The 139,958-nt window shown below is 51.1% G+C and overlaps 5 protein-coding genes and 1 long non-coding RNA gene across 13 annotated transcripts in view; 2 read left to right on the top strand and 4 right to left on the bottom strand.

Annotated features, from left to right (window-relative positions):
• The window catches only part of Srxn1 (sulfiredoxin 1), a 5,346-nt gene extending 1,690 nt beyond the window's left edge, over positions 1-3,656 (bottom strand). The window contains exons 1-2 of the mRNA XM_005072523.4: positions 3,270-3,656; positions 1-479 (exon numbers count right to left, since the gene is read on the bottom strand). The exon at positions 1-479 is cut by the window's left edge and continues 1,690 nt beyond it. Of these exons, the coding sequence (XP_005072580.1) occupies positions 276-479; positions 3,270-3,533 (468 nt within the window). The 5' untranslated portion in view covers positions 3,534-3,656 and the 3' untranslated portion in view covers positions 1-275. The remainder of the gene's footprint in view (positions 480-3,269) is intronic.
• Positions 3,657-14,192: 10,536 nt separating this feature from the next.
• On the bottom strand, positions 14,193-28,061 carry Scrt2 (scratch family transcriptional repressor 2). Its single transcript, XM_005072524.4, has 2 exons — positions 27,464-28,061; positions 14,193-16,871 (listed from the first exon to the last, which is right to left on the bottom strand). The coding sequence occupies exons 1-2, from the start codon at positions 27,594-27,596 to the stop codon at positions 16,087-16,089; spliced, it is 918 nt and encodes a 305-aa protein (XP_005072581.1). The 5' UTR covers positions 27,597-28,061; the 3' UTR covers positions 14,193-16,086.
• A 35,843-nt stretch (positions 28,062-63,904) lies between these two features.
• Positions 63,905-71,507, bottom strand: LOC110341324. Its single transcript, XR_002383223.2, has 3 exons — positions 71,084-71,507; positions 67,682-67,802; positions 63,905-64,043 (listed from the first exon to the last, which is right to left on the bottom strand). It is a non-coding gene; the product is annotated as an uncharacterized LOC110341324 (long non-coding RNA).
• A 15,813-nt stretch (positions 71,508-87,320) lies between these two features.
• Positions 87,321-109,655, bottom strand: Slc52a3 (solute carrier family 52 member 3). 3 transcript variants are annotated; one of them, XM_040746482.1, is made up of 6 exons: positions 109,616-109,655; positions 108,926-109,040; positions 91,713-92,355; positions 90,410-90,897; positions 88,620-88,743; positions 87,321-88,302 (listed from the first exon to the last, which is right to left on the bottom strand). In XM_040746482.1, the coding sequence occupies exons 3-6, from the start codon at positions 92,277-92,279 to the stop codon at positions 88,090-88,092; spliced, it is 1,392 nt and encodes a 463-aa protein (XP_040602416.1). In that variant the 5' UTR covers positions 92,280-92,355; positions 108,926-109,040; positions 109,616-109,655; the 3' UTR covers positions 87,321-88,089. The 3 variants fall into 3 exon arrangements, with proteins under 3 accessions (XP_040602416.1, XP_040602417.1, XP_005072582.1); XM_040746483.1 differs by lacking the exons at positions 108,926-109,040; positions 109,616-109,655 and adding an exon at positions 99,101-99,234; XM_005072525.4 differs by lacking the exons at positions 108,926-109,040; positions 109,616-109,655 and adding an exon at positions 96,574-96,661.
• LOC121140296 (protein piccolo-like) lies at positions 96,383-118,603 on the top strand. The gene is made up of 3 exons (XM_040744997.1): positions 96,383-96,787; positions 116,577-117,026; positions 118,277-118,603. Exons 1-3 carry the CDS (start codon positions 96,383-96,385, stop codon positions 118,601-118,603), a joined length of 1,182 nt encoding a protein of 393 aa, XP_040600931.1.
• On the top strand, positions 116,831-128,273 carry Fam110a (family with sequence similarity 110 member A). Of its 6 annotated transcripts, none has more exons than XM_013115171.3 (2): positions 116,831-117,026; positions 126,749-128,273. In XM_013115171.3, the coding sequence occupies exon 2, from the start codon at positions 126,825-126,827 to the stop codon at positions 127,713-127,715; it is 891 nt and encodes a 296-aa protein (XP_012970625.1). In that variant the 5' UTR covers positions 116,831-117,026; positions 126,749-126,824; the 3' UTR covers positions 127,716-128,273. The 6 variants fall into 6 exon arrangements, with proteins under 6 accessions (XP_012970625.1, XP_005072584.2, XP_021084322.1 ...); XM_005072527.4 differs by lacking the exon at positions 116,831-117,026 and adding an exon at positions 122,843-123,814; XM_021228663.2 differs by lacking the exon at positions 116,831-117,026 and adding an exon at positions 123,847-124,186.
• The last annotated feature ends 11,685 nt before the right edge of the window (positions 128,274-139,958 follow it).

The raw sequence follows: 139,958 nt of genomic DNA, 5'->3' as shown, positions 1-139,958 counted from the left end.
GGCGTCCTTGTCCCCATGCCCATCTCCTTTCTCACTTCCTCCTCTCGGTGCGCCTTGAGGGTCAAGGCCATGAGATCTTTTCCCAGACAGGGGAGCTGGGCCCCCTCGTTCCTGGGCCTGTGGGTTAGTACAGAGGCACCGTGAGGCAGACCTCTCTCCTCGGGTATAAAGAGAACATATCCCTGCTACAGCTTCCAGCCACTGGGGGCCACGTGTGTCTTCTGGGCTCTGGAAGGTGGTGCTGGTGTGCAGGGGGCAGGGTGACCCGGAGGTTCCTACTGCAAGTCTGGTGTGGACGCACCCAGGTACACCCTCAGGTCTGAAAGGGTGGACTGCACGAGCTTGGCAGGGATGGTCTCTCTCTGGAGCTGCTGGTAGGCGGCGAAGCGGTGGCAGCCCCCGAAGGAGTAGTAGTAGTCACCACCCTGGGCCCCTTTGATCCAGAGGACATCGATGGGGGGTACCCTGTCAGGGTCCTCCTAGGGAGAAAGGTCACAGGGTGAGTGAGCATGGCACTATGCTTGAGAGCTGGCAAAATGTTTTGTTAAGCCAAGCGGAGTGACTATAAAGGGCTCGGGCTGGCAGGAGCAGCAGGCGCTCGCCACCTAGGGGCTCTGCAAGCTGGCGGGGAGGTGTCCTGGCAGCTTGAAAATCAGCCCCAAGACAATTATTTCCAGCAGAGCAATTGCAGACGCTGCAAGTGAGGGCTTCCCCCAAACACTAGGCGCGGAGTATTTATCCATGTGAACGATATACTCTGTGCCCACTTAGTCCACACTTAGGAGACACAGCACACCCAGGAGGCAAGGACAGTCTCACCCTGACAGAGTTTCTGTCCCAGGAACAGACTAAGAGAGGACGTGAATAGTGGAGTGATAAATGCTATGAAGACAGTCTCACAGATGACGAGCCAGGAAAGAAGGAGCCACAGGTCTCTCTGAAGTGACAAGGGGCACAGAACCACTTGGGAGGCTACAGAAGCTACAGATATGGGCTAGTTTAGGTTAAGAGCCCAAATGCATGGCTCCTCTGCAGAACAGCTAGGGACCTGTGCTGGACAGGCAGCCCCTATGTTTAACAAGCAGGGTGGTGGGTGAAGCAGGGACGACTCCCTGGGGTGGGGAGGTGGCCCTGGACAGCTGCATTTGGCAGGCCTTGTGTTGAAGGTATGAGAGTGGGTAGGTTTAAGAATGGTCCCTCTGGGGAGCTGGAGAGATGGCTCAGTGGTTAAGAACACTGGCTGCTCCCTCTTCCAGAGGTCCTGAGTTCAATTCCAAGCAACCCTATGGTGGCTCACAACCATCTGTAATGAGATCTGGCACCCTCTTCTGGCCTGCAGGGTTATATGCATACAAAATACTGTACACACAATAAATAAATAAATAAATAAATAAATAAATAGATGTTCCTCTGAATACCCATTTCCTAATCTTTAGGACCTGTGAAACCCACCTTACATAGTGGAAATCTGCTGATAGGAGTGGCCTTTAAGGCTTCTGAAATTGATAGATTGTCCTGGGTTGCCCAGGTAAGCTGATGTAATCACCAGGTTCTTTGAAAGCAGAAGGCTGTGGCAAAAGAGGTCACAGTGACCTGAAATGGGAACCAGCAGTTGCTATTTTGAAGATGAGGGAGAGGCCATCAGCTAAAGGGTTCAACCTTCAACTTGATGAAATCCAGAACCGCTTTGGAGTTGGGTCTCTCTGGGCATGCCTGGGGGTTTAAGGTGGTTAGGTTAACTGGATGGGAAGCTCCACCCACTGTAGGTGGTATCATTCCCTAGGCTGGGATCCTGTACTGTATAAAGAGAAGACAGTGAACAATGCTCAAGTGGTTTTTCACCATTCTGACTGGAGATACAATGTGACCAGTGGCTTCAAACCCGGGCCACCATGACTTCCCTGATGTGATAGACTGTAACCTGGAACTGTGAGTCGAGGTAAACCTTGTCACCCTTAAGTTGCATTTGGTGTTTTGTCCCAGCAAAGGGAAAAGTAACTGAGACTTCAGGAAATGCATTTTCCCTTAAGACCTTGAGAAAACAGACCCGCTGGCTCCTTATTTTAGCTCAATAAACCACACTTGGAGCTGGGTCTGGTGAGGGGCACCTGTAATCCCATCACCGGAGAGACCCAAACAGAAGGTTTCAGACCAGCATAGGCTATGTAGAGACATACCCTGCTTTTAAAGCAGCAAAAACCCCACAGCTTTGGACTCGTGTCTTTTTTAAGCCATGTTTGTGACAACATGTTTAGGTGGCCAAGGCAGACAGGTCCTTGTCTCCACAAGAGCCTGTGGCTCCAGCATGGGACAGAGGTAGCTAAACTAACTGGTCATTTAAACCCATCAGGATCCCAGCTGTGCTAAGGGACACTCAGGTGGCTGTGAGTCACAGAAGGCCTAGCAACAAAGAGATAAAAACGTGGGCTGCAGGGCATTGGTGGTGTTCCTGATGAACGAACGTGCAACCCCCAGCATCGTGTACACACAAAAACTAAAACAGTGCCAAAAAGGAGGGGGTGGGAGCGCTTCCTGGGGCGAGGTTAGGCTATGCAAAGGCCCAGCAGCACTCAGAGAGCATTGGGGCTAAGTCCCCTTCCCACAGTCAGCTTGAAGGCAACCGCAAGGTGGCAAAACTCCTGCTTTTTTGAAATTCACACAGGAAGACAGGGGTGCAAATTTTAAGACTAAACATCCTCAGGACTTTAGGTGTTCCAGGGCCCACTGCTCAAGAATCTGGAAGAATCTTGACCTGACACAAATGTCCTAGCTTCTGCGGGGACTCTCTCTCCATGATGGATTGACCTGGAGCCTCTCCTACTTCCCAACATACATGACACACCCAGGCCACTGCCATGACTGTCATGACCGGAGGAGACATCAGGATACCCAGGTTGTCTGGGTGTAAAGTTTCATTGTATCATCTAGTGAGCTTAGGGTAAGTTGCTTTAAAAAACAGAATAGAACAACAACAACAAAAAATCCAAACTTCCTGTGCCTCAGTTTCTCCTTCGTGCAGGAGGACCGGCAGTTACTTCACAGAGCTGATCAGAGAAGCTGAAATCAGCTCCGGGGCGACCGCAGCACTTTGAGTATGTGCGTCACGGATCATTACTTTCATGGTCAAGTCCAAGTGAGGGACCTGAGGCCCGGGGAGGCTCCGCCAGCCCGTCAAGGTCACACAGGCTAAGTTGAGCTCCTGCAGATCCTGGACCCCGACCCTCGCGCCCTCTCTGTCTCGCGCGGGCTGGTAGGCTCCGCGGGCTCACCAGGATCGTGTCCACGAGGCTCTGCACCTTGGCCGGGTCCAGCACGGATGGCAGCGGCCGGATGAGCACGCTCATTGGCACGTTGTGCACCGCGGCGATGCAGCCCGAGTGGATGCTGCCTCCCTGAGCGCCGCCGGGTTCCTGTCCCTCCGGCGCCCCCGACCCCGTGCCCACCCGCCGGAGCGCTCCACCCGCGCGCAGCCCCATACCGCCTCCTTGGCCGCCAGCACCGCCGGCCTGCTTTACCCAGCCGGGCTGTACCATCGCGCAGCCGCAGGGGCGACGGCGCTGTGCTTTTCCGGTCCGAGTGGCTCGGCCCGCGAGGTGATCGTACCCGCCCCCGCGCCTCCCGGCAGGAGCCGGGTGTCCCACGTCGACCCATCTACCGGCTGCCTGCAGCTGCGGCGCCCCGCCACCCCCTCACGACACAGCAGTGGACGCGTCCGGCCGCTGACTCAGGGTGAGTCTGCAAGTCGCGGAGCAAAGTCGCGAGTGACGCACAGAGCGGTGACTCAGGCTCTGAGAGGCGAGGACGCGGGCGGTCAGACCTGCCCAGCAAGGATGAGCTGGCTCTCAGTGGGAGCTGGGAACAGTGGCCCCCACAGGGTAAAGCAGGAATGTGGTGTCCTCACACTTCAGAGCCACCCTGCTAGCTGGGAACAATGTCAATCCCATTTTACAGAGGAGGAAACTGAGGCACAGAGAAGTTATGTCATCAGCCTCCCCAACACACACACACACACACACACACACACACACACACACACACACACGTTTGGAGCCAATGAGTGGGTGAGGCCCAAATCCGGGCAACGTTGCCCAATGGATCTCTCTGGATTCCACTGCGGGTTCCTCTGGGCTCAGCGACAAGAACTAGCCACGGCGGCTTCTGGAGTTGTGTTGATTCTGTATGTTCTTCCATGAAATTCTACGTGTCGCATATCCTCAAACTATATCCAGGAAGTAGAAGTGGGTGTGGTTCCTGGAGGACCTCCCCAAAGTAGGCCCTCTGGAGGTGGGGGAGCGAGGAAAAGGGATCAAAGTCAGGTTACCCGTAGCAGCAAGCGTGCAGCCAGCTGTGGCGGGGTGTCAACCGAACAGCTGCACACGCCCTTTCCTGAGGCTTGCACGACCTCCTGGCTGGCGCGTGGTGTCCGACGATGAGTTTCCCTGGAAAGGCTGGGCCTATTCCAGGCCAGCCTGGACTCGGCACAGGACCGACTCTGTGATGTTCTATTCGGGAAGCTGATACTAGTTTTCCCAGGCCCAAGGGAAGGGGACAGTAAAGTTCTGGAAGGGCTTGGGACCTGTGGTAACCGCTGTTAGGAGATGGAGCTGCGGATGGAGGTGGTGACCCCGGTAGGTGCTAGCGAAAGGAGTTGCCAAGGCAGACTCGGCTAACAGGGGGTGCGGGTGGAGGGGGAGTGGGGGGATGTTCCTGCTGAGAACTCTGCATCACTCTAGGCACGGAGACCCCGCCGCCTGCTCTTTCCTGGGCAAGTGTAGGTGCTGAGCTAGCCTTACCTGGTTACCCTGCTTCTGAGTGGAGCAGGCATCTTAGGGGCTCAGGAGCACACAGCTGTCTGCCTAGGTTGACCTGAGCGGTGGTCAAGCTGTCTGGCTGGAGTAGGAAGTGCCAAGTAAAGTTCCGGGGGGAGGCAGCCATCTTCACGGAACATTATAGGATGATGGACTGATCAAAACTTTGTGATTGTGGAGAGTGTTGCCTGTCCAGAGGCAAATATCCTACACTACCCTTAATCGTCCCCAGTAGCTGTTTATTGACTTCCTGTGACTATGATGTGAACCCTTTTAGGATACACTGATAGACAACTAGCTGACACAAACCCACACGTTCAGGATGTCACATCAGAGGTACAGACCTGACCCTGATGTTATAACTCACTTCCTCGGATGTATATGGTTTAAGCCATTGGCTGACTTAAAAACTTTTTGTTTATTTCATGTTGGTGTCTGCAGAGACCAGAAGAGGGCATCGGATCCCTAGGGACTGGGAGGTAACAGATGGTTGTGAGCCTTTCATAGATGCAGGAATTGAACCCGGGTCCTCTGGAAGAACAGTCAGTGCTCTTAACTGCTGAGCCATCTCTCCAGCCCCTCCATGGATGTATTTTAAATGTGTTGATTTACCTACCTTCTTTGTTCTCTTTCTGCTAATGGTTCGTAAAACTGTTATCATGCTGGAACGTGGACTTTGAGGTGACCTAAATACTCCAGAATACACTCTTACCCCTGGGGGTGAGAGCTGTGGTTTTTATGTTGCCGTAGGCTTTTGCTCCCCGATTCCTTCTGCTCCCCCCTCAGCTGATAGACTTGGAGGTGATGCAGACAGAGAATCCTATTGTGAGACATTTGGACATACAGGTGACTTTCCCCAAGTGTTCGGAAGGGGGAAGGATTATGGAGTCCTTCAGTTTGAAGCCCCTCCCCAACCTGCTTGGCCATTTCTCCAGCTTAGGCGTCAGGGCTGGCTGTCCATGCTGTCTCCGCCTCAGCCTCTTGGTTCCTGTTTTATTTCACATAGAAGGGCACCTCATTCTTCGGTGTCTACTGGCATTTCTTTGGGGGGTGCACAGGCAGCTTTGCACTATGTCTGCTTCTCACAGTCTCAAGATAGCTTCCAGTGAGAAGTCTGTCTTCCCTCTGTTCACACCCAGGAGAGAGAGGGAGAGACTACACCAGCAGTGGTGACATCAAGTGCTTTCTCTAGTCGGTCTGATTGGGCTAGCTTGAGTCACCCAGGATGACTGGCATTCTCCAGGGATATGATATGCACTGAGCTGTTTAAGCATGGAGTCAGGCACCAAAGGGGGATGGATGACTGTGATGAGTTTAGAGGGGACAATCAGCCGCCCCCCTGGGTACAGCCTCTTCTGAGTCACCTGTGTGTGGGTTAGATGGGTGGGCATGAGGACAGTGGGTGAGACATGGATGTCGACAAGAGAAAGATGCAGCAGAGGCCTGGGCGTCAGTGCCCTGTCCCTTTAGCCCCCTCTGATGTTAGCTGCAGTTGTGCCAGAAAGTTCTGCAGCAGATGACTCACTCAGCACCCCCAGCCCTTAACCCAGGTGCTCTGAACTCCCACGTCCATCTCTGCCCACACGTAGCACATGCCAGTGGTGTCATATTTACTGTGGGAGTAGAACACGCCAGTCTTCCACCAACACAGGTTGGCAGTGTTGATCATTTGGATCTTTCTGGACTGTTCTCAGAGATGAGCGGTAACTGGCCTGTTGCTCTAGCAGGGGCTTCTCAGATACATGACTCATTCTTCCTGTTGCTCACTCTGTCACTTGGACCCCCACTTAGCTTGCACAAGGGCCTGGATCCTCTGCCTTTGTCAGTGGGAAACTAAAACTTCAGCTAAGAGGACCATGCATTGTCATACCCTATAATTTATATACTGCCTGGTTTAAAATTACACAGTATGAGCTGTGTGGTCTGCAGACAGTCACCATTTGTTCCTCAGTTTCTTAATCTGCAAAATGGACAGTAGTAGTATCAACCTGTGGGATTATTGGGAGATAATAAGAGAAATGTTAGGTAATATTGCCAGACATTGTCCAACACCTTGTAAGGGCTCAGCTCAGTATATATATGGTTTTTGAGACAGGGTTTCTCTGTGGCTTTGGAGGCTGTCCTGGAACTCACTCTGTAGACCAGGCTGGTCTCAAACTCACAGAGATCTGCCTGCCTCTGTGTCAGGGGCCTCTGGCCATCAACCAGATACTGCTGCCTCATGTACTCATAAGAAAAGACGTGACTCAACCCTCATAGAGAGTACATGACTTTGGACCACCCTGCTACCTCTGCCAAATTCCACAAACAGACCTGTGGCTTATCTGCCTAGTCTAGGCATAGGCTTGTGCGATAGAAGGAAGAATGTGAGGGTTAGAATCTGCAGTTAGGTTACCAGAGGACACAGGATGCCCTACCCATCCCACTGACCTTCGCTCCGCCAGGCTCATTGAAGCTGCAGCACACGCCCATTCCTTCCCCTCCTCCCTTCCCTCATATAAATGCCTTTGGGACGAAATAAAGTTGTCACCTTGATCAGAATCCTGTCTTGGCGTCCATTCTTTTGTATCTCCTGCCCTCATCCTTCCCCTGGGTACCCTCCAGCCCCACGTTGAATGTCCCACGGTTCGGGCCACCTCTGCCTCCCAAGTGCTGGGATTAAAGGCGTGTGTCACCACCGTCTGGCAGGGCTCACTAAATATTGCATTTTATATTAATAACTTAAAGTTCTGTTCAGTTCTGCATTTGCATGCCATGTCTTAGGCCAGACTCCCTATTTGGTTTTCAAAACAGGGTCTTGCTAGAAGGTCTTACTATTGAGAACCTCCTGCTTTAGCCTCCTGAATAGAGGGATTACAGGTGTGCACTGCTAGCCTAGGCTTAGTCTGGACTCTCATTTGCAAGTGGCACAAAGCTGGCCACTTGGCGCATCAGTATAATGAACCCAGGGGTATGTGGTCACTTCCCTGACCGTGGGTGAGGCTGAACCTCCCTTCCTCACTCAGGGGAGGTACTTGCTCTCTGTGGCAAGAACAAGGCTGCCCACAGTGATGGTGTTTGGCATCTTATAAAAGAGACCTAGTCATAGAGGCTGCTGTCTTCCCTCACAGAAGGAGAAGCAAGAGGAAAAGGAGTCGTCATCATCATCTAGAAGTCAGAAGTCCAGGACTGGGATGGCTGCTCTAGGGTTGCTAAGTGGGCACAGGCCTATCTTTCTGCTCTGCAATTTTGTCTTACCGTTTAGTTTTGGAGCAAGGTCTAACTACATGGTCCTTGCTGACCTAGAACTTGTATGATTCTCCTACCCCTGCTAGGATTATAGGTGTGTGCCCCTGTGCCCAGGTCTGCTTCATTGTCTTAAGGAAAGGTTTTAAATTCTCTAGGTCACCTCTTGGTTTAGTGTTGCTGCTGAAGTGTCAGCCATCTCGTGTGAGTTTGAGCCTGTAAGGAGGTGGAAAGTGTGAAAAGTAATGGCTATGACCATCCCTTACTTGGATGCTGTTCCAAAAGTTCCACGCAATACCTTCCCTTGGGTATCTACAACTTGATCACCCTGACTGCTAGGGCAGCTGGGAAATGTAGTCTTCATTCATGATGTCACTCTGCTGAGCGGCAGTGGGAGTTCTCTCACTAAGCAAGGAGTGAATAGATGACAGTAAGTAGCCAGAAATCTGAGTCATAGCTTCTAAGTCACAAGTCTCTTGGCATAGAGAGGGAGGGAGAGGACACTTTCAGGTTCTACTTAAATGCCTGCATCTGAAGAAAAAAAAAAAAGAAAATCAGCTACTCTTTTTTTTTTTTTAATTTCCTTATTTATTTAGTACAGGGTTTGCCTGCACACCAGAAGAGGGCACCAGATCTCATTATAGATGGTTGTGAGGCACCATGTGGTTGCTGGGAATTGAACTCAAGACCTCTGGAAGAACAGTCAGTGCTCTTAACCTCTGAGCCATCTCTCCAGCCCAAAATCAGCTACTCTTAAAAGGAGTTATTGTCATTACTCATGAGTGACTTAAATGTGTGGAGTTCATCCAAAAACAACCACTGGCTGCTATTGTCTAGGCATTGTGCTAGATCCAAAGGGTTTAATGATGTGCAAAAAGACACAGTCAGTCCATTTTATGGAGCTTTCCATCTAGTAGGGGAAGAGAGAGGATGATTGAATAACCCACCAATTCTTAGAAAAGAATGGTGCTGGTGGGTGTAACACAACAGTGGCCTTTGGCTCCTGAGATTGCCAGATCCACTTGGCAACGCTCCAAGCACACCATACATGGCACAGCTGTAAACCTCAGGATTTTATTACTTATTCCTGGAGACCAAGACCAAGAGCAGGATGCCTTTGCATCACCCACCTCCAGATGGCGCCACTGGCCTTCACTGACGGTGCTGAAATTCTTAGCACTTGATGAGTGGAGGCAGGAGGGTTGGGATATCAAGGCCAGCCTTGACTGCATATAGAGTTTGAGGCCAGCCTAGGCTACATGAGAAACTGTCTCAAAAAAACAAAACAAAACAAAAAACCAACAACAACAACCTCCTTCCAAATCTTGGTCCTCCATATGATGGTATCAGGAGCCTTTGAGAAGTGAGTGGGTGAATGGGTCATGAAGGTAGAGGGCTCAGAAGTTGGATGAGCATGACATAAGAGAGACTTCGGGGTGTTTTCTCTCTCCTTCCACTGTGGGAGGAGACAACAAAAACAAACAAACAAAAACAGAAAACAACTGTCTGTAAACTAATAAGTAGGCCCTTGCTGTACACCAAGAACATGCTGGCCCTCCTGTCTAACACTTCCTATCTTCTGAAACTTTGAGGAAACAAAACAAAAACAACCTTCTGCCTCTTGAGTGCTGGGATTAAAGGTGTGCCCCACCAACGCCTGGTTAGGAAACAGAAATATCAAATGGAAAGATCCCCAGTCAACCCAGCTGTAAGTAAAGAGCAGGTGTTTGGGGCAATACTAGGGACACAGGCTAGGCTCATGCTGAATTGGAGCTTATTCAGGGCTCAGACCATGAACTTATCATCATTATTATTATTTATTGTCTTTTTGAGACAGGGTTTCTCTGTGTACTCCTGGCTGTCCTGGAACTAGTCCAGGCTGGGCTCGAACTCACAGAGATCCACCACATCTGCCTCCCAAGTGCTGGGATTAAAGGAGGACTTTGTGGCTGTCTAAGCATAAACAACTACCACTGCGGAACACCGACCGTCTTGGACAGAAGGGTTGGAGATAGAAAGAAATGGAAGACTTTGACTTCCTAGAACAATGCCCTGGAGCTGTTCAGCTGGAGAAAACTCATCCTCAAGACAAGGAAAGAATGATCCAGAAGGTGATTCCAAGATCATCATGGATGCCTTCTTTGCTCAGAAATAAAGACCATGCCTTGTCTGTAGTGGCCTAGGATGCCTAGAACCCTGGTGGTACAAGGGTTGCTAAGCAAACTCATGGAAACAGGAAACACACTGCCTTCCTCTGTATCCATAGGGTGGAACTGAAAGTCTGTCCCTGTAGGCCTGGAGAGCTCAGCATTGCCCTGAAAAGGAATATTTTTTAGTTTGATGGCTCATGGAGTTTCCCTTGGCCCCTAGTCTCCCATTTGGAATGGGGATTCTGGCCTGCCCACTATGGTATTTTGGAAGCATGGGACTCACTGGATCTTACAGGCTCATGGCTGGAGGAGCATTCCACAGGATGAATTGCTGCTGGTGTTTTGCCAGCATCTGGGTTGGATGTGGAAGGAGTGGAACTTTAGTTACTGTTGGGATAGAGATCACACCTAAGACTGAGAGCCTGGTGTGGCAACATGTGCCCGTAATTCCAGCACAGAGGAGGCAGGGGCAGGGGACCAGGTGTTTCACAGCAGCCTAGTCTCTACATAGTGATGGGAATTGAGAGGCAGAGGCAGAATGCTTTCCCCAGAGGGATCATCTTTTTGTCCCTCTCATATTTATGTGTTGGAACCCTAATCACAAATGCACAGTTTTAGGAGGTGATACCTTTAGGAGAGGATTACATCGTGAGAACAGAATCCTCACCAATGGGGACTGGTGCCCTTATGAGAGACCCCTGGGAGCTGAGGACACAGCTTACATGTAAGGCAAGCATATTGGAAGCCCTGGGCTCCATCCTTAACGCTCTTGCACATGTACTATGCCTGTGTGTGCACACAGAGTCCCTGGAAAGCTCGGCTGTCCCTGTACCATGTGTTTGAGGCAGAGGATGGCCATCTGTGCAGCAGGAAGCAGAGACACACCAGACACAGAATTTTCTGGAACTTCAATCTAGGACTTCTAGACCTCTAAAATCATATGTGGGCAGTTGGGCTCGCCTGTGAGCGCATGTGTGGAGGCCGGAGGCCAACATCTTCTTCACCTTACTGCTTTGAGATTGTTTCACTGAAGTTGTAGCCATTTTGGGTAGAGTGGCTGAGCAGTGAGCCCCTGCTTACTTCCTCCATACACACCTGCACTGGGGTTACAGGCACATTCTGCTATGTCCTTCCTCTATAGCTTGGGATGACTTAGAACTCACTATAGCTCAGGTTGGCCTTGAACTTCAGACAGTCCTACCTCAGCCTCCCAAGTGTTGTGATTACCAGCATCAGCTACCATGTCCATCTTGGGGAATAAACAACTGTGTAGGTTATCTGTCAAAATAAAGACAGATAGGAGACCAGCACTTTGGGAAACATTTCCAAGGCTGCTGTTGAGGAGAGGAGGCCAAAGGGGCACGGTGGATTCCAGGAGACCAATGAGAGACTGGTCCAGCAGCCCAGTTAGGAGATGATGGTGGTTATCAACTAGAGTGGAGACTGAGAAGATGGAGAGGAAGAGGGCTGAGGAGCTGGCAATGGACTGGACAGTGGGGTAGAGGTGAATGGGAAAGCAACTTCTGGGTTTGTGTCTGCAGCAAGATAGGCGAGGCAGCCACTTGTAGAGGCAGGAAACTGTGGAAGGGAACTGAGTCCTGGCTTTAGACTCCAGCTGGCCCCTGGTGCTTTGAGTATCAAGTGGAGAAATCCTGCTGATTGATATGGACTTGCAGTTCAGAGAGGAACTGGGAACTCAAACCATAAGCTGGAGGCCACTTACATGTGTATGGGACTTAAGACACGGAGTAGGAACAGCACCTGGACTCCTTCATTAGGCTATTACGTGTTTCAGCAAAATTGCTGGGTAGGCAGCCAGATTATAGAGAACCAGTGCCATCAGTCTTGAAGGCCTCTGGGGGAATGATGACAAGCAGACAATATCCATATGCCAGCCAGGGGCCTTGGCCCTCCGGTAAAGAGCCTTATTCAACGGAGGCTATATACCAACCATGAAGTTTCAGAATGGTCTTTTTGTCAGTTTTCATCGTCCTCAAGGACAGAGGCTTTCTCTGTCCTTGTTTTGCCACTTGTGACATGGGCTTCATGCAAATGCTGGTTCCCTTCGTAGCCCTACATGCTCCTCTGTCGCATGTGAGGAGGAGAAAGACTGGCTGTATCTTCTAAGATGGGGAAGGAAGTGAAGAATCCCACAAGGTTCAGTGCCCTCTCCTTAAATCTCGTTGGCCAGAACTGGTTTGTATATTCATTTCTTAACCCCCAGGGTGATGATACTATCTTCCACCAAGATATCTCTTGTGGAAATTACTTTAATTATGTAAAGGTATGTTAATTTGTTTATGCTGCAGAATCTGACTTTTGACTGTGTAAAGGTGTGCTACATTTGTTTACACCACATTTGTTTCAAGATGTAAGGATGTGTGTTTAATTATGTAAAGATGCGTGTATTTGTTTCACCTTGCCTGCCTAAGGCACCTGATTGGTATAATAAAAAGCTGAACGGCCAATAGCTAGGCAGGAGAGGGATAGGCAGGGCTGGTGGGCAGAGAGAATAAGTAGGAGGAGAAATCTAGGCAGAGGAGGAGGAGGACAGGATGAGAGAGAAAGAGAGGACATGCCCAGGACCAGAAGCCAGCTAAGCCACCAGCCAGACATGGAAACATCAGGAAAGTAAGACAGACAGACAGATAGACAAACAGACAGGAAAGAAAAATAGAAAATCCCAAGGCAAAAGGCAGATAAAGAGAAACAGATTAAAGTAAGAGCTAAGCTAAGGCCAAGCATTCAAAACTAATAATAAGTCTCCATGTCATGATTTGGGAGCTGGTTAGTGGCCCAAAAGAAAGCTATCTTCAGACATCCCTTAAGCTGCTAATTAAGGAGGAAAGGATGGGTGAATGCTGGACCACTGTGATGGGGCTGAGAAGCCAGATGGGCACCAGCATCCATTCCCACCTCCCTTCCAGTGTGACTCTAGTGAGACTCTAGTGTGGGGCTGAGAAGTTAAAACCACTTCTCTTAGACTTCCTGGCAGCCACAGTGTTGACCATAAACTAAATTCTGCCAGTGCAATGCTCTTGCCTGGGACCTGGATGACAGAAGTGGGCAGAGACCAGTTTCTTATTACCTTTGACTTTTGTGCTGTTAAGATGGCCTTGGAGGGGCTGAGCTCTGTAGTGGTGTTACGGAGCAGGTTACCAGCATATCAGAGATGGAACTATCAACCAAGGCAGTGGCAATGGCCTTCTGATCCCTGGACAGTATTTATGGTGCTGTCTTATTTTGACACGTTCTCACTATGTAGACCTACTTGGCCTGAGGCTTACAATGTAGATCAGGCTAGGCTGGGTTGAACTTACAAGAGATTTGCCTCCTTTAGCCTCAGCGTGGGCTCTTGACCACCACCACTTCTTTGGGGGGGGGTTGAAAATAGGATTTTTTCTGTGTAGCTCACCACCACCTCTTAACTGTGGAAGAAGTAGCTGTCCTGGTGACCGTTCTGTGATGGAGTTCTGGGGGCCCAGCCAAGGACTCCCATCTTTTCAGCAGTCAGTCAATTCTTTGCATTAACTGCCTTCTGTTTCATAAAGATTCAACTAGAGAATAAACCCCCCGATCTAGTGTGGAGGTTGTCCCCAGACTGGATTCCAGAGCAGTCCAGGACAGTGTGTAGTCACAGAGGCAGCAGGTGGGAGAATGACCAATGTCACCGCTGCCTGCGCTCCTCAGAGCCCATTGGAGACTGTGTGTGTGTGTGTGTGTGTGTGTGTGTGTGTGTGTGTGTTGGGGGAAGGTTGTCCCACAACTGCTGTCATAGTCGGAGCACACTGTTCCACCCTCAACCGCCCCTCCCAAAGTGTGTGGAGGGAAATCCAAATGGCACTAGGGGGAGGGTCTAAACACCGATCCGATCCGGCAAGGGTCTAAACACCGATCCGATCCGGCAAAGATCTAAACACCGATCCGATCCGGCAAGGGTCTAAACACCGATCCGATCCGGCAAAGGTCTAAACACCGATCCGATCCGGCAAAGGTCTGGAGGCGCTAGTGAGTGGCCAAAGTCCCTTTAATATCCCTGAATTGCGTTACAAGTAATACTGCTGAAGATGGGGAAGGAATAGGGGTCGGGAATGAGTTGGGGGTACGGCAAGGGAGGGGCCAAAGGCTTAGCATGCATGGGAAATTATTGCTGTCAGAAGTTCCTATTTACAGGGTCAGCACCCTCCATAATTGCTTCTGGTGACCCTTCTCTCTCCCACCATCTCTACAGCCTCCCTTCCGGGAGCCTGGGGCATAATGAAGCTCTACCCCCTCGGAAGCCCCCCCCCCCCAGAGAGAGGCCTGGGAGCGGTCTGCAGTCTCCTCCCTCTTTTGTGGCTAAGGGGAGGGGGAGGAGTTCTGAGTGTCCAGGACTCTCGTCCACAAAGGGGACACCGAGGGATGCGGGCAGAGGCGTGTGCTTAAAGCAGAGGGGGCCGGGCCGGTGCGCGCGGAGGTGTGTGCTTCGGTCCTCGCCCGGGCATGCAAAAGCGCGGTGGAGGAGGTAGTGGTGGCCAATAGGCGCCTGGCTGGCAGTCCCGGCCCCTCTGCCCGGGAGAGTTGCATAGTCATGGCCGGGAGAGAGCACTCCTCCCGGGAGCAGGCCAGAGGCCCCAGCGGGGTCCGGGGCTCAGTCGGTCCCTGGAACCTGGGGTCCCTCTGAAAGAGGAATAAATAAGAAACAAAGGAGGAGGCTCTAGAGGACTTCCTGGGACACTAGTGGAAGGCTCAGGAGGCCGGGGACCTGCCCCGAAACAGGACCTTCTGATGGCCCCTCCCCTGCCAGCTAAGGATCAGCAGGCTCCGCCTCCCCCATTTCTCCAGACCTCTTCCTAAGGAGTGCAGGCTCTGATAAGGGTGGGCTTCTCACCAGACCCTGCTCCTCGACTTCCCAGTCCAGCTGGGAAAGCCAGACAGTCCCTGGGCGAAGCCAAGAGATTAAATAGAATAAATAGATAAATAAATAAATAAATACACAAATAAATAGCTGAAGGGGCCCTGCCAGACGAGGGATTTGGGTCCATGGGTGAGGTGCAGAGGCGAATTGGTAGTCCAGGGGTGAGGGAAAGTGCTCAGAAAACCCGGGAAAGGCGCAGCTCCAGGCTTGAGGCCTCGGCAGGAACTGTCCTGGGGTAAGAAGGGTCGCCTGAGAGGGCAGAGCCCTGGGCTGCCTCCCAAGCCTTTTCCCAGCTGGGAAAACTGAGGAACGAAGCTACGAGGGGGAAGGAGCTGGAGAGAGCAGGGAGTAAGATGACTGATGAGATCGGGAAGACTGAGGAGGGCGGAAATGTCAGGTAGGATCGTGTGAATGGCTGGACCTAAGGCCCAAGCAACGAGGGTATCAGGGATGGACAGGCAGGAGACTCCAGGACACACACACACACACACACACACACACACACACACACACACACACACAAACTCGGCAGAGAGACCCTAGGGACTGGACTGTGTGACATGGAAACTGAGGCAGACAGGAAGTCAAGGGTACATTCGGGTTTAGAATGAGGGCTCCAATAGAGGAATGGCCAATGACTCAGCTGAGAAATGAGAAGAAAGATCTAGTAAGGAGCACTGCCTAGGTCGGGGCCGGAGAAACTTCCAGTGCCGGGACCCAGCGCCGGGACCCGAAGAGGTACGGACCTGATGCCTGAGTTGGGAGCCTTGAAGGCCAGACATGGGGTCAAGGTCCGAGTGGTGGCCAGAATGGACAATGTGGGTGGGTGCAAAGGGGGATCTGGTGCAGGAAGTTGAGTGGTGGGCTTGGATGGGGTTGAAAAGAAAGTTCTGGGTCAAGATGGGGTTCACGCCCCCCACCCCGCGCGCCAAGGGCGCAGGCGGGGGGAGGGGACGCAGATGGAGGGGTGGGAGAAGCCTCTGCAGGCACCCCGCGAGGCGGAGGCTCAGCTGGCCGGGCCGGCCGGGGGCGGCGGCTCGGCAGCCTTCACGCACGCAGCCTCGCAGTGCTTGTGGAGGTAGGACTTGAGAGCGAAGCTCTTGTCGCACTGGCGGCAGCGGTAGTGCTTGAAGGCCGAGTGCGTCTGCATGTGCGCGCGCAGGTTGGAGCGGTCGGCGAAGGCCTTGCCGCAGTGCGCGCAGCCGAAGGGCTTCTCGCCGGTGTGCGAGCGCATGTGGCCCTGGAGCAGCCAGGGCCGGGAGAAGGCCTTGCCGCACACGCCGCACTTGTGACGCAGGTTGTGCGTGAGCACGTGCATGGCGAGCGCGGGCATGGACACATAGGCCTTGCCGCACGTCGGGCACTTGCGCGCCAGCTGGCTGTCCAGGCTGCGGTGCGTCTGCTTGTGGCGGCTCAGGTTCGACGACGTGGCGTACGTCTTGCCGCACTCTGCGCATGCGTGCCGATGCCCGCCGCCCGCTGTCGCCCCCGAGCGACCCGCGCGCTCTCCGCCGCTGCCTGCGTCGCCCGCGCTTGCCGCGTCCCCGCTAGCCCCGGCCCGGCGCCTCCGCGAGCGCCCGTCGGAGATGAAGAAGGCGTCCATGGAGTAGCTGTCGGTCACGGCCGCCTCCCCGCGGAAGTAGCGCGCCGACAGGCTGGACTGTGGGCTCTCGGGGTCGCTGTACTCCTCCGACGCCACGGCCGGGTATGCGGGCTCGGCGGGCGCCAGCTCCAGCCCAGGCTTCTGCTCGCCATCGTAACCGCTGGGGGGCAGACAGTGTGCCACATAACCTGCAGGGTGACAAAGAGGGGCGTGAGGACGTGGGGGGAGAGGGGAGGGTTCCCCGCAGGCCGCCCTGCGCTGCCGATGTGCACCCAGCCAGCCTGCTCGGTGGCAGACCCCTGTGCCGACTGCCCACCCGGGCCTCCCTGGATGGACCTCTGTTGGTGCAGAGGTTGGCTTGGTTCTGCCCACTTGGCTCGCGTTGTCACAAGTGTACACAACAGCTCGGTGGAAGTAGCCTTTTACTCTTGGTGGAGAGACTGAGGCACAGAGGGCAGCAAGCAGTGTAAGCGTGCAGAAGCTCTGCAGTCCATAGATGCCCTCCCCCACCCCCAGATTTTTTGTTAGGAGACTATGTAGCCCCGGCTGGCCTGGAACTTGCTATGTAGTTAAACTGCATCGAACTCACAGAGATCCTCCTGTCTCTGCCTCCTAAATTCTGGGACTAAAGACATTTGCTATTACAAGACAGCCTTTGTCTTCATCACATTTCTTATCTGTGAAATGGAGCTTATAGCGTGGCTGAGGCAGGAGGATCATCTGAGGTCAGGAGTTTGAGGCCAGTCTGGGCAACACAGCAAGTCCCCACCTTTAAAAGTGTTTGCTTTGAATGGAACTTGTAATTAGACAGCCAGATCCAGGGTCTTTGACAGAACCCAATATAAAGTGATGGGTGATAAACATGTAAGTATTGAGCACTTAATGTATGTCAGCCTGGACTTCATGCTTTACAAAGGCTAACTCACTTAATCATCATAGGAAATATCATAGTTCCCATTTTACACGTGAAGAAATTGAGAGTGCACAAAAATTGCTATATAAATGTTAGCATTATAATTATACTTTTTTTTTTGCTTGAAAAGTGGCTTCAATGAAGATTATTTGTCTGCTTCTCCCACTACACTGCACTAGTTCTCTAGGCTTGGGTCTGTGGATTCCGCCCTGCCTGGCTCACAGGAGGTGTGCGATAAGTAAATGTTGCATAAAGTAATCAGATTCCAACTTGATCCACCTGCCCCAGGTTCTGGAGGACTTAACAGAGTCAAGAGTGAGGTGTGTAATAACTACACCAGGATAGAAAGCTCCTAGTATTCCGTTAGAAGTCTCTCCCAGCCCCTAGTGTGAGAGAAAGTGTGTGTATGTGTGTGTGTGTGCACAAGACACACACACACACACACACACACACACTTTCTCTCCACCTGTTCTAGAGTTTGGACCAGAAATCCTGTCTGCCATGTGGGTAGGCTGGGGTTCTCAGGGGACTATGTAGGGGCTTCTGGAGCGCAGGGGCCACACCATTTGTCTCTGACTCCCATGGCCTCTTCTGATCTTAGTCCTTTCCCTGGGGACCCTGGGGGCTGGGCTCCTCAGAGAGCTCCTGGCAGACATTGAGCAAACTTATAATCCAGCACTTAATTACCAAGTGTTCCCGTTGTCCTTTGATCCCAGGGAACAATAGAGGTTAGGCCTGCTCCTGCTTTCACAGCTGAGGAGTGGCATTCCCATTTGCCCCTCTCCATCTGACCTCTGGGACCTGTAACGCCCCTCTGCCCATGAAGGAGCAGCTGGAGGACGGCTTTGTAAGCACGATTCCAGCAATGTCTGGCAGGCTGGACACTTTGGCCAGCCTCCTTTCCCTTAAAGGGTCTGGATGACCATCCTCTAGGCTTCTGCCTTTTCTGGAATTTGAGGTGGTTCCAGGTTGAAAACTGGATAAGCTGTCTTTCAACACTGCTAGTCTGTGTCTGTTTTTCTCTGTCCTATGTGTGGCTTGCACAGGACCCTCTGCACACAGAACTGACTGGGGAATCAGGGTGGGTGACTCAACAGTAAGGGACTCTGTGGTCAGAAGCAAGGGGGACAGTGGTGGTAACTTCTTTTAATTCAAGAGGTAGGGGTGATAGACTGGAACCCCCTCCCATCTGCTTTCAGTCTGGAAGGCCAGGATTGCCCGTGCCAGGAGCGGGCCTGTCGCCTTTGACAAGGGCTGGGTTGTTTATTTGGTGGGTATTCCCACAGCCTCTCCTCCAGCCTCCTCACGTGGTGTAGCTACCGAGCTGTTTGCTGAGCACTTACTGAGTGCCACGCTCTGTCCTAAGATCTCTGCTGCCACTTCTGATTACAAAGATATCTTCCGACAGGTAAGGAAACAGGTACAGAGTGGTGGGACCTGCTCAAGGATGGGGCAGAGTGGAACCCACTGTACCGCTCTGCTTGGTCACTATACAGTAGGGAGCCCCCAAGAGCAGGCCCCTCCGTCTCCCGGGCCCCGACCGTGTCATCTTGTACCTGTGGGGTGAGTGGAGTCAAAGATGTGCCAGATAGCCCAGCCATCGGCAGTCCTGTCCACCTGCTCTTGGGACAGGTACCCACCTCACTGGGCCCCAGCTATGGAAAGGGGAGGGCAGTTTGATGCCAGAACACGGGCACTAGCAGAATGACCTTGGGCTAGCCCTGTCCTTCTGCGCCTTGGGTCCCTGTAAATGAGGTATGAGATGAGATCTGTTGGGAGTGGTCATGTGATTTGATCTGATCATGTGACCATCACACTTATTTATCTGTTTGTTTATTTACTGTTTGCCAGACAGGGTCTTACTATGTAGTTCTGACTGTCCTGGAACTTGTTATGTAGACCAGACTGGCCTTGAACTCACAGATACCCATTTGCCTCTGCCTCCCAAGTGATGGGATTAAAGGTGTGCACCACCATGCCAGGCAGTAACCACCGCTTTCTGTGCTCTTATTAATAGATGGTGACACACTGGTTAAAGCATAACTTTGGAAGCAGGTTGCCTTCAGTGGGCTCTTCCTTACCCGTCTCAACTGTGTGACTGTGATGGCTTAAATGAGACATCTCCCATAGGTTTAGATGTTTGACATTCAGTCCCAGTTGGTGGCACTGTTTGGGCAGGTTTAGGAGGTGTGGCTTCATGGAGGAAATAGGTCACAGGGACAGGCTTTGAAGTCTCAAAGCCTCACGCCATTCCCAGTTTTCTCTCACTTCATGCTTGCCATTGGAAATGTAAGTTCTCGGTTTCCTACGCCAGTCACCACACCTCTCCACTCTGCCATCATGGGCCTGTATCTCTCTGGAGCCATAAACCCAAATAAACTCATTTAAAGTTTTCTCGTTCATGGTGTTTTATCGTAGAAATAGAAAAGTGACCTTGGTCTGTCAGATCATACCTCAGTCTTCTCCCCACCCCTCACCCCTTGCTCTGGAATTGGGCCCAGGCCTTGTGCATACTAGACAAGCACTGATACTGAGTTATATTCCCAGTCGTAGCTGTGTGACCTTGTACAAAACGCTTGACTCCTCTGTGCCTTTACAACATCAGTAAAGTACTCTCACTGAGATGTTAGGCTCTGTTTGAAGTGTTTTGCATGTGTGACTGCATTCTGGTCAAATAGACACCAAGTCCCAAGGAAGTTAAGTGACACTAGGGTCATGGCTTCCTTGGCATCCATCTGGGAGCATCTTGCTGCTTCTCTCTGGGCCTCTTCCTCATTTGGGCTGTGTAATTTCCCCATCATGTTCTAATGAACAAAACTAGTGTGTAGTAAGAGCTCAAGGATCTTTCCCTCAGCCCTGGCTCAGATGTGAGTGCTGCCTGTGGTTCCCTCTGCTGGTGACTTGTAGTACTGCAGCATCTTACCCTGACAATCCGGAGCCCTCTCTGTGGAAATAGGGGTTCCTCAAACAACAGCTGCTCATTTGTATAGGGATACATATGGGATTGCCTTCAGGACCAGCGCCACAGGCCCAAGCCTGATATCCTGTGTCTATGAGGCTTAGCATCATATGACGACTCTGCTTGGGTGAGGGTTGGGTGGGCCTTACTTTGGGATGTTAGCCAGGTTGCTTAACCTCTGGGTTCAGCATGCATGGAAGGAGGTTGATTAGGATGTGTGAAAGATGCTTCTGTCTCTGGTAGAACCAATCCCTATGTGATGCTGTTTGTTGTCTCTACATCTTACTTCCTCATCACTCCCCGTTCATTCTCTCCAGATCCACACTCCCCACTGTGTGAGTCAGGGTCAGTTCACCACTGCACAAGGGCATTCCTGATGGAAATGGATGAAATAATGTGTGTATGGTGCTCAGGCCAACACCAGCACACGGCATCTGGACTCTCCAGCCACTGCCATTAGTATGCCTGTATTTTCTGATGTTGTCCAGAGACCTAGTATCTCAGGCTGCTGTGTGACCTTGGACAAGCCACCTTGCTCCTTTAGCCTGAACCCTGGAAGGTCCTTTACAACTGTACATCGGGCTTTTAGAACCCACTGGGGGTTGGGCTGTAGAAGATTGTCCTCCGGCTGACAAGCAGGGAAAGGTCTCTGTTGATTAGGTCTTGCTGAAGTGGGACACAAAGAGAAGACTCTCTAGCTGTGTGACCTCAGTTAAGTCCTGAGGCTGAAATCCCAGGGACAGAGACCAGAAGAGCCTCTACCATGGTTGTGGGGAGGGCTTGGGTGCTATGCATGCCACCTGAGAATGTCCAGGAGTCTGCCACTTCAGACTGCAACATCCACTTCAGAAAATTCTGGTGCCACAGGAGTGAGCGGAAGAGAAATTATGAAGGTTAACACACCAGGGCCCCTGAACACCTGCCTGACCCTAGGACTGGAGAGGACTCTTACAAGTCCTGCTGTGTCCACTAGCCTTGCAGTCAGCACCAGCCAGCCCTGGGGACAGGTGCTGCCGTATGCCAGAAGCCTGGTGAGGGCAGAGGACTCTCTCAAGGTCACTAGAGGGGGAGTCAGGGTTCAGGATCCATAGCCAGTATTTCCTCCAGAGTGCCAGAGAGAGACTGGAGGCCTATGGGGGAGGGAGGAGAAGCAGCTGTGGGGGAGGGTCTTCCAACAGGGCTCCCCAGGTGGCCTGTGTCTCATGGGGTATTGATGTGATGAACTGGGGAGAAGCTGTCACTCTGGGAAAAGGTCCGGCACCCTGTTCATTTTTGTAAGTGATACTCAACAGTAGTGACTCACGCTTACTGAGCGTTTACTGAGGATGAGGCCCTTGCAGAGGCTTAATGACATTAGCTCAAGTCTAAGGTCATACCCTCCCACACCTTTCTGCAGAAGCTGGAAGCTGGAAGCTGGGGAGGGGCCTTGATCCTCCCTGGGTCACACAAGCTATCATCAGAGCCTGCCTGGTGGCCTGCTTTTCTTAATAGAGCCAGCCCAAAGCGCTTTTCCGGGGTGTCTCCCAAGATTCCCAGGGTGCCAAGTTTCCTCCAGGGAATTTCTAGCCCACCCCCCTGTTCTGAGATGGGCAGAAGAGGGGGCTGCTGGGTTCCTGGAGAGGACTCATCCTGCTGCAGTGGGGGCCGCGGGGATGCTGCGTGGGTATATTTAGAGCTATTTCTTGCTGTGCCAGGGCCTCAGGCCTCAAGAATCAGCGCCAGCCAGCTGAGCAGAAAGCCAGGTCTGTCAGCAGCAAAGCAGGATAAAAATAGTTTCTCCTGTCTGCTCACAGAGCTGGGCAAAGGGGCTGGGTACCTCCCCCTCCCCCTATTATAGCATCTTTGTTAGCTGTTCCCTGGGCACTGGACCAGAAGGACACCCACCTTCTCCAAAGGCCTGGCAGCTGGTACATCTGTACATCTGCTCACAGGGGTGCAGAGGGCAGAGTGAGGGGTCCGGCTGAACACAACCAGGGCAGCAGAGCCCGGGGCTGATGCCCACTGACCCAGGACTAGGGGGCTTCTAGAGAATTCCAACTCCCCCCTCCCACACCCTGACTTCTGAAATTCCCTGTGCTCTGGGCTTTCCTGACAGTGACCCAGTTCCTGCGTCTCACAGGGAGGCCCACAGCTCTATGGGAATCAATAGGAAGGACTTTGCAAGGGCCTGGGTGATGGGTGTATGTGGCTGCAGGCCTGGAGTTATAGGCCTTGGCTGGTGAGACCATGTGCTGCTACCCTCTGGAAGGCACTCTTTCTGGCTGGCTGAGGGTTTCCTGAACACAGGCGCACTGCACATGACCTACCTCCTCCTCAGTGTTCCTGATTTCTGCCCTCCCCTTTCTCTGCCCCAGAAGGGTGCAATCAACAAATCCCCTTCCAAAGTCCCTTACTCAAAGAGCATTGGTGGGGCACGCCTTTAATCCCAGCACTCGGGAGGCAGAGGCAGGCGGATCTCTGTGAGTTTGAGGCCAGCCTGGTCTACTGAGTGACTTCCAGGACAGCTTCCAAAACAATACAGAGAAACCCTGTCTCGAAAAACCAAAAGAAAAAAAGCAAAGTCCCATACTCAGAAACTCGCAGCAGACACCCACTCCAGGAGGAAATACGGGGAAAGCAGGCCCACGGCCTGGGACCTCCAACTCTTTCAGCAGCATCTCAGCCTACCCCCAGCAAGGCCCCCAGGCTATGGGCCCTAGTGCACCCAATGTGGATGGATGGACGGCAGGCCCCTCCACCCATGCTCTTTAGATCCCAGGCACCCTCCCCGTCTTTTTCGCTCTGTAGATTGCAGCAATTCTCCCAAGCTGTCTGTCCTGTCTCAGCAGAGTATGTGTGCACATGTGTGTGGCCCCAGAGACTGTGGGCTGAGTCTGTGACTGACACAATGGCCTTGAGTACTCTCTTGCCCTCTCGCAGGAATCACTGCCAGCTCCCAACTTCGTATGGCACCCGGGTCCCATGTTCCACACTCCCACTGATCCCTGAGAATTCATAGAGGAAAGTGGACTCTGGAGTCTCCTTGTCAGAGCTGAACTAGGTCATGCTCAACTACTCTTTCATGAGAAAGAAACTGAGGCTGAGGAAGATGAGCTAAAGTTACCCCCAAGATTCTGCCCCAGTCAATCTTGAGATGATCTGGAATGACCTTGGAGTGGAAATTGGACCTAGATTTCAGTCCTGGTCTGAGAATCTCGAGCCAGGCCAATTTCTAGACATTGGATGTGTTCTGGATACCAGACCTGGTCCTATAACCTTAAACACTCACCTTGGACTTAGAGTCTGGGTCTAGTCCTCAACTGAAGTTGATATAAACATTGGACCTGGACATGTACATATCTTTAATCTGGACCTGAACTCCAGACCAAGATCAATATGCCAAAGTCCATGTGGTTACAAACACACTGGCCTGCTGTGTGTTCTTGGACACCTACCCAGCCTTCTCTGGGTTCCCTCTGATGAGGGATTGGGATAGTCCCCTGCATCCCCAGATGGACTTTTTGAGGTATGGGAAGGATGGATCTTTTAGCTGGGCTCCCAGGCCCAGCTCTGGAGCGACTACTCGGCGCCATCAGGGGCAGTGAAAGGAAGTGGAAACCAGTATAATGTGGTCAGCTAGATAAGCCCATGGGTAGGATACAAGCGCTCTTCAGCCTTCTGGGGGAGCCTTAATGTAGCTGCAGAGGGCAGACAACTGTGTTATTGGATCGGCATTGATCCCTGTCTGCCAGGGAGGGTGCACTCTGAAAGGGTGTGGGTAGGACAGGGCTGGGGTAGAGAGGGAGGGGCCCTGGCTCCCAGCTGGAGGTCAGAGACAAGTGTGAGTGGAGGTGGACACTGGAAGAGATGTCCTTGGCGGGGGTCCACAGAGACCAGTGATATGCAGACAGTAAGCAGCTGCCTTCTCAGAACTGCAGAGTCCCGGCACAGAGCAATGGGCTCTGGGGCTAGGAGGCTGGGCTTGGTAGAGTTGGAGGGCTGGGTTTTGTGGGGAGGAAGGAGAATATGAGTTGGCACTTCCCAGAGAGATAAATCTATGCTCAGAGCCATCCTAGGAACAGAGAAAAGAGAAGGCTCCCTGGAGGCAACCAACTGTAGAGGGGACATAGGGGCCAAGGGGAAGGGTGCATCTTGTTGAAAGTGGAGGATTAGGGCCTTGTCTTGTCTCTTCTAGGAGTTCTGGAACTCTCCTGAGTTCTTCCAACTTGGAGGGGGTGTCCCTTCTCTATTTGAGGTTCTATAGGCCTGGAGTCGGTCTGGAACCCTGTACTCATGTTGTTTACCTTTAGAGGCTAAAAGTAGAGCAGAAAGGGGTGAGCATGTACATGTGTGTGCTGTGTGGGGGCTGTTCTCCAGGAATTCTCTAGAATTCTTAGGCACTCCCAGAGCTGGGGGGGTCCACCTCACTTGGGGTCCCAATGCCTCTATGAGGAAGTCTATTCCTCTGACTTTACATTCACAGTTCCCTCCCTCCACACCTCCTGCCCCCAGCCTCATCCTAACCCTGCAGCCCAAGCTGCAGAAATGGCCTGTAAGAGGATCTTTCTAATAACTGGAACTGCCCCAGGCCCTCCATCCTCCTTCCTCCTTCTCTCTCTATCCTCCCTCGTTCTCCTCATCTTCCCCCTCCTTTCTTTTCTCCTTGTTTACCCAGCACACTTACACACGCTGGGAGAGTGAGAGAGAGGGGAAAAAACCGTCAGCTCAGCAATTTCCCACACTTCCCTCAAATGCTCAGCAAGGTTATTTCCGGCAGAGCAGAGAGACAACGGGCCACCAGGAGCCTAGGCTCTCTGAGGACCCTCAGAACACTTATCCACTCAGGGAGCCCTCATTGCCCAGTCTGGCCACACCCCATCAAGGGAAGAGGCCCTTGAAAAACAAGACAGAACAGACCCCATGTTTTCTAGTTGAAAGGCTAGATGGGCCATCCTCGCTGATTTCCACACTTGCTGATTTTCACAGCAGACAGGGCAAGATGGGTCCCCTATTCTACCACGAGGCAGCTGGCAGAGACCAAATCTGGGAAAACTTCCACTCAGACATAGTGGGTGAAGAGTCCCAAACATGACAACAGATTCCAGCATTCCTTATCCAGTGTCTCCCACATGAGTTAACCTTCCACAGAAACCGAGCTTGTCAAAGTTGGAAGGATGCTTAGTTCATGACATCTAAGCGCTTGCGCTGCTGAGAAGGCTGAGGACCAGAGAAGGGACGGCACCTGCCCAAGGTCACAGTGCAAGTCACAGATCCAGAGCTACTCTACTGAATCCCAAGCCAGGCACGTGGTTAGAGCAGCCACAGGCTTCCTCAGAGGCCAGGGAGTTGGTCCCCTTAGGAAAGGGACAAAGGCAGGGTGGTTCTGGGCTGCTAAACCTGGTGAGGCCTCCATAAAGGCACCTCCATCTCCATCTTTCTCCCCATCATTCACTTGGGGGCCCTTTCCAAAGCCTATTTGGACCAAATTCAAGGCAAGGCATTTTGGCCTCCCTCCTGAGGAACAGCCTGCAGTTTGACTGTGAAATTCTTTGGGTTTTCTCAGCTGGCCCAGGGACAGGACCAAGGGGGCCTCGGCAGAGTTTTGTGTCAGTCTCCTAAGGGATCCTATGGATCCCAGGCCCACGGAGACTTCGCCTCCTCCCAGCTCCCAGTACATGTTCCCCAGCCTTGGCACAACCCCAGGTCCACCCTGCCTTGCCAGCCCTCAGCACAGACGTCTCCCTGAGCCTTGCACCCCAAGGTCCTGGAGGTCAAGAAAAGAGGTCAGCAGAGCGGGAGAGGTGGTCCGTGGGTAACTGAGTGGAGCCAGGGGCTGAGGGGCTCTAAGAAGCACCCCATCACTGCCTAACTCTGTGACCTTGATGAGGTCACAGAACTCTTTGCTCAGCACCTTCTCTGTACCTGGCTTGGCAGAGTGCTGGCATGAGCCGAGTGCTTGGAAGTCCCCTTGGAGATGCCCCCAGCCTCCCGGGCTCCCAGTTCAGACTCATTCTTCAGTGCCTGCTCCTCTCTCTTCTTCTCCCAGCCCTGTGATGTCAGCTGTCTCACTACCAACGTGACTCCTCCTTCCCAGACACCTGTCCTGGTGGGGCTGCTTAGCGTTAGCTATTACCATCGCCCCCCTTGGCGAGAAATAGGCTCACAGAAGCACTCTTCTCCTGCCATCTGAATGCCACCTGCTTTAGGGCTTGAATGACCTCTCTTGTCCCCCAAGTCCTCCTTTACAAGAACTTGCTCCAATAAGAGATGGGGGTGGGGGTGGGGCAGGAAGGACGGGAGGGTTTCAGAGGAGCAGCAGGTTTGGCTGTGGGGGTAAGAAGCCGGCGAGGCGTGCAGTCCAGTGGACCAGGAGACACATTGGGTGAACTCCTTCCAATACCTCATTCTTTGAGTCCCTAGGACAGGCCCAGCCTTTGGCAGGCATGTGGCAGAGGGTAACAAAAGAGTTGGAGAGAGGAGGCCTGGAGAGCACTTGTCTGGCATTGCCAGGGGGGGAGTATGGTTGAAGGGAGGCGGGATGCTCCCACTTTCCCCAGAGAGCCAATCTCATCTCCCCAGGGAGTGGCAGTCCTGGCCCCCATCAGGGATCACACCGGCTGCCAGTCTCTCTCCTTCAACAGTGACAGGGTACTCCAAGCCGCTCCCACTAGCTTTTTAGGGGCATCCTCTCTCTGTCACCCCCTCACTCCAGCCGTATTCTAGGGCCACAACTTTCAAAGTCCCGGCTGGAGCCTGGCTGCGAGATGAGCCGACCCTGCCACTTTCCTTTGTACGATCTAGTCCCAGCCCCGCCCAGCAGGCCCTCAAGAAGTCCCGGGGGCTCACTCGGCCAGGAACGTCTTCTCCGGGGTTCCCTTCTGCAGCTCAAGTTGGGGAGCCCCCGCTCTCCTCCCCTAGGGCCCACTCACCGTTGTCCCCCGGAGGCCCGCGGGCGCCGGGCAGCACGTAGGCAGTCTCCAGGGGGTGGTAGGTGGGGGCTGGCACCCCGCTGCACTGGAAGCCATCCGCTTTGATCTTCTTCACCAGGAAGGAACGCGGCATGGTGCCGCCGGGCGGGGGGGCTCTCGGGGCACTGGCGGCCCGGTGGGGGAGGCGGCCGGCCGGCGCGATTGGCTGTCGGCGCGGGCTTCAGCACTGGACAGCTCCCAGCGGGCGGGCGGGCGGCCGCGGAGCCGGCTGGGTGGCGACGGCCGCGGCTCCGGCTCGGGTGCCGCTCGGGCGCGGCGGCGGCGGCGGCGGCGCGCACACTGGCGGTCGCTGGAGCTGTGCTCAGCACTCCGGCTGCCGGCTTTATATGGGACGCAGGCTGAGGAGATCAGGTGGTCCCGCAGCAATGGAACTGTTCAGCGCTCTAATCCATCAAATGTCCCCCAGGACAATCGCTCCGCACACGTTCCCCTGAACCGGCGGTGGGGGCAGGCCAGGCGCAGGAACGAACAGGCAGGAGGGGAGAAAGTGAGAGGGACACAGGCGCAGAGAGAGAAAGAGAGAGCGAGAGAGGAGAGAGAGGAGAGAGAGAGAGAGAGAGAGAGAGAGAGAGAGAGAGAGAGAGAGAGAGAGAGAGAGAGAGAGAGAGAGAGAGAGAGGAGAGAGAGAGAGAGGAGAGAGAGTCAGAATGTGTGCGCGCGAGTGTGTGTTTGTGTGTGTGTGAGTGTGTGTGTGTGTGTGTGTGTGTGTGTGAGAGAGAGAGAGAGAGAGAGAGAGAGAGAGAGAGAGAGAGAGAGAGAGAGAGAGAGAGAGAGACTAAGAGAAGGACAAAAATACAGGAGAAACAGACAAGAAAGGCACAGGGAGAAAGTGGAAATACACTCTCAGGCACCCGCAGGAGAAAAAGAGAGGTCAGGACACATAAAAAAGGACCCCCCCCCCCAGCACACACCCTCTGGGGGATGCGAAGACAGGGAAGGAAAGGTGTGAAATAGAGGGAGAAGACAAGGAGATTGAAGGGTAAGCGGCCCCGCGCAGGTGGGATCAGGCACATGGGGACTCGGGGAGGGGAGAAAAGAGTGAGCCGGCCAGCCACCACCCCTCTGTCTGTAGCCGGCTCCCTCTGCCCCAGTTCTGAAGTGGCAGTGTGGATGCCCAGATTTAACTAGAAGTCTCCCTGGCCCCAGCTTGGGCTTCTAGTAGAGCCCCCTATTGGGTTTGGGATTCAACTTTCTTTTCCAGAACTGGTGAAAGGAGCGGGTCTCCCATGCCGATGCCGGCCTCACTCAGCCGGTCCTGTTCTAGTGCCTAGCTCAGGCGAGCGCTGCGAGAGGAAGTGAAAATCGCCCAGTAATTAATTTCCCTGCTGCCGGGGGGTGGTGGTTTTGACACATCCGAGGCTGTGTCTTTCCCTGAAGCGGGGGAGCAGACAATAGAGACACGTGGACTGAGAAGGGAGAGGGGGGAAGGGAGGGGGAGCGGGGCTCCTGCTGGAACTCTTTGCAGGTCAGCTCCTTTGTCTCTGGAAGGATCTAAGCAGACCCCCGCCCCCCAGTTGTAACCTGGGGGGTGCACCCATGCCTTGGAAAGACTAAGGAGCCGGAGAGCTGTCTCCTGCTCAGAGGCAGCCAGGCAAACCGCGGGGTGGTGGATCAGCCAGAGCAAATGTGGGGTAAGGTCAGTATGCCGGAGTCCCAGTGTTGGACTCTGAGGATGTCGAGCTCTTCCTGGCCCATATCATCTATTATGGATGCAAAGCTGATGGAGCGGGGATGTCCTTGGGGACTGGGTCCTCCAGTGCTAGTTGGGAGTGAAAGCCCAGGTTACACAGCCCAGCGAGTCAGCAGCAGTTTCCAAAGTGTCCCCTGGTACCACGAAGTCAAGGGCTATAGCAGTCCTGGAAGTGTGGCTAAGAAATCTCCCGGTAACATTTGGGGTACCTGGTCCTGCCAAGATTCTGCATCATCTGGACGTCTCCATTTATTTTCCTAGTCACACTGCTTTCTGTTTGTCCCTTGGGATTTCATTATTGTTGTTTGTTTTATTTATTTTTACCCTCAGATAACCACAGCCCTCAACTCATGGCTCTCATTATCACCTTGTACTCCAGACTAAAGGAGCCTGCTTCCAGCTCTCCAGCCTGACTCCCCTCTTGGTCTCTGTGAGGACTACAGAGTGTCCTTTACCCCAGCTAACCCTACTTGTCCTCAAGACTCAGCTGAAGTGCCATATCCTGTAGATGGTGGCCTTGACTTCCAATACTGTGGACAAAGCCTGCCCACCCACCAGTCTTTGAGCCTGTGGGAACAGGACTGCCCATATAGGACCCGGCATAGTTTCAACAATATGTGCCTGGGGTTCCCAGCCCTCCATAACTGTAGAATTTTGGGCAAGCTGCCCAGCTGATGTGTGCCTCTGTTTCTGCATTCATAAATAGAAACAATACTTGCTGCTGGCTCAGGTGTTGCTGAGGCTGTCACCTATAAAGGAATTAGACTGATGATTGACATATAGGAAGTGCTGAGCACACTCAGCTTCTGTATATACAGCTGTGCCTGAAGGACCTAGCACTCATTTCTCACGTGTTTGTGGAATAACACTGACGTAGGCATTCCCCGTCCACACTGTCTTGGAGCTGATATCCAAAGGACACTGAGCAGGGAATAATGCTTAAGTCAAAACTGTCCTTTCAAAGAGGTGCTTGGTGCTGGGAAGGTCCTGACAACAAATGATGGGGGCTGATGAATCCTTCAGACAAGGAGCCAGCAAAGATCTCACAGGAGAGGTGACAGACACTTGCAAGCCAGACATGGGAAAACCAAGAAAAGACAGGGCCAGGAGGCATCCCATGTTCAGAGGCTCTGGGACAGCAACAAGCTTGAACTTGCTGGAGAATGACAAGAAGTGTGAGGTGATAAGGCCAGATTGCAGAGGGTTCTCAGGAAGCCCAGAATATGATGAGTGAATACTTAGCAGTGACACTGAGCCCAAGACTAGATGGCCTTGTTGGTTGAAGAGTTGCATTGGCTTCCTGTCTAGAAGAAACTATCTATATGCTGTGGCCCTTATTTGTGGTATAACAGTATTCTTTGCTCTGTGCTGGGTCTTGGACTTTATTTCCTTGGTGTGTTTAGGGCACTGAGGATACATAAAACAAGTGGGTGCCAAGACACTCACCTATGCCTGCTCAAGGGTTTCACCACTGTAGTCTCCTGTGTCCGAGATGGCAGATCAGAGTCTAGACTGTGTACCAAGGCTCCAAGGGTCCACAAAGTCTAGGAAGGAGCTAGAGCTGGTCTGTCCTTCATCAGGATTTCCCATCAGACAGGCCATAGAGTGGCCTATCCATTCCCTGACCAATAAAGTCTCCACAGAAGTGATGTATCTCAGTTCACTAGTATGCAGCTGAATTTAAGAGCCCAGACCTTAAACCTCATATAAATCTTTAGCAGGTGTGATGGTTAGTTTTAATTGTCAACCTGACACCATCTAGAACACCTGCAGAGGGTCTCAATAAGGAACTGTCTAGAACAGCTTGGGCCCTGATAGTGCCATCTGAAGGATTTCTTTAATTGCATTAATTGATGAGGGAAAATCCAGCCCACTGGAAGTTTGGGTCCTGGACCATCTACTAGTGGGAAAGTCAGCTGAGGACAAGCATCCACACATTTGTTTCTTTCTCTGCTCTTGACTCTGGGTATAACTAGCTGCTTCAAATCCCTGCCTTAACTTGCCTGTAATGGTGAACCGTGACCTGGAATTCTGGGCTGAAATAAACTGCTTCCCTGACTTTCTGTTGCTGTTGTTTTAAACTCTATGTGTGTGAGTGTTTTGCTTGCACGTATGCACGTGCACCATGTGTGTGCCTAAGAGGTCAGAAGAGGGCATTAGATCTCCTGGAACTGAACCCAGGTCCTCTTAACTGCCCAATCACTGCTCTTAACTGTCAAGCCAGCTCTCCAGTTCTCTTAACTTGCTTTTTGTCGGGATATCCTATCAGAACAACAGAAATGAAACTTATCTGTGATAGCAGCTAAGAAGAAACCAGCTGAGAACCTGCGGTTCGAAGTTCCTCTGCAGGGACGATGGGATATACTGAACTATACTGTGGCAGGATAGCTTTATCACTATGACACCAAGAAGGGCCTTCTGTCCTATGCTTCCCAATACAAAGCCTACTGGGTTTGTCCCAAAATCACATAAATTGAAAAAGTGCTCTGCTCCCAAGGGCATGTGCTGCAGTATTAAAGTCAGAGTGAAAGTCCCAGTTGGTCTGAGTGGAGAGGGGTTTCTGAGATGACCACACTGGGGAAGGACATGGCTTTGTGTTAAGTGAAGGATGCAGAATACAGACATCTCAGCAGGTTCATAACTGTGAGCCCAAGTCCAGACAAACAGGCACAGAAAGGAAGGCAGCTGCTGAATTTTAGGGTGTTTTCATCCTCTTTTTTGTATCCCCCCCCCCAAACTGCAAAAAACGGTTCAGGCCAACAACCACTCCTCTTGAACATTTCTAACTATTTACTTCCAAATTGAAGAAATGAAGTTCAGTAACGCATACCCTGTTGTCCTTTTGACTTGAACACAGTGGCATTGCTGCAAGGTTGCAGTACTGACCAAATACCAGCACACTGGTGCAGTGCCCAGAGCAAAGCCTGGCCCCCAGTGACAGGACTGCACGTTGATGTGGGCTTGGCTTGTCTTCACTTGCCTGAGCCTTGGGGAAAGCCCTGTTACTGGCCTATTCTGCACACTTGAATGACTGACTGACTTAAGATCTCCTGGTCCATATGCAGAGAAGCTGGGGGGGGGTCCCATGTCTATGTGGTCCCCTACCCACTTCCTTCTCAGGCTTGGTATAAGTCTGGCTTCAAGCTACCTGCCTAGCCTGCTGTGTCTCCCCAGCATCTCCCTCTGTCCTGCCTTGCATCTGGACAGGAGTCTCAGCTGTGTGACCTTAGGTGCCTGGAAGTATGTTCTGAGGTCACCCCGCATAGTTGTGGCAAAGGGGTGGGCATCAGGGATTTTGTACCTGTCACTCTAGGTGGGGGTCAGAAGGAAGAGTCATGGGAGTTGGAAGCCTGATTCCTGCCACACTCTTCTCCATCCTCTCTCCCTTCTGGGCCCCAGCTCTCTTGTCTGCTGAATGGCAAAGGGACAACATGGTCCCCAGAGCTGATAATGGATGCTGTATGAATTCCAAGGAGGAGAGTGGCCACAAAAGCATCCGCCCTGCACTGATGGGGCTTTCTCCAGAGAGCCTCGTGCACTCTGCCCCGTGTCTCAAGTGCATTTTATCCAGACCCTGCTCCTTAGAGAGGGAGAAGGATGAAGCTGGGGGCATCTCGAAGACAGAGCCCAGCTTTAAAGAGCTGATAGATGCTATTCCTGCTGGTGTCTCTCTGGGCTTCCCAGGAGCAGATGTGAGGCTGGAGGTGAAGCCAAGGAGAGGTGCTGGGGTAGCATCTGTGACCACAGGAGAAGAGCCTCCCACTGGGTTGTGGTCTGGCCCCGGGAAGCCAGAAGAGGAGGAAAGAAAAAAGCAGAGCAGAGCGGCTCCAGCTGGGGCAGCTCAGAGGAAGCCGGGCAAGCCTGACTTCTGGAGAAGAAACCCCCCCCCCCCCCGCCCCCGGGACTGAGAGGCCAGTCCTGAGTCCAGGCTCCTGCTGGACCCTGTGGTGAATGGCAAAGGGGCTGTGGATGGAGGGTCTCAGAGAACTGAGGCCAGAGAAAAAGGCAAGGGCATTGCCTTGTGGCGACCTCATGCTTTCCTTTATTCATTTTGTAAACACAGAGTTCCAGGCCGCATGCCAGAGACAGAATTTGCAAATGGTACTTAATCCTTACCCTTACCCTGGAAGACAGGCAACGTTACTAGGTCCATTTTACAGCAAGGAGCATTGAGTTCAGAGAGAGTAAATAACTTGTCCTAGGTTTCATGGCCTGTACATGGTAAATCCCCATTCTCCCCAGACAGTCTATCTCTCCACCACACACTCCTCTGCAGCTACAAAGACCGGGGCAGAGATTTTTGGGAAAATTTTTCACTGGTTCAGACCTTCAGATTCCTCAAGGCTTCAGGAAAGAGCTGACCAGGGTGGCTCCGTGTATGACAGCATCGTAACAACCTGAAGCTCCTACGTCCCCTAAGCTTCTATGTCTCCCACCTCAAGACCCTGTGCATTCTGCTCCACTGCCTAGAGCCCTCTTTGTTCTCCTCTTTCCCTCTTTGGGAGGGAAGAATACAAGGGGTAATAACACAAGCAGAGGTTTCTTGAGCACTTCCTGTATTCCAGGAACCCAGGCTAGCCCTCCATGCTGATTATCTTACTTTATCATTCTATTGCTCTCCCCATTGTGCAGATGAAGGGACCAAGACCCAGAGAGGAGACACAACTTGCCCAAGGAGACCCAGCGGAGAACCTGCCATGTGTCTGCCTAGCTGCAGAGCCTTTGCCATAAATCACCGGGGCCTCTCTCTAAGAGACCCAATGTGCCAGTGCTGCGTGAGTGGGTGGACTCCTACAAGGAAAGTCCCTCCCCTCCCACTTCCCCTCAACTCTCCATTTTCCCACCAGTGCTGGGCAAGAGGTGGGAGCTCAGTGAGCAAACAAGCTCATGAAAGGCTTCCTCCTGTGAGCGCACTCCTCTCACCTCAGCCAAGGCCAGGCTGCACTTTGCATACTTATGCTTGCCCTGAGCTTTGGAAATCACTGGATCTGAGACTCCCCCCCCCCGTGGAGTGCCCCTCCTTCTTCTGTTCCTGAAATGCTCACATCAGCACCTTGCTGAGATATTTTGGAAGGGGTTGACTGGTAGGAGGCCGGTCACCAGGCTCTGGGGGCCAAGGGAGGTGGGACAGTCCTCTGCACCGACTGGAATGAGTGTGTGGGGCTTAACTCTGATAGTTTCACATGCGAGCAAGTGAGCTGGTTCGGAGGCGCAAAGCATGGGCCTGGGGCATTGCACGCCAACTTTTCACCCCAGCACAGCCTCTTCCAGGGGTGGGACAGAGCTGCTGGCTTTTGCATTATGGTAGACTGAGGTAGCGGTTGCTTTGTCAGGTGTAGAGAAGAGCCAGCCTTCAGTAAATCAGATCATTACCCGAGGATCCTCACAGATCTTGACACCATCTCCTTTCATCCCCATTTGACAGTTGGAGAAACTGAGGCACGGGACAGCAGAGTGCCTTCTCTGGGCTCCCTGCCAGACCAAGGCTGGTTTTCACCAGTGCTGGCCTCTCCCTCCTCCCTCATTTCCCCACTAGCTGAGTTCAGAACCATCTCTGGCAGATGTGAAGGCGGCTGTCAGGGCTGCAGAGTCGGCACTTCTGAGCTCCCAGGGTTCCTGGCACAGAGAAGTCAACCCTGCTCAGCACCTCTGGCTCTGCCTCCTGCTCCACCAGCTTCTGGAGGCTATCAATATTCACCTGCACTCGACTTGGTGGAGTAGATGACGCCTAAGGCATCAGGACCCCTCATGTGTCCACACTGTTCACCTTCTAGCCTCTCCTTTACGTGCTCCAGATGCAGACGGATGGGCACATAGGAGCTAAAGGCGTGGGTGGTTTGGGTTCAAATCTGTTCTACTGCTACTAACAAACCTGCTACCCTAGCCAGGGACCTGCCTGTCTGTACCTCACTTCTGCCCCCAGACAGGAACATCTCTGTTGCTTTACCCAAGGGCAGATAGGAAGCTAGAGCTGCCCCAGCCATTGTGAATTCCAAACCCACTCTTTTATAGTTGCGCTCCTGTGTTTTCGGGCCCAAGGAGCTTTTCCATCCACGCTTCTGGCCCTGCGCTAACCAGTTCCTCCTGCTCAGACTCTGTGCTTCCAGCCCAGATGGCCCCTCTGGAGTTTGCAGAGCTCCTGTCCCTCTGTCCTCACATTCAGGGAAGAGCCTGAGAATGCTCATATTGGTGTCTCCAGTTCCTCACACAGTATCTCAGAGGAAAGTCCCAGGGTGTGTTCTTGGTGTGATCCGATCAGAGGCACCATATGTGAGTCTGTCTATAGCAAGAATAATAAAGACTCAGAGACAGCTGTTGGGGTTCAAGCTAAAGATCAGAAAAGCAAAGCAGCCAACCACTAGAGAGTCCTTACCTTTGCTAAGGCTCAGACAAACAAGGGGGCGATCCTGTCCTTAGCATGACTGCAGACCACAATGCTCTCCATCAAACCTCACACTACCCCGAGACTGCACTGAGCTCCTGCCTTATATTCCTTTCTAGAGCTGGGATTAAAGGTGTGAGCACTGTTTCTCCTCTAGACTCATTCACTCTCATGTAACCCAGGGTGGCCTTGAACTCACTGAGACCCATCTGCCTCAGACTCCCCAGTGCTGGGACTAAAGGTGTGGCCACCACTGCCTGTCCTCTATGGTGAAGGAGTGCTTAGCTCTTAACTAGGTTTGTGGCTAGGTAGTGACTTAGCTCTGCACTCTGTCTGTCCTGGTTTCTCCCCTAGGCCTTGCTACAGTTGGCTGATGTTCTTAAAAGGCCCCGCCTAGAACTAAGCCCAGAGCTTCAGACAGAGAAGGCTCAACGAGAAAGACAATGGCATTGTCTTTACTCTATAGATTGACTCCCAACCACACTTTTTCCTTTTTTTTAAGATTTACTTGTATGTTGATGTGTGTTTTGCCTGCATACTATGTGTGTGGCTGGTGCCCACAGAGGCCAAAAGAAGACATTTGATTCTCTGGAACTGGAGTTACTGATAGTTGTAAGCCACCACATGGGTCCTAGGAATCAAACCAGGGTCCTCTGGAAGAGCAGCCACTGCTTTTAACTTTAACCACTGAGCTATCTCCCTAGCGCCCCCAATCATATTTCTTAAGCTTTTCTTGTTTTCCCTGTTCTCAAGTGTTTTTATTCCCTCCCCTTTATCGTTGCTAAGCTTCATTTTACTACTGTTAGCCCTTAACCTCCCCTCCCCACCAGGAATGGCAAATCAATTACAGTTTAAGAGCAGGACTTTGGTGGCTAGCTAGCAGTTGCCTGGTACTTGGCATTGAGTTTGAATTCAGTGAGAAAGAATGTGGTAATTAACTAGCGATGTCTGCAAAGAAACAGGAAGGAAAGTGCTAATGCATTTGTAGTATGTTTGTTATTTTTCTAACACTGGAGTTCACAGGAAGGATTCAGGGAGCCTACCATTAACTCGGATAGGAAAGTATTTATAAATATGAGAGCTATTTGTTTCTTTTTAATATTTTTTTAAGTTTGTGTGTGTGTTTTGATTGCATGCCTGGTACCTGAGGAGGCCAGAAGAGGGCGCTGGATGCCTTGGAACTGCTGTTACAGTCCATTGTTAGCTTCCAAACTGAGAACCAAACCTAGGCCTTCTGGGAAAGCAGCACATGTTCTTGTTTGTTTGTTTGTTTGTTTTTTCAGACAGGGTTTCTCAGTGTAGCCCTGGTTGCTCTGGACTCAAACTCACAGACATCCACCTGCCTCTGCCTCTGGGACTAAAGATGTGTGCCACTACCTCCTTGCTGCAGCAGGTGCTCCTAACCACTGAGCCATCTTTCCAGTCTCCACACCTTTTTTTTTTTTTATAAGATAGTGTCAGGTGCTAGTCTGAAATTTCCAGCAATCCTGTTCCTGAATACTAGATGACACCACCATGCCTGGTAAGTATTCCATTTTTGAATAAACTGATCTCCATCTGAAACTTACTATCCCTGTTGTGTCCTTACGATTACAGGCTTAAGCACAGTGACAGCAGCAAGATTTGTGACTTGTCGCTGATGGAAATCAAGCATGTGTTCCTGTTCTATATAGAAGTTCTAAGTGTGTGTATGTATGTGTGTGTGTATGTGTGCATATGTGTGTGGTTTGTGTGGTGTGTATGTGGTGTATGTGTGTGGTATATGTGGTGTGTGTGTGCATATGTGTGTGGTGTATGTATGTAGTGTGTGTGGTGTGTATGTGGTGTATGTGTGTAGTATGTGTGTGGTGTGTGTGTGGCGTGTGTGTGTGTGTGTGTGTGTGTGTGTGTGTGTGTGCAGCCTACCGAGTTATGCCTTAGTTATCAACCACTTTATTTGTTATTTTGAGGCAGGGTCTCTCACTGGCCTGGGACTTGTTAAATAAGTTAGGCTGGTTGGCTAGTAAGCTCCAGAGATTGGCACGTTTCTACCTTACCAGCACTGGAATTACAAGCACACTAAATCACACTCAGATTTTGTTTTGTTTTGTTTTTTGAAACAGGGTTTCTCTGCATTGCTTTGGAGATTGACCTGGAACCTGGTCTGTAGACCAGGCTGGCCTCAAGCTCACAGAGATCTGACTGTCTCTGCCTCCTGAGTGCTGGGATTAAAGGCGTGCGCCACCAACGCCCGGCCCAGATTTTTTTTTCAAACTATGGAGCTATCTCCCCAGTCTGACTTTTGTGCTTATCACAACTTGAGAACAATGGTTATTTGCTAAATCCATGTTATAAAATGAAATAAAGAAGCATATATAATCCTCCAATTCACATCTATTTTAACATTTTGATAACTGTTCCTATATAGTTGGTCTCCTTTTAACGTGATGCACTTTTATTAACTTAAAGCCATCATTCTGAGGAAGGGCACACAGGCTTTTCTGACTATCAAATGTATCCTTCCTGCCACCTACTACTTCCTAAGTTCCTTATTGTTGTTCCGAGAGGGAACGAGAGATGGAGAGACCGAACTGCAGCCAGCCTGTGTCCCCTGCCCTGAGAGATGGCAGAGGCCACGATGGTGGAGGAGAGTCTGGGCAATTCTTATGGGGGTGACACTGGTGACCTGTGGTGATATGGGAGTGACTTTAGGGACTCACAGAGGTGGAGGACTCCCTAACCTGGACCACTGGGGGCCAAAAGGCAATTTTGACCTGAGAGGCTGCAGGTCATCCAGGCTCCTGAACCAAAAGCCTGAACTCCAGGAGCCTGCAACGCAGGGTTGAATGGTTTAGGGAAACTGATCCAAGCATCCAAGACCTTCCCAGCAGGTCCATTCCCTCACTCACATTTCCTGGATTCCAGCAATGGCTTCCTGGACCTAACACTAGCAAAGGAAAATGCATTCAGACTCCTCCCTCCCTCCCTCCCTCCCTCCCTCCCTCCCTCCCTCCCTCCCTCCCTCCCTCCCTCCCTCCCTCCTTCCTTTCCTGTCTTCCTCCCTTCTTTTCTTTTGAGACAGACAGGGGCTATGTCCACCAGTTGGGGAACAAGAAAGGGCTCTCTGGGCCCAGTGACCTCTCCAGCACACCAAAGAAGATCGGAGCCTGGAGGAAAGAAGACAAAGGGTCACAAGGCATTTGGTGCAGGATGAGGGGATAGCTTCACCTCTGGAAGCCATGTTTGCACAGTGTGGTGTGGGCTGCTCTGGGAATGGCATCTGGCCTGCCTGCTTTGAAGCAAGGCAGCAAACTGTGTCTTCTACAGCCTGGGAAGTTAGGGCTCACAATCTGGGGCCAGGGAGGTTGAGAGCATAACACCAAGACTGGCAAAGGCCATCAGGGACTCTGGGGTCAGCGCCTGCCCCTCATGATGGCAGCCCCGGAGTGCTTGTGCTGGGAGGCCCGCACTGCCTGTTCCTTTCTTTCCAGGCCACGGAGTGATTCTCTCCTTGCAGACGGGCTGGGTGTGTGGGGCGGGGATTACTCACGCCCCAGTTGTGGTCCCTGCGCAGGCTGCTGGTGATGAGTGAGGTAATTAAGTGTAAAAGGCTGCAGCAGGAGAGGGAGGGGCAGTCACAGGCTCTTTTCAGGGGCAGGGGAGTGAGATAATGTAGGATAATAGCTTCACCAGGCCCCGCCCATGCAGTCCCCAAAACGCCAAGACAATTCAGCCTTTTCAATGAAAATGGGGGGGTTCCGCAGGCCCAGATCCCAAGGACAGCTGTATGGAAATGATAGCTCCCATCCTTGGTCCTGGCCTGTACTGGTTGAGGTTTGGGGCAAATGCCTTTGGCTGGGGAAGAAACTAGAAAGAAGCCCATGGGACCTGAAGAGTAAGTGGGACTGGACTGGGGAGGAGGGCCATTCGGAGCTGGAGGCCAAGATACAGGGTCAGTAGTGTATACCATGGAGTCTGATGTCACACAGGTGGAAGTTGTGACTTGGTCTGGGCTAGCTGAGGGACCTCAGCGTAGTCAAAGACTTGGTAGCCTCTAAGCAGTCCAGACCTCCCAGTGGTGCCTGGGAAGTTAGCAAAAGTGTACATAGCACTGAGCATGCAGGGGGTACTCATAATGCTTGGTAACCCAGTCCAGAATCAGAGAGCATGGCCCATTCATTCATTCATTCATTCATTCATTCATTCATTCAGCAAATACATGTTTAGTGACAGTTCTGATGGTTTTGATGCTGAAATACAATATTAAGTAGCATAGTCGCTTCTCTACATTGACATTCTAAGAGGAAAGACAAACTGCTAAGATACTAATCACTGAACATACAATAAAAAAGACCACACACCAATAATCCCATTTCTGAATGTGTTTGCACATTCATGAACTGAATATATTAAAATCTTTTTTCTTTCTTTCTTTCTTTTTTTTTTTTTTTTGATTTTTTGAGACAGGATTACTCTGTATTGTTTTGGAGGCTGTCCTGGAACTTGCTCTGTAGACCAGGCTGGCCTTGAACTCACAGAGATCCACCTGCCTCTGCCTCCTGAGTGCTGGGATTAAAGGTGGGCACCAACAACGCCCAGCTTAAAATCTTTTTTTAAAAATTGCATCCCTGTTTGGCCTACCAAAATGTTAGGAGCAATCTAATATCTATTGTATAGGAAACCAATAACTGAAGTTGGAATATACAAACAGTAGAATATAACTCAGTCAAAAAAAAAAAGGTAAAATAATGTGTAATGTATTGCTATAGAAAGATCTCCAAGATATATTGACAAATGAGGAAAAGAGTATAAGGACAGGTTTGCACAAAAGAGAGCAAAATAAAAACATATTCATGCCAGATGTGGTGGCGTAAGCCTTTAATCACAGAACTCAGGAGGCAGAAGCAAGTGGATCTCTGTGAGTTCAAGGCCGGCCTGGTCTACATAGTGGGTTCTAGGCTACCCAGAGCTACATAGTGAAACCCTGTTTCAAACAAGACTAAACACACCGTCAAATAAAAAAAATTCATATTAGTCAGTGAGCTTTAACACAAATGGATTGATATAAGTCTTTGTGATGTTCCCATTACTGGTATAAGACACTAGATTTCATTGCCTGTTAGGAGTAGACACTAGCTAGGCATGGTGGGCACATAAACTCCTGGCACTCAGGAAGCTGAGGCAGGAGAATTGCTTTGAGTTTGGGGTAAGACCGGGATCCTAATGAGACCTTATCTGAAAAATAACTACACGTTATTTACCATATAGTTTTGGAGGTTCAAAGTACAAATCAGATGGCCCTGTTGGCATGGGCTCTGGTGTTGGTCACTTAGACAGTGTCATGTATCAGGAGCAAGTGAGGAATGAAGAGGTCATATCTTATACTACGAGCTGGAGGAGAGTGTAGAGGCTGGGCCTGCACCTATGATGACCTCTGGAGAGAGTGCCCCAGGCATAGTGTTTGAACTGTTTGCCAAGACCACACCCCAAGGGACTAGGAACCTGATTTTAGAACTCTTTCAAAAGTTCCCTAGCACTGCCCAATACTGTACCCAGGGATACCAAGCTCCCATCGCAATGGTCCCTTGGGGGACATTCAGACTTCCTCAAACCATTGCCCTAAACATTCTTTCAGATATTTTATGTCCTGGTCACAGAGAAGTCCCTAGAGGTTATGAGGTACTGTGTGGCAGTTAGAGCCCACGCCCAAATCCATAGAAATGAACCAGAGCTTGGGAAAGTGACTGAGTCTAGGCCACAAATAGGGATGGGATATCACACTCAGAGTAGCAGTAAATGAAATATTCAGGTGTCTCATGAGAAATGAAAATTCCCATCACTAACTCAGCAACAAAAGCAAAAAACACTACTGAATGCCAAAGCTAATCCCACTGTGTGAAGATTTGTTGTGGAAATTCCCATATTCTTTGTGGGGTGTGTGTGTGTGTGTGTGTGCACATGCGCATATGTGCACTTGTGCATGAGCAGGTGCCTGCAGAAGCCAGGGGCATCGGATCTCCCTGGAGCTGGAGTTCCAGGTGGTTGTGAGCTACCTTACATGGGTGCTGGGATTTGAGCTCAGGTTCACAGCAAGAACAGGACTCATCCTTACCTGCTGAGCCAGGTCTCCAAATTACATATTTATATTTTAAAGCCTGCCCCATGCTGTTTCCATAAAGTAATTGTGCTGGAAGGAGGATGACTTCACAGGGGAAAAGAAGGGTTGTGACTAATTTGATTAAGTGATCAAAGATTCCATCATCTAGACGCTGGAGAGATAGCTTCGCAGTCAAGAGCTTCTGCTTTTGCATAGGACCTGGGTTCAGTTCCCAGCACCCACACAGTGGCTCATAACCATCTACAACTCCAGTTCCAGGGGATTCAATGCCTTCTTCTGACCTCTTTGGTCACCAGGCTTGCATGTGGTACATATACATACATGCATACAGGCAAAACACTTACACACATAAAATAAAATAAATATATCTAAAAATAAATTTTTAAAGGTTTTCATTGCCTGTTAGGAGTAGACAAGCAGATGGAAGTCTCCTTCCATGAAGTACAGAGGAGAGCGAGGAGTTTTCCTACAGGGTTTATTCTGGATTCAGAAGCCAAGTCTATGTTTTGTTGGTATTGCTTTTCGAGACAGGGTTTCTCGGTCCTGGCTGTCCTGGAACTCGCTTTATAGACAAGGCTGGGCCAAGCCTACTTCTAATTGCAGGGACTCAGGGCACACCAGGCCCTAGTCAAGGGGCCTTCCACAGGACAAGTGGCCTTGAATGTCACAACCATGAAAGACAAAACAAAAGTGAGAGCACCCAGTACCCAGCACATCCCAGATGCCCCTTCACACGATAAAGGGCTTCATTACTGGAATAATTGGCTGCGTTTGGCTGGGCTCTGAAGATCACACTGGGGCCGTGTATCAATGTCGAGTTCCTGTTTTTGATGGCTTTCGTGGTTCTACAAAAGAAGGTCCTTGCTTGGAGAAAACACACAGTAGAGTTCCTGGGTCAGAGGGAAGCAGAGCTTGCTCTCAAGCATCAGGAAGGATCCTTCTACCCACAAAGCTTGGATGATAAAGCAAATGTACTTAAGTGCCAGCGCTGGGAGGTTCTGGGTGATGAATCCTATATGTGAGGGTTCTTTGTCCAACGCTGTCAACTATTCTCCAGGCTTAACACTGTCTCAAAGTCAAAGCCACCCCAGCAAAGCCGAAATCATATAACTGATGAGAAGTCATAGATGGGGACAGGAAACAAAGGGGTGATGGTATTTTAGAGGACATGATCAAGGCAGGACTCTGGAGACCAGGAGACTTGGGGGAAGGGAGAAGGAGCCACAGGGGCAGAGTCTTCCAGGCCTAGGGACCTACGTGGGAAAGGGCCTGAATGAGGCCCGGCAGAGCAGCCGCGCTTTGGCTACTGCTAGCTTTCTCACTGGCTCTTAGAGACCACAGGACTCTGTGTGGCTTGTCAGCAGCCCCTCCACTGTTAAGGCAGCAAAGATGTGGGGAGCCTTCTTTGAGCCCCATCTGCTTTTGAAGTCACTCAGGAGATGGGGCAAACACACTCACTGACCCCCATTGCTTAAGGTCACCTATGCCATGTAACTTAGTCATGGGTTAAACCACATCGCCTTTGCAGTGCAAAGGGCTTGGCAAGTCTCACAGATGGACTAGGGACTAGAGATCTTGGGTGCCAGCTCAGAATCTGCCCACCATGGGGACTAAGAAGTAGGGAAGCCAGGCTGGCGAGAGAGAGGGCAGGTGGGAACAAAGTACAGAGAGCAGAGAACCTTAACTGGGGAGATACCATGTAGCCCTGTGGGTGACAGGCTTTGAAAGTAACCTTGTGCCATTTTGACTCCCAAGGAAAGGAGAAATGTGACTATTCTTCCATGGATTCTGCGTGTGTGTGTGTGTGTGTGTGTGTGTGTGTGTTGTGTGTTGTGTGTGTGTTGTGTGTTGTGTATTGTGTACATATGCGTGTGAGAGCACATCTGCAGTCCAGAAGTAGACACAGGATATCATCTTCAACTGATCTCCTCCTTCCTTTTTCACACAGGGTCCCTGAACCTGGAGCTTACCATTTCAGCTAGAATGAACAACCATTGAGGCCCCGCCCCCTGATACTGGAGTTACCTGGATTTTATGTGGGTACACAGGGAATCTGAGCTCAGGCCCTGGTATTTCATCCCCTGAGCCTCCTTCACAGTTCTCCCTGCGAGCTTTGGTGTAGCCCGTCTGAGCAGGGGCCACTGAGCATGAGAAATCGATGGACTGGCCCCATGGTTTGTGCTGGTGACACAATGCTACGAAACCAGAGGCTCCGCAAGAGGCACAGATATGTCTAACCCTTGTTCCAAAGCAAAAGGTGTCTGGGAAACATTCGAAAGCTTCTCAAATGCTGGTCTCATAGTCGTGTGTTTCTTACGCCATGCTTATTACAGCCACATCTCTCCATGGATTCGTGGGTTGTGGGGTTTTGGTTTGGGTGTTGGCATTTGTTGGTTTTGTTGAGACAGGGTTTTACTGTGTAGATTGGCCTGGAACTTACTATGTCAACCAGGCTGGCCTTGAACTCACAGAGATCTGCCTGCCTCTGCCTCCCAAGTGTTGGGATTAGAAGCGTGCAACACCATTCCTGGCCTCTTCTGTGGTTTGATGGTTGAGTTTCTGTATTTTCCACAGTACAGTGAACAAGATGGGAAGGCGCAGGTCCCCTGCTGTCCACTAGGTCCCTTCCCAGTGGCCGGTGCTCAGAAATGTCAGACGCACACACAGTGAGCATATACAGACACACACACAGTGAGCATGGCAGATGCACACACAGTGAGCATATACAGACACACACAGTGAGCATATACAGATGCACACACAGTGAGCATATACAGACGCACACACAGTGAGCATATACAGACGCACACACACACTGAGCATATACAGACGCACACAGTGAGCATATACAGACACACACAGTGAGCATATACAGACACACACAGTGAGCATATACAGACACACACAGTGAGCATATACAGACGCACACACACAGTGAGCATATACAGACGCACACACACAGTGAACATATACAGACGCACACGCAGTGAGCATATACAGACGCACACACACAGTGAGCATATACAGACGCACACACACACTGAGCATATACAGACGCACACAGTGAGCATATACAGACGCACACACACACTGAGCATATACAGACGCACACAGTGAGCATATACAGACACACACAGTGAGCATATACAGACACACACACACAGTGAGCATATACAGACACACACGCAGTGAGCATAGCAGACACACACAGTGAGCATATACAGACACACACACAGTGAGCATATACAGACGCACACACACAGTGAGCATAGCAGACGCACACACAGTGAGCATATACAGACGCACACACACAGTGAGCATAGCAGACGCACACACAGTGAGCATATACAGACACACACAGTGAGCATATACAGACACACACACAGTGAGCATATACAGACGCACACGCAGTGAGCATATACAGACACACACAGTGAGCATGGCAGACGCACACACAGTGAGCATATACAGACGCACACGCAGTGAGCATATACAGACACACACAGTGAGCATGGCAGACGCACACGCAGTGAGCATATACAGGCGCACACGCAGCGAGAGTGCAGATGTACTTTGCTCTCCCAGAGCATACTTCTAGCTGCCTGATGGCTTTGCCACTTGGTGGTGTGTTTAGAGACATTGTCTGCCGCCCATGTGGAAGTCCCTGCTCTTTACAACAATGGAACAGTTTCTTCTGTGGGTGAGCCCTGCCGGCTTCCCTATCACTTCTTCCTAACACCCTGAGTGGGTCTGGCCTCTCTCTGGTCCCTCTCTCCTAGATGCCAGGCTCTGGGCCTGGACTGCAGCGTGTCACCCAGCAGGACCACATGACCCACATGGTGTCACCTGGAGGTGAAGGAGAGTTAAGGCCCAGCTGGTTAAACTGCCTGAGGAAAGAAAGAGATAGTAAGGGAAGAGGAGTTCCGAGCAGCTGAGGCAGGGCCCAGGGCACACGACCGAGCTTTCCCTGTAGTGTCTCCAGAGATGGACTTCTGGGTTGTGCAATAACTGAAGAGCAATGCCAGACTGTTCTCTAAAGTGCCAGTACAAACAGCCCCACCCCGCCGCCAGGGAGTCTTCTTGCTCTGGCAGGATGGTTCACATTTAGATTCCTCCAGCAGTCTAAGGGCTGTCACTCTGATGAACAGAGATGAGCTTTAAATTGGGATTTTCCTAGTTAGTCAGAGGTTGGGCACCTTTTCCATTGCTATTGGCTGTTCATGACTTCTCTTCTGTACGTTCGAGTCTTTCGATGGCCTTTCTTCTTGATTATCCTTGTCTTGCTGACGTGTAGGCGTTCTTTACATGTGTTGTCAGTCACCTCTCAGCTTGTGGCTTGTGTGTCCCTTCCTCCCCGCCTTTCCTTCTTTCTTTCTACCCTCTTCTCTCCTCTTTCTCCTCTTCTTCCTGGTCTTCCTCCCTCTGTCTCTCTCCTCCTCATTTATTTTTGAAGTAGAGTCTCATTGTGTAGCCCATCCTATGATGCATGTTTTAAAAAGAGGGGGATCACAGGGATGGGGAGATGTCTCAGGGAGACTTGAGTTCAGGTTCCCAGATGCAGACGCACACGTTTCTAGTCCCAGAGTTCCTATGGTGAGGACGAGGGAGAGTCCCAGGAGCTCATAGGCCAACCATCCTCACATGTCCAGCAGTGTACAAGAGATTTAAGGTGAGGGCCAACACTGGAGGTTGTCCTCTGACTTCCACACATGTGTCATGTCATATGTATGCCTGTATATGCACACACACACACACACACACACACACACACAGCATGCACACACACAGAGCTATCTATCTATCTATCTATCTATCTATCAGTTTTTAAAAGATCATAGAGTTTGGTCAGTTTTTAAAAGATTTGTGCTGAGTTGTGTGTACATGCGCATGCATATGGGAAGTGTGTTATATACACATGAGTACAGATACCCAAGAAGGCTAGAGACACTGGATTCCCCTGGAGTTAGAGTACAGATGGTTGTGAACTGGAAACCTAATTGAGGACCTGTGGAAGAGCAGTACCTGTATGTGTTCTTAACCATTGAACCGCCTCTCCAGTTCCTGTTATAAAATACTAGTTTCTATGTATGTGTGCATGCATTCGTGTATGCCTGTGTGTGTGTGTGCGCGCGCGCGTGCGCACGTGTATGAAGTGGGCATGTACCAATGTGGCCAGAGAGGTTGGAGGACAAATTTGGGGAGTTGGTCCTCTCCTTTCTTCTGTGAGGTCTGGAGATCAAATTTTGGTTGTCAGGCTTGTGCCACGAGTGTCGTTAGCTGCGAAACCATCTCCTGGGCCAGTCTGTCTGACTTCCTGGAGACTTTTCCATTCACCAATCTAGCACGGATTTTCCTGTGTAGCATTCATGGCGTCACCGATTCACAGCTGCCCGCCGTGTGGAACAGAGTGTCTTCACTCACTCTCCCCCCTGCCGATGAACATCCCAGCCACTTTGAGCTTTTCACCATGATCAGCAGTGCTGCTAAGAACGTCCTTCAGTGGCAGTGGCCCACAAAGTGCCAGGGGTGAGGCTGAATTTAAAGTTATTTTCGGTGGTGGTTGGAGACAGGCTCTTGCTCTGTGGCACAGCCTGGCCTGGATGCACGCTCTCTTGTCTCTGTCTCTCAAGGCCTGGGGCGATAGGCCAGATTCCCACCTCCCCCCACCCCCGCTGCAGCCCACACACACCTAGCAATGAGGGTCCCTGCATATTGTATCACATTCTCGCTAGGGTTTCCCCTTTTGACTTCTTTCCAGGAAGCCGCATGCCACTGCTTTCAAGTGCCTTCCCTCAAGAGTCCTAGCAGGCTGTCTGCTGTGCAAATGGAGACAGCCACCCCAGTCACCCCGGTCACTTGAGAAATAAGGGGATTCCTACCACTGCATCCTTATGCTCCTCCCCAGAGAAGACCCTTGATTAGATAGTACTGAGAAAAAGGGCTGGGGTGCTGGTCAAAGGAATCTCCATTAATTAATTGGATTCTGGCCCTAAGTGGATCTTTTGAGGAGTATAGAAATGGCTTCTCTTAGAGCCATTGCCCCTAACAAGGATCTGCCAGTGGAGGAAAGCATTTAAAAGCCCCCAGAGAATTCTGTTCTTTTTTTTAAGCTTCATTTTTCATTATTGTAAAACGTGTGTGTATGTGTGTGTACATGTGTGTATGTATATGTGTGTAAGTGTATATATGTGTGTGTATGTGTGCGTATGTGTGTGTGCGTTCACACACATGAATGTAGGCATTTGAGGAGGACAGAACATTGGAATCCTTGGAAGTGGAGTTATAGTCACTAGTGAGATGTCTGATATGGAGCTGGGAGTCAAACTCAGATCCTCTGTAAGAACGATACATCCTCTACTCCTGAGCCATCTCTCCAGCCTGGAGAATTCTCTTCTTCAAGCCCTTAGCTCAGGATCCCCACCTGCTAATACCTAAGCATATCAACATAGCCCTCTTTCTTAAACAGAGTAACCTTTTTTGAGGGGGGGTTCGAGACAGGGTTTCTCTGTATTGTTTTGGAGCCTGTCCTGGAACTTGCTCGGTAGACCAGGCTTGGTCTTGAACTCACAGAGATCCACCTGCCTCTGCCTCCCGAGTGCTGGGATTAAAGGCGTGTGCCACCACCTCCCGGCAAACAGAGTAACTTTTATTTAAGGTAGTAGCATACAACTCCCTGCTAACAGGAATTAACTTTACTTTTACAAAATTACATGCAATTTGAAAAACGTAAAGTAAATTGAGAAACATAGACTGTAAATGTGTGAAGGAAGGCTAGGTTCAAATTGGAGAAATACTGGTTCCACGGGAAACCCACCTTGGAAGTTCTGAGCTTTGCACTGACTGGCTTTGGGGAGAGCAGGTCCTCAGGCTTCTATCCTACAGTGGGAGGCTGTGGGGGACGGGTTCCCCAGAGGGAGGTGCCTAAAGGAGCATATTAGGTTCAAACTACTGTGTAGTTGAGAATGACTGTGAGGATTACAGGCATGCGCCAGCCCATACATGCTATGTGTTCCTGGGGAGTAAACCCAGAGTCTTGTGCATGCTAGGCAAGCATTGCACCAAGAGTTACATCTAAAGTCCCTCAGCACTGAAGCTGAGGTTAGGGGCTAGCATTTCTGGTCTCTGTGACGTGACAGGTGATAGTGGTCACCCCACCAGTTTACAGAAGGAAACTGAAGCATGGAGAGACACATGGTCGTCCAGTGAACAGACAGGAAGAACGTCAGCCCTACCATGATGAAAGTAACAGCAATAGCATTTAGTGAGCGTTTCCTTTTGGCTCTGAGCTGCGCAACTCCAGCTATTGCATGCACTGAGTTCTTTGCCTATGTTCCCTCAATCCCACAGGATAGGATATGCCAGAAAGGATAGAGGCCAGGGCATCTTAAATCACAGTGTCTGCCCTTATGAGTTGTTGTTCTAAAGGGATGAGAGCCAGGAAACAACCATAGGAAGATGTAAATGAATGAGCCAGTTTCACAAAAGAAACACCATGCAGAGGAAGGGGGAAAATCCATGCAATATGAGATAGTCTCTGGAGACAGAGACCGGTTGCTAATGCTGTCTCTGATGAACCCAGGCTCAGCTGGTTTTGAACCTAAGCTGCTGTAACACTGTGGAACAGGGCCCAGGAAGGGAAGGAAGGATACTGAGAAATCTGAGTCAGCAGAACTCTAACCTATGGTCCTGCCTTGCCCACCTCTGGGGCGCTGATTTGATCTACCATGGAGGTGTGCAGTGCCAGGGTCTCTACATGGTTTCTCTGTTCCAAGGAAAATGACATCCCAAAGACGAGACTGGCCCTGCTATGGATTTGGACAGCAACCGCAGTGCACAGGGGGCTGGACTCAGTGTTACCCTGGCCTCGATGGACAACCTATGCCCAGTGTGGGCTGACACTGGTCCAGGAAGAAAACATGGCCAGCTTTTAACTCGTGCAGGAACAGTATGGGCTAATGGCACCCAAGTGTCTAGCATCATGGAAGATGAAGACAGAGATTGCACTTTGTCTCAGTCTTTTCTCTGGCTTTGTTCTCTTAGCTTACACCCAGCCCGTGCACTCTCTACTGCTGGCCCCTGCTGTTTCCCTCCCCCTTAACTGCAACAAGGGAACCTTGTAGAACCTTCCCAGTGCTTACAGGCCTGGGAAGAAGGGAAGCTGCTGAAACTCTCTGGAGTCTTTGTGGGACTGACAGGCGGAGGGATGGGGGTGGGGGGTGAGGGTGGGGGTGGGCGTGTTCAAGAGGCTCCTTATCTCTTAGGTCCAGCATCAGCTCTGGTCTGGCCCAGTAGAGATGGTATAGACAGGGGACCACAGTGAATTTGCATTTAGATTGGAGACTTCTGCTTCCAGGACCTGTGGGGGGGGGTTGGCTACCATGGTCAGATGAGGTGCAGGAGAGGAGGGGCCTGGAGCCCTGTCCTGCCAGGGCCACAAGAAGTGGCCTCTGGGCCAGGCCTGGCTGGCTGAAGGAACGGTAGCACAGAAGGCTCTCTGGGCACATAGCCGGCCCCGACAGCCTGTCTGTCCACTGTCCCAGCCACTCGCCAACATCAGCTGGGAGTTGGCTCTGCCCCATGGGCCTGGGAGCGGTGTTAGAGCACTGTGCCAGCAAGGGGCTGGGCTAGGCAGATGCACCCCTCTGTGTCTCTGTGTGACCGTGTGTCATCTAGCCTTACTTACAGGTTCTGAAGTTGTCTCAGAATGAAAAAGGAGATTCAAAGGGACCTGCAATTAGGCCAGGGCCCCGTAAAGCTGCTCCAAGGACTCCCGAGGTATATACCTACTCTGGGAGACACCCTTGGTGCTTGGGAAGCACAGGACTCATTTGTGCAGAGCCATGGGTCACTCCTGGCTTTGTGGCAGCTGGGGAGTTGTATTCATAGCAGGTCAGAGCAGGTCTCCTTCCCTTGGAAGTAGCTGCTATTTGTGAGGCTGCACATGGAGGAGTAATAAAGGGAGGAAGGAAGGTGTGGGGTCAGGAAAGAAGGTAGCAGGAAGTAGATGAGAGGAAGAGAGCGAGGGAAGAAAACGGTGGAGTGCGTGGAGGGAAGGAGGGAGGGAACAGCACTGCCAGGACCCGGGACAGAGGAGCCCTTGACTTCAAGTGCTGGCTGTAATATGACGTACTCCTCCTCCTGACCTCCCTATGGCTAGGGCTTCCTGGTCTCCAAAGAAGGCTGAGCCTGGCTCCTCTGTGGGGGACAGTAATGACCTGTCTGGGACTCCAGACGATAGTGATGGGGCTTTTGCTGCCTCTGGAGAGGTCTCTAGCCTTCTTTCTGGGTTCTCCATACCCCTCCCTCTCTTACCCCTCCAGACGGAGGTCTTGGCCCCATTCCCCTGGCCTGTGACTGGGCTTGCAGCTGACAGGCCTCCTGGTCCTGGCTCCCTGTCCAGCAGAGCAAGCCATCCCTGTCTGTCACCAAACAGTCAGGACAGCCTGTTCCACCTGGCAGGCTGGACTATTGCCCGGCTTGGTCTCTGACCACCCATGGGCATGATTCTGATTTGCTGTGTGGCCTTGGGCAAGACCCTTTGCCTCTCTGAACCTCTGACTCCTCACCTTAAAATCAGCATGCTGATAGGCTCTGCCTCTTGGATTGCTCTCTGGGATTCTGCATGGAAAGTGACTGGCACAGTGCCTAATCGACATCAAAGCAGATTAGCTGTGGGTTCCTGGGTCTATCTCCCAGTGCCTAACCTGGCTTCATGGGACGTCAGTTTCAAGGGCCCATCCCAAGCTTTCTCCATGAACCCTTTTGTGCCTAGTGTCACCCAGTGTGATTGTTTGAACACACACAAGGCTAACACTTGTGCTTCAAGGACTTCTGGCATTTGTAGGGTACAATGGGGCAAACACTATTGGTTATATTTTAAAACATGATGGGCTGGGCAGCGTGTTGCTCACCTCTATGGGAGGCTGGGAGCTGGAGGACTGCTTGAGCTCAGGAGTTTGAGGCCAGCCTGGGTGACACAATGAGGCACACACACACAAAAGTCCATTTTTTCACTGGGCGGTGGTGGTGCACGCCTTTAATCCCAGCACTCGGGAGGCAGAGGCAGGTAGATCTCTGTGAGTTCGAGGCCAGCCTGGTCTACAAGAGCTAGTTCCAGGACAGCCTCTAAAGCCACAGAGAAACCTTGTTTCAAAAAACCAAAAAAAAAAGTCCATTTTTTTCACCTCCCAGAATAGAATGGTTTTTGTCCCCTTATGGGTTTCCTCCCATTAATGAAATGTGACAAGAGTGACACTGTGACTTTTGAGGATATGTCAGAACTGGCCATGATGCTTCTCTGTGCATCTCAGGGGACACAGGCTCATGGAACTCATGCTACAAAGTCTAGGACCCAACAAGAGACAAGAGATCATGTGTCATGTTCTGACCAGGGCCTTATCTGATCAAATGTTAGTGAGCAAAGTTGGTGAAAAGACAACTCTAGATGATTCTCGTCCCTAACCACCAGCGAATAGAATGAAGCAGTCCCGGTATGCTGTGTGTGATCTTCTGACCTGTGAGGACGTAGGAGCAAGAGATGATGGTCCATAACCATGTGTGGGGTTGTTTGTTACACAATAATATATGATTCTGTACTGACTCCTTGAAGTTGCACCAGAGTCCTAGGAAACAGAGGCTATGGGCACATCCATTTCATAGGCCAGGAAAGGAAGATCTGACTGAAAAACTTTTGAGAGGGGAAGCTAGGGCCTGTGAGCCTGTGAGTGAGCACTGAAGAATCAAACAGAAGTCACAGTCTGTGGGGCTTGTGTGTGAAGTGTTCAGGTGTCATAGTGAAGGCTTTGGGGGCCTGGAATGACAGGGAGATAGGGTTGCTGAGACCGAGAGAGGGTAGTAAGATTGTTTGGGGACAGCTGCGGGGGCAAGTGTGCTAGTTAGTGTTCTGTCACTGGCTGGAGAAATGGCTCACAGGGCAAAGTGCTTGCTGCACAGACATGAAGACCTGAGTTCGGATCCCCAGTACCCATGCAAAGCTGGGCACAGTAGCATGTGTCAGTTTTCCTAGTGTTTCTGCAGCTTGACATGGGAGGCAGAAACGAAAGCCTCTTGGATGCTTGCAGGCAGGTTAGCCTGGAATGACAGAGACTGTCTCAAACAAGGTGAAGGGTGAGTACCAACATGGAGGCTGTCCTCTGATGTGCCATAGGATACACATGCTCACACTCACACACAAGAACACACACATAAGCACATACATAGCACATATCACATACTCAACTGACAAAACAGCTTTTTTTTGGAGGGAGGACTCACTTTGGCTCACCTGGGTCCACAGTCACCCGGCTCTGTGAGATGTGGGTCTATTCATGGTGAGGCCAAGCATTGTTCTAGAGCTGGGGAGGAGAAAGCAGAGAGCTTTCTTATGACATGGCAGGAGGCAGAGATAGCCCAAGGGGCCAGAGAGATATATAATATACCTTCAGGTCTCATCTACAGCAACTTAGCTCCTCCCACACAGCCCCACCTCCTTGTTCCTGTCACCTCCCAATCATTCACATGAGTCCATCCATGGGTTAATTTGTTGCTGAGCCCTCAAGATGAAATTCCTTCCCTAGAGCCTTTACGCCCTCGGGAGACACTTCAGATCCAAACCAGAACAGCGATGAGAAGGGATTGACAATGTCCTTGGCCTCTGGACAATATCACCCTGTCTTTGTTCCCTATCTTTTCTTGTAAGCCAGAAATGGGGCCCACACTCAAGCCCCAAGGAACTCTGCCTTGGCAGAGATGCCAGCCAGTTCTAACTTGTGCCCTCAGATAACTAGATCTGGGCAGTCAGGGTAGGGAGCCTCGAAACCAGTGTGGTAGCCAGTGAAGACCCAGGGACACCCTCTGTTTGAACACCGCCACATGGCTCACAGAGCTCCCAGGTTATCTGAGCCAGTGCAGACATTTAGCTCAGTGTTGGCTGGGAGGGGCAGAAAGCCTGTGTGGGACAGGGCTGAGTTTAGGGTGTGGGGATTGCTGAGAAGGCCCAGGTGGCTGGAACAGGGTGAGACTGTGGAAGGGAGGGGCTGGAACGCCCTGAACAGAGAGACAGGATGGCGAGTTCCCACTGGGCATCCCTCAGGGGGCCCGGGCATTTCTGCATCTGGGTGTTTCCCAGCTGGACTTCAAGGGTTGGGGACAGAGCACCTGCTGGCCTGGCACTACTTCCCCCTGCAGTCATAAAGTTCCCATCCCCCTTCGTTGGGACCCTCTCAGGGTGCCCCCACCTGTACCCAAGCCTGGCCCTCTGGTGAGCCTGCTGGCAGCCCTGATTTAAGACTCAGGCTGCTGCTCTTCAGGGCCTGCTCCTGAATTCTACCAGCCAGGATGGGGCGGTCTGAGGAGGACACAGACCCCTATAGCAGGCAGTGAGGAAGACCCCTTCCCTTCCAGGCTCTAGAGGTCTTTGAAACCCCAGAAGGTCGTTTCTCTAGCCATCCTTGAGTGGGAGATGTCCGTGACAGGGTGCTCACCAAAAGCCTGAGGCTTGGGCAGGAAACAAGGAAGTAAGGCTACTTAGCTGCTAAGCTTAGGAATTCTACATGCAAAGCTGTAGCTCAATTGGTAGAATGCTGTCCTACATTCTCAGGGCTCTGGGTTCAGTTCCTAACACTGTACATAGGACAAGGTGTTGTGTACATGTGATCCTAGTACTAGGGAGGCGAAGGGAAAAAAATTAGAAGTTCAAGGCCATCGTTGGCACATAGGGGATTCTGGACCAGCATAGGCCGAATGGCACCCTGTATCCTCTCTCTGTTGTGGGATATCTGTACACCGTGTGAAGGTACTGCTGTGATTGGTATAATAAAAAGTTGAACGGCCAATAGCTAGGCAGGAGAGATAGGGGGGACTTCTTGGCACAGAGAGGAAGAGGATACCATCATGGATGAGTTGGGCACACAGAATGAAGGAGAAGTAAAAGCCACATAGTAGATCATAGATTAATATAAATATGGGTTAATGTAAGTTGTAAGAACTAGTTGAGGTAAGCCTAAGCTAAAGGCTGAGAGTTCATTATTAGTGAGATGTCTCTGCCTCATTTGGGAGTTGGCAGTACAGAGAAAAACTTGTTACATCTCTCCTTCTTGGCCCTTTTTTCCTCATCTGTATAATGGGAGAGCCAGCTGGATAAACTCATGACGAAGCCTGGATTTGACTCTCTATCATAAGTGGCTGTTTTACCTATCTAAGTTACTTGGCCTTTCAGGGTCTCAGTTTACCCATCTATAAAATGGAGGAACAAGGGTAACATTCAGGAGTTGGCTGAAACTGAGTGTGAAGCCTGGTGTTTAGGACAGTGGTTGTGGTGATGAGTGCTGTGAGTGTCAGCCCCAAGAGTTACTGTTGGACTCCATAGAAAACGGCACTGGAAACAACAAAATAGAATCTGTTTGCAAACTTTTTGGTCTTTGTTTTTATCAGAGAAGGTCTGCATTGCTCAAGAGAAATTTTACTCAGAGCCCCAGCTGTTCTCAGGAGGCTGCGGGGCGGGGGTGTCTGCCCCACCTGCTCCCCTGTCTCTGTGTCTGTAATCCCCAAGAGAGCTACTGGGGTACATTTTGAAAATCCTTGCTCAGCTTGTCTCCTTCAACTCACAGTCAAGGAAACAGAGACACGGAGAAGCCAGGGAATGGACCGTGGGTCCTGGCCCAACTTAGGAGCCTGCTTTTCTCAGGGCAAGGCAGGGGCAGAACTGGGAGAAAATCTAAGACCAGAAGCCGCTTAAGGAACTGAGTGCATTGTGGCAGCAAGTCATCAGCATGTAAATGAGATGCAAATCGATGCAAAACAGCATGTTTTATGCTAATTTGCAGAGTCAAGAGCGACGACATTTTTGGTAATAGGGCAGCAGTCCTGGTCCCTGGGCATTGCCGAACACGCGTCCTTTTTTTCTTTTTTCTTTTCATTACTATGATCAGGCCCATAAATCTTGGTTTGGCTGTAACCCACCCCTTCTTGCCTGAAAGGCTGGCTCCTGTCACCTTCAAGGCCTGCTGGGCTAGTCTCTTGTAGTCTTCCCTGGGTTCAGGGTCAACCTAAGCATCTAGTCAGAGAACTAGGCTCAGGAGCCACTAATTTGAGTTGATAGTGAGCTGATCAGTCTGGCCTGGAAGCCATTTCCAAAGGGAGCGTTCTGGGCACCTAGGGTTACTGAAGCTTCCTTGCTATTGTCTGATGACTCTGTCAGGCCCTGGAAGAAAGCTGTGCTTTTGCTGGTCTGGGCACCCAGTACCTGGGCCTCGGGTTCTGGATGTGTCTGAATCTGCACCTGGGGAGCCACAATGTCCCTGGTGGCCAGCCAGCCTGTGGTCTGTGAACTTCTGGCTCCGAACCAACGTTGGGTTCCACTCCTTCCAGAGAAAACAGTAGTATCAAAACTAACATCAGCCCAGCCGCTCCGGAGCCCTGGCCTACAGCTTGCTTCTGTTCTAAGGTGGGGCTGCTCCCAGGGCCCCTGCTGTGTGGAGGAGGATGAAATGGTTTGTGCAGGTAGTTTCTTCTCTGGGGTAAAAGCTTCTGTTATAGGATTGTAGGACTCTCCCTGGGCCCATGGAACAGCTTCCAGCCTTCCTGAGTCCTGAACTCATAAGGACAGTGATCCCATGCTGTAGCACGTCCCTTCCCCTCTTCCCCTCTGACTAGCTGTGCCCTCCTTCCTGATTCCTGTAAAGATGATCCCCGCCCCTCGCTTGCCTGCAAACTTTCCTCTCTTCCGTGAACCTTCGAAGGAGGCCAGACAAAGACAATCCCAGTACCCATTCTTTGTCTTGTGGCCAATTAGCTGAGGTTAAAACTGTGTGACACTCCTGAAAAGATTTAGACAAAAAGATAAACATTTCCCCTACAGCTGACTGCTGGGGATCACCTCCCTTGTTTACAAGGCAAGCCTGTAAGGTGCCTTCCTCCATAAAGGCTGAAGGCAAACCGCCCTGCCAACGATCCTCCGACCCGGGGACCTACGGTGTTCCCCTCCCCTCTCAAAAGCTTGAGTACTCTCGGCGTCCGACTGTGATGTGGATTTCCTCTTTGCCAGCTGCCACTTAAGGCTCTGGACCAGATAAGAGCTCGGGGAGCTTGTGCCTTCTCCAGGCATCTGAGTGCTTCTGGTCCTCTACGAAGCGCATGCTCTAGGTTTTGCCTCCTCACTTTGTCAAGTAAAGGGACCAAGCCAGAGAAACGCAGGACTACTTGGAGTAGAGAGGTCTGGGGGCCAAGCGCGCGCGTCAGAACACCACCTTTGTGTGTCTGGGTGATGTGAGACGGCGCTCAGCAAGGGCCAGAGGGCTGCCTGGTGACTCACTGCAGGCGACAGCGGCAGCGGAGTGTGTGTGTGTGTGTGTGTGTGTGTGTGTGTGTATGTGTGTGTGTGTGTAGAGCGCAGGTTTACAGACCCCGACCTCATCGCTGCGGGGAACCCTGGGTCCCCACAGCCCGCCTCGGGATGGCACCCTGGGCACCCTTCTCGATGCCCCCTCCCGACACCCGCCTTTGATTGCGGCGAGCTGCGCGTCGCGGAGCAAATTAACTTTTTGCACACTTCATTATGCGCCTGCCCGCGTCCCCCGGGGCCGCCGGGCCGCCCCCGCCCACGCCGACAACTTGATTGGGCAATTAATCTTCACGGCCCGCGGGCCCCCGCCGGCCCGGGCCTTTGTGCGGCGAGCGCGGGCCGCAGGCCGGGCCGGCCGCCCGGTCTGCTCGCACTGATAAGGGCGCCCGCGCCGCCGCCTTTGTCATGCGGGGAGCCGGGCCGCGCCGTCTCGCACCCCGTCAGCGCGCCCCCGCCCCTTGGGCTCGGTCCATCTGTCGGAGCCGCGCGATGCCCCCCGCCGCCGGGCTGGGGGAGGGGTCCCGTGGGCGGGCAGGGAGCCAGCACCCCTCCACCCGGCGCCCCATGTGTCAGAAACGTTCCCCCCTCTCAGAGACACGGGCGCACACGCGCGCGCACACACGCGGGGGCCGCCCAATTAAACGGCGTGGTAATGATGAGGGGGAGGGCGCCGCCGCTTGTGCATCTGGGGAGGGGGGATCCCAGCAGGGGCCAAGAGCGGAGAATCGCTGCCCCCCTTTTTGCACCCCAGGTGTGGCGCCTGGTTAGTGGCCCCAATGGTTGGGGCTGGGGAGAGAGGGAGAGAGAAAGAGAGGGTCTTTGGGAATTTGCCCGACACTTCCGTCTCTTTGTGAGTTTCTTGGGGCTCTGCCAGAAGCTGACATCCCTCCATCACTCTCTCAGCCCCTATCTCCCCCCACCCCAGAAAGGCAACTGTGTGATCCAGGTGATGCAAAGAAGCAGGTCAAATTCCAAACTGTTTCAGGAACTAACAGCAAGGCCACTCCGTGCCGGTGGCAGTGGCAGTGACAGGATCAAACATGCTGGCGCAGCGCTGGGAGACTGCAAATGTTCATGTGTTGGTTCCTGGAATCGCCTATGGTTTTCCGTGAATCATGCGGGTGGAACTCCTGGAGTTATACTAGTACTAGTGGGATACAGGGAGACACTTGGCTCAAAGCTGCGGGTCAGTTTGGTGTAAACTGCCCAGTCCAGCTCCCGAGCAATGTGAGGATGTGGGGGAACTCTGTCTTGTGACCTTACGTGTGATGCCTCCTTATGTACAAAGCTAGGGGAAAAAAATCACTCAGTACCAGAGCAAAATAGGTTGGGTAGTTTTTTGCCATGAAGTCTCCATTACTGCCACTAGGTGATGGGAACAGTCATAGGCAAAGTGGATGGCACCGGCTGCCCTCAGATTCAAGGACACAAAGTAAAATCAGCCTGTGAGATGCAAGATGCCTGCTCGTGGGTGATGCAAGCGATAGACAAAGAGGAGGGATGCTGGAGGTCGCCCTCATGCCACTAGAGTTCTGTTGTCAGGGAAGTGAAGGCAACACTCCTGGGTCTGGAGACCAAAGGCCACTCTGACCTAGGGCAGCCTCCTGACTCTACCCCTAGGCCTGAGCTGCCAGCCAGCTAGTTCTGTAGCCAGAGGGCTGGGTCCTGGGATGATGAGCAGGCCTGTCCCTGGGTCCCTGAGGAGGTGGTAGAGAGAATGGTTCCCTGTGATAATGACAGCCTCCAGCCTTGCATGACCACGATGGCTCATAAGCCTGTAGTCCAGAAGGGGCCCAGTGAACAGAAGCTGAATTAAAATGGAAAAATACAGCCTCCTTCCCTTCTCCCATCCCCCACCACGGCCCCCATTCACCGCTGGGTCTGCTGAGTTGACACTTCCTTACTGATACCAAAGTGAGAGACACACTAGCTGGACAAAGTAGTGCACACCTTTCATCCCAGCACTCGGGGGCAGGGACACGTGGATCTCTGTGAGTTCAAGGTCAGCCTGGTCTACAGAGTGAATTCTAGGAAAGCCAGAGAAGCATAGTGAGACCCTGTTTTGAAAAAACAAACAAACAAACAAAAGAACCCCGGAAAGTTAGGGAATACCTAGGATGAGCAGATGAAGCACAAAAAAAAAGGTACCATTTGACTCTTTGTCCCCCGCCCTACCTACACACGGCAGGCCTAGATGTCCTGTCTCTAAACAGCGGTAACCCTACCATTACAGGTTTCTGGCTTTCGTGAATTTTAGCATCCTATGTATCTCCCACAGACATTCTAGAGTACAATGATTTTGTCCTGTATGTTCTAGCATTTGGAGGCTACAGTATTATTGTAGGTGGGATCCCTATTCAAATAGCAAGGAGAAAGACGGGATCATGTGACATGAGCCCAAATAACAGCAACAAATATTATTTCAACCATGTCTTTACTCAACAAGTTTTTTTTGTTTCTTTTTTGTTTGCAAGAACACAGTTTTTAAAAGTTTATATTCACATATAGATGCAACTTTTTACATAAGCATGTGAATGGTTATGTGCATGTAAACGAACTGCCAGTAGAGGGCAGCAGAGCCCTTGGAGCTGGAGTTACAGGTGGTTGTGAGCAGTCCTGCAGAGGTGCTGGGAACTTAATTCTGGTCCTTTCCCAGAGCATGATGCTCTTAACCACTAAGCCACCTTTCCAGTCCCAAGGATCCGTGCCCCCCACCCCGTGTTTTGTTTGTTTGATTCCCAGGTGTTGGTGGCACACACCTTTAACCACCAGCACCCTCCAGAAGCGGAGGCAGGCAGGACAGCCTGATCGATACGGTAAAATGAGATTCTAGCCAGTCATAACTGTGCATCGAGACCATGTCTTAAAAAGAAAAAAAATTTTTTTAAATTTATGGAGCCGGAGACAAGACTCAGCAGTTAAGGAAGGGCACTTGTTGCTCTTACAGAGGACCCAGTTTGATTCCCATGACCCAGAAAGTGGTTCACAACCTTTTATAACTCCAGTTCCAAGGGATCCAATACCCTCTTCTGGCCTCCTCAGTTACCAAGCAGTCTGTGTGGTGCAGGCAAAACACTCATACACATAAAATAAAAATAAATAAATTTCCAAAAACAGACTTGTATTTTCATTTCTCTCTCCGTGTGTGTGTGTGTGTGTGAGAGAGAGAGAGAGAGAGAGAGAGAGAGAGAGAGAGAGAGAGAGAGAGAGAGAGAGAGAGAGAGAGAGATGCCTAGCATGGGTACCAGGAGCTGAGTTCATGTGTCTGGAAGAGGAGTAAGTACTCTTGACTGCTAAGCCATCTCTCCATCCCTGTAAGAGCACTTTTTTTTGAGACAGGGTTTCCCTGTGTAACAGTCCTGGCTGCCCTTTGACCTCAGAATCAGAGCTGTGAAAGAAATATGCCCTGGCCCTGGATGAAAAAGGTCCAGTGAAAATCACACACTTTGAACCTGAAACCAGAGCCAACTCAACAGAAGACTAACCAATCCCTGAGCATGAGAACTAGCCAATCTGAACTCAAGGAGCTGAAATCTCACCAATCCCCACCCTGGAAATCTCCCTGGGAAACACTCCCCCCCTAAGACCTATATGAGCCGTGTGCGTGTTCAGTTGAGGCTGCCCTCTTCCACCCTGGCAGACAGTCTCTCTCCTGGATTCTTCCCTCCCAGGGACTCTCTTGAATGGGGGTTGGGTGAGACCTTTTGCTGCAGCAGAGATGACCCTGGGTGGAGTGAGTGGAACAGGAGAGCAGGGCTGTGAGCTGCTAGGCTTACTATGACCTGTGGTATTCTCTGGCTCCCCATTGCCAGAATACTTTTCCGTCTGAGCTGTAGCACTTACAATCTACCCTACACATAAAGTTAAAACAGTAAATAAAATATGTGTCTTATATAGACACACAGGTAAAAATAACAGCAGATTCGCACCCCCACCCCCACCCTTGGTGCCCTGTGAAAGGGTTTCACTATGTAGCCCTGGCTGGCCTGGAACTTACAGAGATCTATGCAACAGGCTTTCTTTTGGGCCACCAACCAGCTCCCAAATCATGACACCGAGACTTATTTTCAGTTATGAAGGCTCAGCCTTATCTTACGCTTGTCCCACTAGCTCTTAAAACTTAAATTAACCTGTTTCTCTTCTTCTGTGCTTTTCCTCAAGACCTTTACCTTTCTTATTCCGTGTGTTCTGCTTTCACTGCTGGGTCTGGGTCTGACTGGCTGGCTGGCTGGTGGCTGGCTCCTGTCTCTGGCCGTCTCCTCTTTCTCCCTCCTTCTCACCTCCCTTCTTCCCCAAGCCTAGATTTCTCCTTGTCCTACTTACGCTGTCTGCCCGCCAGCCATGCCTGTCCCTCTACTGCCTGGCTATGGGCCGTTCAGCTTTTTATTAGAACAATCAGACGCCCGAGGCAGGCAAGGTGAAACAGCAAACCAACTTTACATAATTAAACAAATGCAGCACAAGGAGTGTAAAACACCTTTACATAGCTAAAGTAATATTCCACAGCAGATCTGCCTGCCTCTGCCTGCAACAGAGAAAAACAGCAGAGCAACTTTTTTTTGTTTTTTTGTTTGTTTTTGGTTTTTGAGACAGAGTTTCTCTGTGTAACCGCCCTGGATGTCCTGGAACTAACTCTGTAGACCAGGCTGGCCTCAAACTCACAGAGATCCGCCTGCCTCTGCCTCTCAAGTGCTGGGATTAAAGGCGTGCGCCACCAGCACAACATCTTTTTTTTTCTTTAAGATTTTTTTGGATTAATTTTTATGTATGAATGTTTTGTCTTCATGTGTGTGTATGCACCACATGCATGCTTGGTGCCCTCAGAAGTCAGAAGAGGGCATCAGATCCCCTGGAACTGGAATTTCAGATGGTTGTGAGCTGTCATGTGGGTGCTGGGAATTGAACCTGAGTTCTCTGGAAGAACAGCCGGTGCTCTCCAGCCCCATCAGCAACATCTTTTAATGAACTGAAAGAAAAGGAAAAAAAGCTGCCAATCTATAGTTATTTTTCAAAACTGAAGATAAACTAAAGATGTATCCAGACAGAAAAGATAAAAGAATTGGTCTGTACAAGAAATGACTAGGGTTTCGGGGTCAGGGTGCATTTCTTTGGCTCTGGTTGCAGGGCCAAAGTGTGTTTCTTTGGCTCTGGTCAGGGTGTGTTTCTTTGTCTGCCCCTTTTCCCTACTGAGATCCCCACCATGTAAGTCTGTGCACTTGGTACACGCATGTCTGATGCCCTCAGACGCCAGGAAGAGGGGGTTGGATCCCCTGGAGCTACAGTTACAGACTGTTGTGAGTACTGGGAATTGAAGAGTTCTTTGCAAATGCAAGAGCAACAGATGCTCTTAACTGCTTAGCTCACATACCAAATCTTTAAAAATTATTTTAAAATCTGTCTATCTGTCTGTCTGTCATCTATTCACTGAACTTTATACCTTTTACTTCCCTCCTGGAACCAGAGGTGCAGACAGTTGTTACCTGCCAGGGGTGCAGAGCAGAATGGAGTCATCTCTCCAGCCCCTGCACCATAAATAAGCTTTTGTGCTTCTGCGTGCCTGTGTATAGATGCGGACATACACAGCGCATGTGTGGCATTTGGAGGACATCCTGCAGGAACTGGTTCTCTCCTTCTACCATGAAGGTTCCAGAGATCAAAGTCGAGTTGTCAAGCTTGGTGGTGAGCGCGTTTGCCTGCTGAGTCATCTTACTGTCCCCCTGCCCATCTCCCGTCTCCTTAGCTGCTTCTCTCAGCCTAGAGCAGTTTCATTGCACAAACACATCCTCCACAGCCCTTCACTGTCCAGTGTCCTAGAAACCATCATCTCAAATGTCCTGCCTGCTTCGTGTGTCTGTCTCTAGCAGGAGAATAACTCCCGCCTCTGTCACTCCATTGTGGGTGGAAGCAGATGTCTGAAGGTGACATTTGATCACCAAGCCGGAAAGAGGTGACAACATGACCCAGAGTGTGGGAGCATCAGTGTCTCAGGGGATAATACTGCAGTAGCCTTGTGTGTGAGCAAAAAGAAAACAGGATGACTGGAGCAAGGGATTATGGGGGAAAAGTGGGGAGACGATAATAGACATGACAGCTCTCAGAGGCCCTTGCAGGCCGTGGTTAGGATTTGATTGCTTCGCTGAATGATAAGGAAGGCGTGAGGCTCTGGGCAGAGAAGGGGCATCTTGTGACAGTCAGGATCAGGGTTTCCTGACCGGCTGAAGTGGATGTTGCAAGAAGGGTAGTAGAGACCCTGCTGGACCCGCAGTGGTACCGAGACATAGATCCTGTCCAGGGCTCCATGGCAGGGAGGCAGCTGGGGAGGCCCGTGGGTACTGTCAGCATCCTGTGTCTTGGTCTGGTGGATTCACAGCTCCACCCACTCCAGGAAGACCCTCTGGGCTGTGTGTTCAATGCCAGAATTGCGTTATCTTCTACATGTGTGCAATCTTCAATCAAAGAATAGAAGGCTGGGAAATGACTGAGTGGGTAAGAATGCTTGTTGTGCAAGTGTGAACATCTGAGTTAGTCTCCAGCACCCAAGGAAAAAGCTGGCCAAGGACTCGGGAGTGCCTGTAACCTCAGCCCCGGGAGACCGAGAACAGATGGATCCCAAGCTCACAGAGAATATGGTACATCGTGATAGAGGAAGATGGCGGGCATTCTCTGACTTCTGCGTAGTGTGTGTTGGTGTGCACACTTACATTCATGTTCCACACTTGTACCCTACACACACATATACATCCAAAATAAAATAAAACAGGGCTGGAGTGTAGTTCAATGGTAGAACGTTTGCCTAGTATGTGTGCAAGGCCGTGATTTTCAACCGCCCACCAACACTAAAACACAAAAATAGTAGAATGGAGATATGGCAATAACTTGAAGCAGGCCATTTTATGATGCAATATGCATTTGGTCCAACTTCAAAGATCTCCATAGTCTTCAGCAGACTCAACACTGTCCAAAGTCTTAAGTCTCTTCTGAGACTCAGGACAATCTCTTAACTGTGAGGTCCTGTAAAATTAAAAAAAAAAACCAAGTTATATATTTCTAATATATAATGACAGACAGTAAATAATCTCATTCAAAAAGGGAGGAAAGGGGACATAGCAAGGGGCGATTAGACCAAAGCAAGACTGGCACCCAGCAGGGTAAACACCAACCCTGCAGCTCCATACCCAGTGTCTTGGGCTTGTGCTGGACTCCTCTGGTCTCCAGCTGCCTTGGATGGCATTGCCTCTCCAGCCCTGCCACCTACAGCAAGTACACGTGGCCTCTCTCTTGGTCTGCCTGCACTCTGGGCCTTCAGCTTTCTTTGGCTGATGCTGCACTATTCTGGCATCTCCAGTATCCTGAAGTCTCCACTGCAAGCTGAGGTCTACTTTTCCAGCTCTACGCCAGCATCCTTACAGGATCTCCTTGCAGGTGTTCCAACCTTATCACATGTTGCTTCCCCTCAGAGGCTCTTTAGAAGCTTGGTGTAAGCCTCTATGACCCCCCACTCTCGTATTTTTTATGCCTGCAAAATATCCTGTGGGTGATGCTCCTAAATTCTGACGTTAGTTCTTGGACCATAGTCACAGTAGCCTTTCTATGTCTTCAAGGAGTTCTCTGGGTATCGATTTTGCATCAGAGGATCACTGTGGCGGCATTCTGAGTTTAGGCTCTCTCCTTTTGAATGCCTTTTTATCTTCACAACTTAGCATTTTTTTCTTTTTTGGGTTTTGAGACAGGGTTTCTCTATGTAGCTTTGTAGACTAGGCTGGCCTCGAACTCACAGAGATCTGCCTGCCTCTGCCTTCCAAGTGCTGGGATTAAAGACGTATGCCACCAATGCCCAGCACAAGTTAGTATTTTTGATGAGTGGGGTCTCGTCTTCAGGGAACCTTTTTGTTATTGTCCTAGTGCAGAACACAAGGCTTCTCTTTCAGGGTGGGAATCTCTTAAACAATTACAGTAGCCTTCACATCTGCCTGATCTGCAACTTTAAATTTACACTTTCCTTTCCATGACAATCTGCACATTTAAAAATTATTCTTTATCTCTGCTTGCTATTCTCTCTTACTGCATACCTGGATAAGAGCAGTTAGCAGTAACCAAGACACAAACCTGAATGCTGTTCTGTTTTGAAATTTCTTCTGTCAAACAAATTAGCATTTGAATTTAGTGTCACTCAAGTTCTCAGGACATGGGGAAAATGTAGGAAATTCTTTGTCAGTGTATAGCATGAATAGCCTCTAGTCCATTTCCCAATAGAGTCCCTGTATTCCCCTGAAGTTTTGTGAGCCAGACCTCCACTGTCAATGTTTTATTCAGCATCTGGTCTTTTAAAATCCCACCAGAATTACCCACTAAGCTCTTCTTATAGCATTCCAGGGGTTCTCTACCTCAGCTTCAAACTCTTCCTTATTCCTTCCACAAATCAATACCAAAGGTCTAAGAACATGGTCAGGTTTATCATAGTAACAACCCCACTCCTGGAACCAGTTTTCTGATACGTTATGTTTTGTGTTGCTGCAGTCAGCTACTTGACAGCAAGCAACTTAACGAAGGATGAGCTTAATTTGGTTTGTACTTAGAGGTTATATTTAGCTTGAAGAGAAAGCATAACATCAGGTGGCTTATTGTGGAGCTGGGACTCCTTAGTTCCTTTACTCTTGGTGTAACAAACAGGAACACACAGGAATTAGGACTGGGCTTTAAAAATCTCAAGGCCTATGTCCAGTGATTCACATTCTCCAGTGAGGCTCCTCTTCCTAAAGTTTCCACAATCTTCCAAAATAGCACCACCAGCCACAATGCCTTTGAGGGGCATTTCATATTCAGACCACAACAGACGTGAAGTGTTCCCGCAAAGGCACATGTGTTGAAGGGCTCCTCCTCACTTCTCAACGAGTGGATTGTGAGGGCTCTGACTTAGTGGATTGATTGCCCAATGGATCCATAACTCAATGATATTATTGTAAAGTGGTGGAAACTAAGTGGTAGAGCTTGGTTAGAGGAAGCAGGAATTGGGAATGTGACCTGGAATAGGGTACATTAAACTTGGAATACTCTTCTGTTTTTCTTTGCTTCCTGGCTTTTCTGAGGGGAAGCCCTCTTATATCACATACCTCTGCCCTCTCTGTTGTGATATTTTGCCATCTTAACTCAGGTCCAGAGCAATGGAACCAGCAGGACTGGGACCAAACCTGAAACTACAAGCCAAACAAAACAAAACAAAAAAACTCCCTTATTTCTTCAAGTTGTGTATGTTGGGTGTTTTGCTACAGCAAATGAAGGCTAACACAGCTCCTTTATATCTGAGGAATCTAAAGTGTGCACAGCGAGGTGGAGCCTCTGAGATTTGAACTCTGCTCTTATTCCTTCTCTATTTTCACAGTGCTGTCCCTTGATTATTTCCAGGAGGATATGACGGCTGAGACATGGGTCTGGAAGGGGGCCCAGGGAGGTACTCAGCCATGCCTCAGTGTCTTTCTGTGCCTGGAAGGGGATCCTGTGTTCGAGGTGAAAATGCTCGTCACTGATTCATTTGAAATTAGCCTGGGCACTATTATGAGTCAGGCCCTAGTCAGGGCACTGTGGTGCAAGAGGAGGCAGACCAGGGGCTGCTCTGAGCAGCCACAGCGATGCAATGGGTGAGTGAATGAGGCCGTGTCAGGGCACTTGGGGAGGTTTCCTAAAGAGGGCGGCTTGAGAGGAGAGCTGGGAAAGCTGTTCCAGGATGAGGAGAGGAGAGACACAGACATGGGACAGCTCCCTCTGATTCAGGGTCCCGAGAAAAGACGCCAGACTGGAACACTGAGATAGTCTGGGGAAGGTGTGGTCAGAAACAACAAATATGACAGATCATGTTCTGGATTCAACGCTTGCTCCCATTTTTCTGTTATTGGTAGAGTTATGCTTTGCAGGAGACATAGTCTGCAGGGCTTTGAAGGAATACTCCAGGTTTTCCTCTCACCATTCTAATGCCCTGTGACCCCCACCCCGTACTCTCTGATAGGCCCAATTGCCCTTGGATGACTCTCAGTGCCTTCAGATAACTCCCAGTGTTCTCAGATGGTCCCTACTACCTCCTGATGACCCCTCGTACCGTTGGATAACCCCCAGGGACCTCAGATAACCCCCAGTGTCTCAACTAGCTACCCTGTGCTCTTGGATAGCCTTCAATGTCCACAGATTTCCTCGGTATCCTCAGATGCCCCCCATTGATCTCAAATAATCCTTAGCTCTCTCAGAAACCCATGATGCACCCATACATCCCCCAGAGCCCTATATAACCCACGAAATGCCCACATGTAGTCCCATTAACTGTCTTCTCCCTATATCCATGTCCTTTTTGAGTTCCAAAAAAGTTGGTCCTATAACCAGTGGGGTTTTATGGGGATGAGAGAGTCTTGCTTCTAAGGCATCGTGGTTTCTTCCTCAGTCTCTGTATTTGGTGGCTTCAGGATGGCCAGCCTAGGCTGTGAAGTCACTCAGGAACTGAGAGCTCACTGTCAGCCAGTACAGACCTGCAAGTCATAGAAATGAGCCACCTTGCAAGTGGGTCCTCCAGCCTGTGCGCCCCAGAACCACATGGCCATGCCCATTTGGATTCCTCCCAGAGGCATCAGGAGATGCATTCGATTATGCTTGTTGGCATAACTTACTACATTTTGAGGTGACTTGTGCTGCTGTGTCAGGTCTCAGGGGCATCTCCAGGTCTTTTCTTGGCCTCTTCTGTTGCTCCTGTTCCATCCAATGAGAGTCTGCTGCAAACCACAGGCCCTCCTAAGAAGTTCAGGTATATAAGGAAGCAAATCAGGCTGTGGTTTCAAAGGAATCCCATACCATCTGAAACTGACCCTCCAGATCCCAGTTCCTATTGGGGTCCCCATGGACACTGAACCTCACTGAGGAGTGGCAGCTGCTTCTGCAGAGAGCACACAGTAGAAGCTTCTGCAGGGCTTAGCTTAGCCTGAGCTGGTTACACATGGCCTTGGTTCCCTTCTTTCTTTTCTGTGCCCTTTGAAGACTGTCCTGCACAGAAAGCCAGCAGGTGGTTAGGCTGTAGCAGGTGTGTGTGTGTGTGCGTGTGCGTGCGTGCGTGCGTGTGTGTGTGTGTGTGTGTGTGTGTGTGTGTGTGTGTGTGTATGTGTGTGTTGCCATAAGAGGAACAGCCTGGAAGTTCCAGTTTTGATGGGCACAGGCGACTTACCCAGCCAGGCTGCCCCAGTGGCATAGCTGTTTTTTGGCATTGCCTCTACCTCTAGGTCAGAGTGTTAGCAGTACTCTAGGTCAGAGTGTTAGCAGTACTCTAGGTCAGAGTGTTAGCAGTACTCTAGGTCAGAGTGTTAGCAGTACTTGGGTTAAAGAGGCAGCTCCTGAGCAGACTCTAGGCTCAAGCCCTACATCCAGGGTTCACAGGGGACTGAATTCATTCTTTGACTTGGGCTTCTGCTTTGGAGACAGTAATTTCCCTGCAAGGCCGTGGTTGGCATGTGAGTAGGCCTCCAGGAGGGCAACATAGCCCCCTGGCACAGCACCCCCCTAGTCCCTCACTCTGGACCTCTTTTTGCTGGCTGGGACAGCTGCTGGACTACCATACCCACTTGTGGAATCCCTGTGTCAGCATCTTCCTGTGTGATGCTCAACACCAGCCAGGTGAGGAGAAGGTGGAGGGCGGGGCAGAGGGTGGCCCTGCCCCTTCACCAAGGATGGGTTCCCTGGCCTCTCCTTGCCTCCTCCCTCCTCCCTAAGTCCCTGCTTCTGCCCTCTGCATCTCCTCTCTTCCCCACCATCGCTTGGGCTCTCTTTGTCTTCCTCCTTTTCCTCACCCTCCCCTTCTCCTTCTTGTGCCTCCCTCTTCTCCTCTGTCACAATTAGGAAGACCCTAGACCCCGGTGTCCCGGCTATAGTTCCGATCCCAGCTCCGTCACAGACTTTGTGACTCTTGGCAAGGTATCTCATTTCAGACGCTGTCAGTTTCCTTGCGACCCCGCCCGCGTGGTCCCTGTTCTCCTTGCCTTCTCATAGTCCACACCCGTCTCTGTCTTTTTCTCCAAGCCCCCACCCCCACCACTCCCTCTAAGTGCCCTGGGCCTGTGTATTGACCCCGATGCGTGGGCTGCTCCATCGTCTCACAAGGACAAACAGGTGGCCGGAACACCTCCCTGGCAACACTCATAAGTTGTGAGCTGCCCAGTGCCCTCAGTGATAGTGTCTCTTGGCTCCTTCGGCAGAAGCTTTTTTCTTCTTCTTATCCACCTGTGGGACCTGACCTGAAGAGTATTTCCTGTCTCCTGACTGAAACTTCAGCCACCCAGTTCCCCTCAACTCCCACATGGGACAGGCTGAGGATCAATGTGCTCTGCACTCAGGAACCGGGGATCCTATTGTATTTCAGGGTACAGACCAGCATTCAGAGCCATGCAACCATGTGGGCAATTGTCTGAGGTTGGATGAATACGGTATGGGATAGCTCAGCTAGTGTCTCAGTCGTCTCCACATTCTGGAAGAGCATGGTCCCCATTTTTCCGATGAGGATCCATAGGTCTATAGAAGACAAGGCACACAGGCTGAGTCATACAGACTGTAGTTACTCCAAAGTCGGGCTTTGAGTCTTCCTCTACCTCTGACGTGCACGGTAGGGAAGGGCCTGGAGGTGGGTATAGGACACCAGGGGCTGAATCAACCCCTCCACCTGCTTCTGCTGACAAGGCTAGATCAGGCACCCTAGGGGCTGGTTTCTTCTTTTCCTGAAAACTAGACTTGGCAAGGACAGCATCCCCATAAAGTCACATGCCACACCCGATGAAGTACATATCTGGTTTTCTTTTCCTGTTGGTACACTCTGAGTGGCCATCATGCTTATTGAGTTGTTCCAGCACAAACGATTCTGACTTTTGCTGGTCTTAGTTAAGACTATGATTGCTGTGATGAAACACCATGGCCAAAGCCACTTGGAAGGAAAGGGTTTATTTGGCTTATGCATCCCCAGTCACAATCCATTGCAGGAAGTCAGGGCAGGAACTCAAGCAGCAGGAACTGGGAGGCAGGAGCTGATACAGAGGTCACAGAGGAGTGCTGCTTACTGGCTTGTTCAGCCTGCTTTCTTATAGAACCCAGGACCACTAGCTGGCTGCTCCCCTTCCAATCACTAATTAAGAAAATGGACTACCTTATGGAGGCATTTTGTTTTCAATTGAGGTCTCCTCTCAGATGAGTCTAGCTTCTGTTATGTTGGCATAAAACTAGACAGCACAACCAACACACATACAACTCATCCTTGAAGTTCCCAGAAGTTCAGCTGTGCTTCCTGAGCTCACTTGACCAATGAGGGAGACAAGAATAATCCAGAGAGGGGAGGCTGGGGCCCTGGCAGTTCACAGCCCAGTACTGATAGGTATGCTTGGTGTTTTCACAGCCTCCTCATGGGAACCATGGAGGTTGCTTGTTGGAGGTCTACCATCTGGTGACGGAGCTGGAGTGTGAATTTCATACACATCTATAATACAGTGAGTCGGCGTTTTGTTTCGTTTTGGTGTTGGGAATGGAACCCAGGGCCTCGTGGTTTCTAAGCATAGCTCTGCCACCGAGCCACACCCCCAGCTCTCAGTTTCATGAAACTCCTTACAGAGGGGATGGACAGACAGACAGAGCTGAGATTATGGCAGCCGTGGGTTCAGAAGCAGCAAGGACCATCGAGGGAGGAGAATCCTAAACTGCACTGTTCTTCCAGGAAGGACATAGCAAAACTCACAAGTTGGTGGAGGACGTCCCCAGAGGCTCAGCAGACACAGTGACTTGGCATGGTACTGTAAGGACACACCGGGGCTCTGTCTTTTTAAAACTTCCTGGCTGTCACTATCCCGCTTCCCTCTGAGGAAAGACAGCTCATGAACCTCACAGGCCCTCTATCAGCTCCGCTGAGGGGACAGGGCTGGCCAACATGTGACCACAGACAAGGCAGGGTAGCAGGTACCCAGGATGAACGATCGCTGGGCTGGACTGCAGGCCCTGGGCCAGACAACTGGCCGGCTAGCAGAGGTGACCTGGCTTGTTTGGCTCACCCAGCCGTGAGGTATTCCCCGTGTCCTTGTCAGCTGAGGGCAGCGCTGGATTCCTGTTCCATGAGCACTCTCGGACCCTTTCTCCAGGGCCTGCAGCGCCGACCGAGATGAAAGCATTCCATGAAAAATCAGGCCTGCCCGCTGGTCTCGCGGTTTCCAGTGCCACCATTTGCCTGAAGTTTTGTGGACTCGTAGACTTGGAGCGGCCCGCCTCCCCTGTTCCCCGCAGCTGACGGCGCGGCAGATGGGCCGGCGCGGGTCCCGGGTCCCGTCCAGGTGGCTCGGGCGACTCTCGGCCAGCTGCGGGGACAGGGCGGGTGGGGACCGCACTTTCCATGACAAAGCCGCCGCAGTGCCTACAAAGGCGCCGCCATCAACGTTTTATTGGTTCCAGTTAATTATTTGCGGCGGGAGGGGCGCGCGGTTCCAGGACACTAGGCTGTGGGAGGGATCTACTCAGTCCTGCACAATTTGACTCCGCCTCGGCCTCGCCCCACCCAGGCCCCGCCCACCTAGCTCAGCTGCGGAGCTCTAGCGCCCTCTAGCTGGGATTATGCTCCACTCATTCCGTCACGCAACCACCTGCAGGGCTAACAGAAAAGCAGGTGGTGGGTGTGTGTGTGTGTGTGTGTGTGTGTGTGTGTGTGTGTGTGTGTGTGTGTGTGTGTGTGTGTGTGTGTGTGTGTGTGTGTGTGTGTGTGTGTGTGTGTGTGTTGGGGGTAACAAACTGAGACTCCACAAATGGACCACATTTGTCCCGCCCGTTGGCTCCCATATGCACCATGAAAGGCTCTGAGCCCAGAGCTCCAAAAGATTTATAAACCGACACTCTGCAGCCAGGTGGATGCCAGAGAAAGCTAGCAGTGGGACCCAGGGGCCCAGAACAGGCTCCCAGGAAGGAAGGGGCGACGAAGGGCTCCCAAAAGGAGGCTCAGTCTGAGACAAGACCTGGTGGAGGAGCAAAAGCATGAGGGCTTGCAGGAAGAAGTCTCAGCAGGAGAGCAAACAGATTGAAGCCTGAGCAAGACGCCCTCTGGAGAGTCCAGCTTGTCGGGGAGGGGTTGGTATTTACTTCGGAAAGAGGTAGCGAGGATCCATGAAATGGGTGAGGCTGTCTGCAAATGTGTGCACTGCGGTAAGAGAGGAAGGCCTGTCAAGTCAGGTTAAACAAAGTGGAGACACCTGTCTTTCATGTAAGTAGAGACGAGAGGCAGGCACTCTAAGCTTGGCACAGTTTAGGGGACTGGACTCCTGTCTTACTACTCCACTGCTCTCAGTGCATGGCCACAAACGACTGTGTGAATAGCAGCCATCACATCTGTATCCTTAGGTAGAACCAGATATCAGAAAAGAGCAAGGAGCCAAGCTTGGTGGCCCAGACCTGTAACCCTAGCTGCTTGGAAGGCTAAATAAAGCAGGAGGATCAAGGCCAACTTAGTAAAACCCAGAGAATGTCTTCCCACATGAAATACTAATTATGAGAGAAAAGCCAGGAATGTGCATTTGGTATCACCCTGTCCTTACTTTAAAAATCCCCACCCTTTGGCCTGCAGATAGTAGCTCATCCCATAGCAGTTGTTGTGCAAGCATGAAGGCCAGAGTTTGAGCTCAGCACCCATGTAACAAAACAGCCATGGTCTTGCACAGGTCTGTAAAGCCAGCATTGGGCAGTTCAGTTCAGAGTATCACTGGGGATTGCTGGCTTCCAGCCTAGCCAAAAAACCCAAGCTCCAGGTTCATTGAGAGGCCCTGCCTTGAAGGAGTAAGGTAGAGACAGCAAGTGAAGACTCAACCTTCCTCTGGCCTCGACATCGTCAGTGGTGTGTGTGTGTGTGTGTGTGTGTGTGTGTGTGTGTGTGTGTGTGTGAATCTGTGTGTGCATGGATACATGTGTGTAGAGGCCAGAGGTCAACATTGACCATCTTCTATTGCTTTCCACAGCATTTTTGAGACAAGGTCTCTCGCTGAACTTGGAGCTCACCAACCGGCTAGGCTAGCTGGCCGGTGAGCCTCACCCCCATTCCCAATGCTAGGGGTACAGACGCACACACCATCACGCCCAACTTTTATGTGCATGTTAGAGATTCAAACTCAGGTCCTCATGCTTGTGAGGCAGGCGCTTTACCCAAGAGCTAGGATGACAACCCCAAATACGGTGTTTTGTTTTGTTTTGTTTTGTGGTGGCCATAGACAGAATCCATCTCCTGATAAGGAGAGAGGCTCACATCCTGCCCCTGCCCTCCTAGTGTGCAGTCTTATTTGGAAATGGAGTCTAGGCAGAAGCAGTCAAGTGATGATGTGCTCCCACTAAGCAAAGTAGCCTCATCCAAAGACTGACGTATTATAAGAGTGGCATTTACACAGCCACAGCAACATCGGGAGGCAAAGATGTAAATACTGTGTCTGCAAGCCAAGGAAGGCTGAGGTTAGCCCAGAGGCTGAGGCTAGCCTGCAGCCCTTACTGCCAGGAATAAACCGGGGGGCTTTACCAGACAGGAGCTTTCAGTGATGCCCTTAAGGTTAAGAAGAGCCTCAGCCTCTGCATTCAGGAAGATGAATCTTTTTGTAGACTGAGGCCTAGCTTAGGGTGATCTGTTCAGTGCCCTAGGAAGTCAACCCCACATAGCCAGGTTAATCCTTAGGGTCTGGCCAGGTGAGTCGCTTTTCACACATCAGTACATCCCAGGTGACTGCCTTCCTGCTTCCAGGAACATCGGGAGGCTCTAAAGCAGGATTCAGGAGAGGCCAGTCACAGAACGGTGGCAAGTAGCTGCTGTGGGCACACCCATTTGCCATTGCCAGGCCTTCCCGTGGCCACTGGCAGAGGAAGCATGGCTCATCGAGGATATGATGGTCATACTGTAAGCAGGGCAAGCACTGATACTGTCACTTACACGTAGCCACTCAGGGACAGACCCACAGGGGACAGGGTACGATATAGCTAAGTTAGCAGAGTGCTTGCCTAGCATTCATGAAAACCTGCATTTAATTCCCAGCACAGAACCATGTAAAAACCTCAACAGGAGCTAGGAAGGTGACTCGGTGCATTATCACATTGGACATGAGGACCAGAGTTCCAAGAGCCACCATAAATGCTGGGTAGGAAAGGTGGCACATCTTTATTTCCAGGGGATCCTAGGAACAAGCAGGCTAGCTAGATGTGCATATTGGTGAACTCTGGGCTCAACTGAGGTCCTTGCTCAATGAATAAGGTGGAGAGTGGTGGAGGAAGACATCGAATCTCATCAAACTCCATGCTTTTACACAAACACACACCTCTGTGCTCACACACATGCATATACTCACATATACAGGCTTTCCACACACCACACACAGACACATACAGCAACAACAACACCACCACCGGGTGTGGTAGCCCACACCTGCAATCTCCAGCCAGCTGGAAGCCAGGATGAGGTAAACATAAACAGAGCAGGTGGCAGGGAGTGTTGTAGAGGCAGGCAGAGCCTCTAGGACGGGGTAGCGTGTCATGGGACCCTGCAGGAGGACGGGTATCACTAGGTGAACTTGACAGCTATTGGATGGAATTCTGATGATGGAGGTCACGTGGCTGGAGTCTTGGGGCAGTCTCCAGGGGTGAACCTATAGTGTGACTGCTGCAGGCAGCCCCTCAGTTGAGGCCGGCTGGCAGCCGATGACAGGGACAGCCTAGCAGCTGATATACTGCTCTGTAATTGTGATTAGCTACTCGGTCCCCTCCCTGCTCCACTGAGGCCACAGTGTGACAGCTGCAAAGTGGAGGGGAGAGGCCAGGAAGGGGTTAATGGGCTAGGCTTCCATCTGAGCCCTGTAGATGGTGGGGGAAGGGCAGGCCTGTGGTGGGGGGTGCGCCTCAGCTGGGCAGAGTGAATGAAGGGGACAGGGGCCTTGTCCCTGGGGGCGGTAGAGCCTTCACCCTGCTATCATTTTCCTCTATAGCACCATCCTTTCCCCTCCCCCCCCAGGGTAGTGGACCCCAGATGACCACCCTCCTGCTTCCAAGGTGGGCAGTGTTTCCAGCCTCTTGGCACTTAGGAGCGGCTAGTCGCAGAATGGTGGCATGTCACTGCTGTGGGCACACCCATTCTCCATTGTTAGGCTTTCCCTTGGTCACCAGCAGAGGAAGCAATGGCCCTCCAAGGGCTTGTTGGTGATACCGTAAACAGGGCCTGCGCTGGCTCTGCCACTTCCCAGTGGGAACCCTGGGGACGGGCCCTCAGCATGAGAACGGTACAGACTAGCCACAGTTCACACTTAGAGCACGTCTACCGCCCAGGAAAGTGCCCGTGGCCACTGCAGCCAACGTCTCTTTGATTCCCTGGTACCGAACGGTGAATAATGGGCACCCAAAGTTCTGATCCCTTCATTCTCCTAGTGGACTCTGTCTGGGAAATGGATCTCTGCAGATGTAATTAAGTTAAGGATGGCGTGAGGGGGGTCTAAGGGGACTTCTGTTGCCATCACAATGGCTCTGGTAGAAGAGAGGCAAACGCCCAGAGGCGCATGTGACCACAAAGGCAGATATTGAAAGAATGTGGTTTCAAGCTAGGGAAAGCCAAGAGCCACCCAAAGCTGATGAGGGTCTCTTCTAGAACCTTTGGACCACACTCTGGCATCCTCGCACTATGCGGTGAGATCTCCAGCAGTAATGATCTCCAAGAGCCAAAGTCTCAGACTGGCCAGAGAATGACACCTCCAGGATCCCCTGTGACGACAGAATGGTGGACACAGGAGAAAGTAGCAGCCCGCCCTGGATAAAGCAAGCACCTCCTCCCCGACCAGGTAACATGAGAAACGTAAGTGTAAGCGAGCCAGTACTGTAAGGTGGCTGAGGGTACTCAAAACTCCATGTTAGTCACCCTTTCCCTCTAGGCTGGGACAATGCAGCGAGAGCATCCAGGGGACCATGAGCATCCCTCCTCCCCCCCTGCCCCCCCCCCCGTTTCACCTCCGAGGCTTCTGAGAGAGATGAGAAAGGATGACTCCCAGGAGATGTGCAGAGCAAGGTCATGTAAGCCTAGGAGAGTGCATCTAAGGCTATTCAAGTCCTTGCTGAGGAGAGATGTCACAGCAACAGGAGAGATGTCACAGCAACAGGAGAGAGCGGCTTGCACACACCATGGGATATTGTTTGGTCTGAAATGGGAGGGAATTCTAACACCGGCTACATGTGGACAAGCCTTGAAGGCCCTCCACCCTGAAGACATACTAGCAAGGGAAAGAAGCTAATCTCAGGAAGACAACACTGCATAGTCTCTTGTGGGAGGCACCAACAGTGCAATCCAACATAGCAAGAAGATGGTGCTTGCCAGAGGCTGGCTGAGGTCCACTGTGCAGTTAGTGCCTAGAGGTTTGGTTTAGAAAGACAAGAAAGTTTGGGAGCTAGATGGTGACAGTTGAACAAGGCAAATTTACATAACCACACCAAAGTGGACACTTTCAAGTGGTTAAACTGATACACTTTGTGTATTTTTTTTTACAATAACAATACTAAATTGGAGCTAGAGAGGCTAAGAGCTTGTATTGCTCTTGCAGAGGACCCTTGTTGGGTAACTCATAACTGCCTGTAACAGCTTCAAGGACTCTGATGCCCTCTTCTGGCCTGTAAGGCACTGCACTTATGTGCGTAAACCTGTGTACACACCTAATTTTTTAAAGTCTCTAGGAGGAGGAGGAGAAAACATTTTTCCCCAAAGGCAGTTAGTTCCAGGGTGGTGCTCAAAATCGATGCAAACTGTGGTTCAGGCCTGGGACTGTCTATGTGAGAGCTAGGGCCGCCTTGTGAGATGGATGCATTCACTTCTGAGGTCCCCTGCTGCTCTGGGGGAAGATGACACCATGGCAGAGGACACGCCTAGAGCTGGTTTGGAGTAACCAGAGATAAACAAGACCATGCTCCCGAGTGATGTGGAAAGAATCCTTCATCCTCCTCAGCAGAGGCCTCATGAGAACCCTGAAGCTGTAAACACCAATCCCCAGAAATGGTTTCAGACATGAATGCTTGCCATTGTCTTAAGTTGCTAGGGTTTGGCATTTGACAACTAATGATGTGAGATCTCAAAACATTTGATGACATTTGATGACAGCTTCTCACATCCCCACATGCAGATGCCTTCAAACCTGTCATCTCCTCCTTTACCACCCAGTCAGAGCCCACATCCTCCCTCCCTCCCTCCTTTGGCCCCTGCCTTGGCCTATTTTTTTTTTTTTGGCCTATTTTTCTTAAACTAGATTCATTCACTCATTCTATCTTTTGTGTGAGTGTTTGCCTGCATGTACGTATGTGTACTGCGTGCATGCTTGGTGCTCACAGAGGGCAGAAGAGGGCATCAGATCCTCTGGAACTGGAGTTATGAACCACCATATGGGTCCTCTGCAAAAGCAACAAGGGCTAAAACCATCTGTCCAGCCCCTTAATGGCTTTACTCTTGGTTTCCCTCACTCCAAGCTGCCCCTGCTCTGGGCAGATCTGTGGGAGTATAGGTGAAAAGATTACCCATGGGCCCTCGGGCCGTGGGAAGCAGAAGACCTTAGCAGGGAGGGTCTTTATAGGAGAGGCCTCCCCCGACCATCACCAGAGATATGGCTCCCAGGGTGGCCAGGGACAGGAGTGTCACACGGAAGGAAGGGGTGAGCTTGTGCTTCTGTTCTCATAGAAACACCCAAGGGACCACAGTTTAGAGGGTGGCTCTGGGTGAGTGTTAGTGTTATACGTGGGTGTGCGTGAATGGGTGCCATGCTTTCCTTTGGGCCTGCTCCCAGCATCTGAGCATATAGGGAGTCAGCATAAGACTGCAATTAAGTCACAACCCTCACGCTTTGGCTGTGTGGCTTTAGGCAAGAAGCTCAACCTCTCAGTGCCTTATTCCCACTGTAGTGAGAGATCAAAACTACCTTTACTGAGTAGAGAATGCTGGGGCCGGACAGAGGGACTTGGGTAGGGGTGGGTGGGGTGAGTGGGGGTGGGGTGGGGCCCTGAAAAAATTACATCAGAGATGGTTGGGCATAGACCAGATTCCAGTTACATCATACACTTGCTGTGTAATTTGGTACATGCAGGTCACTTCCTCACCTCTAAAATGTGATTCTAATTGTAAAAGAAAAGTCTCTTTCTGGAGTTAAGGCTGAAGGTGCTTCAAGGGCCTCTCTGAGCCTGGAGGGATTCTGCCCGTGAGCCTGCAGGACCGCTGCTCATTCCTGCGAGTGCCTGCTTGTCCACCTTTCCAGGCTTTTGGGGTAACAGCGACTCCCGATGGTCATATCCCACATTGCATCCAGCTCCGCCCAGCCGAAACAGGTTGGGAGAGGTTGGGAGAGAGTTTCCATCCTGTGAACTCCTGAAGAGGGGTCCAGCCCCATCTGGCTCATGGCTGGTGGAATCACACAAGAAAAGGTCCCTCACTCTCCTTTGCCTCTTTCTGGACCTGCAGATGCTCAGGATCACAGCAAAGCTGCTTCCACCACCCAGCCCCAGGATACATCAGGCAGTCTTAGGAGATCTTTTCTTGCATCTTCTCCTATATCCCTTCTAACACCACAGTGGGTAGCAATGTTACATCACCCTTTTGTTGCTGAGTTAGACTGAGAGAGCTAAGGTTTAGTTGCCTGACTTTAATCCCCAGAACCCAGAGAGGAAAGAGAGAGTTAACTTCCCACAAGCTGCCCTCTGACCTCCACGTATGCAAGTGGAGTGCACAAACTTACACATACAGTAAGTACAAAAGATGTAGCACATGAACAGAAAGACAGCCAGTCTTTGAAGATCCATTACATCAGGGAAAGAGAAGCATCTTGTTAGGATAAAAGGGTCAAGTCAGCCCAGCATAGTGGCACACGCCTTTAGTCCCAGCACTCAGAGGCAGAGGCAGGTGGATATCTGTGAGTTTGAAGCTAGCCTGGTCTACAGAGAGAGTTCCAGGCCAGCCAGGGTTATGTATGGAGACCCTGTCTCAAAAAAAGTGTCAATCCTTCAGGAAGATGGGCAAGTTGTAAGCAGATACACACAGCCCCGGAAGGGGCAAAGCAGGAATGGGCAGAGAAGCAGACAGTTGCTGAAGAATTTCCCTGGCCGTCACTGTAACCCACACGACAGAGTACTGTCTCCAGAAAGCTGTGGGGACTAATGGGGTGCTCAGCTGTGTGACATGCAAGAGAGAATTATCTTCCTTGCGGTACTGAGAGCCGACCCAGGCCCTCATGCATGCTGAGTGCTCTACTGAACGACGTCCCCGACCCATTTTTTTTTTTTGAGACAGGGTCTTACTATGTAGCTGGAGCTGGTCTCAGATTCACAATGGAGACCAGACAGTCCCTAAACGCATGATCCACCTGCCTCTGCCTCCCAAGTACTGGGGTTACAGGTATGAAAATTAGTGACCTTTAAGCCAGCCGAGGGGGGTGACGCTGGAGGGTTTCTTCCAGGCTTTCCCTGGAACATGGTGACTGCTCATGAAGGCTCGACTCCAGCAGACTGCCTTCCTGCTGAGCGTCAGGGCCCAGCATGGCTCACCCGCATTGGTGCCCCTCTCCAGCAATCTCATTAGCAGCCTTGAGGTGCGCCTGCTTTTCCTTGAGTTCAGACATGCCTTCTTAAGTGAGGTCCAAAATCCATGACAGAGCTGCAAGGCCTGTGGAGACTTGGGGCTAGGAAACCCTCCAAGTCACTTCTTCCACAAGCTTTTAAGCAGAGAAACTCACGTGTCTCATGCAGACTCTGGTTGGTGGAGAAACTGGCCAAGTTTGTCATGGATGGAAGGACTTGCGGAGGCATCTACATGGGTACCAGTGAGGGATGTGAGGAGGGGGCTCCCTCCTTCTCTTTAGCTGTGCGTGCTATTCTCAATCACTTCCTGTTTGCTACAGGGTCTCCAAGAGGCCAGTGTAAAGCTTCCCTACGGAGAGCTAGACAGAGGGATTGGTGCTTCCAAAAAGAATCCAGGGCAGCTATCCAGGCATGGCCTCAGTCATTCTTCAAAGAATAAATTCGCTAACTCTTGGTAGGCACTAGTACCCGGCAGCAGAAGTGGGGGCTTATACCAGCATTTAAGGAGTCATAGCCAGAGGTATTACGTTGGAGGCCAAACTGGGTTATATAGTGACAGCTTGTCTTAAGAAAGTCAAACCAGGCTGGCAAGATGGCTCAGAAGGTAAAGGCACTGTGCTGTTAGACCAGATAACCCAAGTTCAATCCCCGGGACCTACATGGTGGGAGAGAACTTTCAAATTATTCTCCAGCCTCCACACTGTTGCATGTACACACACACACACACACACACACACACACACACACACACACACACACACACATACACACACACTGGTAAAAACACTTTTGTTATAAACCAACGAAATCAGAACAGAAGGAAACAAATGAAAGTACCAGGCATACAGTGACAGGCATGGAGCGTGAACTTATGACAGACTTATTCTCATCTTGTCCACATGGGTTCTGGCCTCTGGTTTCTTAACTGTTTTTAAATGATGAGACAGGAGTCCTAAGAGGTACAGCAAACTCCCTGAGGGCTTCCTTGCCACTGAGAAGGAGGAAGGACTAGAAGCCAGGTTGTGCAAGCCCGATGCCCAGCCATGAGCCCTCAGAGGTGGGGACAATCTCATTCACGACTGTGCTGAACCCATAGCTTCCAGTCAGAGAGGGGCACAGAGCACCCTCAGCAGGCTCTGAAGGCCACCAGTACAAGAAGGAAAAGAGGTCACTCTGCAGAGAGGCATGGAACCCTGTCCAGAGGCAACTTCTGAAACAAAGAAAGTCCATAGTTCACAGGAAACAAGCCAACTGCTGGAAAAAAAAAAAAAACCAACAACAAAAAAAAGCTATGTCAGGTGCAGGTGACCTTGGGAGCAGTGGAAGCTGCTGAAGGTGGATTAAACAATAGGAGCTACTTATAGCCTTCTCTCTTTCTTTACATTTTATTGAATTTTGAAAGAATGCATACTCAAAGAAAAACGCAAAGTACAAGAAAGTGTCAAAAAAAATCACCTGAAACTCTTTGTCTCCTCCAGTCACCTAGTGAACAGTGGCTTCTCATTTCTCCAGCTTGCTCTGTGTGAGTACACATGCATGTTTTATCTCAGTCTGTGGGTCCAAGTCCTGTTGAAACATTTTACTCATCACCATACCCCTTTTGCCAACCCTAGACATAAGGAATCCAGGGGACTGTGGTCTCTGCCCTGTGCTGCTGAGTAGCCATGAGAAGTCAGAAAGCCTGGCTGCTATTCTGAGAGGGACTGACCATCAGGCCTCCAAACCAGCACATAAAGGACATCACAGGGCTGGAGAGGTGACTCAGAGAGTAAGCGAGCTTGCCACCAAGTCTGATAGCCGGAGTTTGAGCCTCAGGGCCCAGGGGGACATCTTACACATCTGCTTGGGCATTCTGGGTAAAGAAGGACTCTGAGAGCACATCCCTTTCCCGGAAGCACCTAGGCTGGGAAAGGCGTGGCGGAGGCTGGGATCTGGCTGCTGCTGCCCACTCTTTTTCTAAAGACTGTATGCGTGCTTCCTTGGTGCTGTAGTTTAACTCTTCTCTCTCAAAGTTACCTTTGTGTGGTGGGGATGCAGTGTCACAGTATGTGTGTGGAGGGCAAAAGACAATTTGTAGGGATCGACTCTTTCCTCTCCTTCTACCAGGTGGGTTCCAGGTATTGAACTCTAGTCATTGGTCTTGATGGCAAGCCAGACCCTTTACCTGCTGAGCCTTCTCACCTGCTTACTGTCCTGCTGTATTCTCCCTGAAGGTTTTCCTTTGGGAGCTTAAGAACCAAGACTGGTGCTGATGTCCAGGCAAGGTGTTTTAGCTCTCTGAGCTTTGGTTTGTCCGTTCGTTCATCGTTCCCTCCCTCCTTCCCTACCTTCCTTCCTTTGTTCCTTCCTCTCTCCCTCCCTTCCTTCCTTGTTTATTTGTAGGTTTTGCTTTTGTTTTGAGAAATAATCTCACTATGTAGTCCTGGCTGCCCTAGAACTCATTCTGTAGACCAGGCTGGTCTTGAACTCACAGAGCTCCACCGTCTCTGCCTCCTGAGTGCTGGGATTAAAATCATGTGCTACTACCACCACCAGGCTGGGCTTCAGTTTCCTTCTGCACAACCCTGGACTGAGCATAGGAGGCCTTTCAGAGGGTCTCTGTGAAATGGAATGAAGAAATCTGAGGGTACCCTGCTCCTGGGAAGGACGTGTCACAGAAGGTGGCAGGAGTGGCCTCTGGTTCTAGCATGGAACCAAGCAGGCAGGGCAGCAGAGAGGGCCATGATGTTGACTGTTATCATCCAGGCAAACACAAACCAGGCCCCGCCCCCTTGGGGACCTGGAAGAGTGGACACCCCTGCATGTGTGGCAGGCAGTACCCTGACTCCGTACGCAGGTGCAAAGGTCCCTTTAAGAGACAAACTGTGCCCACTCCCGCTCTCTTTCTGCTGGTTCACTGAGGGGGCAGCTCTCTGTCTCTGTCTCTGTCTCTGTCTGTCTCTCTCCTCTCTCTTTTCTTTCCCACTCCCTTCTATTCCCCCAGTAAAGCTTCCCAAGTAACCTTTGTCTGACGTGTTTGTTCCACCATGGGATCCTCCAAGGTCCCCCTCAAGTCACATTTCATAACACTGATGGTAGTTTCTGTGGAGACAGGTTGCTTGGCGGTTCCAGGGAGGAAATGTATGAGCCTGATTCAGATGATCGTTCACTTGTCTCCAAAGCCATCCTGGCCTCATTATCTGTTTCCATCTTATTGGGCCCTCTTTCCTCTGGACAAATCTAAAGTGTTAACCCAACTCGCTAGGAAGAACTCAGAGCCAGCACCATCTGTCAGTACATGCCACGTGAATGCAGGTGTCTGAGGTCAGAAGAGGGTGTCGGATCCCTTGGAACTGCAGTTTCAGGGGTCTTTGAGCTGCCCAGTGTGTGCTGGGATCTGAACCCTGGTCCTCTGGAAGAGCATTAAGTCCTCTCTTCTGCTCCCTACCAATCATTTTGTATCCTGAATTTGCAGCACCTTTTCCAGGGGACTCTGGTTGCTGGCCCTCCTCTCATCTGGACCCGAGTGTCCACATCTACAGCCTGGGATGCTCTGTGGCCATCAGATGCATAAGGGCACATTTTCCAAGAGCAAGGGCCTGTGGGACCTCAAGAGAGAATACAATCCTCCATTTTTTCTGACGCTGCAAGAAACTACCACTGTGAAAGTGTGGGTGTGGACGTACAGCCCTTGATCCTGGCTTTCAGGAGGATGAAGAGTTTGAGGCCAGTCTGGGTTACAATACACGGTGAGACCCCTGCTAAATAATCAACAATCGAAATTCCAATTGATTGCAGATTTTAGGTTAGAGTCAGCCAAGGTCTCCCAGAGCTAACAAGTTGTTTGCTGGCTGGGCCCCTCCTGGAGGCTCTAGGAAAGATAACCTCCTTGGAACTCTCTACGGCTGTGGTTGGAACCAATGTGCACATTTCTAAGATGATATTCTGGTCCTCTCCCCCAGCATCTCTGCATGGGTTCCACTTCTGACCCCAGCCAGACACAGGCTCCAGGTTTTCTCATTGACCCCAGACTTCTTTGCCTGTCCTTTGTCTCCTGTGAGGCTCTGCATTCTGAGGCTGATGTGGATTTCTGGAGTCCACTCAGGCAATCCCACACAATCCTCAACTTTAGAGCCTGTCACCTTCACCTATTCCAAAGGCCTGTTCCCTAATTCCAGGAATTAAGGTGCACATGTCCTCCGTGACCCTTCTCAGGGCGAGGCAGGGTGGAGTGCAGGGTGAACAGGTCAGCCTTGGGCTGTTTTGTACACTGGTTAGGACACACACACACACACACACACACACACACACACACACACACACACACACACACACACACACACACACACACGCACCTCTAAAAGTATAAGTAACACCACACCCAGTGGGAGTGTTTTGTCCTATAAGGCTTTGGGTTGCCCCAGGCCAGGAAGGAAGGACCAGCTGGGCAGGAACTGGGTGGAGATCCAAGATTCCTGGGCAAGAACAGGACTTGCCCAAACCAAAGGTAGGACTGGCTGGGCTGGGCTTTCCAGGGAGTCAATGCATGGGTTGGTGTCTGGCTCTGGTTTCTTCTGGGCAATTCTGAAAATCTCCCTGGGGAAACCATCACCAACAAAACAGCAGGAGAGACTCTGCAGGATTGCAGTGCGTCTCGTTGGCATTCCTGGGACAGAGGGACCTCACCCTGATTCTGGATCCCACTCCCCTCACTTCCCATATCTGCTGGCCTGGCTGTTGTGTCCTGTCCCTGCGTCCCTGTGTTCCAGCGGTCACCAGGTCCTGAAAGGCATTCCTATGAGAGAAGTGCAAAGTCTGCATGTCTGTCTGCACTGCGCTGGCCCTTGCCCAGCTCGCCCAGCCAAGGCCCTCTGCCAGGGTGGCACTTTGTCCCCAGAGCACCCCAGTGGTTTCCTAGCTACCTTGCATCTTTTGTGGTCCTTTCAAGGTTACCCCACAAAACACACCCAGGCAATGCACTGCACAGCTCTGAATGCTCAAGGAGGCGTTTCTGTGGAGGGCTTCTCGGATTTCACCAGCATTGCTCCTACCTGCATGGGGGCTGCATCTTTAGCCAAGCCCCAGGCCAACCCGAGGCTGAGTTCAAAGTCCTGATCTTTTTCTTTTTAGTAAAAACAGACATGGCCTTGTCATATTGCCCAGGTTACCCTTAAGCTCCTGGACGCAAGTGGCTCTCCTGCCTTGACCTCCCCAGCAGCTAGGACCACAGGTCCTCTGGGTTGGCCATTCAGTGGGCTATAGCAACATTCCACACCTTGGGCCAGACCTAAGAAAGGACTCACAGGGCTCAGGAGGTGATTCTGTCAATAAAGTACTTGCCTCGCAAGGGTGGGAACCTGAGTTCAGTGCCCACAGTCCGCATTGTAGAACGCCAGGCACGGTGATGGCGCATGCTTAGAATCCCATCGAGGAGGAGGCAGAGGCAGGACCCTTGGAGCTCACTGGCCAGCCAGACTAACCCCGGGGTGGTGAGGTGGGCAGAGGTATGGCTCAGGGACATCAGGGGTCTGTGGTGGGCAGTACCTACTGTAGAGGTATCACTGAACACTTTGTACACACAGCTGCTCAGTGTCACCCCTGAGAATCCTGGGAGTGGCGCATTTCCCAACTGTATGCGGAGCTGAGCCATGCTGACTGGGGCCAACTTACAGGCTGGAGGCTCCTAAGATGGGGTGACAGACAAATCAGACCAAGCCCCCAGGAGGAGGTGACTTCCCGAATGCCAGCACACTTTGGCTTATCTTCGACAGTGTGTGAGTCAGGATGACTTCTGCTGCACGTGCGTCTGCACTCACTGGTTTCTCTTGGCCACCTTCCTCATCTCTGCACTCACTGGTTTCTCTTGGCCACCTTCCTCATCTCTGCTGCTCCCTGGTTACCCATGGCCACATCCTGAAGGCTGTGTAAGCTAAAGTAGAAACACAGAGTGTGCCCTGGCTGGGGGGCAGCTCAGGGATGGAGCTTGTCTAGCATGTACAAGGTCCTAGCTTCCGGCCCCTGGACTGCAAACAAATTAATCCTCCCTGGGGAGACATAGGGGAGACAGAGGATATTTATGGAGAAAATGTCTGATTTAAGCCACGGGTCTATTTGAAAGCTGAAGGAGCCTGTCCTAGTTGGTTTTGATCGACGGCTTAATACAACTAAGAGTCACCTGGGAAGAAGGTGTTCAACTGAGGGTGCCTGCCCAGATCTGGTTGGCCTGTGGGGAACTGTCTAGATTATTGATTGATGCCCCCGCCACTGTGAGTGGTACCGCCTTGCAGGTGGCCCTGGTTGTCTAAGAAAGCTAGGTGAACATAAGCCTGAGGGGCCAGTAAACATCCTTAGTTTGAGCTCTGCGTTCCTGCCTTGGCTTTGCCTAGTGACAGACTGTTACCTGGAAGTGTAAGCCAAATAAACCCATTCTTCCCCAGATTTTTTTTTTTTTTTTTTTTTTGGTGCTGGTATTTATCACAGCAGAAGGCAGACTGGAAAAAATTATCTCAGCTGTCTTATGACCTGGAGCTGTTTGCTAAGGACAAGGGAACTTTACCAGGAATACCAAGGAAATTCACATCTGGTCACCCAGCCTCCTGGGAGAGGGGCAGAAGCCATGCTCAGGGCACCACACTGATCTGAGAACACCTGTCATAAAGACATGAGCTTGGACAACAGTCAGCTGACATTACCCGGGAGCTCAGAATGTGCTATGTGACCAGTGGTCTTGTGTAGTCTTCCTTGAGGATTCGTTATCAGATGTGTGAGAGCATCTGTGTGAAAGGTTATTCCCACCTGGCTGTGTAAAGAGAGGAACTTTCTGTTTATTTATTTATGTTTTTGCAATGCTAGGGATGGAATCTTGGCATACATCATGCGAGCACTCTGCCACTGAGGCCCATGCCCACACAGCCTTTGTGTTTATATCTCTGTGGTAGAGTGGTTTTGATGCCCGCAGCTGCCAGGTTTCAAGTGTCATTTGAGAACACTGCTTTCTTTCCTTCCTGCCTGTGCGGATTTAGTCTTCGTCTGCTCCCAGTGTCTTCAAATACAGATGAATGACTTGGCACCTGCAGTGGAGTGCCGTGCGACCCAGGGTAAAGAGTGAGGAGGAGCTCAAGACAGCACAGTGGTTTTCCACCGTGCATCTTGAGGTCCAAGAAGGAAGTCTCTGTATTTCCTGCCACTTTGGAAGGGTGAACAGGAAGTAATGAAAGTGTTGGTTTTGGTGTGTGTTCATGTACAGATGATCTCACTATTTAGCCCTTCCTGGCTGGCCTAGAACTCACTATGCAGACTAGGGTGGCCTTGAAGTCACAGAGATCTGTGGACCTCTGCCTCCCAAGTGCTGGGATTAAAGGTGGGTGTCGCCAAGCCTGCCTGGATTTGTTGATGTCTTGACTCTGCTGCCTCAGCACCCATAGGTGGGATTCCAGGCTGTGCCACCCATCAGGCCCCACCGATGCTGCCTACACACAGGGAGCAACCGGATGAGCATCGTTTAGATATGAGGCTTTCGTTGTGGGCCTTAGATTTGAATGGCTGAGCCATCTCCCCCACCCTGCTTTAGAGTAAAGAGGGGTGCAGGGTGGCGCTGATCTCCCAGTCTAGAAAAGTGGCTTGGCACCAGTCCTTCCTCTGCCCTTGCTGAAAATAAATTACAGTTAGACTGATACAGTGTAGCCATCACAGGACTTCTTGTGCCCACATCGCCTCTAGTGTAAAAGCATAGAAAGTTTAATTCTTATAAAAAGGAACAAAATACAAAAACTGGATAATAATTACAGACAAACCCCTCCTGCCTGAGACCCCCTCCCAATCTAAGGCCCTCACTGTCCGCGGTGCACCCTGGTGGGGTTTGCTCTCAGAGGCAGGGCTTCCCTCAACTATCTCAGGGTCTCACCATCCTGGGGGACAGGGAAGGCAGAGAGCTGGGCTGGGACCCAGGGCCGAGATGCTTGGGGTTTCTGTAGACAGTGTCCTGCAGTGTTCTTTTCTTGGGACACAGATAAGAGATGGAGGCAGGGGCCCTCCCAAGTCCTCTCATTACTTCCCTCTGTTAAGAAGGGTGTCTGTGCGGGAGACAGTTCAGGAGAGCCCACTAGATGCCTGAGCCTACAAGCTAAAGGGGGCTTACCACAGCCCCCTTAATGAGGAGTCAAGAGACTTCCCCAAGTTTCCACAGCAGGCAACAGGCAGCTTAATGTCCCAGCCTCTCCCCTAATGTCCTTGGGCTGCCTCCAGCTGAATGCTGCAAACCAGATCTCTCAGAAGTCAAAGAACAAAGTCTGCAACTGGGGCTCCTAAGCACCAGGCCCAGTGTTGGGGGAGGGCTGTGCTTTGCAATTCCAGGTCGGCAGGAGGGCTTTTGGGTTAAAAAGCTCAGACCCAGATCTATGACCACACGGAGAAGTGGGTGGGGGGTTTGCTCTCTGGGTTCTGGTTTTCCACCGCGGCGACGGTGTCTTGTGGTGGCCAACCGAGGCTACACAGAACAGTCCAGGCTGCAGTAGTCAGCAGATGAGAAGAGCTGTAGCACGTTAACCAGTGGGAACATGAGCAGGGCGCCAATCAGCGAGCCCAGCTGCACTGCTGCCCCACACCACAAGAGGGCACTGCGGCTCCGGTCACGCAAGATTATACCCAGCATCACCTTGACATAGCTGAGACAGGCTGCAAACAGCACCCAGGAGAGCACCTGCAGGCCATCAGGGAAGATGCAGAAGGAAGAGAACTCAGGGGCTTGCCAAGAGAGATGAAATTGCCCCTGGCTACAAGGAGGCCCTACGGAGGTGACCCTGAACCCTAACCCTCCAGAGTAAAAGGAAACCCAGGTGTCTCTCCCTCCCCCAAATGATCAAGTCAGGGCGTATATGAGAGAGGTAGCATCCATGGCTGCCTCACCTTCCTGAGTCCCCGCTTTTATGAGAATCACTAAGAAGGCTTAGACTAACAGAAAGGGCTGTCCCTGGGGTGCCCCCAGCCTTAGAAGTGAGAGTGGGAGGGGATACTTACAATGAGGACTTCTCCACCCCAGTGACCCTGCAGGGTGGGGCAGGGGCTCATGGCAGCCATGGCCATGTTGTAGGCCCCAAAGCCGGTTCCCAACACTGTGAGCAACCCCAGGAACAACAGGGACCTGTGGAGGAGCGGAGAAGGGCGTGAGAGGAGTTGAGAAGCCTGATGTCTATTCCCTCCACCCAGGCCTCCAGAGTAGCCGTCACAGAAAACAATCCCAGGCTACTTAGATTAAGGGGGACACGGAGAGTCAAGGTACCTCATATGTTCATACCAGATCACAGTTCAGCCACCCCAATCTCCAGACTGGTCGCTGACCCACCTCTGACCTAGTCTTGCCTGCACAATGGGAGTGTGGTAGGCAGAGTTGCCCTGGAGAAGCGGATGAGGCTCAGGCGCTGGGCGGCCTCCCAGCTGTGGGCGCTGTGCTGGCTATTATTTCTTCAGGATACCAGCTCCTTGCCAGGGAGAGCCACCAGAAGGGGCTTTGATCTCTGCAGGGCCCTTCAGGGTGTGGTGTGCTTTCTCCAGGGCCCTCCCTTCTCTCTGGGAGGCCTGCTATCTGCCTGGGGGGAGGGTCAGTCATGAGCCTTGGAGGTGACTTTCCAGAATTCCATCAGAATCTGGCTGGCCCCTGAGGAAGTGTTCCGAGAAATGGCAACGCCGCCGCCCCTGGTCCTTGAATGAGTGTTTAGGAGCGATTGATCAGTACATGAAGAAACTGTCGCCAGCAGCCTTTCCTTCCTGTATGTGTGTCAACCTGACACAAGCTAGAGTCATCAGAGGAAGGAGCCTCAGCTGAGGAAATGCCTCCATGAGCTCCAGCTGCAAGGCATCGTCTCTATTAGTGATCAATGGGGGAGGGCCCAGCCCACCGTGGGTGGTACCATCCCTGGGCCACTGGTCTTGGGTTCCATAAAAAAAACAGGCTGAGCTAGCCAGGGGAAGCAAGTCAGTAAGCAGGAACTCTCTGCATCAGCTCCTGCCTCCAGAATCCTGCCCGTTGGAGTTCCCGTCCTGACTTCCTCCAATGATGGACTATGATCTGGAAGTGTAAGCCAAATAAACCGTTTCCTCCCCAACTTGCTGTGTGGTCACGGCAATAGAATCCTAACCAAGACATTTCCCCTGTGACTGTAACCTGAGACTGTACCCCTACAGAGACCGCCTACCCAGACTAACTCCTCCTTGTGCTGCCATAAGCAACTTGAGATCTGGGTGGTGTAGTAGGTGCCTCCATCAGAGTGAGCACAGCCACCTGACCCCAGCTTTCCTGTTTTGTTTCTCCATGGCCATCACCTCAGTCGGGTGTCCAGGATGAAGCTTATATTTTTAGGCCAGGGCCCAGCCCATTCTGGTAGCCTGCATTACATCTTTGCCTGGCTATCCTAGAAGTGAAACCCGAGGGAGCTGGCTGGGCCAGAGGCAGGAGGGCAAGAGGGCAGCTTCATCCCCTTCTCTAGGTCTCAGGGTTCCAGGTGTCCACCTCGGTAGTTGACTGTCACTCCTCTTGGACTGGTGGCTCTGTTGCTGATACATTGGAAGTGCCAGGCACTGACAGAGAACAACCTATATCACATTCCTAGTCATCATAGGAGGAATACTGTCACTCCACTTTTTCAGAAAGGTACCCTGAGGGACAGAGGTCAAGCATGCTAGCTATCCCACGCCTCTGGGAGATCATATACCAACCACCTCACACATCACTCAGTAAGTGGGGTTTGGCACCTGGGGTTCTGAAATGGAGTCATCTCCACTCTCAGAGTTCCCTGGGTCAGGTGGAGTACCTGTTAGGCAGGAAGATGGGGAGGAAGCAGGCGAGAGGGCTGGCCACGGAGCTGAGGGTTGCAGACAGGTGGTAGGCAACAGGTCCATAAGGCAGACAGGAGTAGGTCTGCACTGAAGGCAGCACACCGTTGGTGAGAGCGTTGACAAAGGCCACCACGGAGTAGATGAAGGTCAGCTGGGCTGGGCGGAGCGAGGCTACACTGACTTCCACTGACCCCTTGCTTGGGCTGGTTACAGGGGCACCCAGAGAGCTGGCGTCCTCCGTGTCTCGTGGCCTGATGGAATGCAGGGTGACCTGGGAGTGGAGAAGGTCCTCTATGGAGCCCTGCCGTCCCCAGGGCTGCCGCTGCAGGATGAAAAAGGCGACCAGGCAGCAGCCCATCAGGAGGGACAGCAGGAGGAAGAAGAGAAGTGGCGAGAAGCGTGGGGGCAGGTAGCGACTCTCTAGGTGCCAGGTGAGGGGCGACAGGGCAGGACCATGGGTTGTCTGCAGAGAAACAAAGCTGCGGTTAGCTACGCCCCTGTGGGAGGTTGAGATGTCAGAAACATTTGTTCCATCAGATTCCCAGATAAAAATTTGAGTCTCGGGGAGTCTTGACCTTAGATTCCCATTTCCCTGGTCTTCCTGATTTTATTTGGAGGCTCAAGATAACCCCCACTCTAACTAAAAGAGGAGACTATGTCACCCTAAGATAGACTTCCTTAGTACTGGTTACTCTAAATTGGTTGAGTTGGGACTGATTTTCAGGACTGAGATATGCAACATTTGTCACTTGTCAGATTCCATCTGAGTTTATGACAGGCCACCTTTGCTCATCTCTTCTTCCCTCCCAGAGTACATTTCCACACCCCGATGAGCCCCATGCCCCTGTCCCTTTCTCCTGTTTGGGAAGGCTTAAAAACCCCTATTACCTGGCTGGTCTTTGAATCTCAAACTCACACGACCCTCCAACATGCACGCACCTAAAATGGTCTTCCTGCTGCCCACCCACCTCACATACTTTAGCTTACAGCCCTTAGCCGACAAGACGGCTCAGCAGGTGAAGGCTCTGGCCATGCAAGACTGACAACCTAGAGCCCTTGTAAGGGCGGGAAGACGGAACTGACGCTATGAAGTTGTCCTCTGACCTCCACCCTTGTGACCCTATGCACCTGTGTCAGAATGCACACACCAATAAGATAAATAAGTAAAATAACGGGCAGTCCTGCTGAAGAAACAATGAAAATGAAGGAGGCAAGTTTTCCCTTCCCCACGCTGTGGCCAAGCGCAGTGCGGCAGCGGCTGTGGGTCACTCTGGGTACCTGGGTGATGTGGCTCTCCACTGTGGTCACAGGGCTCAAGGCGGTGCCTGGTGTCTCTGTGGCATTGATACAGGTGGTGATACCTGAACCTTGGGCAAGAGCCACCAGTGCGGGCAGGAGGCCACTGAGCCCCTCTCCTATAAAGAAGGTGGTGAGATAGAACGTGGGCAGCTGGCTCATGAAGGGTAGGAAGGTGACAGAGGAGGTGCAGTCCACCAGGGCCAGGAAGAAGGTGAGGACGATGAAGGCCACACTGTGCTGTCCACCCTGCATCCAGGAGGTCACGTTCCACAAGAAGGCCAAGAGGATGCAGGCAGCCATGCCTATGCACAGGATAAGGAAGATCACGGGCACCTCCGACAGGCAGCCGGGTTGGAAGCGATGCAACAGGGTCACTAGGAGGGGGCCTATGTTGGCCAGCTGGATGACCACAGTGAGGTAGGAGGGCAGGTCCCAGCCCTCGGGCAGCTCAGTCACCAGCAGAGGCAGCTCCACCCAGAGCCCGTTGATAGCCACCCAGGAGCCCATGCCAAAGGCGCAGACCAGCAGGTGTGTCAGGAAGGCCATCGTGGGCAGCCTGGGCCAGACGCTCGCTGTCCCGTCCTCCAGGTCAGGCTGCAAAAGGGCTTGTGGAGAGGGACACCTGGTGAGACAGTTCAAGTTTATCATCAACAAGCTGGATTTCGATCAGCAGAAAACATAATGCATTTGTTTACAGATAACCTGCAACTGGGCCAAGATTTCCTCAGCAGGACGCAGAAATCCTGGCACCACAAAAGAAAAACTTGATATATTTAACTTCAGACACGTTAAAACACACAAATGCGCTGGGCATTGGTGGCACACACCTTTAATCCCAGCACTCGGGAGGCAGAGGCAGGAGGATCTCTGTGAGTTCGAGGCCAGCCTGGTCTACAGAGTGAGTTCCAGGACAGCCTCCAGAGCTACATGGAGAAACCCTGCCTGGAAACAAACAAAAAAACAAACAAAACCAAAAACCACACACAAATGCAATAAACGCAAACAGGTAAACAAAATATTCCAGCAAAAAAACAAAACAAAACAAAACAAAAAAAACAAAAAAACTAACAGCAAGGTCAAAAGACAAATGGCAACCTGGAGGAGATATGGGCAAAACCGACAAAAGGCTTGTTTCTTTAACACACATAGTTTTTATAAACCAAGAACTGAAAATTCAAGAGAGGAATTTGCCAAGGACATAAACAGTTTAGGGGGAAAACACATAGACTGGGTTTTGACCTGTGGATGGGAAAACGACTCCAGGATGCCATTTCCATGCGAGTTGAAAAGTCAGCAGATGTGACATTTTTAGACAATCATAGCCAAGGAAGCTTACCCAGCCCACACTGCTGTCCTCGATGAGCAGGTTTGGAAGTGGCCTAAAAGTCCCCCGCACAAGGCCACCCAGCCAGCAAGTGGCATGTCCTTTGTGAGAGCTGAATCAGCCTAGCCAGCTCCTCCTTGGATAGAGGAAGGGGGGACCCCTTTCCCCCCACCATATGCCCTTAAACTGGTCCCATGCCAGTACTTACCCAGTTGGGTAGTCACAAGCACACTCCAAGCCTTAGTTTTCCTTTTTTTTTTTTTACTTTGAGAAAAAAAATCTGTTTAACCCAGGCTAGCCTAGAACTCTAGATCTTCTAGATCTTCCTGCTTTTATGTCACCTCACTCATGAATCCCTCTAGCAGTTTATATAGAATTGTTTTAGAGCTTTCTGGTAGCCCAGATTCTTCCTGACGCAACAAACAGCAAATGATACAGGGAACAGAGAGAGCCAGTCAGTAATTAAAGGAGGCAGTCTCCCTTCCAGGGCTGTCTCGTGAGAGTGCCTGCCTAGGGAGGTTAGTGGGTAGACAGGTGGGGCTCCATCAGGGTCTGCACCCCGCTTCCCCACTTTTTTTTTTTTTGGAAACAGGGTTTCTCTGTATTGTTTTGGAGGCTGTCCTGGAACTAGCTCGGTAGACCAGGCTGGCCTCGAACTCACAGAGATCCGCCTGCCTCTGCCTCCAGAGTGCTGGGATTAAAGGCGTGCGCCACCACCGCTCCGAAGACCCTGTAAGGAGCACGTACTGATGGCTGACAGCCAGGGCATGTTCCAGGCAGAGGGAACGGCGCACACGAAGGTCAGACTGTTTCTCTTGGAGCCGTGAACGTTCCGAGCGTGTGGAGATGCGTGTAAAAGACGAGATGGGGCGTAGCTCAGGCACATTTTACGTGGTCCCCCACCCTCCAGGAACACGTACATGCCAGGCAAGAGCTCTGTCACCAAGCCTACACAGCCTCTTGCCTTTACTTTCAATTTTGAGACAGGGTCTCACTGAGCTCCCAGGCTGACTGCGATCTCATTCTGCAGCCCAGACAGGTTTTAACTTTGGAATTCCCGTGCCTCAGCCTCCCTGGAAGCTGGGACTATATATAGCTCAGCCCTGTCTTTGGTGGCCCTGTGGCTCTGGTTCACTCGTGTGTAACCTGCCTTTATGGGGTGCCTACACCCAGCTGAACAATTGTCCTCTGCTCTTGTGAATGTGAATAAATCTGTCACCAAGAAAGCCAGAGAATCGAAACACAGAGCCGTCCAGGCAGCATGAAGTGCTACAGAGCCAGGAGAAGCTGGGAGGCAGGTGTGGGAGGGGTCTGGGGGAAACAGGTCCAGGGTGGAGCTGGCCAGCCAGTGCAAAGCCCTCTCCATGCTCAAAGATCAGCCTTGGGACGGCCGGGCGGTGGTGGCGCACGCCTTTAATCCCAGCACTCCAGAGGCAGGCGGATCTCTGTGAGTTCAAGACCAGCCTGGTAAACAGAGCAAGTTCCAGGACAGCCTCCAAAGCCAAAAAACGAAAAACCAAAAAAAAAAAAAAAAAAAAAAAAAAAAGATTAAGGGTATTAGAGAAGCAGAGGGGAGGGGACACTTCAAGGACTCTGTGGACGTCTCCTCAGGGCCCGCAGTCGCTCTAGGTAGAGGAAGACCGGTCCTGACTGGCTGAGGTGAGACAAGCGATGGGGAGCCATGAAGGAAGCAGGGCCCCATGTCTAGGTACTGGCATGGCTACTTGCTATCCACCTGTACCAAACCCCCTGGCTTCAAGGAGTGGTCAGAGGTGTATGGGACCGTGGAGCAGAGCAGGCCCCAGGAAGGAGTGAGAAGAGGTGGCCTGACATTTCAGGCTCTGGGGCCAGGAATCAGGAAGTGAGGAAGGGCTGAGGGGACCAGAAACACCGGCCTTAAGATAGAGCTGCTTCCTGGGATGCAGAGCCCAGAGACCCGACCAAGTCTCTGCCTGAGATGAGATCCAGAAACAAATGGGTGACCAGAGACATCAGAGGGAGACTTCAGGCCAGAGCGTCTCTGTCTCTGCCCCCCCTCTTGTGTGTGTGTTTTGCAGGGGTGAACCAGGGTCTTGTGCTAGGCAAGTGCATACCACCTTCTTTGTTACTTGTACATCAAACACTGAGTGTCAGCGGTTCCACACCCACATTGTGTGGTACCGGGCTACCTCCTCCCCCGAGTGGCGTGACCTTGCTTCTGGACTGTAACAATTCCCTGGCTTCTGTGCAAAGCCTCACATCTTGGGATGCTCAGAAACCAGCCAGCCACAGAGTCTATCTGTGCCTATCAGAGTTTTCCCACGGGAACTGGGGTATGTGTGGGGAGGTATTCTCTCCTCCCTGGAGGCAGCATCTGGCTTGCAAGGCACTGGGCCACCCTACACCCTGGCGCCATGGTTGGATGCTCACACTGCATAGACAGGCTGACAGTTGGTGGCCACCGAGCAGAGGGGGCCAGATCAGAGAGAGTTGGCGCTGGCCTGCTGGTGGCCCTGGGGACTGGGTAGGACCTGCCTGGCTTTGGGTAGGCAGAGCAGTGGACCAGAAAGCCAACCTAGGGAAGGCAGTGGGATATCGAGCAGGGTGTGAGGAGACATCGATGGTGGACAAGGTGTAGGGGTCCAAGAACCAACAGTTAAAGACACAGGAGTGGCCGGGCGTTGGTGGCGCACGCCTTTAATCCCAGCACTCGGGAGGAATAGGCAGGAGGATCTCTGAGTTCGAGACCAACCAGCCTGGTCTACCGAGCTAGTTCCAGGACAGCCTCCAAAACAATACAGAGAAACCCTGTCTCGAAAAAGCAGAAAACAAACAAAAAACAAAAAACAAAAAAATAAAAGAGGCGGCACAGGGGCAGCCGCTGGGTGGCCAGGAACCTGGTCCCTCTCACACCCAGTGGGAAAGTGGGGCAGGAATTTTCTCCTATGGCCTCCAACTCATGCCAACTAAGTTCCCCCTTGCAAAGACTTGGTTGGACAACCACACAGCCAGCAAACAGGTAGTGGCAGTGGCATTCTGCCCACTACGATCTCAGAGAGAGCTGTCTTGTCATCCAGGCCTGTGCTCCCTGGCGGTGTGACCTCGGGTCACTTGCTTGCTTTCTTTGAGCCTCCTGTGATCCCACCTGCGAAAGGACCTGGGTATGCCATGGCTTGGTGGCCCAGGTCTCAGGGAGGGAGGAGGTCTCATGGCTCCCTTCCTTCCTCCCCTCCTTGCGGGCCAGGAAGGGCATCCGGCCTCCCACACCAGTCCAACATTGGAGGGAGAGCCATCCGCAGACTGGTGGGACCTTGTGCGCCCCGGCCAGGTTGCTGAGGCTCGGCCGATGGATACAGGTGCTGCGCAGCAGCATCGCGGCCAAGCAGGCCAGGACTGGGAGCGTGGAGGAGGCTCAGAGTCCGCAGCCGCTCCGCCTATCCCTGCCACTCTCCTGGAAGGAACTAGGGTAAAGGTCACAGGCCACCCACTGTCCCCGGACGGACGCCCCCCTCCCGCTCGTGCTCCACCGCAACTCACCGACGGTCACGGAGGGTCTGCTTGCGCCGTGGCTTCTGGCGTCTGTGGCGGCACCTGTTTGTCTCCGCCCCGGTGGCGGGAAGGTGGGCGGGACCGAGGGGATGGCCCTGCAACAGTACTCAGGAGCCACTACCAACGGTCCCCGTGGGACCAGAGCCTTCTGCATCCCGCCCACTCCTCTCCTTCGGCTTGTTCCCTCCAGGAACAATCCAAGGTGGGGTAGGGTTTGTTGCAGCGAGACGTAACTAGCCATTGCTACTACAGGGATCTACTACAGGAGTTCCTCTGTACAGATGAGGAAACTGAGGCCCAGAGAAGTGGGGTCTTGAGTGGAGCAAAGCCTCCCTCTCCCTCATAACCTGGGTACCACTACCACACCCAAGACCCTTGTTGTGAAGGATGCTGGACTAGCTCCCATTCCTGACCCTTCTTCAGGTCTCAGAGTCTGTGGTACTTTGGGCTGGAATTTCTCCTGTTGGTGTGTCTCCTGCCCATATAGCCATCAGTGCACACGAAGAGTTTGGAAGGCGGAGGCAGAACACCCCCCCCCTCCACCAAGGCCAAGTGTTCTGGTCTCGGGGACACAGGCTTGCTCTGAAATGTGCTGGTCTCTGGAACACAGGCTGGCTCTGAAAAGGTTCTGCACCTGTCCTCCTGGGTCCAGTTGGGTTCCCTCTGTCCCAAATTCCCTCCTTGCCTGTGGCCAGCCTCTCACAGGTGTTCCACATGGTGTCGCTATTCTTTTTTTTTTTTTTTTTTTTTTTTTTTGGTTTTTACGAGACAGGGTTTCTCTGTATTGCTTTGGAGGCTGTCGATCCAGGGCAGCCTCGAACTCACAGAGATCCTGCCTCTGCCTCCCGAGTGGTGGGATTAAAGGCGTGCGCCACCACTGCCCGGCTTGGTGTCGCTCTTCTAATTAATCAGATATCAACCTTGAAGACTCCCTGCTGCTCACTCAATCCTCACAAGCCAAAGCTTTCCCAACAGGAAAGTTGCCTTGGCTATTTTCAGAAGTGCATACAGTACCTTGGAGCCACCATAGTAATCCAATCCTTCAGTTGAATATCCTTTCTGCCCATCACCAAACATGAATGTCAAATGTCACCTCCACTGAAGAGCTCTGTCTTCTCTGTAACAAGCCTCCCGCATGGGCTGTGTGAGTATAACTTTGCACTGCACACGTGAATGGACCCAGCCTGTGCGTCTGCCCTGACTTTCCTCTGTAGAAAGTCCTTTAGCTTTTGTTGTTTAAGATCCTTTAGTTTTTAATAGTTTTCCCAGCACTACGCCCTGCATTTTAGCGATGGGGATGGCCCCAGGGTTTAGTTAGGGACTTTGTCACTGAGCCGTGCCTCTAAGTCCTTTGAGAAACTTAAAGTTTACAGAAAGTTTAAGGTTTATTTGCACAGACTGTGGTGGGAAGTGGAGAGAACTCACAGTCTGTTTCTTTCTTTCTTTTGAAAGACATATACCCCAGACGGGCCTAAAATGCCACATCTGTCCAAAGATGGCCTTGAACTTCTGATCCTCCTGCCTCTACCCCCAAAGTCTAGGACTGCACCACTCCTAGTGTTGGGAGTCCACCCAAGGGCTTCGTGCATGCTAAGCAAGTGATTTACCAGTTGGGCTACATCCCCAACAACTCCTAAATATTGAAGCTGCCTCTTGTACTTAATGTCAGAGACCTTTCAAGCCCGGCAGCAGTGGTGCATGCCTTTAATCCCATCACTCGGGAGGCAGAGGCAAGCAGATCTCTCTGAGTTCAAAGCTAGCCTCGTGTACAAAGCAATTCCAGGACAGCCAGGACTACATTCATTATCAACTCCATTTAAACGCTAGCTGTAAGCCTGGCACCTTGGGAAGGACTTAGGATGTACAAGTGAATAGAGTTCAAAGTTCTGGCCCTTGGCAAACCGACCTTCTAGTAGAGATGAATGAGCCAGCAGCTTACTCCGCACCTTAGAACGTGGCTGTCAGGGGCGAGGCAGGTGGGCGGGGCGTCCTCTGGGAGGACAGTGGCTGGCAAGACTCAGGCTTGCCAGGGTGGGAAAGGGCTCCTGCCCGCAGCCCATCTCACTCCGGATTCCTTTTCGCCGCGTCTGTTTAGCCCCGCCAATTGCGGGTGCTCATTATTTGACAAGATCATGACAGCAAAGTTGGAACGGTCACACTGGCCTGTGATCTCAGTTCTCGGGAAGTTGAAGCAGAATCAAGAGTTCAAGGCCAGAGTGCACTGCAGAACAAGACCCTGCTATTAAACAAGACCCTGCCATCACGGTCTAAAAACAAAACTAGAGAGCCGTCGACATGACTAATCAGGTAAAAGCGCTTGCACCCAAGCCTGATGACCTGAGTTTGATCACTGGGACCTGTTTGATGGAAGGAGAAAACAGATTCCCGCAAATTGTCCTCTGACCTTCACACACCGGTGTTGCTTGTCTCTCCCAAACCCCCGCAAATAAATATAATAGAAAAAAACCCTGGTTCATTAAGAAACACAAAAGGACATCTCATTCATAACTGGTACCTGCAAACGTGTAGAGCCTCGGGTAACTCGAGGTGGCGCTCACGTTCCTTGGGGAGCCTCAAAGCCAGCCTCACAAGGACTGGTCTCTTGTGAGTCTGCCCAGGACTCACAAGAGGGTTTCCGTCGCGCCACAGGCGCAGCTTCCTGACCGCACCCTCGGGTGGGAAGGTACGGCGCGAAGGCGCCGCTGCAGTGCATGCGAGCAGCCGCCAGGGGGCGCAGGAGCCTGCGTCTTCCAGAAGGGCCTTAGCATTTCACAGCTAAGGGCTCTCCACCCCCACCCCACCCCACTCCCCAGCACTCCAGGGTGCGGCAGGTAGGACCTTAAAGCTAGTGTGAGAAGAATGCAGGAAGTCGAAGGCAAAAGGCGCGTGTAGCCAAAGCTCTGTGAGAGAAAAGGCATAGAGAAGGGCTGTAGAGACACTTCCAGGCCAGCCAAGGACTCATTTGCTCCCTCGCAGGGCGGCAGCACCCTGTAGTCCTTGTCAAAAGTACCTAACACCCAAGAACAGCACGGGGGCCCAGGGTTGAGCAGTAGATACACACCACGTCACTTGATTCTTTTGAAAACATTCTCTTTTGGGGGGGGGGGAGGGTTCGAGACAGGGTTTCTCTGTATTGTTTTGGAGGCTGTCCTGGAACTCGCTCTGTAGACCAGGCTGGCCTCGAACTCACTGAGATCCGCCTGCCCCTGCCTCCTGAGTGCTGGGATTAATGGCGTGCACCACCAACGCCCGGCTTGAGCCACCAACGCCCGGCTTGAAAACATTCTTTAGGGATGTATGTGAGTAATTTAGCACATGAAACCTATAAGAAACAATCCAGAAGATTGACAGTGGAGTGGGGGCGTTTGTGCAAGGGGGCAGAAAGGGGAGGCTAGAGTGGTCTAAGGGAACTTTAGCTTTAACGGATCTGTTTTAACCATCTGTGAATCTGTAAGCCTGTTGGCTGTTTAACCTAAAGTTATAATTGTCTCCCACTCCCCACCCCTGCCACCAGAGTTTCTCTGTGTAGCCCTGGCTGTCATGGAAATCTCTGTAGACCAGGCTGGCCTCTCACCCACAGAGATCCCCTGCCTCTGTCTCTGAGTGTTGGGATTAAAGGTGTGAATCATCACTGCCTGGCTATAGTACATTTTGTTGTTGTTTTGTTTTTCGAGACAGGGTTTCTCTGTATTGTTTTGGAGGCTGTCCTGAAATTCGCTCAGTAGACCAAGCTGGCCTTGAACTCGCAGAGATCCGTCTGCCTCTGCCTCCCGAGTGCTGGGATTTAAAGGTGTGCGCCACCACCACCTGGCTCTATAGCACTTTTTTAAAGGAAGAAAAATGGAGAATAAGTAACAAAAATATCGGGTGCTAACTTGTGCTGGCTCGCACTAGCTTTGAGGCCCCACCTACAGCACCTGGAGTGGTGGGAGGGGCCCTAACCTGTGAAATTCAAGTGAAGTCACAGCTCCCTCTGGTCTTGTGTGAAAACCCTGCAGCCCCGGGGCTAAATGTGGCAGGGGATCGTATCAACCCCGCCCAATACAAAACTGTGAGCTTATTTACATGATGAGATTTTAATTTTTTTGGTGACTCTATTGCGTAGTTCTCTAGCATGAACTTTGTAGATGACAATAGTATGTCTCAATGTCAAAAGTTGGACACTCCTGGTTTAGGCATGCAATGGGTTGGAGGTGAGGGAATCCCATACATACAGATCATAGATAATCTCCAACCAAGCCTGAGAAACGAGGTGGGGCAGAGAGCTCGCTCCCGGTGCGCAGGCAGGGATGGAAACCTGTGCACACCTCTGCCGCCCAATAAGAGGCTGGACTGTGGAAATAACATTCTCTCTGCTGAGACGATAGTCACCACTCACAGGGTGGGGCTGATGTGGGGTAATACATGGCGGGGTAGCACTAGGTAGTATCCCGGGTGGATGCTGTGCGTCACCGGAGCCAGGGGGAGGTGAGGGATCAAGAGCAAACCTCACCTTGATAGCTTGTACAGCAATTTGAGGGCTTTCCGTTTCAAGAAGTCGCCACCAGGAGGCGCCATCTGGAGGATGTGAAAGGCGGTGGAGCTGGGATGTGGGCGCTGTCTCCCTCTGAATTTCACTGTGTTCCCTGCAGGGCTCCCAAATGGACCTATGATCGTCCCTAAGGACTACGTGTCTCACTGACCCCTCTAGAGATCCCGTGGCTCCCACTGATCCCTCTAGAGATCCCGTGGCTCCCAGGATTCCGACATTCACAAACCTCGGCTGCCACCACTGGCTCAGTCTGTTGCATGGACTGCCTGAAATGCCCAAGGCTTCCTTTCACTGTCCTGCCCTCTCCTGCTTCTCTTCATACTCAGCCCTAGCGAGGCTTTTTGCCCATCCTTTCCCTGCACAATAACTCAACACCCTATCAGTAGGACTCACTTGTCCCCAGGAAGCTGGGTGACTTCCCGTCCCTCTCTGCCTCAGGCTCCACTCCGACTCCTTAATGGTCTCCTTGTAGTTTGCATACTATGACAAACTTACTCCCTGCCCATGGATCTTTGTATTCTCTGTTCCTCTCACATTGGCCCTGTCCTCAAGGCAACTACATGGCTTTTTCCTCAGTGTATTCAGGTCTATGATCACTCTTTTTTTTTTTTTTTGTTTTTTGTTTTACAAGACAGGGTTTCTCTGTATTGTTTTGGAGGCTGTCGGTCCAGCCTGGCCTCGAACTCACAGAGATCCACCTGCCTCTGCCTCCCGAGTGCTGGGATTAAAGGCGTGCGCCACCACCGCCCGGCGTATGATCACTCTTGTTTTGTTTGTTTGTTAGTTTGGGGGCAGGGTAGTCCTGGCTGTCCTGGAACTCACTGTGTAGAGCAGGCTGGCCTTGAACTCACAGAGATCTATCTCCCTGCTTCTGCCTCCTGATTGCTGGGATTAAAGGTGTGCGCCACCGCTGCCCGGCTTCTCTGCTCACTCTTGCCTCCAGAAGTGACTGCTTCACTAAAATGGCGACCGTCTGGTCGGGATGCTCTGGAATTTTGCACAGTGCCTTATGGTGCATCTTATGTTCATTTATGCATCTTGTTTGGGGCCTGTATCTCTGTTGGTGTTGGGGTTTGTTCTGTTCACAGCTGAAGCCCTAGTACCCAGCTCATGACTGGCAGACAACAGTACCAAGTGTGGTAGTGCAAGCTTGCCATTCTAGCACGGGAGGTAGAAGCAAGAGGATGAGTTCAAGGCCGGCTACTGCTACATAGCAAGACTTTATTTCCAGAAAACATGGGTGAGGCGTATAGCTCAGTGGCAGAGCTTCTGCCTCAAATGTGTTTGGCTCTGAGGCACAAGTAGACACCCACAATGCACTGCACCACAAGGAACTGCACCGTAACAGATGCTTAATGACTGGGTTTGGGGGTGAAGGAGAGGGAAGAGGTGAGGGGTTCCTACCTGAGCAGGGCACACGTGTCTGGAGTGAAAGGGCAGAGGGACACAGCTAAGGAGGAGAAGCCTAGCCTGCTGGGACCACGGCCATCCAAGGCCTTGGACTGTCCCTCGCCCCTGCATGTGCCCGGCCTCACTACCTTTTCTGTGTCCTGGCCATCTTCAGTCTGCCCTGCGTGAGAGCACAGAGTGGCCCAGACAGTGAGAAGGGGAGAGGGGAGGCTTGGTTGGGAACAGCCTGGGTCTCAGAAGCTGAGCCAATCAAAGGAGGTGCTGAAACGGCAGCCTGACTCTTCTCCCAAGGGTAGAGTAGGTGGAGAGAGAAGGAAAACTGGGCCTGTAGCTCTTCCCCAGCCCATAGGGACAGCGCTCGGTCTCAAGTGCGATTTCTAGTTGACAAGGATTTCCGGTAACAGTGAACTTGACACAGTGCACCCTGCGGATGCAGCTGGCAGAGAGATGAGGTCAGCGTGGAAATCTTAAGCACTGTAGGAAGGATGCCTTCAAACCCAAGAGCCCAGCAAGGAGTCCCTTGCTCTGAGGTGAGGAGGTGGCCCCTGACCTAGGGAAAGAGATGACTATGGCCTCTGAGAGTCTTCCTGGGAATGCCCTGCAGTCCTCCTGGAGGCCATGGTAGTCTGGAGGGTGTACGCCTTTCCATGTTCTGGTTTTGTTCAGAAGAGGGAGAAATCACAGCTCAGTAAAGGTTCCTAGGTTTCTACCTGACCCCCCTCAGGTTCCTCCGGATGCCCACTTCCTCTAGAACCAAAGTGTTCTGTGCTCACTGTGTCCTCCTGGCCCAGACATCTGAGGCACGACAGCTAAGGATGACAAGGACAATTAATCCCAGCCCAACAGGAGCACACACATTTATTGGAGCAAATGATGGTGCGTGCATCTCCGTCTTTTCTGTGGACACGTCGCCTCCCTGGCATTTGGGATGGGTGTTTGCCCTTTGCCTTCTCCTGTTACTTCCCCTATGGATATTTGTGGAGGACCTATCATGTGCTGGGCTGTGGTATAGGCAGGGAGGGGCAAGCCAGACCCTTGCCAGAGGAACTTACATGGGGTACATGGGGTACAGGAAGCTGGGACGCCTATGGAGACAGGAAGACAAGGGGCCACAGGTGTTATCCCTGTCCTGAGGAGGCCCTGGGCTCTGGAGTGTGTTGGGGACTTCAAGGCCAGCGGCTTAAATGCAAGTGAGGGAGGCGGGAGAGACCCTCAGCAGCCAGTGGTTAGGGCTGGGAGCAGAGCATGAACAAGAGCCTGCCTGGGCTGGAGGCTGGGAGGAGGGGCTGGAGCCAGGCCCTGAGTGGCGGTGTCAGGGCAGGATGTGGAGGGGGCTGGTGTCAGCAGGTGTCTGGACTTGCAAGCCTGAGGCAGCGTGCCCAGCCAGGCTCACTGGGGTCTGATTAGCATTGTCACAAAGGGTGGTTCAAGTTGAAAGGCCCCAGCTTTGTCTGGGACCCAAGGTCTCAGGTGTCAGGCTTTTGCAGAGGTCTTGTCCCTGGGCCATGAACTTCTGAGGGTGAAGGGGCTGCTATCCCCTTTGCTTCTGTTTCTCCCTCTCAACCCTGCCATCTGGGGTTAGGGAGGGGCCTAAAGGACAAAGTCACTTTCTTTCATGAGACATTTGTAGGCTGGGGACACCCTTTCTTCCTAGCCCTCTTCCTTTGCAAAATCCCATCTGTCAAGGCAGCCTCTGACCTCCAACTTCTCCCCTGGTGTAGGCAGAGCAGTGGGGAGGGGAGGGAGAGGGGAGGGGAGAGCCTTCCCCCACACCCCTAGGGGAGACACAGCCTCTCCTCCTAGCCCAGGCCATCTGTCCCTCCTGCTTTGGCCACCTGCTCTGTGTATCAAGGCAGGGCACCTCGCTCTATGAGCCTTGATTTCCCATGTGTTGAGTCTGGTTTTCCCAGATGTGAGTGGCTTGTAATTACCATACCTATGATCCACCAGTTCTGAGAGTGAACTGAGGTTTGTCAGTGGAGTTTTGCTCTGCGTTACTTTAGATATACTTTAAATAATTATGGGAGCTCTGAAAATGCACAAATAAATATTATCCGCCACAATACAGGAATGAGCTGGTGAAGCAGGCCAGGTGTCAGAGCTGTCCTAGCGTGCCCTTGGTTCCACGCCCAGCACCACACAAAACTGGGTGTCCTGGACAGTTTTATGTCCGCTTGATGTAAGCTAAAGACATCTGAAACGAGAAAGCCTCAACTGAGAAAATGCATCCGTAAGACTGGGTTGTCGGCAAGCCTGTAGGGAATTTTCTTAATTAGTGATCAATGGGGAGGGCCCAGCCCATAGTGGATGGTGCCATCTCTGGGCTGGTGGTCCTGGGTTCTATAAGAAAGCAGGCTGAGCAAGCCATGGAGAGCAAGCCAGGCAAGTAGGTTTCCTCCATGACCTCTGCATCAGCTCCTGCCCTGTTTGAGTTTCTGTTCTGACTTCCTTTGTAATGACTATAAAGTGTAAGTGTAAGCCAGATAAACCCTTTCCTCCTCCAGCAGCTTTACCGTGGTGTCTCGTCGAAGCAATGGCAGTCTACACTAAGGCAGCTGGCTCTAAATTTTGGACAGCCTTCAAAACGCATCCAGGAACACTGAAAAACCAGTGACTTTTATTTGCCTGTACAATTCACCTTGAAAATACATTTTTAAAAAGAAACAAATAAGGCCATGCTCAGTCTACAGTGGCATCTAAAATGCAGCTTTCCTGGCACTGGTCATGTTTCAGTCTCAAGAACCCCCAAGCCAGTGACTGCGGCACAGACAGATACAGTTTTTCATCCTCACAGAATGTTCTGGAGAGTGAGCTGCTCCACAGATCTTGTCTGATGCTTAGAGCTTAAAAATGCACACCTTCCCCCCACCTGCCTTGGGGACTTGCCGAATCTGATTAAAATGCCCTCTGTTCAGCCGGGCGTTGGTGGCGCACGCCTTTAATCCTAGCACTTGGGAGGCAGAGGCAGGCGGATCTCTGTGAGTTCGAGGCCACCCTGGTCTACAAGGGCTAGTTCCAGGACAGCCTCCAAAAGCCTCGGAGAAACCCTGCCTCGAAAATCAAAAAGAAGAAGAAAAAATCCCCTCTGTTCATGTCTTCCTCCTCTCCCCTTCCTTCATGTGGGCTGGTGACTTCAGGGCCATTTCAGCTGTCACCTGGTACTTGGACAGGGCAGGGGAGGTCTCAGGTGCAGGATGCCTCCAGAGAAACTTCCCAAAGGACCAGAGACCAGAAGACAGGGGCCTTTGATGAAGGGACTGCAGGAGGCAAGGAGGGCGACTGGGAGGAGGAGGGAGGGGCCTGGGGTCTGAATGCCCCCCAGCTCCACCTTCTCAGGCCACAGAAGACGACAGAACTGCATTCTAATAATGTAGATTCAACTCTGTAGTCAGTCAAAGACTGGTGTGATCCCAAACTCAGGGCGGGTGTTCAAGATACCTATCTGCATTCATCACATGAATTTACCTTTTAGCTACTGTCAGCTTTGGGCCAGAAAGACACCCAGCTAGTGAGTTTATTGTTTATCCTTTAGCTGTCTGTCCAGTTTAGGACCACAGGCTGCTCTTCTGTTTTCTATTTTTATCTTATCTGTGACCAGCAGCTGGAGGAATGCTCCCTGAACTGTTAGCATTTGAGGGCTGGAGAGGTGGCTCAGTTGGTAAAGTTCTTTTGAGCAAGCATGATGACCTGAGTTCAATTCTAAGCACCCTCATAAACATAGATCCTGTCTCAAAAAAAAAAAAAAAGTGGGTGGAGCTTGAGGATTAACAGAGGTTGACCTCTGAAACTTTCTTATTTCTTTATTTTAGTTTTTCATAAAATGCCCTGGAAAGAAATGTTTACGTATTCATAAATAGATAATACATTTTAAAGTCACAACACTCAAATGATACTGGTGTGTAATCATCGTGATGGACTTGAATGAATGTAGACTCACTGTGGTCTGATTGGCAGTAAGAGGGGCTCTATTTCCAGGGACAAATGAAATGAGCATATATTTTGATTTCAGGAAGTGCTGACCCTTGAGGGATTTGAATTTTTGCCAAGTGACTTCTTTATTTTCTTAAAATAGAACTTTGTCTTATTTAATCTTTTTTTTTTGTATTTCCTCCTTGTTTACACTTTTATTCTCCTCTTCCAATTCAGTCACCATTGCCTAGCCTTCCAGTTCTGAATTACCAGTAACATTATTTTGATAAGACACAGGAGCTTTGCCAAATACAGCTGTTTTCAATTAGCCTTTGGGTTAATCCTTACAACACCCAGATACAATTAAGGGAGGCGAGAACTGGTCTTCACCCTTTTCCCAATCCTCATTCCGTAAGATTAGAAACAGGGTCATTTGCTTCTGAGGCTTTGGTTAACTGTGATTAGATGGACTCTGGAGCGCCTTTGTAATTGTGCCATCAGGAGTTGTATCATTAAGAATGAAAGTACAATGATGGCCTCCATCATCTCATAGACACCTCCTTTTTCTGCTAACATCCTGTCCAAGGCCAAACTGTGTTCCCATGCCATTCTATTGGTGGCATCCAACTAGTCGTCTATACCCTTGATTGAGCCCCTATGAGAATTTATAAATCCTTGTGGTTGCAGTATATGTAAGAACATAACATCCTGCCTATATATTTTTTCAATCTATATTTTAGTTTATGGTAAGTGCTCAGAGTAACACTGATTCAAATCCTGCCTTAAACTCATCAGAGCACTCTAATGGAATGTCCAGTGGTGCCTTTCTGGAGTCAGAGGCACCCCTTTCCAATAAGATAATATGCAATAGTAAAGATGCTAGCTGACTGGACCAAAGCACGGGTCCCACTCCAATTGGCTGGAGAGATTTCCACTACTGGTCCTATAGAATATCACCAGGCTGCTCCCCTGGTAACACATAGGCTAGCACATGTCACATCCTCAGAGAAACAGAGGCCCTTACATTCTGACACTTTTCCCAAGAACTCCAGTTTCTTCCTTTGCCTTTCCAGGCAGGTGGTGTGTCTGATTCCTAGCAGGAACAGAGAGGAGGAGAGGACTTACAAGATTGATTCTCTCAGGTCATCTCATTCTGAAGAGGAAGGTCATGCATCCTATCCCTAGGACCACTGAAGTCCACTTGAGTATAACAGAACCACCCAAGTTTCTGGCCCCTTGCTGGGCAGTTGCAACATGTTAATTCATTGACAAAATATTCAACTCATCCCAATCCTTCATCCACTCTTCCCTGACCCCCATTCTAACCTCTATAGTCTACTCTAGGAATCTCTGGCTTTCCAGGTTCTACAGGGTGTGACCAGATGTGCACCAAATAGAACGGTTACTGGAAAGGTGGTTTTACTTACACCAACCGCTAAGTTTCCCATGATCTTTTCTCATAATTAAAAGGCTAAATCTAGTCCTTAATTTTACTTTCAAAGTGTCCTTGTGGTGGGATCCACCAATTTCCCTGGGCACTGTTGCCAGCTGCCTTCTTTACTCGGAGGTAGTATATCCAACTTCCCTCAGCCAATCCAGACCTCTGTTTCCCTGGCTGATGTCACCTGAAAGGGTCTGTCCCACCCAGGCCAGTTCTAGTTGTTCTCTTTCTAGATTCTTATCATTGTCCTGTCCTCAGGATGGCCTGGAAATTTAAGTGTTATGTCAGGATAAGGCAGTCTTGTCATCTAAGAGAAAGCAAAGGAGGAGAGGCTCGGCATAGTTTCTGAGAAACTGATTTTCAGTTTCCCTGTGGGAAGTTCTTTTCTTTCCCAGGAGTGGCAATCCATACAGCCTAAGGGACAGTCCGAGGTCCTTCTCAGGGACGTGTGGATTCTAAGCAAAACTATAGGCAAACTCTTAGCCCAAGGCAATGAGACTCTAAAATTAACCTAGCAACTTGTCATCTAAGGACCTGATTCATTCTTTTGACTTTACCTGAGGAGGAAGGGTGTCAAGGAGTATGACAGTCCCCATTAATGTTCAACCAGGTGTATTAACAAGTGTCAGTAAAATGGCTTCTGTTGTCTGACATGGTATTTTCTATGGGTTCTAGGAGTATCTTCATTAGATGGTTAGCTGTACCACCGGGTTTACAATAACCAATAAAGATTTCAGTTGACCCACGTTGGACAACATCTCCCTGGATACTCAGGTTCTCAGATCATGACGCCTCTCATAGTTACTTTTTTCATCTTCTTGTCTGTCTTTTGAAAAGCCATACATGCCCCACACACATGTTCAGCAATGGTATAGATTATACAATTATAACTTCTGTGTTTATCACACATAGCCTGGAGTGCCCAGTGACTCTCTTCCTTATAAGATGTGCACTGTTTGGAGTCCAATCTCTGGAGATTTTGTGACCTTTTTGATCAAGAGGATAGTGACTTATGAGGGAAGGGTGTTATGCTATTGGTCTTGACTAACCTTGGAGGACAAGAGGATGTCCTCTTTTGACCTTCCTATCCTCATTGGTGATGGCTTCTGGGATTTGGCTGTTAAGTCCCTGAAGGATGGCTTTCCTCGGCATGAAATTCTGCTTCTGTGTAACATTAAGGTAATACTTAGACAAAACAACCTAGACAGTTTTAAATGAATCTTGATTTTTGTTATGACTCCATTTCCCCAAGTAGTTAAATCCTAGCAAAGTTAGCAAAGACTGAAGTCATTATCCCCATCAGACATCCATGCTTGTTCTTATAAACATTGCCCTGAGTAGATAGATCACTGTAGCCATAGATTTTAACAATAACCTTTAATCATCAAACACACATCATCCTAAATCCTGACGGTAGCACGAATAATAAAATCTCAGAGACAGATATTGGGGTTCAAGCTGAAGATCAGAGAAGTAAAAGCAGTCAAGCTACCAGAGAGCTCTCACCTCTACCAATGCTCAGACTGAAGGGGTGACCCACCGAACCTCAGATTGTATATCCAGACTGCACTGCTCCTCACCAAATCTCAGTTCCTGTCTCCTCCCACCTTATGTTCCTCTCTCCACCCAGCCATACCACTCCTGTCTCCACCTCCCTAGTGCTGGGATTAAAGGTGTGAGCTCTGTTTCTCCGTTAGACTGGTTCACTCTCACGTAGCCCAGGGTGGCCTTGAACTCACAGAGATTCATCTGCCTCTGTCTCCTGCGTCCTGGGATTAAAGGTGTGTGGCACCACTGACTGGTCCTCTAAGGCTGTGGCTAGCTTTGCATTCTGATCTCCAGGCAAGCTTTATTAGGTCATAAACAATATGTCACCACACCTGTCTTCCACTGGCCTTGTACAGCTTGCTCAGACCTTCTGTGTCTTGGTTTTATCATTCAAAATCCACCCTTATCTAAAGCACTCTGTATTTTTTTTTTTTGGTTTTTCGAGATAGGGTTTCTCTGTGGCTTTGGAGGCTGCCCTGGAACTCACTTGGTAGTCCAGGCTGGTCTCAAACTCACAGAGATCCGCCTGCCTCTGACTCCCGAGTGCTGGGATTAAAGGCGTGCACCACCACCGCCCGGCCCTCTGTATTCTTGTTAACCCTTGTTACAAAAAATAGAACCTCATATCTACAACATTCTCAACAATTCTCTCTCATAACCTGTTATTTCATTTCCTTAAACAAGAATTGAATCCAAATTGTATGTGGGACATAGTATTACCTGTATGCACAATTTTAGGGTGCCAAGTTTTTTCCTATGTGAAAACTCTTTTCTATTTATTTATTTATTTATTGTAGATATGGTAGATATATGCTTGGACACCAGAAGAGAGCACCAGATCTCATTACAGATGGCTGTCAGCCACCATGTGGTTGCTGGGAATTGAACTCAGGACCTGTGGAAGAGCAGCCAGTGCTCTTAACCTCTGAGCCATCTCTCCAGCCCATGAAAACTCTTTTCTGCATGGATTTTTTTTTGTACTCAGGCACGGCCTAAGAGTTATAAAAATTTTCCATTTTTGCTGATGCCTTGGAGATACCAGTGACCTTGAAGTGAAAGCCTCTTTGTAAACAACAATAGGTCTGGGGAAAAGTACACACAGAGCCCATTAGTTACATGACAATTTTGTAAGTGCAGCTTTAGATGGCAGAAGATGTTCTCCTTGTTCTAGCTAGAACAGAGAGCAACATGCATCCCTGAGAACAGCCAGAAAAGCCATTTCCTCTTCCTCTGTCTCACCTGTAGATCTATAGGGCATCCCCACTGGAACCTGCTAAAAAGAATATCCAACTCCCCCAGTTCTCATCAAAGGTCACAATTAAGACTGGGCATTTCCCCTTGAAATGTCCCTGCATCCCACGTTTATAACATTTGTTTTCTTTTTTTCTCTGGAATTTTCTTCTGCTTCAGTCCTACTGGGGGTTTCAATAGTGTTTTTCTGTTTTGTTTTTTGGTCAACTTGACACAAGCTAGAGCCATCTGGGCACAGGGAATCTCATTTGAGAAAATGCTCCATCAGATTGGCCTGTCCTGAGAGGCAATTTTTGGATTAATGATTGATGTGGAAGGTGCACAGCTTGTGAGAGGTGTCACCCCTGGGCAGGAAGTCCTGAGAGCCATGAAGAACCAAGTCAGTGAGCAAGCAGCATTCTTCCATGACCTCTGCTTCAGCTCCTTCCCTGACTTCCATCAGTGATGGACTGTGACCTACAAGTCAAATAAACACTGTTCCCCCACACTGATTTCAGCCAGGGTTTTATCACAGCAGTAGAGAAGTAAACAAGACAGAAGTCCTAGGCAGAATGACTTGAACCTCAAGTTCCTGTGTCCTGCTTTGCTGCTTGGCTTGTTTTATAATAGACACATTATTTTGCCTTTGCTTCTGTTTTTCTTCATCCTTTCTTGCACACGTCTTTTGGGTTCCCCTCAATAATCCAAGTTTCTGACCTTCCACCCTCCAGTCTTCTGTAACTTTCCTGCAGTGTCTAGCCAGATGTTAGCTACCAAATGTAATTTTAGCGCCCCTTGTCCCAGGGCTCCTGTATGTCTAATCCAGAGCTCTCTCTCATCTGATCCTTCAGTCTTTCTGGGAACAATTCATGACCCTTTTCTTTCCACTGTTACATATTAAAGGCACTTTTTTCATGTTTTAGGATCAGGGTACTGATTTTCTAGTCCCTTTTATGATTGTGTGGCTTTAATGGACCTAATTATTATTCCAGGTGGGTTGTTGGTTGGGGAATTTTTCGTCTGCTGCAATTACATCTATGGGGGATATTTTATTTCTCCAGAGGTCCTTCTTCGCACCCCTCTCTTTTCACTAGGGAAGAGAATACTCAGTACTAACATTAACTCAGGTCAGATATAGACTAAGGGCCCAAAGAATTGGTCCAGTTGACCAGTCACCCCATGTGATCTTCTGTGAGTCCTCAGCTTCATTTTGTACAGGGACTATCTCCCCACTATTAGGGCTTGTGCCCCAGAGGACTGTTTGGGAGAATCTTATTCTTTTTTAAAATGTGTATGAGTTATTAGACAGTGATCATGCACCCCTTTAATCTCAGCTCTCAGAAGGCTGAGGCAGGGGGATCTCTGTGACTATGAGGTCAGCCTGGTCTACAGAGCTAGTTCCAAGGATAGCCAGGGCTACACAGAGAAACCCTGTCTTGAAAAATGGTTCCCCATAAATGATACATAAACAAACAAACAAATAAAATATATTGATGGGAGATGTCATTCTGAAATCTGTCTCTTATTGGTTGTTGAATAAAGCACTGTTGGCCAATAGGGAAGCAAGATAGGTGGGACTAGGAGTTGAGGAGGACTCTGGGAAGGAAAACTCAGGGAGTCACCACATAGCCGCCATAGGGATAAGAAGTCCGGACCCTTTCTCCGGTAAGAGAAATACTTAGATTAACAATTATGGAGTAAATACTTAAGTCAGAGATAGCCAGTAAGAAATCAAGCAAACGGCCAACAGCTTCATAATTAATATAGCCTCCTGTGTGTTCATTTGGGACTGATGTGGCTCTGGAACCAGGCTGGCAGGAAGGCTGCACTCTACAATGTATATGGGTGTTTTGCTTGCATGTATGTCTGCACACCATGAGACCAGAAGAAAATATCAGATCTCCTGACTGGAGTTACAGACAGTGTGAGCCCCTGTGTGACTGCTAGGAATTGAACCCGGGTCCTCTGGAAGAGCAGGTAGTGCTTGTAACTACTTAGCTATCTCTTCAGCCCCAGGAATCTTATTCTTATTGGCTTCAGATCTTTATCCTTTCCCTTCTTTCTGGAGCTGTACTCCCAGAACCTCAACATCTACTCTAATGGGCTCTGGGGGATGTCAGGGAGACTCCTCGTCTCTCCCTGTTCTGGTCCTGCGTGAACATAATCAACTCTTCTGCACTGGAGCTTTCCCATTCTCAGTGACCTTATGACTGCCACTCTAGACACATTCTCAGCGCCCCCCCCAAACCTCCAAACACCAAGGCGGTCCTTTGTAGTCCAAGCTTCCTGCCTTGGTTGGTACATAGAGTCACCTGGTTGCTGCAGTACTCTCTGTGACCTGTCTCCAAATTGCTGATCTACTTTTGATTTTTAGATTTCTGTTAGTTCTGGAGCCGGAGAGTTTTTCCACACCCAGGACCATTGCAAAGAGGGAACTTATTTCCAATATGGAAATAAGTCTGCAAGGCCCTGGCCATGGAGAGAGCCCTCACTTAGGGCACCAGGTTGTAAGAAATGGAGCTGGGGGGTCTCAAGAAGATGACCATATAACCCAGGGTATTTCAGCAAGGCAAAGTTTTACTTTCAGGAAGTGGGGCATCATTCTTGCCCAGTGGTGCAGAGATGCTGGTAAGCACACAGCTGCGGGTCCACTGGGTTTTTGTTGCTAACAAAGAGGGGGCCTGTTCCTCTCTCCGCAGTCAGAGTGTGGCCTCGTGTTCTTTTGTGACTGACTCATGAAGAGGCACAGTTTCTAGGCAGAAATGAAACTTGAACATCTGTTTTGAGCCGGGCGGTGGTGGTGCATGCCTTTAATCCCAGCACTCGGGAGGCAGAAGCAGGCGGATCTCTGTGAGTTCGAGACCAGCCTGATCTACCAAGCGAGTTCCAGGACATGGTCCAAAAAACAATACAGAGAAACCCTGTCTCGAAAAATCAAAAAACAAAAACAAAAACAAAAAACAAAAAACAAAACGAACATCTATTTTGATTTCAAGAAGTGCTGGTTTTGGAGGAATTTGAATTTCGGCAAGTGGCTTCTTTGTAATTTCTTAAATGGAGTTTTGTCCAATTTAACCTTAGGTAGAAAAGACAGTGACTTTTTTTTTCCATAAGAAAGTTGAGGCCCTGGATCTGTCTTTGTATCATACAGCATCACCAGACCTTTCTCCCAACCGAGTATTAACCAGGCCTGACCCTAATTAGCTTCAAAGACCAGATTGGCATGTTGAGTGTTAACATAACCTTAGACTCCCCTGTGCCTTGCTGACAGAAATCTCCTGAATTGCTTGATGTATCATTAACCCCTCCTCTGCCTGTCTTGGGCATATATACAGTGCTCCATCAATAACTCGATGACAGCAGCTGGAATGGAACAGAGGCCAGCTGCAAATAGAACAATGCAGATATAAACATCAACTGAGAACTACAATTAACTTAACTTGTCGTAGCACCTTAAACAAATTTTTCTTGAGCTGGGAAATTCCTCAGCGGGCAGGAGTACTTGCTGTGTAAGCATGAGTAGCTGATTTCAAATCTCCAGAACTCACATAAGCTATGTGTAACTATATACCTGTGACCCCAGGCTGTGGCAGGGCAGAGACAGGAGGCCCAAAGGCACTTTCTGGCCACCAGCTGAGTCACAGGTTCAGTAAGATGCCTTATCTCAAGAGAACAAGATGGAGAGGGTCAGTGAGATGACCAGACTTAGATCTGAGCTTGATAAACCAGACTCTGATTCCTAGGACCTACAAGGTGAAAGGGAACTGACTTTAACAAGTTGTCTTCTGCCCTCGACATGTGCATGGTGGCATGTGCTCATACACACATGCACACACTCACATGAACAAATGTAAAAGAGAAAAAGGTGAGAGGCAGAGGTAGGAGTTTAGAGTTACCGAGTTTGAGGCTAGTCTGGTGTACATAGTGAGTCCAGGATAGCCAGGACTACATAGGGAGACAGGGAGAGAGAGAGAGAGAGAGAGAGAGAGAGAGAGAGAGAGAGAGAGAGAGAGAGAGAGAGAGAGAGAGAGAACAACACCCAAATTCCTCTTCTGGTCTCTGAGTACACATATACGTGTGTGTACTAAACACACATGTATGAATGCACCACACACACACACACAAATTTTAAAAAATTTCCTTTGACAGTTCTGGTTGGAAAGTTGTAAAATTCACAAAAGCATGAATAAGAAGTTAAATGGTGCTAGGAAAACTAGCTTTCTTAGCACCAGAAGTGCAGTGTAGGCTGCTGGGAGAGATAAGACATCAATAGTCTACCCAGATATGACTCCTCTGAGCTATACTAGCGATTGGCATGGCATGGCTGCAGTAGTGGTATGCGATGGGGGTAGCCAACAGCTCTCTGGTCAGATTTAAGACGTGTTCCGCAGGTGGCTGTGTATGCCCCGTATTGCAAATCTGGCCAAGAACCATGGCTGTATTGCTCACGGACCCCAGGGTGAACCTACAGCTGTTATTCTGCTAAATGAACATAATAATATCAAACTGCCCTCTAAATTCATACCTCTGTACCCATAAGATTAGCGCAGCCTTCAGGCCTCATCGGAGAAGCTTCTTTGTAGAGTGAATGGCAGTAGAAACTCAAAACTGGTCTAAGGGCAGAGAATAAGTGTCTGTGGGGGTGTTCAGCCACAAACGTGAAATCTGTATCAAGATGGGCAGAAAGACTGTCAGAGCCAGAGGTTGGAAAGGACTCTCCTGGACACTCCAGGACTGATGCATTTGTGGTCATAGCAGCTGGGTTGTCTGTAAGATCAAGCCCTTAATATTTCAACACAGAGCCCCCATCCCTAGCTGAGGAGCTTTGGACAGTTGATGGTAGTTTGATCATGGCCCAGTGTATAGCTCTACACCCATGATTAGCTGGGCAGCAGATTGGACTTGGTGGCTTATAGAAAACAAAATATGATCAAAGTACATTGTATGAATGTGTGATTGTGGGTACGTATATGTGTATGACATTCTCAAAGAGTGAATGGAAGCATATTTAAATGCAAAAGAGAAATTAGCTGCTGTTATTGTAAATAGGATATGCCTTTTATATGAAGAGTATGGTTATGTATTTTCTATCTATTAGTGCTGTAAGGAGTTCTTTGAAATATGCTTAGAACATAACACTATGCGGCTGAAGAGATGGCTTAGTGGTCAAGAGCACTGGCTGCTCTTCCAGAGGACCTGGGTTCAGTTCCCAGTACTCACATGGCAGCTCATAACTGTCTGTAACTCTAGTTCCAGGGGATCCAACACCGTTATACAGACATACATGCAGGCAAAACATCAATGCACATTAAATTAAAAATAAATTTTAAAAACCATGCAACACTTCCTAGCATTCCTCCGTTGTTTTTAAATGTTATTAGTGTCATTTTAAGTTACTGCATAATATTCCTAATCAGAAAAATGGAGATAATTGAAGGTAGGTACCACTGTTATGTCATGAGTACTGACAATAATTATGTAGAAAGCTCAATTTAGCTTCCTCCCAGGATGGATATTATATACTGTAATTGATCTGATTTTGATAAGCGTTGTGGGAATTACTGGTGTGCACGCTTGAAAACTAACTGAATTAACATTGCACTAAGGCAATGGACAGGAGAAGGATCCTGGGAAAACGCATAGGGAGGTAGCTGCAGAGTTGGAAGTAGGGCCCAGCTTGGCAGTTAGGCAAGTAATACCAACTCATCGGTGTGCTGGGGCAGGGAGATAACAAGATTGAGGGCTACTGAGACTACAGTGTGAATTTAAGGTCAGCCTGGGCAACTTAGTGAGACCCTGTCTCAAAAGAAAAAAGTGAAAAGAGAGGCCAGTCTGTTGTAGCTAAATGTCAAGGTCCTTCCTAAAAAAGAAAAAAAAAAATGGGACTAGGGCCTGTACAAAACCAAACAAATCTGGGACTAGCAACTCCTGCAGGTGGGGACCGAGGAAATCCCAGCTGGAAGAGAAGAAGAAAGGGAACGCACTGGCCGCCAGGCCCGGGACAGCCGGAAGGCCGCGAGGCCAGCTGGGCTCCTGGCTGCCACCGAGGGGCCAGCCCAGCTCCCATCTGCTGCTCCTGGGGTTGCCTGGCAACTCGGGTGGCGCGCCGTTCGAACGGAAGCGAAGGGCCAATCAGGAAGTCCGGGGCGAACCATTTGCAGCGACGGGGACGGCTCGCTCACTTCCCTTTCCTCCGGGCTCTGGGGACCTTCGCCCCGGCAGGACGGTAGGACAGCTCAGGCCTCCCTTTCAGAAGAGCCCGCCCGTCTCAACACGCGACGGCCGCCTCAGAGCTTCTGGGGCCAAGCTCTCCAGCTGTCAGCCTCGGCAGCCCGCGAGAAGCGCGGGGGACCCTCCAGACACAGGCGGCAGGTGAGCATGGGGGAAAGGGGGCTCACAGGGTCTGAGGTAGGGTCCACGCACCATTCGAGGCAAGTTTACCAGCACAGAGGGCTGACAGAGGGCCCAGGTCTAGTGTCCCGCCCAGGGGGCCAGCAGAGGATCCGGTCCTCTGTCCCCCCTGCAGCCTCCACTCCAGGCAGATTTGCTATGAGAGGTTCAGAGGGCCCCTACTGGTCATTCTCCGGGGCTTGTTGGATGTGGCTTAGGGAATCTCAGGGCTAGGCTACCTCTGCCCCACCTGTCTTTGGAGTTTCCCTTCAGGACATATGGCCTTCCCTTCCCCAGGGACTCTTTGGCAACTTTCCTGCCTGAGTGGTCTGGAATCCCAGTGCTGCCCTCTCAGAGGGCCTCCCTGGGGGCAGGCTAGATTCCGGAGGACAGCAAGTCCAAATGCCCTGGAAGTCAAGTCATGTGGGCTTCTTGGGAGTCGGTTCCTGTGTGTGGTGTGTTCTCTGTCTCTGTCTCTGTCTGTCTGTCTGTCTGTCTGTCTGTCTGTCTGTCTGTCTGTCTGTCTGTGTGTCTGTCTGTGTGTCTGTCTGTCTGTCTCTCTCTCTCTCTGTGTGGGTGTGTGGTGTGGGTGTGTACTTTGTGTATGTGTTGGAGGTGGGTGGGTCAGCCTCGAAGCCAGAGTTGATAGTCACTGGATTTTAGAGTCGGGTGCTGGGTCAGGCCCTCCCAAATGGAGCATCTAATTTAGGCTGGCTTATGTTCCCCACTCAGGTTGCTGTCTGTTGTCTCTTTTCATAGGAGGGGAGACTGAGGTTCTGAGAAGTTGAGCCCATTGCTCAAAGTCACAGACTTACCTATTCAGAGGTCTTCCGGTCCTTGACACAGGGAAGAGCCGGATTTGATGGAGGGCCTCTTCTGCCGGGAACTGCTCATCCTCCAAACCTCATTCTGGCTCTGGGGGAGTCTGTGTTTGCCTGTCTGTCTGTCCATGTGTCGTCTCCCTCTACTTAGGGTCTTGTGTGGCCCAAGCTGGCTTCAATCTTACTATGTATACTAGGCTGATCTTGAACGTCCCGTCCCCCTGAGTCTGTCTTCTCCGATGACAAGCATGTGTCCCCCCACACCAGTTTTATGTCATTTTAGGATGAAACCCAGGACGTGGTGCATGCTAAGCAAGTACTCTACCAACTGAGCTATATATACCTGCTGAGCCTACACCTCCTGAGCTTTTACCTCCTGAGCCTACACCTCCTGAGCCTTTACCTCCTGAGCCTACACCTCCTGAGCCTACACCCCCTGAGCCTACACCTCCTGAGCCTACACCTCCTGAGCCTACACCTCCTGAGCCTACACCTCCTGAGCCTACACCCCCTGAGCCTACACCTCCTGAGCCTTTACCTCCTGAGCCTACACCTCCTGAGCCTACACCCCCTGAGCCTACACCTCCTGAGCCTACACCTCCTGAGCCTATACCTCCTGAGCCTACACCCCCTGAGCTACACCTCCTGAGCCTACACCCCCTGAGCCTACACCTCCTGAACCTATACCTCCTGAGCCTACACCCCTTGAGCCTACACCCCCTGAGCTACACCTCCTGAGCCTACACCCCCTGAGCTACACCCCCCTCCTCCTCATTTGTTCCTTCCTCGGTGTTTGGCTCCCTGTGGCCTGGTCCCTCTGTGTGCTTTGTTTTCCAGTAGTGTGTTCCATATTGTACGCTAGTCGTCTTATTAGGCAGTCTATTGTCTTTTCCACTCGAATGTGTTAAGTGAGATGCTTAACACAGTTACAAAATGTCAGGGTGCCCAAAACTTCCAGAACTAAGATGATCAAAGCCATCTGTTGGCCATTTGCTGTGTTTTGTGCTGGGGGTGGAGTAGGGTAGGTGGTGTCAGCTCTGGCTGACTCTGGCAAGCTCAGGCATCGCTGTTATGAGCATGCAAGTGCATGCACACACACACACACAGACACACACACCCCTCTGCCTGCCCCCATCCAGATACTTCGTTTTTAGGCAAAATGACAGGTGCTGCAATGCTGCAGTGGCCTGTTGGAAGCGGGGGCTGGACAGATGCACAGTGGCCATCAGTAGGGGCTGATGAAAAGTCATCATAAACTCCTCAAGTACTGATGTGGCACCAAGAGGAACATGGGTTTCTGAGCAAAGGCGCTGAGTGAAAATGACACACATGACACACTTTGTAGTCCCAAGCTTCAACCTTGGGACAGCTAATTGAGAAGTTACTAAGTAGACATGGTGATTACATCTCCAGAAAGCTATGAGATCACTGCTCTGCCTGTGATTTGTCACTGGCTGTGTGACTTTGGGCAAGTTTCTTCACATTCTGAGCTGGGATAAACACTGCCTGTGAGCTCAGGTCTAGACAGGGTACTATAGGACAGGAAGTGGGCGTGGCCACAGGTCAACTCAAGCTTTACCTTCCCAGCCTTTCCCTTCCTCCCTCCCTCTTCCCCTGCAAATCTGCCTTTGCTCCCTTTTTGTTAGGGTGCAACTTGAGTCCCCAAAGTTTGAATTAGAGGAGGAGCATATATTGGAGGAGTTCGTGTAAATGCTCACTGTCCTAGGCATCTACACCCTCTCATAACTCCCTCCCTGAGGTTCGTGCAAAGCCACTCTGAGCAAGGCTGCCTCCTGGGCAGGCCGGGGCATGATCCTGGGGAAAACTCCAGAAATAGCTTGGAACCTGGCCTGCCCTGGAGAATGCCTAGTCGGGAGTCTCTGACCTGGACAGCTGGGCTTCTTCCCCGCTGCCTGGAGCCTTCTTGATCCTCCTCAGCAGCAGCTCAGGGCCGCCCTGTCTACCAGGCCTGAGCCTTTGAAAGGACAGAGAAGCAGGTGGGGTGCTGCAGAATGTCATAGAAATGATCGACCCTAGAAATCCTCCTTCTACGGGGAAGAAAGGATGCAAAGGGAAGCGTGGACTCGCAGCTGCTTAGCCTCAGACCCCATGCCTTGTACGGAGTGTTTTACCAGTCTGAGCTGTGATGCCCCTCCACCCTGTGAAGTGAGGGGATTATTGCTTTTGTTCCATGAACACATATGCTCCAACAGCCATGTGGAAGTCAGAGGACTCATAGGAGTCAGTTATCATCTTCCATTGTGGGGTCGGGGGATTGAACCCAGATCTCCAGGCTTGTATGGCAAGCACTTTTACCCCAGGTCTTCTATCTGACCCCATCTAACTACTTTGAAGTATGCAGAAGCTCCACACTCAATAAACAGTCATTTCCCACCCTCAAACTCACCCTGGCAACCTCCGCTCTACCCTGTTCCTAGTGTTTTGACTCGATAGAAGCTTGCCACGCTGGCTGTATCGAGCTTATTGCGCTTAGCCTGATGCCTTTCAAGTTTCATCCATGCTGCAAAGTATGTCAGTCCCTTTTTCCCCTTAAAGCCTGAATAATCTGTTTTATGTTTCTTTACCCATTCATTCATTGGTGGGTACTTGGATTATGACCACCTTTTGGCTGTGGTGACTACTAAATCCCATTGGGGATTTAGTATGAGGGCTTTTGCTGGCATGCACACTCTAGTTCCTTTGAGATGAGTGTTTAGAGGTGTGATTTCTAGGTGCTGCTCTGGTCATTTGCTGCTTAACCTACAAGGAACTGTCATGTGGTTTTCACTATCAGCTGTGCACAGGGTTCTAAAGCCGCACCTCCTCACCAGCGCTTAATATCTTACTGTGTGTTTTGGATAGGACCTGTGCTAATGGGTATGACACTGTGTGTTGCTGTGATTTTGAACATTTCTTTAATGGTCCAGAGATGTGGAGTATATTTCTTTACATTCATTGGCTCTTTAGCTTTTGCATGCGTGCAAGTGTGTGTGTGTGTGTGTGAGAGAGAGAGAGAGAGGAGAGAGAGAGAGAGAGTGTGTGTGTGTGTGTGTGTGTGAGAGAGAGAGAGAGAGAGAGAGAGAGAGAGAGAGAGAGAGAGAGAGAGAGAGAGTTGGGGTTAGGCTAGCTTCCTGACCCTCCTGCCTCAGCCTCCTGAGTGCTGAGATTAAGCTATGTGCCACCAGCTTCGTTTTCTTCCTTGTGGAAGGTACTGCTTCAAGTGACTGACTTGACTGTCAGCACACTGCTGTTCTTGTCCTTGCAGTGTGATGGAGGAGGCTTTCCTCAGAGCTGGCCCTCGGAGGATCTGCATGACCAACTGACATCACAACTTTCACTTTGATGGCAGTTGTCATGCCTTGGGCCTGTTTTATAGTGGGGGAAACAGGTATGGAGAAGTTCCCTGCAGCAGAGGTGTAGGTGGGATGGGCCAGAGCCCTGAAGATTTTGACTTGGCACCTTTGGGGGAAGAAGGAGGCTTGGCTGGAAGTGGCCAAGCAGGAACAGGATGATGGGAGGCTGGTTGAGGAGTGAGTGTGGAAAGGACAACAGTAATGCGGCCTAGGGGAGACATGGCACTCAGGGATCCTGCCATCCCCCAGCTAATTACTAATTACAAGGGGGAAATGGCCAGTGTGTCAGCTGATCTCCCAAGATCTTGTCAAATGCTCCTACAAAGCAGGTGTGCTTGGGACACAGGGGCATTTCTATGCTCCTTCCTTACTGTGTCTCTCGCTTCCTCCTGGTCTCTCCCCTCCCCCTTTCCTTCCTTTGGAAATTGGAGTGTGATTGACATACAGAAAGCGGTATGTGTTTGGTGTGTCTGTCTTGATGCTGGCCTGGGCCTTCTTCAGCCTCTTGGTCAGTGTTTCCTTGCATTTGTCCTGGGGAAGAAGAAAACACAGCTGAATGGTGGGGCTCAGTCTGGTGGGTGGCTAGAAAATAAATGACAAGTAAATGAAGCTGCAGGGATGGCAACATCAGCAAAGGCGCTGAACGAAGCGTGCAAGAGGCCTCCCAGGGTAGACAGGGAGGGCTCTCTGAGGGACATGTGAGGGACCAGTGAGGGACGAGGTTCTACACGGACAGCAGCCGGCACAAAGGCCCTGGGGCGGGAAAGACCTTTGTGAAGGACCAGTCAGGAGGGCTTTGTGGCTGTCTGGGAATGGCAGTGTGGATGAGACGGTAAAGCTGGGCGAAGACCAGAGGCCACGCTGGGGACTGGAATTTATCCCCGGGAGGATATAAGGGTCAAGCCCAGCAGTGGTGAAGAGTGGATCTGCTGGGAAAACACTGCTGTTACCATCTCGAGAAGCTGCAGCCCGGATGTGTTTCCATAGGTGGCAGATCCTTATGGAGTTCAGGCAAGGTGGCTGAGGGGTCTTATGGAATTTCCCAGGAGGCACATTCTGTCTCTTGTCTCTCTCCCTACCAGATCCAAGCCTGGGTTCAAATCCTGGTTCTGTCATTTGCTGACTGTGTGATCTTGAGCAGGTAGCCTCACTTCTCTATGCCTTAGTTTTCTCGTATGTGGAACGGACACAATAGCAGTATCCACCTCACAGATAGATATAAGAATGGAATGAGCTCACATATGATATACATGGCAATGCATAAATGTAATCCCAGAAGGATGGCAGAGGCAGGAGAATGGAGAGTTCCAGAATGACCTGGATGATACTGCAAGACCCCATTTAAAACAAACACCCATCCTCCACCAATGGCGGCAACGAGGACAACAGCTTTGAACAGTATCTGCTTCTAAAGAAATATTCAGGAATGACCAGGACTTCTCCTTGACAAATGTTTCTGTCTCTGTAGCTTCCACTGTTAGTGCCCGAGGCCAGCTGTTCCTTTGTTCTCCCAGCCAGGCCAGGCAGTGAACTGGTCAGGCCTCTGTGGGTAACTTGTCCCCCATCCTGTAGTATACAGGACTAGAGGGGGCTCCAGTGCTCTGAGGGAAGGAAAGTGGACAGGAACCACATCCTGTCTCTTCCTGCCCCACCCCAGCCCTGACTCACCCTCCACCTGGGTGCAGGGTTGCTTTGCCAGTGCTGGGGTCTGCGGCCTGGTGGGCATCTCCTTCCCCTGGACCTCACAATACCCTGGAAAGTGACAGAAGCCTTGGACTGGCAGAGGGGACAGTTAAAGCCCTCCCAGGGATCCCCACCCCACGAGGGGTTGCAGTCTCCTCTGTGAAATATGGGTTTCAGATTGCTCCCCTCCAGGTGGTCCTGCTCTTCAAGGGTTAAGTGGACCATCTCACGCCACTCCTCTGTGGCTGTCCCTCTTGATCCTTCAAGCTGGCACACAGCTGTAGCCAGCAACCTCAGGCCTTGAGCACTCTCAGTAGGCTGTTCCCTAAGTCCCACTCTTCTCATTCATGGGACTGAGGCCCAGCCACCTGCTGGCACACGGGAATAGGGTGGTATTAGGGAGTGGTGGGAGGGAAAGTACCCGGGTTGGACTCCCCCATTGATTTTAGGCGAGTGACTCAGCCTGGCCTGTCTGGGGTTTCCATTAGTCAACTTGGATGACAATGGAGTTGCCTCATAGGAAGGCTACCCAGACCACACTAGTTCCCCCTGCTCCCCGTTTAATCACGGAAAGATTAAATGTTCAGGGAGAGCACTTTCCCGTGCCTGGCAGTGGACATCTACTAGAATCCCGCGCAAAGCTGCCTGATGTGCTGCCGACTGTGCAGGCTCCAGCTCGGATAAGAACCCGACCGGGTGAGCCTGGGGTCGCGGCTCCAGCCAGGCGCCCGCACCGGCCTGTCAGTCACCCATCGGGGTCACTGACTGGTCCTCCTTCTCTCTCCTGGAACACACGGGGCCGGCGGGTTCCCTTGCCAGGCCCCGGAAGTTGCGCAAACGCAAACACCGGCTACTTGAGCCAGGTGGGCGGGAGGCGCGCCGGCTGCTGGCAGGAGGCTGCTTGGGTAGCCAGGTATGTTGCCGTGCTAGGGAGTGGGGAGCGCAGCAGGGATTGTGGCTTCGGTCCCGGCATTCGAGACAGACGTGGGCCAACTCCTGCTCAGAGAGGGACAGCAGATCATGGGGGTCACACAGCCTTTGCTCACCTCAAGGCTTGCCCCCTAGTCTCTAGGATTTCTTCCAAGTGAGGAAGGACCGAAACCAAACCGGGGCCTTCCTGGAGCCTGAGGGGAGGGACGAAGTCGGGCTCTGGAATTGTGACCAGAAAGGCTCAAGGTTTATGCATTTAGGGACATTTGCGGCAGCATTTGAAAACCCATGGTGAGAAGAGTTCCCAGAGGAGACATTAAGGACCCAGGCTTCCTCTTGGAGGGGCCCTTGTGACGTGAGTTGGTGCCGGTCTGCTGGCTCATTGTGATCAGCCCCTGCCAGATGTCCCCTTTGTCCCTGCAGGGGCCTAGATCTGCCATTATGGATCGGGCTTAGAAGACCCTCGGAGGGGGCGGGTCTGCACACTCCATAATCAGAGCCTCCGTATGTGACAGCCAGCCTGGTTTACCGAGCGCTGGCCATTTCCAGGTGCTGCGAACCCGTTTGATCTTTCCAGCGGTGACCCGAAGGCACAGGGAGGTCTATTTTTAACTCCGTTGAACAGATAAGGGAACAACAGTCTGTTAAGAGCTGCCTCTTGTGCAAGGTGCAAGGCAGGGCCTGGTGAGAGAATGGGCACCCAGGTGGTTACCAGGCCAGGCTTGGCAATGGGCATCTGTCCCCGCCCCCATCTTTGTCTAGGGTTAGGTGGTGGGTAAAGAAACGAGGTGGTGGTGGTAGGGGAGCTTCTGCCCTGGCCCTGCGCCTCTGACCTCCTTCCTCTTTCCCAGGTGATGTTTGGAAGGGAACTGCCTCAGTCACCACCAACGGGTTGGACTGGTTTGGGTGGCAGAGCCGATGTGGGGGTTAGGGAGGTGGGGCAGAGTCTGGCTGTCTCGGCAGGGCTCTGGAGCAGCTCTGCGGGCCAGACCTTTCCTGCCCAAGGTCACCTGGGGGTCCACTTGAGTGGAGCCAGCTTTTCTTTCCTGCCTGCCAGCCCCGCCCCCAGTCCCCGCACTGTACCGGGGTTTTCATGGGGGCCGGGGAAAGCAGATGGAAGCGCAGATATGTCTGCAGATATGCTATGCTGCCGCTGCCCAGTACAGACAGTCTTTTAAGAACGGTGATGGAATTTACTCACAGGTGCAGACCCTAGGGAGCACCTGCCCCTCTGGATAGTCAGCCCTGGGAACACTACACCCCTTACCTTGGACCCACCTGTCTGCAGTGGGTAGGGCTTCTCTAGCTCATTGTGGTGCTGGTTCTCAGCTGACCGTCCCCAGGCCTTTCAGTTCAGGACACACTTGTGGAGTATCTAGCATGTATTGAGAGCCACACCATGAAGCTGAGACACAGTGAACAAAGCAGCCGAAACTTCTGCCCTCATGGAGCTGATACTTTAGGGAGTGGGGGACAACAAAGAGCCAGAGAACCATATCCACAGTAAGTTCTACGGAGCCCATAATGAGAAAAGGAGCAGGGTGTGCGTGCGTGCGCGCGTGTGTGCGTGTGTGCATGTGTGTGTGTGTGTGTGTATGTGTGTGTGTGTGTGTGTGTGTGTGTGTGTGTGTAGTGTGTGGAGAAGCCACACGAGGGGAATGGGCTCAAACTGCCTTTTTACTCTCCTCTAGGATCTAGGGAAGTCACTTCCCAGAGTCTCAGTTTTCCCTGCTGCAAAATGGTGACAGCGGCTTCCAGGCTGTTGGAGGTGGTGCCTGAGAGCGAGGCTTTGGGTGTCTGGCACACAGTGGGTTCCTGTCATGGATGTCTGGGTGTCTTGGTGATACTTTTACTGTGTTTGGCATGCTTTCGGTTTCAGTGCTGTCTGGAATAGTAGCCACCATGCAGCCATGGAGAACTTGAAGCTTGGCTGGTATGATTCAGGAGCTAGTGGTGCTTGGTGACCTGAACTGCAAGTGTCTGAAGGCTAAGCCCGTCCCTCCCTCTTTACAGACAAGACAGTTTGACTTGGGTTTTACACTGCTGCATATCTGATGGGCCTGGGTGGGAGGGGAGATCAGTAGCACTTTCTAACCATGTTTTCTTGATGCCTGGGATGATCTGACGTCTGACTGTTGGACAAGTATGGGGCCACCTGAGCACCCAGTCACGGTGGTTGGTCAGCAGTATAGCTCTGGGTGGTGCCATGACCTGGACAGTTCCTTGCAACAGCATAGCTTGGGGCTGATGCTTACTCCTGTCTGCGTGCCTTGATCTCTGTGGGCTTGGCCTTGGAGCCTTATCGTGGAAGCCACCCTAGTCTGGGCTCCACTAGGGTGGGAGTGTGGACTTTCTTCCTGCTCCTCCCCTGCACTCTGCTTCTGTGCCTTTTGTGGGCCTGGCATGTCCAGGCAGGTGTTCGGCACTTCGAGGCTTCCAGCCTGGGCTGGTTGTGGGATGTTGGTGGTATCTGGCTCCTCTGGGCAGTTCAGGTGGCATGTGGATGGCCGTCATTCAACCCCAACTGCCTGTCGCTAGTACCTTCTATCCTGGGAGCAAGGGAAGGTAGGTTTAAGCAAGCTCATTGCCTCCCTGAGGTTCCGTCTTCCTATACATAAAAGGGGCTGTTGAGAGGACCCTGGATCTGAGCCTGGAGCCTTGAGCCTGCTGTGCTCTTTTTAAAATGGACCTGTCTTCTCTACCTCTTTCCTCCCTCCCTCAGCTGTGCGGGTCCCCGCCCACTATTGGAGGAAAAGGGTGTAGGTGGGGCCACTGGACGTCCAGTAGTACATTCTGCCTGATGATTGGCTCTTCGCTAGGCAGGGGCGTGCCCTCTTCCTTATAATAGCTCCGGCTTCGCAACCAGGCGAGCCTTTGTCTGAACGTGCTCAGCCTGTCTTCCCTCCTTGCTTTGCAGCCGAGCCCGGCATCCATCTGCCAAATTTGTGCCTGAATCTGTCTCCTCGCCTCTGCCCTCGGGGTATGTAACCGTCATGCCTGTGGACACGCTGAGCCCTGCAGCGCCTGCCGCACCTGCCCTACCTTTTCGCCTGCGAACCAAGGTCCCAAGCTACCTGCTACCAAGGCCAGCAGATGGGGGAGCCCGGAAGCCAAGTGCTGTGGAACGCCTGGAGGCTGACAAGGCCAAGTACGTCAAGAGCCTTCATGTGGCCAACACCCGCCAGGAGCCTGTGCAGCCTCCGCTAGCCCGACAGCCCCTCTTCAGCCCTGGTCCTCGTGGGCCAGTGCTCACACCCAGCCGCCGAGCCCTGCCCTGTCCTGGCCGCCGGCCACAACTGGATGTTGGCATTCTTAACAGTCTCATCAACCTGTGTGATAGTCCCGTGTCCCCAGCCGAGGCCAGCCGAACACCTAGACGGCCAGAAGGATCTGCCCACAAGGTCCCACCAGCCACTCCTCCTCGTCCACCGCCTAGTACAGTCGCCGTGCGCCGAGTGGATGTTCGTCCCCTGCCTGCTTCACCCGCTCGTCCGTGCCCATCGCCCGGCACCCCTGCCACCTCCAGCCCAGGCCGGCCCCCTGGTTTGCAACGTTCCAAATCAGACCTGAGCGAGCGCTTTTCCAGGGCAGCAGCAGACCTCGAGCGCTTTTTTAATTTCTGTGGCCTGGATCCAGAGGAAGCACGAGGATTGGGGGTGGCCCACCTAGCAAGGGCCAGCTCGGACATTGTGTCCCTAGCTGGGCCGAGTGCTGGACCTTGCAGCTCTGAAGGGGGCTGTTCACGCCGCAGCTCTGCTACAGTGGAGGAGCGGGCCCTGGAGCGTGTCCCCTATGGGGTGTCTGTGATCGAGCGCAATGCCCGAGTGATCAAGTGGCTGTATGGGTTGCGGCAGGCACGTGACCCTCCGGCTACCGAGGGCTAGGTCTCCTGGACTCAGGCATCCTGGAAGGACATCGTGAAGAGGCAGTTGGCAACTTGTCCTTCCTTGTATCCATTGGCTGTCTTCGGCAGACCAGAGGCAGCTCCCTTGGGTGAACTTGGTATAGAGGCCAGGACTTAGTCCTAGACCAGCATCCTCTGGCAAGCATGGACTGACCTGCAGAGGCTTGCTGTTGCCCTTGGCCTCCCCCATTCCCTTAACAAGGTTTGTGACAGTGTGCTTCCGCCTGGTTCCTCTGGTGAGGCTGGATTTGGGCTGCTGAGTTGGGAACCAAGTACTTGGCCAAGCTTGTCTGCCCCAGGCTCCGTTTCCTCCTTCCTTCTCTGTCCTCCTTTGCTGACTTCCTCTTCCTTACTGAATGGGCCCTGGCTTCCTGGGAACTTACTCTGGGGGAGGAGGTTGAGAGGATGGGATGGATCTGTCTACTGTTCTTCCTGGTCTTTGGCATTTGGCCCAGGTGGGTAAACTGTTGGAGGGACTGGTTTGAGCCTGTTGCTCAGACTTCTCTTTGGTTAATAAACACAGATGTTTGTTTCTCAAGGTTTGGGGTTTCAGACTCTTTTCTGTTCACAGTGGAAGGAGTGAGCTAAGTCTGGGGACAGGGTCTTCACAATGTAATGATTGTTGACCCCAGGGTCTGGTATGCAGGAGGCTCACCTGTGTCAGTGTAGGCGGGCCTCACCCGAGCCCTACCCTGCACGCTCCTCCACAGGTGAGGAGATGGCCGGCCCGTGAGTAGGACCAGAGCAGAGAGTGGCTCTTTCCCCTGAAAGGAAGAAGCCTTTAAGGGAAAGGCTGCAGGAGGTATGGAGCCTCTCACCCTGAAAAGATTCTAGCCTCCCCTGGCCCCGCTGAGTTCCCAAGGGAAGTAGGTGCAGCAACAGAAAGCCCTGACTGTGGGTCACCAAGACACAGTAGGGGCGGGAGGTGGGAGTTTTGGGAGGAGGAGGGACTGGGGGGAAAATAGCCCACAGTGGTGGCCTTGCCTGTGGCCCTGGGTGACCCCAGACAGATCAGTCTTACTTCTGGGCCTCAGCGGAGAGCTCAGTGGTACAGGTCTTCAGTTGGGACCTTAAATTCTGGGGCTTTTGAGCTGCTCTGATTCCCAGGACTACCTGGGCCCTGCAGAGAGCAGCTAACCGTGGGGCCGTGGCCTCACATCTGTCCAGTCTCCCAGGCTAGTTCTTCCCATGTGGTGGAGAGGCAGGACTCCCTGGTACACAGAGGGTGACCTGGGAGATGACTTGACTCTTGACTGTCTCCCACAGGGAGGGGGACTGGGTGGTGTTTCCTCCCTGCAGGCTGCCGTGGCTCTAGTCTTCAGAAACAGGAAACATCAGGGGAGGCCTAGTGACAGGTTTGATTCTGGTTTTATTTTAAGCATAAAGAGATTTCCGTTGGGCTGTTGACAAACATCTGAGTCAGCACAGCTGTCTGTTTACCACCAACCCATAAAGTTCAGGGCAGTTTAGAGAAAGAAAGGGAAACTGAGGACAGGCTTGGTCCACTGGGGGAGCAGATGGAGAGAGGTACAGGAGGGCAGTCACCTGCCCCTGGTGGGTTTTCAGAGTCCCCATGCTGAAGAAGGAATGGGACTAGGGAGAGATCCAAGCCAGCCTTGCACAGTGATGCCTCTCACGATGCTAAAGACCACCCTACCCCTCTGGGTACCCTGCTGGCCTTGGATCAGTGTCTCTCTGGCTGTGATACTTAGTGCCCCAGCCACCCAGGAGGAGGGGGAAGAAAAAAAAAAGGAAAAAGAAAGAAAAGAAATGAGAGAAATTAGGGTTGTGATTCCAGGAACAGTGGGCGAGCCCAGTTCCTAGAGGAGGGGTAGTGCTGGCCACACCCCTCATTGGATGCTCCAAGTGATGTTTGGAGAGGCAGGCATGTGGTCTTAGGGCAGAAAGTGGAACATGGAGCAGTGGTGACTTATGGGCCATCACAGGGCAGGACTGCAAGACATCCTGGATTGCAGTCTGTTCTTTCAGATACTCCACAGCCAGCATCCACCCTCATCCTCCTCCCTCGGCATGTGCCCAAGCTCTCTTCCTCACCAGTTCTATGGTTAAGCATCTACTGGGTACCTATAACAGATACATCCCCCTCCCAGTGTGTGTGAAGGACAGGTAACCTGGTGGCATCTAAAGCAGGTGTGCCCAGGAACCTCAGCTCTGGAGACCATCACTGGCAGTGACAATAGGACTGGGCTAGGTGCTGCCTGATCTTGGGAGAGTTCCCAGTCTTTTAGGAATCCATGGAAGCAGCAGGCTGTGAGTGTCCCCTCTTCCAGGCAGCCCTTAGAATCTGGGGCACCAGCTCCTCCATTGTTCTGCCTCCATTGTAGTGTGAGAATCAGGAGTCTAAGCCCAAGTGCTGTTGTTCAGCCCTGCAGAGGCCCCGCAGCTGCTGCTCTGGCTGCGGGGGCTTCCAGCCAGCCTGGCCCCAGCTGCCCGGTGCCTAATTAGGCATGGATGAGACCTCCTTTATGTTCTCTCCATTAGCTGACCATACACATGCCAGCTTGGGAGACTGAGATGTAAAAGGCTCCTGGGGAAAACCCCCTAGGCCAGCCTCAGTTTACCCTTTGGCAGAGAGTGGAATGCAGCTAGCTCTCGAGGCTGTCTCTGGTGAAATGGTTATTTCTGCTAGCAATGCGTCCCGGGAGATTTGGGGCAGGCCTTCCCACCTGACCTAACATCTTGGGTTCAGGGAGCACGAAGCAGTGAGGAGTTAGGATATTGGCCCTTGAACTCTGGGTTCCCTGAGTAGGGGACGTAGACTAGAGCACAGTGACAGCTACCCCTGCATACACACAGAAGGTATGCAGTCCATCTAGGCGTGGGCAGAGTTTGATGTTTTCTTAGATTTATTTTGTATATGTGAATGTTTTGCTTGCATGTATGTATGCATACTACATGGGTGCCTATGACTGTGGAAGCCAGAAGATGGTACTGGGTCCTTTTGAACTGGAATTATGGATGGTTCTGTGTCACCATGTGGATGCTGGGAATTGAACCCAGGGCCTCTGCAAGAGCAAGAAGTCCTCTAAACTGCAGAGCCATCTCTCCAGGCCCCCAGCTAGGTTTTTTAAAAACAATATTAAATATTTTAGGTAACACATTCAGTGACCCATTTCCCCCAGCTTGTTCTTAGAAAACCTTGAAATATGAAGAAATTATCCAATGAATGCTTACCCACCCCCAAATGCACTTTAATGTTCTGCTGCATTTGTTTTGCCTGGGTACATCTGTCTACCATCCACCTATCCATTAAGTCAGAACTTCTTAAAAAGCTTTTCAAAGTAAAGTGTGACTATCAACACACTTCCTTCCAGGGTGTGATATGTTATTGTATGTGATGTGTGTGTGTGTGCATGCGTTTGTACAGGTGCTCTTGCCTGCGCTTGTACACATGGAGGCCAGAGGTTCACATCTATTGCCTGCCTCAATTGTTCTCCACCTTATTATTTTTTAAAACAGGGTCTCTCACTGTTCTGGAATTCCCTGTGTTCAGGTATGCTGGCTAGCCAGCAAGCCCTGGAGATTCACCCATGTGTGTCCTGCAATCCTGGGGCTACAGATATTCACTGCAACACCAGTGTCCCTGACCACCTGTGTGTGTCCCTGACCACCTGTGTGTGTCCCTGCAATGCTGAAGATCTGAACTTAGGCCCTCGCACTTGTGCAGCAAACGCTTTCCTCAGTGAACTCTCCTCAGCCCCATGTATTTTTTTTTAAATAGCAGTGCAACATGCAGCTCTTAAAAGACCATCACTTTCTGAGGTTAGCCAAGAGTGTACTGTGTCCAAAGCCCCAACATCACCACTGTGGGAAGTTGCTTGTGTCTCTCCCCTCCTAAGCCCTGCTCTCACCTGCAGACTCCTCTCTGTGTATATATGGATTAAACAGACATAATGAAAATACTCTTCCCCTCCCAGCCTTGATTCTCCAAAGCAACCATGTTCAGTTCTTTCAGTGATTTTTTTTTCCTGGTACCTGCCTCTGTGTTGAGAGAGGTTCTTTGTCCTGGCTGGGTTCCACGGCCCCTTTAGCCCCAAATAAACACACAAATGCTATCTTAGTTATAAAACTATTGGCTGGTGACTAGGGCTTCTTATTGGCTAGCTCTGTCTTAATTATTAACCCATTTCTATTAATCTAAGTATTTCCATGTGGTCTTATCTTACCGGCGAAGGGTCTGGACCTGCAACTCCTTTGCTGGCTACATAGCTACTCTCTGTGTGGCAGGCTCACTCTCCCTACCTGTCTCAGAATTCTCCTCATCTCCTAGACCCACCTATCTTCCTGCCTCATTGGCCAAACAGTGTTTTGTTCATTAACCAATAAGAGAAATAAAAGAAACATAAATACAGGAGGACTTCTGTATTTCTAAGGAGCTTTCCCCCCTTGCTACTGGTTGATTTGGGGCAAATATTGATGACTTTACCATCTGGTGTCTTTACAGAGATGCAGTAGCCTTGGCCTGTCATGACTCAGCCCTTCCTCTCACTGGCCAACTGGTCAGTTTTCTCATTTGTACACCATCATGACCTTTCGGGTGATTGAGTTGGGAGGACCTGCACTCATGTGCTTAGTGTGACGCATGAGCCCGGCAGGTGTTCAAACTTTCTTTTGATTAATATCAAGGAAGGTAGGTTTTATTCACTTACTTCTCTAACTTTGTGTACCACAGTTTTTCATTAAGCGAGTATACAATGTTTGGGTCACAGCTATGAATACTGTCTCACATCCCGTATCTCCTTGCATTTCCTTTCATTGTTTCCCCATGAGTTGCTGAGTTGCCATTTGCTTTGCTTTTCTTGCTTGCCTGGTGCCTCCTAACCTGGACACGATTCCGTTTCCCCAGAGTTGTATGACAGACAGCAGCCTGTTTAATTGGTTTTAGTTTCCCTTCTGAAATTCTTCAAATGCGTTTGAACAAGCCCTCCTCATGTCCTTTAAATTGGAGCCACTTTAAAGATTAGAATCTATAGAATAATTGTGAGAAGAGCATCCATAAGAGACCACAAGTGCTAGGAGCCTAGCTGTCCTGAACTCCCCATTCACCTGGAATCCCAAGTCCTCAGGGAACCCAGACACATCCACATGTAAAATGGGGATCTTTGAGTCACTCTGCAAGCATGCCCTGACGGTAGGATTTGGGTGTTTCATGGGTGTTTTATGGGTAGATGTGGTAACCGTCTCCCCGTCCTTTGGGGGCCTCAGAGAGGAGTATGGGGTAGAGAGGAGGTTGTAATGGCACCTGAGCAGGAGGAGGTGGGATTCAGAGGAAGTACCCTGAGAGGAGGCAGGTCAGATGGATAGGGGTATTCTGAGGATTTGTTTCTGTGCTGGAAGGATGGACTGACTGACTGTTCCTAGGGCTGGGCTGGGAAAGCCTGAGATGTTTGAGTAAGATGTGAAGCTAAGATTAGGTAGGAGTTAGCCAGGATGAAGGTAGAAAAGAAAAGGATTCCAGATGCCATGTGCAAGGGCCCTGTGGTTGAAGTATAGAGAAAAGGTGGGTTTGGACCTGGAGCACCAGGCTAGGTTATAAGCTGTGGGAGCCTTCGAATAATGTGAGGGCCCTCCCTGCCAGACAGCCTGGACTACACCCTAATGTTCACACTATGCTTGACAAGGCTACCATGACCTGGACCCTGTTTTTCCTCCACACCCCGCGCGACCTCCTTACGATTCTAGGAGCACGCCAGGTGTTTCTGCCCAGGGCCTTTGCACACGCTGTTTCCTTACCAGTGCTGGACACTCACGCGACTCATTTTCTCCACTCTTCCATGTCCACGCCTGAGCTCACAGCAGAACCATCAGCAGTGACCCCTGTGCCCATCACCTGCTTTAATTTTGCATAGGCCACATGCTGGGATGTGTTACACACAGGCCACATGCTGTGACTCCCATCTGTATCACTAGAACAGGAGCCCAGGAGGCAGGGACTTTGCTTTGTTCTGGTGTCCCCAGCCTCTGGGGAAGGGCAGGTGCTGGATGAAGGGATGAGGGAGGGAGGGAGTGGGTTCAGAGTTTAGCTGGGTCTTTCTTCTACCTGTTTCTTCTTTTCCCAGTTGTCATGAGGCAGAGAGAGCGGCTCTGGACTGTGACACTTAGTCCCAGGTTTGAGAAGCAGAGTCTGGGAGGACCGAGGCCTTCTGCCTGGTCTCTGAGATTTGAAAATAGCACAGCATAGCCCCTGGTGAGGCCTCTACCCTCTTATGGTGTCCTGCTTCGGGGGTGGGAGTAGGGCTCTGTCTGGAGCCTCCTGCCTGATGCTGGGCTGGAGCCTGCTGGAGCCAGGTCACCTGACAGCTGGGCCCATGTTCTGAGGCTTCTGCGGGCAAGCTGGCCTCCTCCCCACCTGATCTTCCCTCTGTGTCCACGGGTGTGTGTGTGTGTGTGTGTGTGTGTGTGTGTGTGTGTGTGTGTGATAATCCCTTAATCCTGCAGTTTAAAAAACTTTCTCTTGCTGGGCGTTGGTGGTGCACCCCTTTAATCCCAGCACTCGGGAGGCAGAGGCAGGTGGATCTCTGTGAGTTCGAGGCCAGCCTGGTCTACAGAGCAAGTTCCAGGACAGCCTCCAAAACAGTACAGAGAAACCCTGTCTTGAAAAACCAAAAAAAAAAAAAAAAAAAAAAAAAAAAAAGCTTGCTCTTGCCTGGGGTCTGACTTCGGTCCTATATAATGCTATATGATGGCTACTTTGCTGGTGGAGACACGGGATTAGATAGGATGGCTGCCTTACTGATGTGGCATTTTGGGACAGAGCATTGCTACCACTGGAGCCTTGGTAGGCCTGCTCACCTCTGCCAGCGGATGGGTATGTGTGCACATGTGTGAGTCTTGCTTCCAAATAATGCCCTTTTCTCTGTGGTCACTTGGGTGAGGTTGGTGGCCAAGAGCATATGGAGTCCCATAGAGAGTCTGGGTTCAAATCCCATTTTGGTACCTCTGAGAGGGCACATTGCCCACCCCTGCTGTCAAGTCCAGTAAAGGAGAAGTGTCACCATCCCTGACACTGCCACGATGAGTATCCTAAGTGCTACACAGGGGTTTTCAACTTTGACTTGTTGCCAATGTTTAAACACTTGGATTGTTGGAAAGAAAACCATATGCCCACTCAGTAATGAATTCCTCTGTAACCACAGACACCCACAGAGCAGGGTAGGTAGGGTGCAGGTCCAGTGTGAAGTAGATCTGGCTCCATTATAGTCTCAGAAGGGGAAGTCACATGCTTGAGGTCACAGGTAGGGCAAAGGCTCCTACACACTCTGCCTCAGTTGGTCACTCGGGTATTTGGGTATCTGTGGGTTCCTCCACAAATGTGAGTATGTGATGATGTGAAGTGAAAAGGCCTGCCCCTGCCCACTGCCTCCAGCCCAGAGCACCACAGTCTCCTGAGAAAGTGGTGCTTTCAGTGGTGCATGCTCAGTACCCGGGGTCCCCTCACAGTTTCAGTGTGGGCAAATAGCTGAGCACAGACTCTGCCAGTTTCTATGGGGTATTCCTTCTCACTCCACGACTGTGCTAGCAATAAAAACGGCTGCCTCTGAGAAATGGCTAAACCCAGGCCAAGCTGTACTCGAAACCCTACAGAGCAGTCAAGTGCTCTATGCACATTCGGTCTGTGAACATAGAATGTTGAGTGGCAGTGCTGGATGTTTGTGGAGTCAGGAACATGATGCAAAGGCATGAGGGGACTCCAATAAATGCTCTCCCCTGTCCCCCGGAGATGTAATTCACTGGCTGGCTGGGGCAGTGGTGGGAACAGGACTTCTTCCTTTTGTGCCTTTGGAAGTTGGGATCATATGTAAATTTATTATCGATGCAGAAAAGTAAATAGATTTCAAAGGAACTAGCCGAGAAGCCCAACACAGACAGGCCCAGCTGGACGCCTGGCCTGCCTTTTGGGTTGGGCCCAGCTTGGCTACACGACTCCACCTCTAGGGTAATATTTTGGTTTTCACACCCACGGGAAAACCCAGCCAATGGGCATCAGGTTCTCTGCTGGGTGCCTGCCAAGCCTGGCTGTGGGTATGACAAAGCCCCAGGAATGGCGTGGTCTAAATACCTGAAGGATGATGCAGCCTATGCCAGAGGGATGGAGAGATGCCACTTTTCACAGGCTCCCAACTTAACCACTGTGGTTCTACGCATGCCTGTCCTGCCTTCCTCCCACCCTCCATTTTCCCTGTACTCAGTAAAGTACACACTCACATAGGCCCTGAGGGCATAAAGTAAGTGAAAATCTGTCTGTGGAGCTAATGAAACTTTTGGGGACCTACATAGATGTGTGCCCCAGACTTCCTCACCACAAGCCTCAGTTTCTGCATGTTCTAAGGGATCCGAGTGTTCAGGGCAGGACTCACCCCTCTAAGAGTTGACCATCTGAAGACTGACATTCTGTTTCTGCCTCTTACTTGCAGTGTGACCTTGGAGAAGTCACCTATGCTCTCTGAGCCCCAATTTTCTTAGCTGAAACATGAGACTATTGCTAACACCTACTGCGACAGAAGAGATTCAGGTCAGACGGTACGATGCCTGAAAATGTTAGCTATCTGCGTCATCGTTATCACACCACCAGAAGGAACAGTAAGCAGAGCCTCCCAGTTTGGGAGAAGTTTTGTTTCCATGGAGACAAATGCTGTGGGTGGGGCTGAACCAGACCTGTTATATTTTTGGGAAAACTAAACTAGCTAATTTCCTTCCAGCCCTCTGGTTATTGGTGCGATTAGCCTGGGGTTGTTACTCTCATAGTCAGAGCACATGGGTAGTATGGGGGAAGAAATAGACTCAACTAACTCCTGGAATCTTCTGCTTCCATTGAGAACACTGGCTATCACCTGTGTACATGCTGAACGCATGGGGTGAATGTCACCACAAAGGCCCTGCTAACTCCAACTGCTTCACTACGACAGATGCTAATTCTGTCTCAGGCACTTAGGTCTTGAGTGAGGGCAGGAAGGCAGAGGTGCTTAGAGCCATAGCACTCTAGTGCCCTGCAGAGGAAAGCCATGGGCTCTGCTCTTGCTTGGGGAGTAGCATGCTGGGCCCCCAGGGTTCCCCCAGATCCATTCTGGGAACACCAGTTTGTAACTACAGCCACATTCCTGGGTTGGACACCCTGGTGTTACTCAACTCGCCCTGGCCATGGTAACCAGAGAAGCAGCATTATTGGGGGCCAAGTGGGATCCCTGGGTGGCCCCTGGCCTGTGCATGCAGTCACACACATCTGTGGGAAGAGCACTGACCCTGGAATCTGGTTCCCCAGAACATACAGCTGGGTGGTTTTGGAAAGAAAAAAAAATCACTGTGTGTGTGGAATGGAGCAGTTGGGGAACCTCAGTGAGCAGATGCAGTAAAAGATACAGGGGAGGGGCTCCAAGCCACACTCCAGGTTTAGGGTAGACTCAGGAGAGCCACCCCTGCTTTTGAAGACCCCTCCTGTGTTGGGAAGCTTACTCCTCTTTATCTTCAGGACCTGATTTCCCCTGAACCCCAAAACCCTGGGTCCATGTGCAATTCTTAGCTTTGGCAATTATATCCATGTTCCATATTCTGGCTGGGCATGTTCAATCTTACTCTGCTACTTTATGGCTGAATTCGAATCTGAGGCAAAACCAAAAGAGTGGGTGCTTTTTTGCTCAGAACTTCAATGGGAGATGGGAGATGAGGAAGCTTTGTGAACCTGACAAAGGAATTTTAAATGATTTGCTTTTCTGTGGCGTTGAACCCTGAAACAGTAACTCACAGACAACCATAGCACATACCATCAGTGTAAGTGTGGGCGGATCCCATTTGACCTTGCATTTGGACTTTGGGTCCTGCTGTGTGCGTGTGTGTGTGTGTGTGTGCGCGCGCGCGTGTGTGCGTGTGTGTGTGTGTGTGTGTGTGTGTGTGTTCTCAGATCAGGAAGTCAAGGCCCAGAGAGGTTAAGGTACTAGTGTCGAGATCAACAGCCAAAATCTAACACCAGGGACAATGATCATGCCTAGTGGGTTTCACCACTGGCCACTGGCTCATGGGTAGGAAGGAAAGATTGGAGGTGGCGTTGCTATGCACAGATGAGTTCCTGCTGAGCAGAAGTTATGTGGTACAGAGGTGAGGCAGGAGGGTGGAAGAAATTTCTCTGTGGGTGAAATAGAGCCACACGGTGGATGACAGTCATCAGCACGGTTGGGTGGGATGGCATCTTGTTGACTGCCCCACATTCACAGTGACGGAGGCAGTTCAGGTTCAGCAAAGCAGCATTGCCATGTCATTGGCTAGCCCTGTCACATTGAGGACAGCATTATGGTCTAATAGTTAGGGCTGTGTGATTGGGAGTCAGGACCTGTGTGCACATGTGGAGGACAGAGGTTGATGTTGAACATCTTTCTCAGTTGCTCTTCACCCTATTTTGTAATTAATTAATGTATTAACTATTATATGTGTGCATGATATATATATATGTGTGTGTGTGTGTGTGTGTGTGTGTGTGTGTGTGTGTGAGTGTGTGTGTGCTATGGTGCATGTGGGGGGCGGTTTCTTTGTGTAGCTCTGGCTATCCTGGAACTTGTTCTGTACAGGATATCCTGGAACTCAGAGACTGAAATTCCTCTGCCTCCTAAGTGCTGGGATGAAAAGGGCACACCACCATGCCTGACACCTATCTTATTTTTTGAGTTAGGTCTCCCTCTGACAGCTCACTATTGAAAGCCTCAGAGATCTGCTTGTCTCTCCATCCCCCAGGCCCGAGTGCTGAAGTTACAGATGTACGCCACACCCTCCTGTTTATATGGGTGCTGGGAACCCAAACTTAGGTCTTTATGTATGTATAGCAACACTTGACCCACTGAGCCCTCTCTCCAGTTCCCTAGAGCCAGGGCTCTGGCTTTGGATGTGACATCCTCTTTGTTTGGACCTCAGGCTATGGGAAAGTCACTCACTCTCTTGGCCCTCAGTGTGTCTGACCTAGTTTTACTTTGGCTTCTGTTGCTATGGTAAAATACTATGGCCAAGAGCAAATCAGGAAGAAGAAGCTTTGTTTCCCTGACACATCCCAGTCCCAGTCCCTCCATCTTGTCCGTCCTGAGAGAAGTCAGGACAGGATCTCAAGCAGGGCAGGAGCCTGGAGGCAGGAAGCAGGAGGTCGTGGAGGAGTGCCACTTGCCCCTTCTCCTCCCAGCAGACTGCTCTCTTATACAGCTCAGCACCACTAACAGCGGGCTGGGCTCCTCATATCAAGAAAATGTCCCACAGGTTTGCAGGTAGGCAACAGGACAGGGCCATTTTCTCAGTCTCAGGCCATCTTCCTGGATGGCCTGAGACTGAGTGAAGCTGACAAAAAACTCAGCCAATACAGTGTCCATCTCCCAAACAGCATTGGACCAGCCCAAAGGGCTGTTGCTTGCTTCTGAACTTTCCTGCCCTCTGCTTGTTTTCTCAAGTCTACCCTTCCCCTCCTTAGTAGTCAGCCGCTCCTGAAACTACTGACCACCGGGAAAATGCAAGTCGTTAGGTGAGACTTTTCTGAAGTATCCGTAGGAGAGCCTTGTACCTTGGGGAGTAAAGCCCATTTGCCAATCTCTTCTTGCATTTTCAGGCATTATGGCTTGAGCCCAGTTGCCATCTTGGACCAAAAGGTTAAAAATGAGCCACTTAAGTCAGGCTGAAGCAACCTGAGGTTAGGAAGGAACTGAGACGTTGATGATTCCTGGAGACTGGATGACCTTTGCTCAGACTTTAAAAAAAAAAAAAGAACAGCTAGGGACCAGATTGCTCAGTGGTTAGAAGCACTTGCTGCTGTTGCAGAGGACCTGGGTTCAGTTCCCAGAACCCACACAGTGGGGTGGCTCACAACCATCCATAACTCCAGTTCTGACCTCCAAGGCACCAGGCATGCATGTGGTACACATACATACATGCAGGCAAGAACTCAGACACATAAGATAAACCTGAAAACAGCAACAGTGCCCAGTGATGGACTAGATAGATGATTCAGTGCCAAGAGCACTGAATTCTCCAGAAGCTAAACCGTCTGTAACTGCAGTTCCAGGGGATCTGATGCCCCCTTCTGGCCTCTGTGGACACCAGGCACATATGTGGTGCACATACACACATGTAGGTAAGATACCCATATACATAAAATAAAAACTATTGTTTTAGAACAACTTTGCATTTAAGAGTTATTCCAGCTGGGCATTGATGGTGCACGCCTTTAATCCCAGCACTT

This window comes from Mesocricetus auratus, unplaced genomic scaffold, assembly GCF_017639785.1.
Source record: "Mesocricetus auratus isolate SY011 unplaced genomic scaffold, BCM_Maur_2.0 Super-Scaffold_100004, whole genome shotgun sequence".
Lineage (NCBI taxonomy): Eukaryota > Metazoa > Chordata > Mammalia > Rodentia > Cricetidae > Mesocricetus > Mesocricetus auratus.
Note: the sequence above shows the minus strand (reverse complement) of the source record. Positions and strands in the feature narration are given on the sequence as shown.

What these genes read in the sequence shown, in the direction of transcription:
- Slc52a3 (XM_040746482.1), bottom strand. Translation starts at nt 92,279, where the DNA reads ATGGCCTTCCTGACACACCTGCTGGTCTGCGCCTTTGGCATGGGCTCC. An exon ending in CCCATCTTCCTGCCTAACAG is followed by an intron (nt 88,744 to 90,409) that starts GTACTCCACCTG and finishes GCTCCTCCACAG; the next exon opens with GTCCCTGTTGTTCCTGGGGT. An exon ending in GGGGTGGAGAAGTCCTCATT is followed by an intron (nt 88,303 to 88,619) that starts GTAAGTATCCCC and finishes GATGGCCTGCAG; the next exon opens with GTGCTCTCCTGGGTGCTGTT.
- LOC121140296 (XM_040744997.1), top strand. Translation starts at nt 96,383, where the DNA reads ATGGATACAGGTGCTGCGCAGCAGCATCGCGGCCAAGCAGGCCAGGAC. An exon ending in CCCTCCAGGAACAATCCAAG is followed by an intron (nt 96,788 to 116,576) that starts GTGGGGTAGGGT and finishes ATCTGGGACTAG; the next exon opens with CAACTCCTGCAGGTGGGGAC. An exon ending in CCTCCAGACACAGGCGGCAG is followed by an intron (nt 117,027 to 118,276) that starts GTGAGCATGGGG and finishes TTACCTCCTGAG; the next exon opens with CCTACACCTCCTGAGCCTAC.
- Scrt2 (XM_005072524.4), bottom strand. Translation starts at nt 27,596, where the DNA reads ATGCCGCGTTCCTTCCTGGTGAAGAAGATCAAAGCGGATGGCTTCCAG. An exon ending in CGGGCCTCCGGGGGACAACG is followed by an intron (nt 16,872 to 27,463) that starts GTGAGTGGGCCC and finishes GTCACCCTGCAG; the next exon opens with GTTATGTGGCACACTGTCTG.
- Fam110a (XM_005072527.4), top strand. Translation starts at nt 123,399, where the DNA reads ATGACAATGGAGTTGCCTCATAGGAAGGCTACCCAGACCACACTAGTT. An exon ending in GAGGCTGCTTGGGTAGCCAG is followed by an intron (nt 123,815 to 126,748) that starts GTATGTTGCCGT and finishes CTTGCTTTGCAG; the next exon opens with CCGAGCCCGGCATCCATCTG.